General features: G+C 40.1%; 4 protein-coding genes across 6 annotated transcripts; 2 read left to right on the plus strand and 2 right to left on the minus strand.

Moving 5' to 3' along the window:
- Positions 1-13,156: 13,156 nt before the first annotated feature.
- necab3 (N-terminal EF-hand calcium binding protein 3) lies at positions 13,157-52,585 on the minus strand. The gene is made up of 13 exons (XM_034138587.1): positions 52,274-52,585; positions 46,628-46,652; positions 37,540-37,648; positions 35,855-35,880; positions 34,552-34,649; positions 32,630-32,766; positions 29,943-30,064; positions 29,087-29,166; positions 22,825-22,878; positions 19,323-19,435; positions 18,068-18,145; positions 17,279-17,370; positions 13,157-14,161 (listed from the first exon to the last, which is right to left on the minus strand). Exons 1-13 carry the CDS (start codon positions 52,403-52,405, stop codon positions 14,133-14,135), a joined length of 1,095 nt encoding a protein of 364 aa, XP_033994478.1. The 5' UTR covers positions 52,406-52,585; the 3' UTR covers positions 13,157-14,132.
- An 822-nt stretch (positions 52,586-53,407) lies between these two features.
- rbck1 (RanBP-type and C3HC4-type zinc finger containing 1) lies at positions 53,408-60,399 on the plus strand. The gene is made up of 13 exons (XM_034138787.1): positions 53,408-53,601; positions 53,690-53,759; positions 54,260-54,404; positions 54,723-54,819; positions 55,339-55,537; positions 56,015-56,139; positions 56,239-56,412; positions 57,372-57,532; positions 57,690-57,786; positions 58,204-58,383; positions 58,607-58,705; positions 59,248-59,391; positions 59,495-60,399. Exons 2-13 carry the CDS (start codon positions 53,720-53,722, stop codon positions 59,573-59,575), a joined length of 1,542 nt encoding a protein of 513 aa, XP_033994678.1. The 5' UTR covers positions 53,408-53,601; positions 53,690-53,719; the 3' UTR covers positions 59,576-60,399.
- A 304-nt stretch (positions 60,400-60,703) lies between these two features.
- On the minus strand, positions 60,704-68,399 carry tbc1d20 (TBC1 domain family, member 20). Of its 2 annotated transcripts, none has more exons than XM_034138789.1 (8): positions 67,962-68,399; positions 67,536-67,721; positions 67,214-67,289; positions 65,985-66,171; positions 65,700-65,801; positions 64,694-64,835; positions 63,017-63,195; positions 60,704-62,803 (listed from the first exon to the last, which is right to left on the minus strand). In XM_034138789.1, the coding sequence occupies exons 2-8, from the start codon at positions 67,602-67,604 to the stop codon at positions 62,539-62,541; spliced, it is 1,020 nt and encodes a 339-aa protein (XP_033994680.1). In that variant the 5' UTR covers positions 67,605-67,721; positions 67,962-68,399; the 3' UTR covers positions 60,704-62,538. The 2 variants fall into 2 exon arrangements, with proteins under 2 accessions (XP_033994680.1, XP_033994679.1); XM_034138788.1 differs by having other exon boundaries at positions 67,214-67,294.
- Positions 68,400-82,540: 14,141 nt separating this feature from the next.
- znfx1 (zinc finger, NFX1-type containing 1) lies at positions 82,541-100,848 on the plus strand. Of its 2 annotated transcripts, none has more exons than XM_034138599.1 (19): positions 82,541-82,742; positions 83,987-84,034; positions 84,120-85,024; positions 86,802-87,024; positions 87,588-87,934; positions 88,071-88,250; positions 88,569-88,675; positions 90,087-90,325; positions 90,442-90,573; positions 90,761-90,909; positions 91,159-91,302; positions 91,396-91,516; positions 92,384-92,616; positions 93,559-93,698; positions 94,183-94,315; positions 95,048-95,215; positions 97,146-97,256; positions 97,460-97,555; positions 97,800-100,848. In XM_034138599.1, exons 2-19 carry the CDS (start codon positions 84,007-84,009, stop codon positions 100,245-100,247), a joined length of 5,904 nt encoding a protein of 1,967 aa, XP_033994490.1. In that variant the 5' UTR covers positions 82,541-82,742; positions 83,987-84,006; the 3' UTR covers positions 100,248-100,848. The 2 variants fall into 2 exon arrangements, with proteins under 2 accessions (XP_033994490.1, XP_033994489.1); XM_034138598.1 differs by having other exon boundaries at positions 82,542-82,742; positions 92,381-92,616.
- The last annotated feature ends 29,792 nt before the right edge of the window (positions 100,849-130,640 follow it).

The following is a 130,640-nucleotide window of genomic DNA, read 5'->3' on the forward strand; positions in this document are numbered from 1 at the left end:
GAGGAGGGATCCCTCTCCCAGGACGGACAGATGTGCAATAGATGCCGTGTGTAAATTGAAAAGATAATACATTTACAACATAGGTATTCCAAATGTTTGGAAATGCATGTGTATATAATAAGAAGATGAATCCACGAGGATGTCAACAATCCTGTGGGAGCCATCAGGGAAGTAGTATGATGAGAGTCAGGCAGGACCGCAGAGGCCGGTTCAGCCACGACTCGAAATCCAGGACTCAGGATGCAGGACTCAGGATCCAGGACTCAGGATCCAGGACCACAGCAACAGGCACAGCCACGACTCAGGATCCAGGGCTCAGGACCACAGCAACAGGATCAGCCACGACTCAGGATCCCGGCGTAGATAGACACCAAAAAGAAATTTGGGGGAAGCTGGGTTATTCGGAACATGAGAGTACACAGGTACAGACAGAGAGAAGGAAGAAGTAAGGTGTCCCCCGATAAACTAAGCCTATAGCAGCAAAACTAGAGGGTGATTAGATTCAGCCCCTAGTTTTGCTGCAGGCTTAGTATAACTATAAGCTTTATCAAAAAGGAAGGTCTTAAGCGCACTCTTAAAAACGGATAGGGTGTCTGCCGCCCGAACACAAACTGGAAGCTGATTCCACAAAAGTGGAGCTTGATAAGAAAAGGCTCTGGCTCCCATTGTAATTTTACTCTAGGAACAACCAACAACCCTGCATTCTTGGAACGCAATGCCCTAGTAGGACAGATTCAGTGAATCGTGATGAAATATGCAAGAGGCATCTTTGAATTCAGCTATGAAATAATGAGAAAGCTCTCCTAGCAATTTAATTATTCTGAAGAAGAAAATTCAGTCATTTATAATATATAATGTTTTCCACCTCCGAAAGTAATTAATATTCAAGTCAGTTCATACTGAAGTTCTATTTTAAAATGATCTGTGTCCTTGCTTTATTTACTTCAGTCATTGTGTTTTACATTAAATCAGATAAATATTAGAGTTTTTTTTACAACACATGACACAATTAGCCAAAATAGTTAATGTAACATTACGTTAATTTAATATTAACATTTAAAAATGTTTTTTACATACACCAGCTATCATAACAAAGCAAACCTGACACAATATCAAATATTTCTTTTAGAACACTAGCACTTACACTATTTCTATCCAACGGAAACATACTGTATAGTCAACCGTAGCACATAGTTTACAAAAAACAATAGGTTTTCATTTATGCTAAGCTGCTGCTAAACATGTATGAACAAAAACAAGAGATCTATCGTTTTGATATTGGTTAAGCTTGTATGTAAATACATTTTAAGGACAGTATGTTAATTGATTGCATATTCTGTATTACTTCATGTTTTACTTTACACAGAAGGATGTTGTGCAAATTGTGAGAAGAGTTTTGAAAATGTAACTGCAAATGTGAAAAGAAATGATCAAATCTAATCCAAACAGAGGCCAATAGGCAGAAGAAATGTGTAATATTGTGTGTAAACACGAGGTGGCAGTATAAGCTTTTCTTTGAGAATTGAAGTGTCATTGCTTTAGTAGAAGATAAGGGTGACTTGTGGCGAATCTCCTGTGATGAAAAACGGAAAGGACTTTGAAACAATCTACAAATGCTGATCTATGAAATTATACAGTATAACTCAAGTACAAATTCCTCAAATGATACCAAGTACAACTCTATGTTTTTGATAACACTCCACCGTTTCTGGTAAAGGCATAGTTTGTAGTTGCTGATAATAGGCTACATTTTAATGAAAGCAGCTTATCTTCAAGATCATGATTTTAAAGAGTAATTACTGATAATTAGTTGATCTAAAAATGCAACATGACTCACGTTGTCTAGAGGTAATTGCATATAGCATGTGTGCAAAAATAGGGTTGTTGTGTATTTCGGTGTAGCAGGGTTGGGATGTCTGCTTTCGGCTGACGATAAGATTTGGTTTAATGCTGTGGCTCGGATGTCACATGGACACAGCGGCTGAATTCTGAAGTTAGGTCTCTAACATGGATCTGTAAATGCACACAAAGGGTAGGGGAGACCAGGGACAGTTGTAACACGGGACAGTTGTAACGCCTTCAATATCTCCAATCACAAACAAGCTAGAGTGATGAGACTCACTCTGCACATGCTCAGTTAGATGGAAAGATCGCTGTGAAAAAAAGGAGCCACATTTAAATCTCTCGCGAAAGATATCAGCAAAAGTGTGTTTCTGAGGTAAAAAATTAACACAAATGATATGATGTATTTTTTGGATACTGTCATGAGGTCAAATGTCTAGGAATCCAAACTAGTATTATTAGAATCACTGTTTTGTAAGCTAAAAATATAACTAGCTAAATATGGGTCAAACTAGCAATCAGGCAGGTTCACGGGGTGAAAACATGACTGGTGGTCCTGGGACGGTTGTAACCATGGATGTATAATAAGAACTGGATACAGCGTGGGAGGCGGGGCCTCATTCATTCCTATGAGAGTTGCTCATTCGCGCATGATGATAAAATGGCCCAACTTTTGAGAGAGCGAAACGTCACAGATTACCCGGCATGCCTGAGAAGTACCCGTATGTGCGCTCATAGCGCATGCGCAACTTTAACCATGCCCCCCAAAATGCTCGTTCACATCAAGCACGTCAATTTGCGTACACGTAACAGCACCGCACGTTCATGACAGCATGGTAATGTTTGTTATGATAGATTTGATATTAACGAGGCGGCAGTTAGCAGCTAGCGGTTAGCTAGTAATTATGCTAATTTACACATCAATCGTTATGTACTTTTATATTACGCTGTAACAGGATCTAGTGATATCCAAGCAACAGAGCTTCATTTAGCATGAAAGAATTATTGCACTGTATATATATATATATATATATATATATATATATATATACACACAGTGCAATAAGCTTCTTAGTGCAATAAGAAGCTACAGGGACGTTAATCTACGTCGGTAATATTAACTTTATTTAATACAACATTTACGGTACAAGATTTAATCATACAGCCCATGTAGTATAATATGTTATAAATGATGAATTACAGCAAACATGTGCAATATATCCATTATTACAGCTCCGTGGGCTGGCAGTAAGGCGATATGGGTCCGTTCTTATTGTGCATCCATGGGTAAAGATAAACGCATGTAGTGCTGAACACGTAACATGAACGTGCCGGGCGGCGCGGTCCCGTGGGTTAGATGCGCGTTCATAATGCAGAGGGAAATAACTCTCAGAATAACGTTATTAGCACATTTTACAACTTGAGGAACGAATGTTTTTAATAAGGGCTATACAAGTGTTCATACTGGGTAGTTTATTTAGTTTAAAAAAAATTATCCAACGATTTACAGACCACTCTTTCCCCATGTAAGTCAATGGGAAAAAGTGTTTCCGGGCCTGGCAACCAAAAGGAAGTGTAGTACCGCCGTTTGGCCAGCACGAATATTTTCATCAGAGTCCGGCGCACTTCCTGGGGGCTTGGTTGTAACACGGACCACCTGGGACGGTTGTAACACGGACCACCTGGGACGGTTGTAACATGGCACATTTACAATGATGGCTCATTTGCTCGAATGATCAATATTGTTGATTGGTGTGCATTGACCCTGTACAAATAAACTGAATAAAATACTGTACAGTAAAGTGTGTGCGTGTGTTAACAGTATGCCAAATATCAGAAAGAGGAAGACAGACAGGGGAGTGCCACTTCCTCTGCTGCTGAGGGCCTCAAATGAAGTCAGTCAGGGCAGTGGCAAAGTCCCATGATATATGCCAGGGCTTCTTAAACTCCGGACCAAGGTCCGGATCCGGACCGAACTGCAAATCAATCCGGACCGAACCCTGTGTCCCATTATAAAAATTTTAAAAAATGATTTAAAAAAAAAAAAAAAAAAAAGAATTCTGATTCTGATAAATTAATGTACATCATTGTGTACGCGCGTCTTGTGTCTGACGCATTGTGAGAATGAACATGCATATATATGTACTTGTGTGCGCGAGCGTGACACGCATTGCAGACCGCAAGTTAACCGCAAGTTTACCTTGACTTTCTAATGCTTCTAATGCCTTTTTTGCCGAGGTTCAAGGCATTGGCTACAGACAAACAGTGCCATTTCTCCCACTAGTTCAAGCCATAATACTGTATGTATGTATTGAATGTGTGTGTGTATATTACAGGGGCGCCGTTTGCCGACAGGCAAGGCAGGCAAGTGCTTGGACCAGAAGGGGGCCCCAAAAGAACGTAGATTAAGAAGGTCCACAGCAACGACAACATGAAACACCCTTTAATTTACTGCAACGACATGTCGGGAAAACCCCTCAAGGGGCCCCCATGCATAGAGCGCCATAAGAAACATTTTCTTAATTTCAGCTTCGTTGCTCCGCTCCGGGGGGGCGGGGGACTTTACCGATCCGGACCAGTGACCTTGTATAAAGTTCACAAGTGGACCTTTAATAAAAAAGTTTGAGTACCCCTATGCCATGTCACCCTGTACCGGTTCCATAAAAAGAGGCTGAGGTTGGAGAGTCAGGGATCAAAATCACCCCAAAGAGTAGGCTACTGGACTGGACACCCAAGAAGGTGTTCTCAACAGAGCAAGAGATGCTTTTGAGAGACTACCTGATGGAGGCAGCTGATTTATACTATGGTCTCAGCTCAAAGGAGGTAGGTCTACATAATTAAGGTAGAATAGGCTATCTATACAGATGGAAGTGACTTTTACACCTGCCACAACTGTGAATCAGATTAATTCCATCTGGTGTTCTGTTTTAAGTTCTGTTCATTGTTCATTGTTTGTTGGAGGATGTGTGAAACCCCATTAAAATCTTGTTGCTTTAGAATTTGACAGCTTTCCCTCTTTTTTGTCATGTAATGTGAAAAAAGGTAACCGTTATTAACATGTTACAACCGTCCCTGGTATGTGTTACAACTGTCCCTGTACACAGGGATGGTTGTAACAGTTGAGGGTTTAAAAATAAATACATTTTCCAACCTGTACTTATTTCATAAAAACATCTTAAATACATTGTTTCAGTAGTTGACACATTGAGTATAATATAGCAAAATGGCTATCCTAGTGTAAATGTTTTTTACTTATTGGGGAAAACCCAAAAAGTGTTACAACTGTCCCTGGTCTCCCCTACATATCACATTAGGATAGTATTCAGACTGAATAGACCGTTATGTGACAAAGCCACATCTGGATTTTTTTGCAAATGTATTCAAAAGAAAAAACTGTTATACTTGATATAAGTATTTAGACCCTTGAATTGAATGACGTCAAAAGCTGTGCACACCAGGATGTGGTGATTTCTCTGCAGATCCTCTTAATCTTTGTCAGATTGGGTAAGGGCCGTTAAATCACTCCTTCATTGTCTTGGCTGTGTGTTTTGGATTATTTCCTTTGGCACAGTCCGTGGTGGTGAGTGCTCTAGTCTAGACCAGGGTTTTAATACAGATATTTCTGTACTTTGCTCTATTCAGCTTTGTCTCCCCCTTATGTCACTGATGCCCTTTGCTATAGCACCCCCTTTAAATGATGCTGACACCACCATTCTTCACAATTAGGAAAGTATGGTATCGCAGGTGATGACTGATGAGTGGTGTCTGGTTTCCTCCAGATGATGCTTAGAATGGAAGCCACTTTAATCTTGGTTCTATCAGACCAGAGAATCTTGTTTCTCACAGTCGGAGATCATTTTCTCATAGCCCTCCCCATAACTGTGCCTCTCTACCGCATGACTGTCCTTCAACTTCCTGGCTTGGTTTAAAAAGCAGCCATTACACATAGACCGGTGGGTACTACTGGCATGTGCCTTTCATGTCCATATAATTGAATCGAAGTCTTGAGTCCTGAAGAAGTCTTTCATGTTTTAGGTTGGGAAATAAGGTATTTTAATTTGGTGGACTCCTGGGAAGAGACTGAGCCATACTTTAGGTGTACAGTGAGGATTTTGCAAACATACAGGCCTGTGTATTATTGAGAACTTCCTGTCTTTATGTTTGGAGTAGTTTAATTTGTTACCGAATTTCATGAGCTTGTAGCCGTTGAGGGAGTACTCCCCTGTGGTGAGGTACTTCTGCTTGCTACTTCTCAATATAGTGTACATTTTTTGAAGAGCTACTGGCCTAATTGTCTGCATAGTTCCTGTCCCAAGGTCTTGCTGGAGGCATAAGTAATGGACCTTCCTTTAAATTATGTCCTTGTTTTTAAAGCTCCTGACATGATGCCTTAAAAACAAGCTACAGTATGCAAATCTGTCATATAGACACAATATGTATCTCCTACATTCACGGCCTACCCTTTCGCTTTTATCACTCTGTTCTAGCTTCTGTAGTTTCTTAGATCATTAACTTTGATAACAACCCCCAGGGAATGAATTGTCCCTGTCACAAAGACTCAAAATGATAAAGTCCTCGACGTTCTAATAACCAGCTTTTCATGCTAATCAGTGTGGTTTAAAAAACGTTTAATGATTTATTTTATGAATCAGTCTAGCACATAAAAGTACCAAGAACCTTTGGAAAGTTAATAACTTTTTACTCTTAACAACTTGAAGAAATGTTGAACTCCTTTTTATACTTGGAACTATCTGGTCCCTACTTGAATCTTGCATGAAGAAACGTATGATTATTTTATGGGGCCTTTAATAGATATCATCTATGTACAGTGCATGTGTTCTTGGGTCCTACAGTCTTAAGTAAAGATTGATGAACTCACTCTTGGCTCTTGATCATATGCTAACCAATTGTTCTAAAGTAATCTAAATAACCGTATCAGAAAACAGAAATTGTTGTAAAATCTTAATAAGATGCAGTACAGTAGTAGGTTGCAGTAGATCAATGGGAACTGGAATAATTGCAGAGTTATAATGGTAGCGGCAGTATGAGTACCCAGTGGATTACTTGTTAATAATAAATGTAATGTAAGCCTATACTGTAAAGCAGTATCCCTTAACGTTGAGTTATCGAAGGGCTTTACAGAAAAGGCACAGAACAAAGAAAATCTTGTGCAACATTAGGTGATAATATGAGAAATGCAGACGTTAGAAACATTATGTTTCTAGCTCAATGCTAACTTTAAAATGCCATCATGCATGTCATAACTCAAATGTTAAGCAGGTATAACGTTTACCACATTCACCATCTTAGTTAAGTGTTAGCATGCTAACATAATTCAACACAGTTTCCATAGTCCTCAGATGTAGCCTACATTACTACAATTGAAAAATAAGTCCTAAAATGATGTTAAACCATAAAATCAATCAAATCTATTGCTATCCATCTAGCTGGGCTGAAAGTTAGGGTAAAACATTGCCAAAAATCGCAAAAAAGGGTAAAAAAAACAATGTTAAAGTACAAAATACAGTAAGACACATTCATTTCTGTCAGAGTTGTACCTTTAGCTATTCTGGAAGTGCACAAACATATGCAACAAATGGCCACACACAGCAGGTATTGACATTACTGTTTTCAAAATGTTGTAGCAGAATAACTTCTTAAGTTAGAGTGAATTTTCATATTTTCACATGAAACTATAAGGTCAATCAAATCTATTGATGCCATATGTCTCGATATCTTGTCGGGAAGTGCCCTATAAGATGTTTCAAAGCTGGGATTTCTCTGATCATCAGAGATCATCCCTCTAGCTGTTTCAGATATGCCTTAAAAAAACGTCTTAATGTTAGGCTTTATTCTGATAAACTATAAATTCAGAAAAATCCATTTACACCAAGCATGTCTCGATAGCTGATCACGAACTGCCTTAAAAGACGATTCAAATTTAGGCCAAAAATATGAATAAATTGCCTTCAAAGTTGTCCCTCTAGCTGTAAGTGTAGAAAAGATGCTAGAAAGTTGGGAATTGTTTTGTCAATGCTTAGTTGCACACATCCACATTACTGCTTTCAAAATAAAGTCCTGAGGGTGAAATTGTATACAATTGTCAAAAAGCCAACAGTGTCACCCTCATTGTGGGGCAACTGTAAAACTGTAATTGAGATTATCTGAAATGACAAAACCCTGTAGTCCAAAACAAAGGATTACGTCAACGCCATCACAGAACTCCAATGATGAGAGTGCAGCAAAATATACATTTCATAATATTACCCTCTAAAATACACACGATTCTACAGAACCCAGTTCGCAAACTGAGTAAAGAGCTGCACAGGGGACGAACAATGTGTCTGTCACCTCTTCTCAGCATGATGCTTAAATTACATGATGGTGTTGAAGGTTCTGCCACAGTACATCATTACAATGGCTGCGTTTCACTTCTGTTAAATGGATTCCTTGCGTCCCTCCCTTGCGTCGTTTCCCTGCGTCTAGTCCCTCCCACCAGGGAAGCATGGAGAGACGCAAGGAAACCACGAGAAGCAGGGAAATGAGTTTTAAGAGCAATGGGACGTCCTTTCCTCCGGAGCATCACGTGAAGCGACGTCCGTTTGTGATGACGCTGCACAGCTGATCGTCTGACAGCAGCTCTGTCCCCGTTGTTTTCACAAACACCCCCGCCTCTGTTAGTACACATTTACTGACACAAACATTTGTATCATCTGTTGTAGACCCAAATACATTAAATTAAATAATAACTCATTCTCAAAAAAGATAAACGCCATTCTTAAAATGTATAAACGAACAATAGTTAGATTAATATTGATTAGAGTGCACAATAGAAATAAAATAATTCAGAGAAGAAAAAGAGATATGTTATCTATCAAAACCCAGTGAGATTAACATTCATTGGATTGCACACTTTGTTTGTGTGGATATGTAGCACATTAACATGTTAAATAGCACTTAATGACTGACTGAATGGAAATGACAATAAATGAAAATGTAAAACGAAAAAGCGATCATGAAAATGTTTCCAATAAATGAATAAAATTATTTTTGACCACTTTGTTGTTCAGATATATCACATATTTGTAACTGAATGATGCATTAATTGAAACAGAACACAGTATGAACTGAGGAGTGAGTCCCGTGAGTTTCATGTGTTTTCTTCACTCCGCTGGGAAACTGCTCTCATGTCAAGAAGCATCAGATCAGTGCATGCGCTGCATCGTCCAATCAGTGAGCGATACACAGTAAGGGGGCGGAGCGAGTCTCTGAGGATTTCATCGAAGGATGGTCTGGTGGTTCCTCGATTACAGCTCCTCCATTATCGCTCCTCGCTCCTCGCTCCTCGCTCCTCGCTCCTCGGTCCTCCGGCAAAAATAAGGCCATTGGGACGCTACTCAAGATGGCGCAGACAAATCAACTTCCGGTGAGACCGAGACCGAGGAGCGAGGAAATGAAAAATAAGAGAAGTGAAACGCAGCCAGAGAGTCCGCGATGATATTGGAACTGTGCCTGACTCCCATGACATCGAAAAAAATCAATTTTGATGATAAATCTCTTCGAACCCATCTGTTTTCTTCACATCTCTCCTTACAGACATTTATCTTCCTTTCCCGTCCCTCTTCCGTGTCTGCCACTGTAAAATGTGCAAGTGTTATTTGACACAACACTATTATGAACACTTAATGTTCTTCAAGGCCAGGAGTGGCACAGTAATTGATTTTGAGACACTCTTTTGTAGTTGCTAAAGTGCTTGACCTTTGTTGAAACACTGCATAAAATGTGGCTCTTGGATATTCTTCATAACACAGCACTTACAGGTCAGTTACACATCATTACAGAAACATAAAAAAAATAACTGTACCCTTCGGGGAAAATGCATTTTACAGTTTATGGCAAAACACAAGTCAGTGTGATGAGTCTGTAAGTCAACGAGGATGAGTGATTCAGTCTTTCAGAGCGGGCGCCCTCTGAACCTGTTACCTCCCACACCATTGAGAAATCAGAAAGGAAGATAGTGAGACATGAAACAGGACGACAGCTGTTGCTTAGTCACCTTTGGCACGCAGTTTTTGATTTTCTGTGATGGTAAGTTGCACGTCAGACATGCAAAAAATAATGAATCATCTGATCATCTCATCTGTCTCCAATTTAACTCTCATGTATTTATTTCTTAGTTCCTGTTCTTTGACCTGATAAATGCATACAACTATGTATGAAAGACCAGACTTTAAAGGTCCCCTAGTATACTCTTTTTCAACAATATATTATCGGTCTCAGATATATAAAAAACATGTCTCTGAAGTGTTTGGTTGGAAACACCAAACAGACCCATAAACCCCTCTGTTTCAGCTCTGTTTCAAAAGTGCTGATTCTGTGTCTGTAGCTTTAAATGCAAATGAACTCCTGCTGGTTGCACAGCCCAAAAAACGTTGTGACATCACAAAGTGTCCAAAATCAGCTCATTTTCAGACAGTTATTTCAATAGATGGATCATGACAAAAAGAGAGATAATCTTTTTTCCTGAAACGTTCAGTATCTCTGGGGACACATATTTATGTATAAAAGGATTTTGCATAATAGGTGACCTTTAATTATGTCTTTTGTATTGACATTCTTCAAGGTTACTGCAATCATCTACATTCACAACTTTTATTCTTCCAACACCAACACAGAGAGGTGACTTTGGGCGCCTTCTGCACAATAAAGTAACCATGGCAGAGGAAAAATCAAAATGGGGGGAATGATACAGGACAACAGATGTCCCTTATTCACCTTTGCTCTGGCCTTTGGCTCTCTGGACAGATGAGATGTGTTTGCACACATCAGAGCCAAGGGCATCTGCCTGAACAAAAAAAAAACGTTTCCTTTTCTTCTCTCCTGCTGAAGGACAGTGCTCAAAGAACTGCATGATTTAAAATAACTTGATTATTAATCAGTGTAGCACATCCCTTTCACCACATGTGTTTCAACACCAGGAAATTATTTTAATAAAACAAATAGAGTACGGAGATTTGACAATAACTTTTCATTTATTTTCAAAGGAAATTAAAATAGCTCACAAAGAAGCCAGTTGCTTGTGTTGCTTTAGCATCTTCTTGGAATAACTGTAAATAAATCTCCTGAGGCTCCTGGGTTGTATTTTGAGAAAACAATAGATTCCATGGTGGTTTCATTGTACACATTTCTCTTCCAGCAGCAGCACCTGAATCCCTATATCTTCTGTAAAAATAGAACAGAAGCTGGGGCGAGTTAATCCCTGCTCTATGTCCAAGATATAAATAAATCAGACAGAACATTGTATTCACAATGTTTGCCTGGAGCACACAAGAATAATGTGTATCTTATATCTATCAGGGGGGGTACTGAGGAGCTGGATACCTTTTGTTGGAGACTTTTAAGTAGAGCTTATGTTTCAAAACAAAATTCTGAAAGTTGTAATCCTTAAAATGTTCACAAAATCAACCCAATTATTTTATAGTTTTTCATTGCTAGAGGCAAGGTCCACCACTCCTGCACATATTTAAATGAACTACCTACGCACAGAAGATTCAAAGAGATCTTCGCAGGGTTTTAATCGTCTCATCAAGAAGAGTATTACCCAAATGTAATCCTTTCAAATCATATGTACAGGGTTGATAGATCTTTAAACACTGGTGAGTCAATATGTTTTCTAGCAGCTGCAATAATACTGAGGCTACATTGGCTACAGTTTAAAAGACAAAAAGATGATAATGTTGTATACATTTATTGGTTTAATAATGATCTATTTGCTCTTATCTTATAATGTATTTGATACTTCCCTGTAGGTTAAAAACTTCCTTAGCAATAGATTTAAATCTTTTCCTGAAATCAAGATAGGATATTTTGTCCCTAACTGGCGTTTAATGAAAATTCCTCTTCAACTGGAACAGGCTTTATTCTTTTTGTTATATATTTTCCTGACACCAGCGTTGTTAATGGATGTAATGGTGACACTTTGTCCCTTAGCGTTAAGATGAACAGATGAGGAACAGGAGGTGTGGTTACTCATCCTCCCAGCCTCATCTAAATGGCTGTCCAGATCTCCACTTCTGTATATGTCCTCAGCAGACAGCTTGCCTGACAGGAGGCTGCAGAAGAGAGGGCCAGTAATCATGCAATCAAATCGTACAGCCACAGAAACCAGCCTGTGTGTGTGTTTGCAAATATGGCACAAACAATTTGAGCAATCTCAGCAATTTAGCATTTCTATTAATACAAAATACTTGCTGCAAGTTGGAATCTGGACCTTTCATTATTATTCAGAGCTCGTAAAACATTTGCCTCAAACTTTCTGATTGCAAAGGAAAATGGATAAGTGCACAAGGACTTCTGTTGAGCTCTCTGCATGGATTTGGTTTGAAATACTCCGGATGCATGCAGCATCCCAAATCTCTAATCCTACACCGCAGTGCACTGTTGCTACGTTTGTGCCTTCTGTTGCACCATTGGAGAGACCAGTCTGAATTATGTGTGTGGAATGTAGTGTCTCCCAGTCCTGATTTTAAAACAACATGTGGTTATTAGCATGAGGACAATTCTGCTTCATAAATATATATATGTTCACGCCCCTTAAACACAATATTTGATTGATCTTCTCACAACTCATAGATATGCAAGCTGTTGCCAGAAGCACGCATGGTCTGGAACCTGATGGTGGATCCTGCAGGACTCAATCATTCTCACAGCTGGACAGACTTGACCAGGGAGGCATCTGGTGTGATCCACAGAAACCTTAAAAAGATTCAAGCTCTTTCCTTATTTCAAAGTATTTGGGAGAATTCACAGCTCACTGATGAAACCACTATAGACAGAAATGTAGTTTCTGCGATCATTAATGAGAGCAAGACTTCACCCTAATTATTTCCCTTGTATTTTAGATTGCTTGTTGGATTTGTGGGATTTCTACACCTTACACCAATTCAATTCAGGCTTATCTGCATCAGCTTGTATACAAAAGTGAATCAACAGCATCAGTGGATTCCCTTTAAGCAGCATTAATGCACATTGTTGTATGAATTGAATCAAACACACATGTGTAATGTGAAAGCAGTTGCTTGTGTTGTACCCTTAGAGAATTATCACCAAATCAAACCCGCCAAAGCACTTCAGCTTCTTCAGAACGTTTGGAATCATCAAACGTTATTAATGAAGTTTAATTTGTTTCTTTAGGAAGGAATCTCGGAAAGGGAGACATTTGACATTCAAATCCAATTCAATTAAAAGTGGCAAAGCACGTATCTCTCAGAAAATAAGATTTAGAGGAATGTTCACTTGTCAAAACAATAAGTTGCTATAATGATTTTATTAACGTTGCTTTTCCATTTGTTTACAAGGTGGGGTACATTACTAAATTATAACACAACAGAAATATTAATATAAGCAGGTTCCATATGTACAGATGCAATTATCTCAACCATGTTTGAAATCAACATATAATACATTTAATACATGTCTCTTAATAACTTAAGGATCCAGGGAAAATGCACACAAAGTCTTACTTCCCCACATTTAGAGATATTTTTACATTTGAAACAAAGACTGCATCTCAGAGGAGATACTACTAACTGAGCAATAGTGTATCTAGCAATAGATCGACGTCAGGGAAGGGATAGCTTTTTAGAATAGCTAAACAAAGGGTGCTACAGTATCATACAGCATATACAGCCAAGATTTAAAGGAACTATTACTGAAAGCTTTTTGCCACAATCATCAGCATGCATGTTCAGGCTGCAGGAACCCTTCGGCCCGCATCCTCTCTGCCTTTTCTTCCTACTTAATTGTATTCAACAGTAAACAACTCATCAAAAGCACAATAACACTACTGGCATGGTCATTTCCATTTCAATTGGATTCTAGTAGCCTACACTAGCGCCTTTTTTGGTTGTTCTCCACTTGCATAATACAAGACAAACATTGCAAAAGCGACACGGCAGAGAGGGAGACAGGGTTGTGAGAATAAAAGGATTTTGCATTGCAGAGAATCAGTCACTTTCAAGTCTATTGGCTATAGGCGGCGTTGATATAAGCGGCACAATAATGAGCAGTGGCAGACAGAGGAACATCAAAGATGCTGCTGGAGAATACTGTATGACGCCCAATGTCTCCGTCTCCTGTTGCTTTCAAACACATGGATGCCTATTGAATTCTTCTGTGTGTGTGTGTGAGTGTTTTTGTATGTGTGTGTGTGGGTGGCTGTGTTTATGCACCAGTGTGTCTTCGTCCGTGTGACAGTGTAGGCAGGAGATGTGACATTCTGGATCCAGTTTCTAGTTGTTAGTCATTATCCACCAGGAAGCTGAGGAAACATACACAAAGAGAGTTAAGGTCACTACACACTGTATGACTCAATGTGTGACTCCAAGGACACATGTCAGGATTTATTCAGTAGTCATTCATCTGAATAACATTTAGTCAAGCTCTACGTTTTATTATTTATCATCGAAACTTTTTTTATAGATAATATATGTGAAAAAGATTTATGTCATGTGGCAATGGCGGCAATTTAACCAATTAATTGCGGCAACATGTAGTTCAGCGTCACAGGGAAGATACAAAGCTAATTATTTTACTTTTTAAAAATGTAATTAATTTGTCATTCTTTTAATACAACATAGTTACAAGACACAACATACCTATCACAAACTTACATACAACATGTAAAAAACAGAGGCAAAGACAGGACATAATTTGGAAAAGAAAGAAGAAATATATAATAAAGAAAGACATTAAAGGTGGGGTAGGTAAGTTTGAGAAACCGGCTCGAGATACACTTGTTATATATTCCATGGAATGCTCTTAACATCCCGATAGCAATGAATATCTTAAGTGCTTTGACAAAAAATACATAAAAAAATGTCATCTGTGGAAGCCGTAGTACTGTAAAAAGCACGACCAATCATCTGAGCCGGCCCGGCTAAAATAACTGGATGGCCTACCTGCCTGTCAGCCTTCCATCTGTGCACAAACTGATCTCGTGCCCTCATTGGTCATGTGCGCGTTCGTGTGTGTTGGAGGAGGGGCTCTGTAAGGAAGTGGCAGATTTTCTCTGGTTGTGTATTTTCAAATTCTAGCAATCTCGAGCCGGTTTCTCAAACTTACCTACCCCACCTTTAAATAAAATTAAATTAAAAACTAAACAAAAACAAACTATTGGGCGTTATCCTAAAAAGTGTACATAGTCCTTTAAACCAGATTCCTCAAAGGATTCCCATTGTTGCATGTTGCATGTTTGACACATTAAATTATTTTACATATAAAACATATCCTTTTTTAGTCAAACAGTGGCACTCTCATAAGCTTTGCACAGATTCAGTAGTGAAACAATGTTTGACAGAACAACCGAGTTCTTCAGACCCTGGGCTTTAGTGCAAAGCTTCTCCTGGAAGATACACATGAAGGAATGAGTGTCGAGTGACCGGCTCTGACAGATAATAATAGCCGCTGCAGCAGAACGTTGTGTTTTATTTATTTTTCTATCATTGGTTCCAGAGTCGACTCCTTCCTGTGCTTCTGACGTGCGCCTCCTAAACATTCCTCCCTCTTTCTCCCAATCAGTGCATCGTGGCATCACTTGTTCCTCAGCAGCCAAACTGGCCAGTAACTCACTAATGATGTCTGTCTTTTAAAATAACACAGCTCAAAATAAACACACACATTTTCCTTTAACAAGCAGCTATTAGTACAATCTCTCCCAGAGTTGTCCATAAACGTATGAAACATATAAACTTTCATAACGTAAAAGTATATTATATCATTTATATTTACATTTTCCAACATCAGATGATCTTTTTACTACCTGTAAAAGTAACCTATATGTAGCATCTTTTGTGTTTCCGCCACAAATGTCAAGTCATCATGTTTGTCAGCATGCATAGTCACAGATGTGGAGGTAAACAACCCCATTTGGTAACTTAGCAACGAGGGCGACTCGTGCAGCCCACACAGCCAAATCACCATCAGCAATGGCGATATAATAATGAACCTTATTGCTTTCTGAAGCACATTAAGAAGCATGCGATCGACTAATCAGTTGTCATTAAGAGAGAGAGGAGTCATGGTGGAGTGTGAGTGATTCGTGCCGTGTGTTGAAGTGTTGATGATGGAAAATTAAGATATGTACGTCAGATGGGAGTCACAATGCCAAACATAGTGCTGCACCTTAGATCTTATTTTCAACAAGCAAATGTGTCCAAAATAAGGCAAAAAGATATTTGATAATCTATGTTTTTGCGCTGTAAACACCTTGACCCTACACATCTTATCCGTGCCATGACGGCAAACATCAGAACCTTTCAACGGGCAGTGAAAACAGAGTACTGTTTGGCGAGAATATCGCAAAAACATCCGCTGTTCTCCCAGTAAATGCTTGATTTAAAAACATTTTCTACCTTTAGGCTAAATAACCAAATTCTCAAGGTGATTTATTGTCGTGAGGCCCAGAACTTCTGGCCGCTCCCCCGATATTCACAGATGGGAGGTTTTAGTACATCTTAACGTATCATAACACGTCCAAACCTAATGTACTAATGCACGAAACAAATTAAATAAACCAATTTGAAAAAGGCTATTAGGTCAATGTTATATTCCGTGTCCACTTAATAACAGTTTTGAGTTTAAACAGCTTTAGATGGCAAACACAACAACAACAACAACAGCAACAGTATTAAATGTTTGAATGTAACCATTTCCTGTTAGTACATCCCTTTTAAGTACTTTCAATGATTGTACACTACCAGTACAAACAGTACGACATTACATTTTGACATCAACATATAATTATGTTACACTGGATGATTGGTTGCAGATAGAGCAGATAAAAACTTGTTGCAGCTTTGGCGAAAGACCAACGATTTTCAAAGCCATGCATTGTGAAGTGAATGTGAGCACTGAGCAGATCCCCTGACTTTTTCAGAAAGACGTGGAATTGCTGTTGACACTGTGGAGCAGCAAGGCTCTGTTTGAGACCCGGCACAGTATGATCAGAACCGACTCTCAGACTGCAGAGAAATGACAGGTCACAGAGGCCGCTGAGCAGGTAACTCTGCCATCTCTCAACACCCGAGGAGTTTGGGTAATAACTGGGTGTCATAACTGGGCCAAAACTGTACGGGTCATATATGAACACAACAATGACAAACTCATGAAGTCAGGATATTTGTCCTCATTGCTTAAAACAAATATCAGCAGATATTTACACATGTAGAAGCTAAGGAACTTAAAACAAGAATGAATCAAGTGAAATGATATGTAACATTTAGGGCATAATATAACTAGATCTCACCAAAATCAGAATATATAAATAATTTGGGTTGATTTAACACTAATCAGAGGTTGCAACACTTGCTTTCTAAAATATTGTGAATGATGACATTTAGTGTTGGATATTGACACACATGGAAGCAGATATACACACCTGGGAGCAACATGGTGGAAACTGCTTCAGCCTCCTCCAACATGTCAATGACGCAGCGCTGGAAATCTTTACTGCTGTTGGACTGCAGGTAGCTATAGAGTTAGACAATCAAGAAGCAAAATAGGGATGAAAAGAATCACCTTTAGCAAAATGAAGTGTTATAATAGAGAGTTTGTCAGTATAGAGCACAATTAGACTTTTGATCAGATTTCAAATGCCACATTTCTTAGACCTTGTTTTATTTTATTTTACGTTGACATTGGATAAAAAAAAAGTGGCATTGAAACGATTTCTATGTGTATTTATCAGAATCAGAATCAAGTTTATTGCCAGGTTTGTTTACACATAAGCAATTTGTTCTTTAGTGTCTGATGGTACAAACAGAAACAATCTAAGAAAATAAGTTGCAATAGTAGGTCAAAAATATATAAGGATAATAAAGACAAGTATTTACACCAAATGTTAATGTTGTATGTGTGTTTCAACGAGATTGTGTGTGTGTGTGTGTGTGTGTGTGTGTGTGTGTGTGTGTGTGTGTGTGTGTGTGTGTGTGTGTGTGTGTGTGTGTGTGTGTGTGTGTGTGTGTGTGTGTGTGTAACTGAGAGATGGGCCATCTGCTCAACTTCACTGGTGGGGAACATTCCCATACCAAAAGGTAAGAGAGCCAAACAGTCTGTCAATATCTGACACACACACACACACACACACACACACACACACACACACACACACACACACACACACACACACACACACACGCACACACACACACACACACACCATACTGACCTCATCCAGGAGATACGGTCCTGCCAGAACTCATACATTATGTAACACAGCTTTCCCGGGAGCTTCTGAACGGACACGCTGACAGCAGGATGGAGAAGAAAGTAGAGCGGGGGAGGGGGAAACACAAAGAGAAAAAGAGTTTACACTCAGCAAAACATAAAGTGTTTGAACCTTCAGGAGGTATCAGTAAGTCAGAACAAGGCAAGGGGCAAAGCTTTTTGCAACACAGCAGACGGCATTAAAGAGAAAATTAGCTCTATTTCCGTAATTAGGTTAGTGACAGTGGGAACATATTAAGTGGTTATTAAAACAATTTCATTAATCTTTTATCAAGCTGCTCACAGTCTGGGGTCTGCCAAAAGCTGCTATTATAGTCAAGGAGCATAAACGCGAGTGAAGTCTAATCTGACAGGACGGAGACACGCAGCTCCTCCCGCTGTGATGCAGCGGGAGCAAAACACACACTTCAAGTCAGATCATCACCCTTAGCTATTTTAATTACCTCTCAAACTACCTAAACTAGTTATAAATATGTTTATTTTTACTGTCGAGTCATCATTACTGGATCAGCTGCTGCATGAGACAGACACTGACGCTGTGAGAAGAGAGGAAAAAGAGACAGGCTCTGTGTATTTTATTATCATATATCATTATATTGTCGTTATTCATTTGTTTTAAAGCTCAATAAATAACAAAGAAGACCTTTGACCGGCACTTTTATAATTTTGTCCGGAAGATTTAAACTTTAACACACGTTGACCGGCGAAAAACTCTGCCCGGATCCCTCGGCCCCCACCGCGGAGAATAAACAGAAGTGCAGCCATGACAACCATTCTTCTTTGCTGCTTTTGTGGAGGAAGTTGCTGCTTTTGTGGAGGAAGTTACAGCGCCACCTACAGGCTCGGCATATGTACTGCAGCTTTTCCAGCGGTTGGATGTAAACGGAGCCGTCTCGTGGAGCTTGACACAATCCGGTGTATATTGCGTGTGGGCGGAAGGTTTTTTGCGGTTGCGTTTGCGTTACTCCGATGCGTTTTGCCGTTTTTGTTCCCGTGGAGCCTAGGCCTAAATGATACAATGCTAATGGAAACGTTTCAGTAACAGCAGCTTTCAATCCATTTTCCTCAGTGTACTCACAGTTGTCAAGTCCAACCCCTGATTCAACATTTCCTCAATCTTCTAAAGGCTACCTCAGCAGCAGAGCCTGGCACAATTTGTAAAATATATATTGCCTTGTCTGAAAACAAGCACTCACTGCAGGTTGTCAGAGTGGGCTGCGGTGGCCTCCATGTAGCTATTCAGAACTTTCCGGAAGCTGTCAAGCTCTTCATCTGGCACCGACATTTGCCTCTGAACAAGCAGGATGTTCTGTTGGAAACGAGACAGGATAGAGAGATGGGGAAATGATGAGATGACGCATCGGCTGTCAAGAAGAACATGTTTCTGTGTGTGTGTGTGTGTGTGTGTGTGTGTGTGTGTGTGTGTGTGTGTGTGTGTGTGTGTGTGTGTGTGTGTGTGTGTGTGTGTGTGTGTGTGTGTGTGTGTGTGTGTGACAGTAGGCTCACATTACCCCCTGAGGTCAAGGCGTGTTGATATAATGTCAAGATGGATACTTTTGAATCATTTGATAAGAAACTGATTACACTTTCCTAAGGGTAAATACTGTATCTCACTCAAATTAACAGCAGATGAGATATAAATAACTAAACATTACATCACTTGGTATTGCTCTCATTTAAAAGTTAGTTGTTAGTCAATGTATCTGTGTGAGTAAAACATAATCACTAACTTAAAGTAGGTACATTCAAGGACTTCTCAACGCTATGAAAAACGTAACGGTTGCCTAACAGATGGCTGAGGATACTTGCACTATATTAAATGCGTTGCCATTGTCACTACCCGATCTGTCCCCCTGCCCGATATGTACTGCGCATGTGCGAGATGGTCCGCCATATTTGACAACTACATACGGCAACTCTACTAGGACACTTGACACAGTGGCTTTTGGCAAAGCAGAAAAAGAACCGAGAGAGATGAGTTATTGTTATTACAACGTGACTTCTCTATTATTTAACACCTCTTTTTATTGGGTTCTTTTATTTGGGGTTAAATACATTGTCAGAATAAGTGAGACATGGATTTAACTTCTGTTAGACAGCTATATGCCATACATTTTTGCATACATTCACAGTAAATATTTATTCAGTATGATAGCTGTCTAACAGAAGTTAAATCCATGTCTCACTTATTCTGACAATGTACTTAACCCCAAATAAAAGAACCCAATAAAAAGAGTTGTTAAATAATAGAGAAGTCACGTTGCAATAACAATAATCTCTCTCGGTTCTTTTTCTGCTTTGCCAAAAGCCACTGTGTCAAGTGTCCTAGTAGAGTTGCCGTATGTAGTTGTCCAATATGGCGGACCATCTCGCACATGCGCAGTACAGATCGGGCAGGGGGACAGATCGGGTAGTGACAGCCATCACCCCTGATCAGTGTTGTCAGATCAGTTTTTGAACTTAAGTAAGTCAGTAAGTCGTTTTTTTCACACTGTTTCTTGAAGTTTACCAGCAAACCTAACTTATCATCTAAATGTACCATGAAAATGTGTCATAAAACACCTGCTTTCCATATCAATCCACAGACCTCCTGACAGAATAAAAAAATAAAGTGCTTTGAAATAGTCTTTCTTCCTTTATTGATTCATGTGCCCAGCTAACGAGCCACATCTCCCCGACTGGCAGTGATTCAGCGTCCTCGCATCAACCTGCTGCCCTCTCTTCTTCTTTTCTCAACAATTCCATACAAGAGTGAGTCACCCCTGCAACCAGTATGAAGTAGAACGCGTCTTATGGCTTATCTTTTATTGGCACTGTTTCCACAGACTTGGATCTGCCCTAAAAAGGTTAGTTATCTTCATTACAAGGAGGCACTTTTTTTGGTTGTATGTGCCATGTAGGTTAAGTTTTGATAAATCAATCTAATCTCTAAAGATCTCTTGAGATTTGCAACTTTCTACCAAAACATGTTGTTTGTAAAAAGTGGATTTTCCGAGTGTTCTGAGAAGCAAAATAAATTATGTTAGGGTCAATCGCTTGGTGGCAGAAACTTTGTAGGCATATCTTTCCCAACTTTATCAAACTAAAATCTGCTGGAGCTTTTTGAAACAAGTAGAGTCTACTCTTTTCTTTTTAATATTTGTTTGCATTGGGCACTATATACTTACTATAACATCTTAAAAGACAGAGACAAAAAAGCAATGCCTTTTCTATGATTTTCCTTCTTTTCAACCAGTTTAATAACGTAAAACCGACAATCAATTTACTATTCCTGTTGTATAACTGTCACACCTAACAATAGGTTACTGGCACTCTCACCTCTCTGTGGGGGATTTCACTCTATTTCCACCACTCAAGTGTATCATGAGTCAACATTTTCTTTAGTCTGTGTGCGTCCACTCAGACCAAATTGTATTTACTCTCTCGTTTCTCAAGGTGAGCCTGTTGAACACAAACCGGCCCTTTTGCTTTGAGGCTTGTCAAATATTGATTTTAATAGACGCAATGAGTATAAATGTGCCCAAAAACATAAAACGTTGGTATAATTTATTTTTGAGAAAAAAACAGACATGATGCTTGAGATTTAAAATGGGGAGGTAAACAAACTGGATGATAAAATGCCCTTTTTTAATAAATTGCTAAATGCAGATGCAAATAGTTTAAAAATTATATGCTGTCAGTTTTTTGGAACATACTGTCAATACTGGAGGTGTACACAATCAGAATGATTATATACGGGCTGTTAATGGGGTAGAACCACATGTTAAATATGTAATTAAGGGGGGGTTATATATGAGGATATGCTTTGAATACAATTATACTTTTATATCAGTGTCAAAGTGGCATCGCCTCAACAGTGTCTTTCCACTCTTTGTAATTTATAAAGACACATGCACCGATTATGTTGAAAAAAGGAGAAAGGGCCAAGTATGATGGCTTTAAAAAAAAGCAAAATTATCATTAACATAACATTATTATGTGAGTTCTTTCTATGTTTGTACTCTCCTTGATTTGCAGTCAGGCACAATCATTGCAATCAAAAATACATTCAGACAAAGATAGGGTTGTTCTTTATAATAACTCAGACAGAGAAGTGTTTGATTGCTATGAAATGCTGTCTGTTAAATGTTAATGTGGCTTATAGGGACAAAAAAAAAAACTCCATCAGCAACAGTCGCTGTTTTCAGTGTGTGTGTGGCTATGCAACATTTATGAACCTGTGAAATGTCAACTTAACATTTAGTGTTGTAATGACTGGCTTTTTACATTTAATTATACCTGTGAGTGTGAGCCTTTAGTAAGTTATTCTTTATCTCGATATGTACTGTTCAGGGTTATACTGTGAATGTCTGCACATTCAGCTCTTCATTTTAAATCAGATATAATGTGAAAATATTTTACTTTTTTATAGCAAATATATAGTTTATAAATTATTAATAAGGCTTTTTTGGCAGTACTTGCTTTTATCTTTTATTTTCTCTTACTTTATCCAACACCAAGGCAAATTCCCTGTGTGTGAAAACCATAGACTGTATATATGAAAACCCTCTGGCCATTAAATCTGTAATCTGATTGTCATGACAACAAATGATACTACTGGACCATGAAATCTGCTCAATAATACCTGCTACATTTAGGCACTGCTTCTTTACTCCGGTCAGTATTCCAGGAGATATTCTTATATCAGTTTGGACTTACAGATTTGTATGTGCTGGCCAGCGTATCCTCTTTGAGTGGCTCCAACTTTGGACCCTGAAACAAGAAGGTATTACATATGAATGATGCAGGAGAAGTTCTTGGCTCTGTTCAATTCAGGAAAGAAAGGTCAGTGGTGCCATGAGTATAAGCATATTTTTTTATAAAACATTTTATTCTATCTGATTTTAAGGTTGCCATGGAGTTCAGAGCACTGAGGGATTGCCTCCACACGGCTCTCAACATGAATATGGCTGAGCCGGCAGCTAACAGCTAACCAGGCTAACAGTATGAACAGTGCAAGAGCATGAGAGCAGACAGAGCTAACAGTGGTAAACAAAAGGAGTAACTGGAGGGTGGCAGTTTCGTTATCAACAACACCATCGGTCGTGAAAACGTTATCAGCCATTGGCTAGCCAGAGGGGCACACAGAGCCAAATCCCAATATTGACTCTGAGGCCTTCAGCTCTGAACTCTGAGGAACTAAACTATTGCACCTGGTAAGTGCTTGAGTGCACAAGGGTTCAAGGACTCAACATGGTATGAATACAAATTGGACAGCACTCTGTGGTGGTATTATCCTTTTAACTTTACAATGGCAATTTTAGGTTTTAAACTCCTTTGTTATGCTTTGACTGCCTGATTTGATCAAGATGGACATAAGGAAATTGTCAAATAATCAATTTACTAAGCAGACAAATGCAAATTAAATGATGAATACATTAGATGTGTAATGAATCCTATGGTTGTTTTTCTCTCTTTACAGTATGTGCCATCTTATAACAAACCCAATTAGTTTGTTTGTTCATTTAATATACAAAGCAGAACACCCACGTGCAGTCCTCTTTGTGTACCATTTTTGTTAATGCCTCCAGGCTCCCCCTGTATTATGATGTCAAATCTATTGATTGTGAGTAATTCCCTCAGGCAAAATCTGCAGAGCTACAATAAGGGCTCAAAATGTCTGTGAGAGAGCCCTCAGGCAATTGACGATTTGACACAGCCCTACACATTTACAGACTGACAGGAACCCGCCTCAAAGTCTGCGAGTCTGTCAGTGTGGACATTGAAATTGGGCCAGGGACTCACATGCAGGCAAGGCTGGACCAGCGACGTTAACAAAGCACGGAGGAACTTGGTTTCACACACACACACACACACACACACACACACACACACACACACACACACACACACACACACACACACACACACACACACACACACACACACACACACACACACACACACACACACACACACACACACACACACACACACACACACACACACACAGACGGAAGGTGCATGTATTCTCTGCTTAAAGGGGACCTATCATGCAAAATGCACTTTTGTACGTCTTGTATACATGAATATGTGTCCCCGGTGTTCCAGGGAACTCACCAAGTGTCAGAAAACACAACCCTCTCTATTTTCCTCCATACCCAAATCTCTAAAAAAGGGGCTGCAACGGATCTGATAAAAACTGATCCAGATTTGAACACTGTCCTGACGTCAGGACAGTGGCGCTACGGCTATTGGGCCAACTCCACCAATCAGGAGGAGACAGCCACGGCCATTGCCGTTCGAAAGCGCTGGAGACGCTGTAGTACATATGCCAGGCCAGTAGATGGTGCTGTTCTCACATAATCTGCCCAGAGCTAGAAATGTGCAAATTGAGCAAAATGAGGCATGGCTAAAATGCATGATCTGTTTGGTATTTTGAAAAAAAAAAAGTATAAATATGCCTTATATAGGTATGGTCCTACACTATATTATTCAAATATAGCATGATAGGTCCACTTTAAGTTACATTACTCATTACAATTCATTACAATATCTTATCAAAGGAAATAGTTGTTTGTCGTTTAGATTAACATGTTGTTCTGACAACTATTTGGTAACGACTACAAGTTTAATTTAAGCATATTTCACTTCTATTGCATTGAATAATTACCTGAAACAAGGAGGCTATGTTTTCTGTTATGTCAGCGGGATTGCAGAAAAAGTACTGGCCTGATTTTAATGAAACTTAATTGAAGGATGAAACATGGGCCACGAAAGAACCTATTACATTTTTCTCTTGCTCTTTTATATAATATCTGATGAGTTAATGCGTGTGATTTGACATTTTTCAAAGGCCGTTGTGCAAGACAGATTCCCTAAGGGGCTATAAAGGTTATATCCATTCATTCAATAATGCCATTGTATTTCTTATAGCTATACATAAAAGAAGGGTAATGGAATGATGGCATAATGTCAGCCAGAGCCACACTAAAGAAAGGAGATTAAAAGATGCACTTTATAAGAAAAACAAGAGGAAAAAATATTATTCACCACACATGATTTATTTATTTAAAACATCCTTAGGCTATCCACATGACCAGTCTTCAAAAGTATGATTTAATGAAAAATGAAATACAGGGAATATAATAAAACAGAATGAGTTTTGCATCCTGAAGGTTATATTCTTGTGTATCTATGTTTGTACGCACATAACCTTTAAGGCAAAACAACGAATTCTGTTGCATTTTAGAGAGAAGAGAAGGAAGCGAGATGGACAGAAGGTGTGTGTGATGGTGGTGACGTTGAAGTGTGGGGATGGATATTAAACCCCGCACATCCTGCAGATTATGAATTGCTTTGAAATTGCACTCTGAGTCTCTGTTGGTTGGCAGAAGCCAGGGCTGGAGAGAGAAACAATGTTTTGTGAGAGATTCAAAGGGGAGGAAGAATGAACATCAAAAGATGGGAATAACGGGAGTTAATAAAGAACAGAACAGACAGAGAGAAATGAGAGAAACAATGCTTTGTGAGAGATAGAAAGATGCGCCGGTGAAGATGGCCGCATCGTCTTTGTGCTCCTCTCCAACTTTGCCCATTTTCGTATTTTGTACATATTTATTTTACTTTTGCCGTTTTACTTTTAACATGGTTTGCAACATGCTAGCCGACCGCACCTACTCTGCCATACAATATAGCAGAGAGGAACTTCTTCAATTGCGAAACTTCGTGGACAAAAATAACCCTCCGACAGACAATGGAGATTCGCCATGGCTACCTGTTGCTGTTCTACCTGAGAGACGCAAGAAGAAAACAAAACGCGGGTGCCGGGCCGGGCTGCTGGTCAGACTGAGAAAACGAGAGAATCGGCCCCCTCTTCCGAGTATTCTTCTGGCTAATGTTCAATCCATTGAAAATAAGCTAGATGAACTCAGAAGCCGGATTGCTTTTCAACGGGACATTAAGAACTGTAACGTGTTAATTCTCACTGAGACTTGGCTCAACCCCGCTATCCCGGACTCCGCCATTGTCCCTGATGGATTCTCTATTTTTCGTCAGGACCGGACTGCAAACTCGGGGAAAAGTAAGGGAGGCGGTGTGTGTGTAATGACTAACAACAACTGGTGCTCAGATGTGAAGATTATTTCATCGGACTGTTCCGCACATCTAGAGCACCTCATGATCTCATGTCGGGCCTTCCATCTGCCGAGGGAATTCACATCTGTTGTGATAACAGCAGTGTATGTCCCCCCGCAGCCACTAACACTAGGAATATGTGGGCGGGACTAAGGACAATGACTGACTACAAAGGAGCAGCGGGGGGTGCTGCGGGAGTGTCTGCGTGCGCATCTCTCCCAGATGAGCTAAACAGTTTTTTTGCACGCTTTGAGAGCAGCCAGGCTGTGGAGGTACAGAGGGACCAGGAGCTACACTGCCCTTTTGTTTTAAATAGGGCAGATGTGTGTAAATCCTTTAAAAGGGTTAACCCACACAAGGCTCCTGGACCTGATGGCATCCCTGGCCGTGTTCTCAGGGTGTGTGCAGTTCAGCTGGCAGAGGTGTTCACAGACAACTTCAACAGGTCCCTGCTGCAGTCTGTAGTCCCCACATGCTTCAAACATTCCACTATCGTTCCTGTCCCGAAAAAGACAATCATCACCTGCCCCAACAACTACCGCCCAGTAGCACTCACCTCCACCGTAATGAAGTGCTTTGAGCGGTTAGTCAAATCATTCATCACCTCCTCCCTCCCTGAATCTCTGGACCCCCTGCAGTTTGCCTACAGAGCAAACAGGTCCACAGACGACGCCATAGCCCTCACCCTCCACACTGCCCTCTCACACCTGGACCCGAAGAACAGGAACACATATGTGAGAATGCTGTTCATTGACTACAGTTCAGCATTCAATACCATTGTGCCCTCCAAGCTGGCCATCAAGCTCAGAGACCTCGGGCTCAACAGCGCCCTCTGTGACTGGATCCTGAACTTCCTGACGGGCAGACCCCAGGCAGTGCGGGTGGGAAACATCACATCCTCCACCCTGATCCTCAACACCGGTGCCCCTCAAGGCTGCGTGCTCAGCCCTCTCCTCTACTCCCTGTTCACCCACGACTGCGTGGCCACACACAGCTCCAACACCATCGTGAAGTTTGCTGATGACACGACCGTCATCGGCCAGATCACAGACGATGACGAGACGGCGTACAGAGAGGAGGTCGAACACCTGACATCTTGGTGCCAGGATAACAACCTCCATCTCAACATCAGCAAAACAATGGAGCTGATTGTGGATTACAGGAAGCAGCAGGGAGAGGGACACGCCCCCATCGCCATCAATGGGACTACGGTGGAGAGAGTCAAAAGCTTCAGGTTCCTTGGGGTCCACATCACTGAGGACCTGACATGGTCTCTTCACACCACCACCATCACCAAGAAAGCTCGACAGCGGCTCTTCTTCCTCCGCAGGTTGAGGAGGTTCAAAATGGATTCCAGGATACTCTGCAACTTCTACAGGTGCACCATAGAGAGTATCCTGACTGGCAGCATGACGGCCTGGTACGGCAGCTGCACCGACCTCGATCGTAAGGCTTTACAGAGGGTAGTGAAAACTGCACAGCACATCACCAGGACGGAGCTGCCATCCATGGAGGACCTTTACTCCCAGCAGCTCAGGAAGAAATCACTACGGATTATCAAAGACCCCCATCACCCCAGCCACAAACTGTTCTTTCTGTTGCCGTCTGGCAGACGTTACCGCAGCATCCTGGCAAGGACAAGAAGATTCGGAGACAGTTTCTTCCCGCGGGCAGTGAGACTGTTAAAAAATTGAACTGTTGAAACAACTTCAAACATTCATCTGCTACTCAGTAGTATGTATCTAATACCTAATATATATATATATCATTCCAATAACTTGTATATAGACTCTATTGCACTATTCCACATCATAACTTTATTTTATTTTATAACTATTATTCTTTTTGTATTGCTCTTGCTCTTATTGTTATTATGTTATTATGTTGCATTGTTGGAGAAGCCTGTGACATAAGATTTTCAACTACATAATTACTCTGTAACTATGTCAGATTGACAATAAAGAACCTTGAACCTTGAACCTTGAGCAGAAGAGGTTGCAGGAGAGTGTGATAGAGGATTTGAGACCTGGTAGCAAGAATGGAATGAGAAATACGGGGTTTTTACATGTTGTAAATGCACCCTGCTCTTTTGTTCGCTACAAACCAATATGAATTATGCTGGCAGTGCAAAGTTGAGTAGGGATGTACAATATTGGATCTAGTTGATGTATCTAAACAACTGAAAATACATAAAAAGGCCTGTGCAAAGAGGCTGTCGTTTCTATCACAGCTGAAAGCATTCAAGCACTAAGCTGACACCTTTTCACATTGAACCATTGAAGTGAAACCCATGTGTCCATCCATGTGTTTGTAGCTGTGTAGTCAATACATTAATAAATATGTGCCCAACAATGTTCAAAATGCTAATGCATTACTATTTACTTGCATATTCTCTGCATAATTTATACTGCAAAATTGTCTTATACATTTTTCAATTAACTGGCATGGCTATGAACTTGCTATGAACACATAGCCTGTGGAAAATCCCTCTCCCCCTCCCACCTCCCTCTACCTGGCTGCTCCCCCCTGGAGGGGCGGAGCTAGCTCATCTATAAAGGCAGCCAGATCACCTGTGGCAAATCCTTTCCCCCATGAACAAAGAAGCTGGCTGGCCTCATGCAACTCCTGAGAACCAATTGTTTGTCATTGTTTTGTTATTATATAATACATTGCTCATCAGTTCCACAAAATGTTCATGGCTGCTACATCTTTTTTGTGTTCCTGAGAAAGTTCTGTATTAATTTAATCTGAGAGGGAAATATTAATGATCATATTTGCCTAACCTGTCAGATTTAATTTGTATCCTTCTTCCAAATAAATGATTTAGAAAAAAAGAGTTTCCCACCTGACACTCCAGCTTATCCAGCAGCAGCTGCAGCCTGTTGACTTGAGAGCACCAGTTCTCTCCATCTTCCATGCACACACCTGGAGACAAAACAGTATTAAATCATCAGAATGACCAACAGCAATGTAAATGTGTTAATATTCCATTGATGTCAAGAGACCAGCCATTTCCAAACAGATGGACATCAGCTGACAAGGGCAGAGAAGAGAGAGCAATACTAACTTGTAGAAATGTATCTTACACATATCAACTCTCATATAGAGAAATCAAAAGCCTTAGGAATTCAGAACAAAATATATTGTGAAAGAATATATATATACTGTATGTATAATAATTTGTTATTTGACAGTCAGGGTTCACTCTTGTTTCCCTTCAGGCTCAATATCTGATCTGTCAATATCAAGATCTGTCTATCAACACAAGTAAGAAGAAGAAATTAAGCTTAACATTAAAGAATTGTCTTTAGGAAAAAAACGTCATCTCATTTCGAATTGGCGTTTTAAAAGAAACAGTGATTTATTCATGATACAAATGTACACTGTTTACTTTGAGTCAATCCCACATAAACCATCCTGCTGCCATAAATCCTTGCTATAAGTAGTTGGCAGCACATGCCCTGTTTACTCTTGTTGGAGGAATGTGTTAAAAAAACTACAAGCTCCAAGGAAATTATTATATTTTCAGTAAAAAAAAAAAAGGGCTGAAGTTGAAGACAGACAAATGAGAAATGATGGACAATGTCTCAACTCATTTCTCAAATACAATTGTAAGGAGATAAGTAAGCTGTAGGTTTTGAGGGATTTGTTGAGGTTGATTATTAAAGAAAAGTTGTAATATTATGTAATATTCCTCTTACCGGTGGTCAGGATGTTGGAGCAGGGATCTGAGGGCGACATGGAGAGGTTATTTTGGATCCTGCGACCACACCGCCTGCCATTCCTTTGAACTGCTGTCAGCTCCGGGGCCTTTACCTCTCTCCTGCCATGACACAGTGGAGACCCAGGCAGACAAACATCAGAGAGAGAGACAGCATCTGTCAGCGGGGTACGTGGAAAAAATAAACCAAGAAGAAGATTTGGCAGACCCAGGTAGTCACACGGGAATGGAAATGGAATTATTGATAAAAGATATATAGAAGGTAAGGAGCAAGGTATGGAAGGATGCATTTATTCATCACTAATTGATCAAAGTCAACACTGAGGTTAATGTCTCAGAGAAAGAGAGAATTAAGAAAGTGGGATAGGCCCCTGCACTTACACAATCAAATATTCACACACACACATTAGTTTGCTCTTGTTAGTGTGCATCTTTCTACCTCCTTTTTTTGTGTTATTGCGTGTGTGTGTGTGTGTGTGTGTGTGTGTGTGTGTGTGTGTGTGTGTGTGTGTGTGTGTGTGTGTGTGTGTGTGTCTGCGCACAGCGTCACATTGACAGCGCAGAGGGAGCACATTGCTAGGAGGTTCTCATGCTGAGAACAGCCTGGAGCCCAAAGGCCACTGCAACAGCCTTACATCCACTGCAGGGAGGCAGAGGAGAGAAACAAGCTGTTTGTCGCCATCTCAATATACCATGTCTCTTATTCAGCCCCACCTAACACACTCTTTCTCTTTCCATAGTCTATACCCAGTTGCACAATCTTAATATTTGTGGCCAAAAAAGATCCTCATCATGCCTTTCTTTACGCCCCCTCTGTCCTTTTTTTTCTATTCATCTTAGACATTCTGCGCCATTCTGGCATTCATTTAATTTTTGTATTCATCTTTATTGGCCATCCCTTTCTCCATGACTCACTTGTTCTGTATTTCAATGCCACCAATATCATCTTTTCTCATACTGCTTCCCTTCTGCCTCCCCCAGTCCATTCTCAATAATTCACCTTGGCTATAATCACTACATTATTTCCAATAATACCAGAGTGCTACCCAGAGGGGAGAGAGGGGAGCTGACACAGTGGAACAGACAAACTCAGCTGCAAGCTGCCAAATAAGGCAGCCACAGAAAGTATCCTTGTTATTTAAAATGTAAGCAGTCAGTTGAAAGTGTTTGAAAGCAATTTGTTATGACATTGACCGGTGGAAAGACAGCTTTTACTCATTAAATGTCGTTGATGGATTGTTTCTCTTAGAGCATCCTCTGCATTGAATTGATTGAAGTATTGCATCAAAGAATCGCTCAGGTCTTTGATGAACCACAATGCTCAGAAAAAAACACAGCGTTTCCATTGCAACAATAAGTAGAATTTGTGAGAGCAATTTAAAATGTAGTTTTTTGTTCTATTAGCTCTTTTTACATTTAAATGAAAGCACTAGGCTCTTTGACAGTACTATTGCATTTCAAGCAGTCTGCCTATTAGTGAGGCAACTGTTTGATTTACTGTTAGAAAGTAGCAGATAATAAGTGCTGTGTTAAAAAGGAGGGGGGGGGGGGGGCTTTTGATGTGGTACTGATTAGTGGAATTTCCTTTCGGCGTAGACCAGTGCTGACTTCACTGACAACATTTTCATTTTGAATGGCATAGAGGTTGTGCAGCTCTGTATTACAGGGCTGCTAAAATAGGTGGTAGAAGAAGAATATATTTAGTGTAGCATTTTTCTTGACTGTTTGTGGTTTTGCAAAGCTATAGATGAATTGCCTCAAATGTATTGACACATCTCTCCACCAGGCCTCAGCAACATCATGCACCCTTCCAAAACTTGATAAACAACAGCAACTCGCTGAAGCATCTTTGCTTCCAAATGTTAACCTGCAGGCTGATGCTTCCCAGTGTAGAACATCATTGTTTAAGTCCTGGCAGAGAAAATATCAATCCATTGTGTGTATTGTCATATCTTCATGATTGTAATGTAATCCTCGCCATAATCAGTTGTGGATAGCACATTTCACAAGAGTTTTGCTTTGAGTGTCACCATCTTTACATGACGATTCTTCACATACATCGTTTTACTGTATATGGACTTACTCCTTATAGAGTTACATGTAGTATACGGACTAGCACTCATCTACCATATCCATTGTTTTTAAACTGAGTGCAAAATAAGAAAAGAAAAAGTCATTGTTTGATTGTGTATTTTACTGTAGGTAGCTTCCATGCTCCAACTTGCACCTGTGCTGTAACGAAGGTGCTGTTAAGAGGCCTTGATAAACTTAAGGTTAACCCCTAAACATGTTTAATTAAATAAAGTTACAATGCAAAACATAAAAGGACGAAAATGCTGAAGAGACTTCATGCCTACAGGAAGTTTCCTTTTTTTTGTAGGTTTAAGTCGAAGCACCTTGTTACAGACACCACGTTGATGGCTGCAGTTATGGAAAGATGGGCATGGTCAAAGGAAACCAAACAATTCCGTCATACTAATTCAATGTGCTTTTGCACTGGAAGTAAGCTCAACTTTTATGCCACCCTGATACATAATTGTAACCTTTAGCCAATCAAGAATCCTCTTGATAGGAAGTATAGTTTGAGGCTATGTTATAGAAGAAAGAATATATTGAAATATGTATAGTATATTAACAAATGATACAGTGTAATTGTTCAGTACTAACGGTGCAGGGCTGCTCTGCTCTTCAACAGCCTCCATGGCACACTGCAGGGACCTCTGTAGAGACAGAAGCTGACTGGATGTCTCTCTTAGCATGAACCTGGTGACAAACTGGCCCAACACACTGGAACCCAGGTACTCCTGAGAGACAGAGTGACGCACAGAAGGACAGGTTTATTCCCATATTGCACAACTAGAAGCAACACAAAATTAAAAGCAATTCAGAGACAAGACACAATTCTCCAAAACAATACCAGGTAGACCTTTGAGACAGCTGCAATTAAATGGGCTAATTAATTATTTGAACACGTGCATTATTCAGTACCTCATATCCAAATTCCAAGGTGGAAGGATTTTAATAGGTGCCATAATTGTTGCTTGCATCCCTAAACACAAATATGATTATGCACTCTCAAAGGAGTCTTTGCATGCAATGTGCGACTAAAGTAACAGCGCAGCTCTCTGTGTCCAAACTTAAATTGATAAGTAGCCCCTAGTGGAAATTCATCATGGAATTAGCAGTCCAGAGCACACGCTGACGGACCACAGCTGCCAACTAGCTATTGCAAAATTCTCCATGGAATTGTCCCACTCCAATACCTTCAGAAAAGATCCAGATCAGAGGAACAAAGGGATCTAATTAGGACAGGACGCATAATCATTCAGCAGACATCTCCTCTCCTATTGTTGTTTAACAAGCATTGCTGTTTACTGTTGTATTACAAGTCAAATCCTTGATTCAAGGTTGTTACCTAAAAATAATTGAGGCAATTTCACAATATCATTTTAACTGCAATTAAATAATGCATGGACTGGGGAGGTTAATGTTAGGTTTATTTGGGCTTTTTGTTTAGAAAATAGTGTCAAAGTGTTTCAAAATGAAGAGTTGATACGTTTCTCCAACTTTAGGCTACATTAGAAACACTCTGAGATAAAACATTTTAATGATTATTTCAAACTCTGGACCAACTGTGAGAAACAGTTCGACATTTGGAAAAATATGCTTATTAGCCATACGTGATGGCTATATTTTAGCCATCACTCCGATATAACTCTCATATCTCTGCAGTAACTATATACAGTCTTTGTAAATATGAGGCAACCTCTACAGTACCAGCATGTTAAAGGTAGGGTAGGTAAGTTTGAGAAACCGGCTCGAGATCGCTAGAATTTGAAAATACACAACCGGAGAAAATCTGCCACTTCCTTATAGAGCCCCTCCTCCAACACACACGAACGCGCACATGACCAATGAGGGCACGAGATAAGTTTGTGCACAGATGGACGGCTGACAGACAGGTAGGCCATCCAGTTATTTTAGCCGGGCCGGCTAAAATGATTGGTCGTGCTTTTTACAGTACTACGGCTTCCACAGATGAAATGTTTGTATGGATTTTTTGTCAAAGCACTTAAGATATTCATTGCTATCGGGATGTTAAGAGCATTCCATGGAATATAACAAAAAGTGTATCTCGAACCGGTTTCTCAAACTTACCTACCCTACCTTTAACTTATCTTAGCAAGAGACTGAGACCGCTCAAATCTGCCTACTTATTTAGCTAATTAACATGTTATGTCTTTGTATGTAGTTAATTCAACTAATGAAAACGATAATAAGTTAGCTTTAGTGGGTCGATTAGCAGATTGCCTTACCACTGGAAAGAGAGCAGATAGCTGCTAGCTGGTCTCATTCTTGTTGCGAAGTTTGTGTGTGTGTGTGTGTGTGTGTGTGTGTGTGTGTGTGTGTGTGTGTGTGTGTGTGTGTGTGTGCGTGCGTGCGTGCGTGTGTGTGTGCGTGTGTGTGTGTTTGCGTGCGTGCGTGTGTTTGTGTCAGTTTCATAACATAGCCTACTTATATTCACTCGGCATGTGTTTTTATACTGAACAAACTTGATTTAAATCAAATTCACATAATGCAAAACTTACCTCTTTAGTTTTATCCATAGCCTTTAGAATGGAAATATTCAGACCCTCAAGAGCTGAAAGTACATGCAGATACTCCCCCAGGTGCTGAGAGAAATAATCTAATAGGAAACAGTAAACAAGCTGTAAATGTCATTGTAATATCAGCACAATCAAAAGTTTATTCTGAAAGTTGGAGAAAAACCTTCACATATGTTGCCATGACAGATAACTCTTAAAATAAAACCATGAAAAGGTCTATTAGGATATTTTAAAAATGGGAAATAAAAATATCCATATGTAGTTTTCTAAACAGGTTGTGTTAATATGCATTCAATGTTGACATGCCAGTGCACCAATAACACTCAATGCTCCCCATGGAAAGACATGGATACTGTGTACAGTTGGGGACAGGAGCCATAATGAATGATTGGATAGCAGATATAACCAAATGATGAATAAACTCCTACACATGTTCAGTGTAATGTCATGACTAATTGAGTTCAGAGAACTTAGAAAAAAATCAAATTGATAAAAGTAAAGATGTGCGGGGAAAGTGCTTCAAAGCAGATTAGTGAAGCAGAGAAATGCTTTAATATAAATGAGTTCTTTGCTCTTAATTAAAAACAGACTTCCATTTAACCAAAGAGTACGGAGAGACCCGAGGTTAATGGATCAGTAGCACCTTGCACACTCTTCTTACTTAGATTCAATTAGATTATATCCCTGAATTGAAGCCTGTCTGAAACTCACACTTAAAAAAAACTGTAGAAGGAAGACTTTGTCATAGAAAACATTCTACTTGACGTCAGATGGAAAAAAAGCTATTTCCACTCAATAAATTATGCAGACGTTTTATTCTGGGTACTAATGTTATTTACAGGTCCATGCCCTATTTCATCACTTTATTGAGGCCATTTGACACACATGCATTTTTAAGATGATACAAAAATAGGGCAATAGATCCGTGCCATGTTTTTTTCTTCATACTGACAGATTATATCAGTGTCTCAGATGAATGTTGGTTGTGTTGTTGGTTCTAGCACATTATAATATTTATTTCACTCAACAAAATCTAAAGAACAGAGAGGACTTAAGGAATAGTAAGACATTTTGGAAAATCCCCATATTGTCTTTCTTATGGATAGTTGGAGGAGAATAGTGAAACCAAAATGTCAAACTATTGCTGCAAAGATTTTCCGTGCTACTAAATCCTTAAGAATATGGATACACAAATAAGACGATCTCTGATGTTGGTTTATCTTAAATACAGCAGTTCTACTCAAATGAAAGTAATGTCGCTTATTAAATCAGACAATGCACCAACCTGATAGCTTGTCCGTTTCCAGATTGCTGCAGGGCATAACATAAGAGGAGATAAAAGGCAAATGGATTGAGAAAGTTAATTAGGGAAAGTCAAAGTCACGCTGCTCTCTAATTCTGCAAGATAAGACAACACAGATAAGATGTGTTAAACATATTTGTAAAACGTAGGCGTATAATAAGCACAACACAAGCATTCATATTAGTTCTGCTTGAATAGTGCTTTGCAATCTACGTGAACAATACAGTATAGCTTTTTCAAGATAGAAAAACAAGTTAAAACAGTTATGTGTTCCTTTCCTTACTCCACCGTTGTAAACACATTTGAATCAATATTCCTTTGTTTAACTGTCTCGGCACAAATGATTACATTGGGTGTTAAATTGTTCTCAGTTTGGTAAAGGCGGCATCATTATGAAGTATATGAAAAGTTCCTGTGTTGCTTTAATTACATATTTCAGGTCATTTTCACTGCCAGCTGCACACCACAAATGAAGTTGCGTAATGGCTGGTGTTATTAGAAAGCTCAAACAGCGTGTGTGGGAAAAACAGTATTTGTTTTTGTACACTGTTGTAAATCTCCATTTTGATAGAGACAATAGGTCCCACAGGCTATCATTACAATGACAAAAACATTATTTATTTATATTTTTCTTTGTTTTAAGCTGAGAGGGAATACTATCTGTGCTTTGTGAATTTGATCATCATCAACGTAAGAAAATGGGTTTTGTTTTCAAAAGCGATATTTCTGACAGCACCGTTATTCAGAACAAGCAATCCCTTTAATGAGACATCAGAGATACGTTCATTCCAACTCAAAGCTTGGAGCGTAGTGGGACAGGTCTGAGGGCTGGTGTTACATCAGTGACAATCCCTGCGTTACAGCATGTCCAGGAGCAATTTATCACACAGTGATGGAAGAACTGAGTAGTTCAACTTGTAGCCAGTTACCACGCTAACTCTAATTTGTTAGGTTCAAATTAATCAATTATTCTCAATGCGTTTGTGCGCGTATGTGTGGGCTTGTTTGTACTGGTAAGTGCCATCTGTGAGACTAATACAGAGACTTGACAATCACAGTGAATATATTTTTAACATAGCTGATATGCATGATTTGACAGCATTGCTTAGCATTCCAGTGTTGTTCAATATAAGGAAGTGTGTAGTCAGAAAGAGGTTGCCAATGTCGCCTTAATACAAATCCCTTATCCGCCAAAGACAATAAGGAAAAATGGAAGGATCAAACTTAAAACCATTACCATATGGGATCCAAAACACATTTACCACAACAGGGGAGAAATGGTCTTTACCACTGTGGCTGCAGTGATTTAAACATTCTCTGCAGACCAGTGATTTCAGCAGCGACCCTCAGGCTGGTTTCTCTGATTGCAATTTTGGGGGAGTAGGTTTTGAAGTGGCTGCTATATTCCAGAGTGTTTTATGTCCAAAGGAAGGGGGTAAACATTCATTCAGCCTGCTTGAGTTTGGCTGCAGGGCTTATTTTTACAGAAGACCTCCCTCCAGCTGTGAGACATTTAGCCTGTGACTGATTACTTGAACACATTAGCTGTGCCTTTAAGCTTCAAACACTTGCTGTTTAGTTTTTTTAAGGCTTATTTCTAACTGTGAAAGGCACCAGTTAATACAGCACTACATTTTCACCATTAGGGATTGCAATTTAAAACTCACTTTGTTTTTCGGCCATCTATGGAATAGAAAAGCTCCTGCAGTTCCTCAGTAGTCAGGATCCCATCCGCAAAATAAGCATTGAACTCTTCAAATGACAGCTTCCCATCATCTGAAAAAAGAAGCATAGGCCTATATTATTACAGAACTTGCAACACTAAAGGTGTAAAATAAGCCTGAATTGATATACAATATATAATAACCCCCTTTCTTTTTTATTTCTTGTCAAAAACTGTGAAAAAAGAAACAAAACATTCAACAAACTATGACTTTAAAATTGTAAGAACGACATTTTGTCAGCAGATTGAATTTGTCTATCAACCTTTATTTTCTGCTATTGATTTTTCTGTGCATTGTCTGTCAAAATGTGCAGAAAAATCAATAGAGGAAAATAAAAAGCTTGTCATCTGTGAAGAAGAGGTCCTTTGTGAGCCTACTTTCAATCTGTCTACTGGCGGAGATAACACTGATCAGTCAGCAGTTAGCCTGCCAGAGGAGCAACAAACTGCTATGTTTTAATCCTCAAAAAAGAGTCCACAGCAACAGATTGATTGTTGGCTGTGCAGAGTGACAGAAAGGCAATCAAAAGAGAGTTGGACACTCAGTCAGTCAATTTGAAAAAAATACACAAAGGAGTGACCAGAGTGATACAATGCAGCCAGGATGGCATCCAGACAAAATTAGAATGCCTGAAACGTTGACTTTAATTAAATGTATTATGTCAACAGATTTCACATAACTGTATTGGTTGGTCAGAGGTGCAGACAGCTTCTGAAACAAACACAATCCCTCCAGCCATGTCATAATTGCACCCATAAAATAATTATCACAACTCTTTTTTTAACCTTTAAAGTGTAGGATGGCTGTTGGCTTCTAAACTGAGTAATCCCCCCAAATAATGACCCTGTCTTACCAAAGACAAGATACAATGAGAACAGTTTAATATGCCATAGAGTTCCAGTTGGCTGAATCAGCAGTGCTGAAAACTCAAGGGCGAGCTTGGAGACCATCTGTTCAGCCGGAGCCTCGGCTCCTCATTACCTTTGAGCAGAATGTGTGATGTGCTGGCCAAGACAATGCATGGTCGCTCACCACTTACTTCCAGTATTTTTCATCTTGAATTCTCTAAATGCTTTTTTCCTCCTCAATTAAAGAGCCTGATCAAACTAACAACTTGACTTTTGTGATTTTAAGAACAAAAGGTTTCCGATTTGGCTCTGTGCCTCTCTTTCCCTTTTAGAGTTACAATGTTAAACATTACAGCTTGCCTGCATCTTGCATCTGTATCAGAGTTTAAACAAATAGACATTTGGATCAACGCAATTGCATTGCATTGGATAACCTTGTATTTAAGTACCATCAAGGGCAGTTTTAGTTTCTATTGTGCATGCATGCATGATGGTAAACATGTGACCATTATATTTGAAAAAGAAAGCTACTTGATTAGTGTAGGACAACACACCTTGGTTAGGTTGAGGAACAAAATCCTGGTTGGGGTTAAATAAGTATGTGACGTGATTATACGATAAGGATGCAACACATGAATGTCACACAGCATTTAGAATAACGTGATGATGTAGACTACCTTTTCTCTCAGCACTACCAACTCTATGTGACTTCCAGCATCCTGTAGGCAGCAGTTATGCTCAAAAGTGACACTCCTGAAAATCACTTTGATGGACTTCTGATGAATGCTGGCAGTCTCCTCTATTCACTTTGACAGTTCTGGGTTAAATATATTCCTCGTGAGAGACGATAGCCGCAACAAATACACAAGCCTCTGTTTGCTATATTAAAAATCTTAATGATAATCAGAAACTATTATGAGCTTTTTGTTTGATGGCTTATGACTCAATGTATGTTACTTTTACAATTGACTGACTAAGGCTACTCCCACCTTTGTATTTCCATTTGTTTAATTTCCATTTATTTATAAAAATGTAAAAATAATTTTGTAAAAAGTAAGGCAAAAAGCAGTAGACCTACATGTATTTCTTTTTCTCACATACTGGATATTAGGTGTCAAACAGATAATGTGTACTTAATTTCACCCAGATCCCTGAGGGACGATGGTGGCAGGTGGCTTCGAAAGATGGCATTTAGAGCATCAGGGAAACGAAGATCCACAGTCAGATGAGGGGATTACGTGTTTGCTATCTCGAGACTCATACCTGCTGGTCTCCTCTCAACTCCAATGTACGCACCCTCACTTCAATCACACACATTTGCCTTGATAATTTCAGTGATGTGAGGATGATGGGAAGAAATTGATGCTACATTTATTTGCCAAACACGACAACCTGGTTCAGTCAAGCGTCTAAAGGCCCCGACACACCAAACTGAGACCAAAGAACACGTCCCGACGGACCCGACTGTTGTGTCGCCTCACGTCTCCTGCGTCTTGGCCAAAAAGTCGCACTGGAACCAAGCCCCCAGGGAGTGTGCCGGACTCTGAGGAAAATATTCGTTGTGGCCAAACGGCGGTACTACACTTCCGTATCAGTCGCTGGGCCCGGAAAGACTTTTTCTCATTGACTAACATTGGGAAAGAGACGTCTGTAAATCGTTGGATAATTTTTTTCAAAGTAAATAAACTACCCAGTATGAACATTTGTATAGCCCTTATTAAAAACATTCGGTCCTCAAGTTGTAAAATGTGCTAATAACGTTATTCTGAGAGTTATTTTCCTCTGCATTATGAACACGGATCTAACCCACGGGACCGCGCCGCCCGGCACGTTCATGTGACGTGTTCAGTACTACATGAGTTTTACCTTTACCCATGGATGCACAATAAGAACAGATTATATGATTATATGAATACTTTCGTGACGTTTCGCTCTCTCAAAAGTTGGGCCATTTTGTCTTCATGCGCCAATGAGCAACTCTCATAGGAATGAACGAGGCCCCGCCTCCCACGCTGTATCCAGTTCTTATTATACATCCATGACTGGAACACACCGCAAAGACTTCAGCCAACGGCCAAGTAGCACGTACGAACTGCGTATGCGTGAGTGGCAATAACTCTCCTTAGCAGCAGGCGGCAGTAGTGTGTATTTGTCATTCAAAAGAGGCAACCGGAAGACAGACTGCGTGATACAAACAACAAATAGCGTGTGCGTTCCATTTTCACTCTCGTCCATCACAGACTGTTTCACATAGCGACTTATAATCGTATAATTCTTGCATCCAGGTGAGATGAAAATGAAAAATAAAAGACACGACGGTGCGGGACACACCAATCTTAGTAGGGCGACAGGACGCTCATCGACGGCCCGACATCTATCGACGGCCGAAATCGGCTTGGTGTGTCAGGGCCTTTACTGAAGTGATGTTTATCATTTATGACGCTTTACATTGCTGTATTATTCATCACTGGGCTTGTACTGGTTGTACTGCTAGTCAAGGATTTGTTGTTCAGCAGAGTTTGGGGTCAGGATCCCATGAAAGTTAAATTAATAAGCAAAGATTGTCGAGGGAGATCTCTGGAATTGATATACTGGAACACAAACCTATATGTCTCAAACCTGCTATGGGTCATAACTACAGCTCATAAACTCTCCCTCTCTTACAGTTCAAACACATATAATGTGATATACTGTTGCATTTAAAACTGTATTTGTCTAAAATGTTTCTTCATTCATCCATTCTCTTACAGTCCTGACAGAGCAACCACAGCATTCGGCTACGAAACAGATTCCCTTCCAAACACCAGCTGATGCCTCTAAATTAATAAATCATTCATGGATGCAAAGCCCAACACACATAAGGAACACACATGGGTTCCCTAAGTAGATCACAGTTTCCAAAAACACATTAAGTATATTAAGAACTTATGAAGCATGGCTCCCGTCATGTTCCCAGTTAATGTGAAGCTATTCCTGGACCCGTTTCAGAGAAAAAAACAAGTTTTAACTTAATCATAGTCTGCAAATGAATAATATGTTTGCATCAGCACATTTTGTTGAACTTGTTTCACAGTAAACAGGAGCTCTTTTAACTTAATTTGTTTCATGGAGCCATTGCTGTTTTTCGAAAATATAATATTTCTGTGCAAAAAGCTACAAGGCTTGTTAGGGACCACATACCCACATGCATCCACCCATGCATACACTCTCACACAAACAAAAAACACACACATACACACACACATGATGCCTTAAGAGTTCACAATTCTGTCCGTGGTTTAGAAGCTATGTGCCTCTTTGTATCATCACCACTCCCTGTTTTGCCAATTTCCAAGAAGACATACAGACACGTTCACACAAACACTAACACATGTGTTGCAGCCAAAGTGTGAGACCTACTGACTAACCAACTAGCAATTTGTCTGAGCAGCTGTTTCATCAAAAACAACAAATCACCAGTGAAAGCAGAAATGGTAAAGAATATTCAAAGCCCACCTAAGAAAGGCAACATTCAACTGTGTAATATCATCCTTTAAATGGAACCAAAATCTAAGCGGTTATAGCCTTCAGCAGATTTCCTGCACAGGAAAAAACATTATTATGCAAAATAAAAGTAGCAATACATCATACTGTAGGTTGAGTCAAAAGCAGTACACATGAATTGCTTTTTAATACTCAGCCTAAAAAGTCACTTAGGAAAGTCAAGGTGAAAAAAAAGGTTTCCTAAGAAAAAGCAAGGCAGCGACTGTAACATGTGCTGATTCTGCAACACAGAAGGACAGAGGCATGATGTATGTGGCTGTTTCTACTCATAAAAAAAGCCAGAATACCTGAAAAAAAGTGCTCACAAGACCAGAGTAATCATAAACCAAATGAGCATGGAGGAAGTCCGTTAAAGTAGGGCACAAAGTAGGCCGCGCTCTTATCTCTCAAAAGGTCAGTCCCATTGCTGCAGCCTCGCCAAACTGGTTTATAGATAACCATCACAGCTTCAAAAACATTGCTAAAAGAGTTGGTCTTGTTTCTTTATGGCAAACTCGTATGCACGACTGAACGAAAATCCTTCTACATTCTGGTATTCTGTTCCACCAGGCCATCTGTGAGGAAAGCTGTGATATAAGCTGCCTTCAGCTCCATATCCTAATTTAAGCTTGGATGCTGCTTTTAGATCGCATATCCTACTGCCTCCCAATTCTCCACCTTACTAATGGTCTAAAGCTTGCTGGTCTTATCCAGCAGAAGTCATGCGAGAAGTGAGGTTCATTCAAAGCTAGTGGGAAAAGAGGACATGATCTCTTCAGCTATCCCACTGGAAATCATCTTTTATTCATGAGAAATATGAATATCTGGATTAGGAGACAACATTACCCAGATACATTTGAAGTTTAGGTTTGTATTAATTGACTCGTTTTTTTAGACTTAAACTTTAAGCTTCTAAACATAAAACATTCAAACAAAACTGCTGTTCTGTGACCATTTTGCCAATTAGGATGTGACAGTTAGGGCTAATTATCCTCAAGAGTTTATGGGTTATATTCAGTCTGAAACCATGAAAGCATATGCTTGGTGTACCATTTGGCCCCATAGCGGAAGATGGAGACGTTTGTATCACAAGTAACCTGTGTCAGCAAATGCACAAGACTTGACCTCTGACTATGAGATGCACAATGTTTGTACATAGACAACTCATCACTTAATCTATCCAGCCGCATAAATATTTGGCCTTCTTACTCCCTACATGTAGTTCCCTAATATGTCTTACACGATACATTCTGGGTTCCCCACTTAATGCTTATAACGTATGACTTTGGAGTCCCAACTCCTGATAGTTGGACAAGTCAACGTGTTTAGGGGATAACAGATGGAACAGATAAAAGACTTGGTAACTTTATATATTGACGTTTTTTTAATAAAATATTTTGAAATTAAACTGTGCTTGATGAGGACACTTTTTACAATTGATTGTGATAACTGGTAAAATGCATAGCATATTAAGCTACGATGAGTTCCTTGTTAGCTAATGCTAGCTTAGTATGCTAATGATAATGCAAGTGCTAAAGCTAGTTAGTGCTACAATGATTTCAGCCTCGCACAACATAAGTAACAAATATCCTGTCAACCAGCAGGATGGAATTAAAGTATTGTATTGTATGTCTCTTGGATGTGTTTAAGAGCTGGGTGCAACTTATTTGTTAGAAGGCATGGAACAACCCCATGATGCTTTGGCTTCGATCAAATAGCCTTTTTTGCTTAGGAATTATCCTAAGAATTAAGTAGCTGCCATGATAAGGGCTGTTCTAATTCTTTAAATGCTATATGGAAAGGTACTACAAAGCTTTTTTCTTATCTCCTTAGGCATAGGGAACACTGGGTCATCCTTTACAAAATGAAAGGTGCTAATGACTTCCCATAAGTCTTTGCGGCAGCTCAATTAATGCAACACGCCATGTGGCTGTCATTAACATCCACAGGCGCTGTCTGATTATAGATAAAGTAAAACAAAACATTATTTTAAGATGTGATTGTCGATTGATCAGGAAAACATATTTGGTTTGTACAGCATTAAGTTAGTCACTTTAGCCTTCTCAACAAATAAAACTTTTCTCACAAGTTTCCGTTAAATACAAAATGAGACCTTTCTAACATTGTGCTGCTCTGCACACATATTGTACTGCTATGAATCTCATCTGTATTTTCCTGATAATACAGTCTAATCCTAGTGGAATCCTAAAGATAAAGATTATTGACTGGTTCAGTGATGACAGTCATCTCGGCAGTACAACAGTGAATATGTTTTTAGCCGGAAGCCAGAAAAATATTCATCAAGTACAAGACTCGTGATATCAAAGGTTAAGAGCTGTTGAGATGTAATTGCTGTTTGGAGGCATGCTGATTACAGGTGCACCATAGAGAGTATCCTGACTGGCTGCATCACGGCCTGGTACGGCAGCTGCACCGCCCTCGATCGTAAGGCTTTACAGAGGGTGGTGAAAACTGCACAGAACATCACCAGGACAGAGCTGCCATCCATGGAGGACCTTTACTCCCAGCGGCTCAGGAAGAAATCCCTCCGGATTATAAAAGACCCCCATCACCCCAGCCACAAACTGTTCTGTCTGCTGCCGTCTGGCAGGTGTTACCGCAGCATGCAGACTAAAACCACCAGACTCAGGGACAGTTTCATCCCACAGGCAATAAGACTGTTAAACACCTGAACTGTTGAAACAACATCCACAATATTCATCTGGCTGCTACTTAAAAATTATTTCTCTATTTACCTAATATATCATATTTCAATAACTTGCATATAGACTCTTATTGCACTATTTCACTTTTTTAAACTATTTTTCTTCTTGTGTTTACTATTTACTTGCACTATATTTTTCTGTTTATCTGTGTTTTGTGTTGGACTGTTGGAGAAGCCTGTGACACAAGATTTTCATCGACATAACTACACTGTAGCTATGTTCGTTTGACAAATAAAGAACCTTGAACCTTGAACCTTGAATCTGCTTCGGCTTATTTTTTCATCTTTTGTTAGACAGAGAAATATATTCATATTTTAAGAAGAGCGTTCTTAGCCACATCACAAGCAGAGGCAAGGAGCACAGATTTATAACAGAGATGATATTTAACCTTTGATTCAGTAAAGCACATATTCCCTCTAACTGTATAAATGTAAGTGATGTAATCAGGACGTTTTTTAACATGGAACATTCAAGTTAGTCTGGCTTTTATTTCTATGGTACAGTTAACAATATGGCGATTGAACAGGTCTTCTTGCAGCATTATTTTTCTATTAGCAGAATTCACATTACATAATCCTGACATTTTAAAGAAGTACAGTACTGATTAAATGTGCTATTTTAAATTCAAATATTTTTCTTTTATTGTGGTTGAAAAAAGTCAGCAACACAGTCTAACATGAGTTTAACATGGACCAATTGTTGTGCCACAAAATATATTCGAATACAGAAATAGTCTAAAACTATAACAAACTTTAGGTAATGAACTCAGTATCAGATCTGTTTTGTCTGTGCAGTTACAGCTTCCATGATGCAATTCACCTCAAACACAACGAACATGGTGCCTTTTTGTCATGAAAAAGTTTTACGAGAGTAAAACGAGTTATATTTCCTGGGGCTTGTTAAAATATGCAAGGGCATGAACATCTTTAAAGATGTCAAGGCTCAAAAGAGCAATATAATCAAAATGTGTCGCCCAGAACTAATTTTACATCACAGATTCAGGATAACAGTATTTGAGAGGTTTTGAGACATTTTTTACTTTAACAAACCCTCTTTGATCCCCTCTGATGCCTCCATGGTTTTAATTGCAATCATTTACATTCCTAAAGTACCCTTAAGGCCCTACACTGTGCAATACCATTCATTTTACTGGGTCACTGCATGTTACAGTGTGTGGATATCAATTTTTTGATCTTAGATTTTTAAACTAATGTATGTAATGCCTGGATAGTGTATCGTATTTGAATATTCATACCATATACACAGTATATGTGTGCTCTTATAATGTTGCCGTTGGCCAGATTTTTCTGTGTCTATTAATGTCATATTAAGATATTTTAGTTTGGAGACATTAGTTTTGAGTCCTAAATGTCTGACATTGTCTTTTGTCGTCAAAAGTGTAATTTGGCCATAAGTGGATCACAGTTTTTATTTGGCTGGATTTTAACAGTGGTCACTCATACAATTAATGACAATAGGTGACATTACTGAAATACATACCTATCCGCATTTGTGCATGTATATGTATACATGTTTGAGTATGAGGAGTTACCTTGTTCATACTTGCTAATAATGCCATTTTATCAGTGATTCACTGCTAGAAAAAACAAGTTGGTTCAGCCCTCGTCAACATGACTCACATTCATTTGTAAACAGCACCCAGTCATCTGTGTCGACACTGACAGAGAGGTGCTTTATTTTGTGTGACAAGTTCTTCCATCCGTGGCTAAAATCCAGCATTTTAGAATCATTTTAATTGGGTGGAGAAACTTGTTGGTGCATAAGGAGGAAATCAGCTTCACTCGAAGAGTCATTCATGCAAATACTTAATATATCCGCTAGATTATCTGAGGCATAATAACAAGTGGAATAATGTGGGGAAAGGACAAGCAGGCATAGGAGAAATTCATTACGAAACATTTTCTGTTTACTCACCATTTTTGTCTGCTCGGCGGAAAATCTGAAAAAGAAAGAGGGAAGAGATGGTTATTACCTTTAACCCATCACCCCTGAAGTGTTTCTTCAATAGGCAACTACAGGTTATCAAGAATGATGGCAATTTGTCAAAAACACATTATGGATGTTTGACATCTGCTGTAGAAAGATCCTTTGTTCTGCTGCACCGAACAGAAACACATGAACAATGGCATTCACAAAGGCTATTATTCGCTGTATGAGTGATTCATGTTATGCCAATTCATAGTATATGTGAGTTTTAAAATATATTTAATAATTATCACTTCTGAAGTCAATCGTAATCAGAAGAAGCATTGAGGCCATCAAGTAGCAAAGAGACAATATCAACAGTCATTATCTTGCAGGTTCAGTTATAAATAGTGACACATTGAGTGGTATTATTATTATTGTGTGTTTTAAGGTCTATTTTTTTTTAAGTAATATCATTTTTTTGTTATTGAATTTGGTTGGATGCAATGGTGATACTGTTTAAATTGTATTATATGTTTTATGTACTGAATAAAGTGTTGGAATTTGCTAAGCACACTTTATATTTTAAGATAAAAGAGTAATTTGAGCTCTAGCTGAGTAATCAATAATACCAATAGCATAGGTTCAGACGGGAACATGTTGTCCATGCTCTAAAAGTCACTGAGCAGAGTACACTATTAAGAAGATTGACTCCAAGCATCAATCACTACTACTGTTGCAGCATTTGGCTACAGTTGCAGCCAACTGCAAGTGATTGCAACGGAAAGTTATTAACCCCTAATAGTCCAGGATTCAACAGAGCATTTTCACTGCAGACATTTTAACATGTCATAGTTGCAATTAGTAACACTAACGAGGGCTACTGTAAATGTGCCATACTGCATGCAGGATCCTTTACTGGTACAATTAAACAGAACCTTGCTAGTGTTATTATTTACACCTGTGCTTTTCCTGCTATGACAATTCTCCAAAAGAAATCTCTCAAAACTCACTTATTCACTCTAGCTTTCAAACTCTAATCAACATCCCCCCCCCCCCCCCCCCCCTCATTTTACTACGCACTTGGATGAGGACTATTGTTTATGTTTTTTGTTTTCTTCGATTTGTTTCTGTTCTGATTGTATGTAAAGCGTCTTTGAGCATTAGGAATAGCACTATACAAATCCCATGTATTATTATTATTATTAATATTAATAATAATAAATGACTGCTAAAGGTGAACAAGGCTTTTTGAGCTATTGCTGCAGGCCAACTGTATTAATGCGATTGAGGCTTATCCCTGAACTATTGGTTGAACTTGTAATGATACCTACGATCTGGTTACTTTGTACCCCAAGATGTAGGCTGCAACATTAAAGTCTATAACTATGTGATGATGTTTCTGAAGGAATGAAGGAGATGAAGGGATAAATGCAGACTTAACATAAAACGACCAACTCAAAAACTAAGTTTAAGTTGCAATAAACGTAAAACACCTCTTACAGTATGAGCCTCACAAAGCTCTTTTTATATGGCACGTACTGTTCAAACTTATTAAATAGTCCGCTGCGACAGCCTTGAAAAACGGATCCCTCTTGGTCAACAATGGAAAATTGTAGTTTCCAATTCCAGTTGGAACATCAACACTCAACATGATTTTAGGCAGGATTTGAGGAACACGGATTGGGCAACTGCACAAAAAGATGAGACAGGTTTTAAATAAGTCCCCAGTCATCATCACTAAAGCACTTATCTAGAATGAAATGAAGGTTAGTGCGCCCAAAATGCCTTTTATGATCATCCATTTTGAAGTAGCTCTTCAAATCAAATAGATGCTTCCAATTGACTGTTTGGGTGACAGTTATGACGATCTGCTTTGTTTTTATGTCCAATAAGTTAGCTTGATAATTGGACTTACCTAGGGAAATCCTGCTCCAATATACATCTCTGTAAACTCGAGTCCCTGTGACCCATAGCAACAATAAAGCTGCTAAATAAAATGTTATAGCTAGCCGAAGCTTTGATAATAAACAACAGTCTACTGTGCGCCAAGAGGAAGATTTAAATTACAAGAAACTAAGTTGGCATGGAGGAAACCACTACATTAAAGGGGACCTATCATGCAAAATGCACTTTTGTACGTCTTTTATACATGAATATGTGTCCCCGGTGTTCCAGGGAACTCACCAAGTGTCAGAAAACACAACCCTCTCTATTTTCCTCCATACCCAAATCTCTAAAAAAGGGGCTGCAACGGATCTGATAAAAACTGATCCAGATTTGAACACTGTCCTGACGTCAGGACGGTGGCGCTACGGCTATTGGGCCAACTCTCCACCTATCAGGAGGAGACAGCCACGGCCATTGCCGTTTGAAAGCGCTGGAGACGCTGTAGTACATATGCCCGGCCAGTAGATGGTGCTGTTCTCACTGAATCTGCCCAGAGCTAGAAAATGTCAAATTGAGCAAAATGAGGCATGGCTAAAATGCATGATCTGTTTGGTATTTTGAAAAAAAAAAAGTATATATATGCCTTATATAGATATGGTCCTACACTATATTATTCAAATATAGCATGATAGGTCCACTTTAAGTTATAAATACAATGTTGATGTCATGTTTTTAATTAGCACAGCAAACAACGTTTTTCTTAAATCAGCAGTTTAATAAAACAGTGACACATGTTAATTTCTGCAATTCAAATACTAACACATGTTGGCTCTATAATTGGTTTACAAATGAATTTCCATAATCAGAACAGTTATCAAACAGAACCCCAACATGGATGTTGCAGGAAGCCATGCAATTAAAATAAAAAATGGTGTCCTACTATCTCAATCCCTCTCCACTCCATCAGTTTGTTGTTTCCATTGTCAGGTAGCGGTCACTGACATGCTTGTCAGCTTTGACCTTTGGCGTATTAATAACAGCAGAACCTGCCCCTCAATTTCAATTTCCATAGGTCAACAAGCTCAAGGTCTGTGGGTCTGCCCTCTGTCTGTCAACGTCTGTCTCTCCACAGCTTCAGTCCTGACTAATAACAAGAGCCACGACGTTTGGAAACACCTCACCACACACTCATTGTTCTGTTTTTGGATTCATCTGTGTAGACTTGAAGGCTGTAAAGCTGCACATTTTCTGTGTTATTTGATAAAGTGAAATAGTTATTTTAATAACATGATGGCAGGACATTCTGACCCACCAACCCTCCTTGTTTTTGACATGTACAATCCTGCTGGTTATAAGACATTCTTGCTTTAGCCCTCTGTACTGAACAGTGAATCCAATGTTCCCACCGCACTCAGCAGTCTTTTCTTTTACCCCTCGGCATTGTACTGCATCTAAGCCACATTTCCCCCCTCCTGCTTGATTCAATGGAAAACGGTTACAGTACTGTTAACTTGTTTTGTTGTTATGCTGGGATTTTGGTCTCTGGTGACAATAGACCATAATGCTTCATTTACAGCAAACCCAGAAAATGTCAGCCCTGTTTCCCAGAGTGCTGCAGTTCTGATGCCTTGGTGGCAGGTGTAAAGACAGAGAGTTCTCTGCTGACACAATTGTTTTGTGCGGGGCTTTAGAAATGAGGAAACTAGAGGTCTTCATCATATTTTATTGAGTATGTTCTATGTGACATATTCTCCTCTCGCCTTTTTGCCTTGGGGATTCTTAGTGATTCCCCGAGCTGTATATATATATATCTTTCTGTTTCTTGACATGCTATGTTTTTTAGTTGGTAGAGCAAGAGCAGAAGGAGAGCATGAGGAGATGGAGGACAGTGATGCAAAAGAGAGAAAATCAGAGAGAGAGTGCTGGTGATAGAGCAAAACAAAGACATAAGGAAGCGGCAACAATATGGATGATCAAACCACTTTCAACATCCACTACCAGCATCCTTAATAGTGCCTGGTCTTTGAACAAGATTACATTTTTGGAGGAATTGCTTTGTCTCTTACTCCAGAAATCTTATACAAATACGGTAAATCTCTGAATCTCTAGTATAACAGCATCGGCCCACTATTGACGCATTGATCTCTCTGTTGCATACAACCGGGCACAATGCTATAAAAATCTAAATTGGTTTTAGTATTACAGATAATAAAACAAAACTTTTCACATGAATAACTATCCGCATCTAATTAGTAATTGTTTGTTCTGATCGAAACCAATTTGTGCTACTTCAATGATAAAGTTCATCCATCGACATTATCTAGAAAATCAATCACCATTTATCTGCTTAACGACTTTTACTCCTGGCACACAACATATTTATGCTTTTTTAAAGGCTCATTAGCTGACGAGATTACTTAATTGAGCCTACTTGACTTTGTGGAGACTGACGTGTACCAAATAAATGCCATTTTATCAAGTCAAAATCTGGAATAATTGGAGAGCCAACAGACAGGAAAAAGCTAAAATCAACAGTATTCCTCCTTCACCAAACAAGAGCAGAAATACAGAAAAATAAGGTGAATAAAGACAATAAACAAACATAGCTATCAAAGCCAAGACAGAATGTCAGTCATGATTTAAAATATTTAGTATTTCTAATCTTGTTTTTGAACCAGAAACCATCACGGAGTGTGCCTGTTACTGTTGTGCTCTTTCATCAGAAGAACAAAGTCAAGGTTGAAGACTACGTGTGAAAGCACTCTTGTGCTGCAACCCATTCAGGGACATCTGTTTGCACAGATACAGTGCATAAACTGCCATGAGTCCTTATTTAACCAAGGCTGCCAGAGTCTGTGTGCTGCATTAGTGACAGATACAGCACACTAGTGACAGAAAGATGCAGTTAGTTAGAGCTCAGATTTGGACACACCATTGGCCTACTAACCCAGAACATGACAGAATGTGATGGATAGATAATAACTGTATTGATGGATAGTTTCTGGTCTACCCAGTGGTGGGTGTTATTGGTTTACATAAAGAGCATAGTTATTAATGGTGTTTATGTCTTGGAATATCACTTATATGTATATTGGTTTAAGTATAAACAGATTGTCTGTGCCGTTGTGTGGTATATTTTGTCATATAATGTTTTTGATTAACCAGAGGTTTATGTACAGTGTGTGTGTGTGTGTGTGTGTGTGTGTGTGTGTGTGTGTGTGTGTGTGTGTGTGTGTGTGTGTGTGTGTGTGTGTGTGTGTGTGTGTGTCTCTATTACAAAAAGAAGAGAACCCCCGGCTGTCCCTAAACCTATCTGACTGTGAGAGCTTAAATCATCATGCAGAGGCAGCAGCTGCTTTACTCAATCACACACACACACACACACACACACACACACACACACACACACACACACACACACACACACACACACACACACACACACACACACACACACACACACACACACACACACACACACACACACACACACACACACACACAGTCATATTTGGGCATGTGAATGTTGGTATACCAAATTAAGTACATACACATTTATTACGTTTTCACTTCAATAGATTTCTTTTATAATAAAAAAGTCAAAATGAGGGTTCAACACTACACTGATTGTATACAGTTTGAATGTCTCTTGACTTTAACAGTTTAACATTAGATGAATAATAACATGGATTGCCAATAGCTGTAATAATTTGATGAACCAACGCTACTTTTCACGGTGTATAGAGTAGTAGAATATGCACTCACATCATGAAAGATAGTAAGTCCTTGGCCGGCGCTGTGCAGCGGCTGCTGCTGCTGCTGCTGCTGCTGAGCCCGGAGGTGCTTCTGTTTGGCGGACTGCAGGCACATAGTGATCATCTCCGTACAGGCCAGCATCTTTGAAAAGCGTCGAGACACACCTTGGTCAGGGGGACCGCTGTAATGGTTGACGGGGTAAAGGTAAGAGTAAAGTAACGCTAGTAGTCTGGAGGAGAGGCAGGCTGCAGGTGCGACAGAAAGCAAGTGAAGGCAAAGCAGGAGGAGACTCAGAGATGCACTGCAACTTTGTGTTGTGCTGCCGAGCAGAGCTGCCAGTGCCATCCCTTCCTGCTCCACGCTCTATGATTGGCTGATATTTATGCGCGTGCATCTGGATCCGAGCGTTAACTTCACCACATACCCCTTTCCAGCCTCTGGTCATTCTTTCTGTAGCAATAAAGCTATACGTCAATGCATAAACAAAACTAGTAATCCTTACATTTGAATGCTAAACATATTTTAGATTCAGAACCTACTATCCAGATATTAATGTGAGAGGATGTCATACTGTAAGAGTTATTGACACTAATTAAAATGTAATGTATTCTCTAATGTCGTGTGTTTTATAGTTCAGAGTTCAAGTTATTCGAGAGTTTAACGTTGAGTAATATTGATGCATTGATGTCGAACTGTACAATTCCACTAGATAAACCGGACACTGCCATCTGCTGGACGCTGAGAGTCATTGTTTTGAACTCTAAAAATATATATTATGATTTTAATCCAGAACATTTCATTGCATGCAGGGTTAGGCTATTTATATTATGGTAATATTTTAGTCGTGACTTTGAATTTGAGCTGGAGGCATAGCTGACCAGGGTAGCCCATTAAGCCCAGTGTAAAAAGTATAGCCATAAGTGTGGGGGGGGGGGGGGGGGGGGGGGGGGGACGTTAACTAAAGACAACATTCAGATAGTTAAAGGAAATGTTCTACACATTTTTACAACATTTATATTAGAAATCTTATTTTAAGTGTACAAAATGCATAGATAAACTAAAAGATTTCTAGTAAAGAAACGAGGGGCGGAGCACAGCGATTTGAGCGACCCTTTTAAAATGTCTCTTCCTGAACTGAATGAGTTTCACTTTCCATTCTACCTGCTGGGAAATTAGATCTAGGCAGAGCGACAGAAGAAGAAAACAAGTAGTTTAGCCTTCACTTCGCTGTGGTTTAACTTCCCATTTTACTCATAAACTGCTTTTCCTACATTGAAGTCGACTATAGGAAGTGTGTGTTGAATGCGGACAAGACTGCAGCGACACGACCCGAGAAGGTTGGATTTAAACTTGTGTTGTACACAGCTCTGTTTTGTCTTTACTGCCATGTTTGTGCGATACATGTTGTGTCACCTGTCGTTTCAGGTGTGATCCTTTACAGTCTATGGTGTGATCATGGCCTCTCCAGTTTCACCGAGAGGGCATTTGAAAGAGGGTTAGTGGCTCAACGTGGTTTCGATTTTGTTATATCTAACCTATTTGTCCGATCAAATGCTACTGCTGCTAATGACATTTAGCTACCCCATGTCCCAGTTAAAATAATGTGTGTATCTTACTGTGCGAATTATTTCAGGAGTGTTTTAAAGGATAGTCAAAATGTCATTGTCATTGTTTTTGATTAGCCATACTGTACACGTCTCTAAGTCTCTCTGATTAAAGTACAGTCAAATGTAATGTATAAGTGACAGATAAACACAGGAGTTGGTAGGAGCCCTATCTAAAGCAAGGCCAATGTATAGCACATTTCAACAAATGTAATGCCTTTAAAAAAAAGAATAGACATAAAAGAAATAGGGCAAAAGAAACACATTATAAATCTGCATTTAAATACAATTAGACATTAAAGGTCAAAATAAATGTAATGAGACAGGTATATGAAAGTGGTTTATGTTTTCCCACATGAGGTTAAGAACTCTTCCTTTGCTTCCTGTGCAGCCGAGGAACTGGCCCTCTCTCTAAGTGAAGCCCTCAGCCGTGGAGACGGACAGGAAGCAGGAAAACTGTGTGAAAAACTGTCACAACTCTCTGTTCCAGTGTCTGTCAGCGTCAACACTCAGGCATACCCTCAGGGCTCCATAAGGTGGGACACTACTGTGTGTATGCGTGTGTCTGAGTGGGACTTCCTTATTCTGTTCAAATGTTTCCAAAACAACACGTCTGGAGGAATTTCCTTCTTTACAAGGGCAGTTTTAATTTTTAGAGCGCTGGCTGTTTTGAATTGAGATTGTATTTTATAAGGAATACGAAAATAAAAGTCAAATGTGCCAACAAGAAAAGTGTGTGCATGCAAGTGCTGCATATTTCTGGGTGTGGTTACTACTGTCTGAAAACAAGTTGAGGTTGGATGCACATTTCTATATAAAAATAGACAGACAAGGCTGTTCTATTGTTTCAATAGGTTGAAGGTTGGAGTGGAGGACGCTCAGTCAGATAACTACATCCAAGTGACTGTTCTGGTTTCATCTGACATGACAATTGCACAACTTAAAGACAAGGTACGGATGTAACGGCAAACACTTGCAGCTTTTTTCTTTTATCACTCTATCATCTACAAACCTGAGAAATCAGTAATATAAAGAGCCCATCCTCTATTGAATCTGAAATGTTACCACTTGTTTAGCTGTTTTCTTTGTATTCTGTTTTGTATTGCCTCTGTTACTGTGTTTGAAGCTTTATCATTTTTATTGCAATTCTTCAAAGCATGAAATGTAATTAATGCTACAGTTTGTTTTGTGTTGCTGTCTGTAGCAAATGTTGAAATTACATTACATTACATTACATGTTACTTGTTAGACGCTTTTATCCAAAGCGACTTACATACTCAATACTGTGGACAATCCCCACAGGAGCAATTTGGGGTGAAGTGTCTTGCCCAGGGACACAACGACATGCTGACTGCAGTGGGGTTTGAACCTGTGCTCCCCTGATCCGAACACCAACCTCTAGTCCACTGCGCCACACACCTCCCAAATCAAAGTTGAATGATCTGTCTATGTCTAATTTTTTGTTCACAGTTTAGCCATGACTTTGGGTTCGTCCCCACTGTGCAGCGGTGGGTGATCGGGAAGCGGTTGGCTCAAGACCACGAGACGCTGTTCAGCCACGGGGTCCGAAGTGACGGAGACCAGGTGTTCCTGTTTATCCTCTCCGCCCAGGCTGCTCATCTCACCCTGCAGCAGCACAAGCTGGATCAGGAGCAAGAACGCATGGATGGTCAGTGACACACACACACACACAACATTGATTTACAAAGGGGGGCTTGTGGTACTCTTCCAGGGGTTCTACACATTTGTTTTGCTTTATTAATAAAATAATGGAAATCTGTTTTGCTTTATCATTATAGAACAGATCTGAATTATTTTAGTTAAATACATAGTTTTAATGGGATCAAGGAGTACAAATACTAGTAAGGATATGCTTCATTGGGGTTACAATTATGAGGGGGTCCTTAGAAAATGTTCTCCCCTGTAAAGGATCCCTGGAGCTAAACGTTTTAGGAACCTCTGACTTTAGCCATACTTTATTTATAGTTTGATCAGACAAAAAGTAACCACGCAAACAAACTGTCCAATCGAACAATGCACATTTCTGAAAATATACTGAGGGTCAACTCAGGCTTGATTACAGGTTTATGAAAAGGTCCACTTACCAGGTAAATTTAAGTTTTATGGAATAATCATCTATTTTCAGGCATCGTGGTGCAACTTTTTCCCAGAGGGACGGGAGGAGGTGGTGGTGTTGAAAAGACAGCTCCAGACAATAAACAAGTTCCTCCTCCTCTTCCTGCTAAACCCAACGTGCTTCCTAAACCTCAGGTCAGAATACAACTCCTGTTGGACACCATGTCTTTAGTGTGGTTGAGCTTGTTTCAACATATACTTACAAACTTACTGTATTTATGTGTTTGTGAGTAGTTGGGCTGGACCTGCTCTATGTGTACGTTGTTGAACAAACCTACACGTCCTGGCTGCGAGGCGTGTGGAGGGGACCGGCCCGAGGATTACCAGGTGCCTGACATCTACAAACCAGACCAGCAGGAGATTCTTCGGATTGAACAGGAACAGTTGGCCACATTGCAGTATGAACAGGTAACGGTGCTCATTAAAAGGTTTAAAATATGTATTCCTGAAAAGTTTTAAGCATGATGTCAATTCTACATCTAAATTTGACGCAACCCTGATGTCAGATATTGAATAACATACAGTGGAATTGTCTTTGTGTTGTTTAAAATGTCAAATGTATATTATTGAGGTTATAGTTGTCCTTCCTATTTACATACACAAGGGGCAACATATTATAATACAATTCATTTCATTTGACATTGTCATCAGCTATGGCCTCAATGCTGGAACATATCATTGATTAAATAGCCCTATCACCTTGTCAAACAAAACTGAACCTCAAAGGTGTCACAAAAGTCAACTTCAGGACAGGACGGGTGTATTTTGTGCACTAGACTGTACAAAAAAAGGCCACTGACCGGTCGATAAAAGGTTTTACATTTATGCTAAAAGAAAATGTCTTTGGAGCGCATTAGCCCTTCTTTTTAACATTTAAATGTTGTTCTTTGGCTATTTTGTCAATATTCCAATTATGAAACTATCCAATCTCATTATGTTTTACATTGGTTTTATTTTAACACATTTTAGTTTCAAATGGGTGCATAGATAATTTTGTGATTCATCAAAAATTAACTGATGTTGGAGAGTAGAAACTGAAACTGAATGTGTGGTGATCTTATTTTTCTTTATGTTTTAAGAGCACACCAGCTATATGTATGGAAAGGATAATACAAAGTTGTAACTAACATTCTTTATGGTATGTGAAATGCAGAACCAGTTAATTACGCTACATAGCTAAATGTAGTTTTGTAATATAACACCACCATAAACTGTGGCGATGCTGATGAAAACTAGTTGAGTTTGTTTTCATGAGTCTAGTGGTTTCACTTTCTATTTTCCAGCAACACGGGGTACTGTAATGAGTCATGTCAATGTGTGGTACATCTCTGTATTGTGATTGACTCTCTCTCTTCCTGGTGATGAAGGCTCAGCAGGAGGAACGTCAGAAGAACTACCTGAACTTGTTGGCAACAGATGACCAAAGCCTTTTCCCCAACGCCTCAGAGGAAGAGTGTCCCATCTGCTTCTCTCCCCTGCAGCCACAAGAGGGCATCGTGCTCAGAGAGTGTCTCCACGTCTTCTGCAGGTCTGACACTCTTGATTATTGTGTAGCTTTGATATTCAGTGTAAAAGTAAGATATTTATCTGCTTTCCAAAAGTACAATGACCACATTGACAATAATGTCCGAACATTTGAATTTAAAGCATTTATTTATTAGTATTTTTCTTATGTCTTTGTTTAGGGAGTGTCTCAAAGGGACTATAGTGAACAATCGAGATGCGGAGGTGTCCTGTCCTGAGAACTGTGACAGCAAGCTGCTGGACAGAGAGATACAAGCGGTGAGTGGGAGACTGGAGATAAAACAATGTTTAAATGGACAAACAGTCCAAAATCTAAAACATCAGTCTCATCCAAAAGTAAACGGGAAATAATAGCATGCATCAAATAATAATAATAATTATTCAAACAGTTAGTTGTTAAAGATGTGAACAGATTTCTATTTCAATTTTATTTAAATGATCTATCACAATGTAACCTGATTTAAATATGAAATGTCAATCTGTGTGTCTGTCTGCACTGATTGGTCAGACTGATTAAAAGAGGAAAGAAAAACACATCTTCTTCTAATGATTTCATCTCAAGAGCTTCTAACTGGCAGCAGATAACAAGTTCTATATTTCCTTTCCATGAAGATAACAGCCTTACATTATGCACACTCTTACTCTCCGTCTTTCTCTCGCTGTAACATTATACAGCTGCTCACAGAAGAGGAGCACCAGCGGTTTCTGGAGATGCGTCTGAGCATCGCAGAGAGTCGCTCCGAGCACAGCTTCCACTGTCAGACTCCCAACTGTCGGGGGTGGTGCATCTACGAGGACGAAGTCAACGAGTTCCCCTGTGAGCTCTGCAAAGAAACCAACTGCATCCTCTGCAGGGTAATTGTCGGATATTTACTATAGTACTTTAACACGTATTTCACTCTGTCGTTATAGTATAACTAGGATATAACTGGGCAAGACACTTCACCCCAAATTGCTCCTGTGGGGATTGCCCACAGTATTGAGTATGTAAGTCGCTTTGGATAAAAGCGTCTAACAAGTAACATGTAATGTAATGTATAAGCACTGAACATTAACAATGGTGAGTGTATGTTTGCAGGCCATCCATGAAGGCATGAATTGCAAGGACTACCAGGATGACCTGCGTATACGTGCGGAGAACGACGAGGCGGCTATGAAAACTAAGCAGATGCTAGATGTAGGTCAATGTTTTTAAAGTTGTAAGACGCCTCAAATGTAGATTTTTTACATCCTGTAGGGATCAACTAAAACAATGGTAACCAAACAATGTAAAAATCTTACTGCTAAATGATTTATTCTTCACTAATGTACATATTTTATGATAAATTATGAAAATAGGAATGTTGTACTGTCTGCACTTATATAAAGTCAAATTGTCCATTCCTGCCAAATTAGAGGTATTGTTATTTGTTATAACTCATCTGGACTTTAAACCTATATTTTAAACCTATATTTAAATATCCATTTTGTAATTTGTTTGGCTCTGTTGATACATGGTTATTATAGCCACAGGTTTAATCTAAGATCAGCATATTTATTTATGTTTTGAGTTATGAGTTTGACCTGTAATATGTAGATGTTTAATGTTGCTGTTTTTTGTACATTTTAATAATTACCTTCAATCATCTTGAGTAGCTTTTTGTACTTATGAGTTGTATTTGCACATTTCTCCCTGTGGCTACTTTAATATTTACATAACACTATTGTATTTCAATATAGAGCCTTCTACAGAATGGGGAGGCCATGAAATGTCCACGGTGTGACATCATCGTCCAGAAGAAAGATGGCTGTGACTGGATCTGCTGTTTGATGTGCAAGACAGAAATCTGCTGGGTCACCAAACAAGCTCGCTGGGGACCAAATGTAAAATAAAATTCCCTTACAACTATTTTTCACAGTATTGGTTCAGTTTTCAGGAAAGTGATTAAGCTATACACATGATTTCTTATTTGGTTGTATTTTACAGGGAAATGGCGACATATCTGGGGGCTGTGGATGCCGAGTCAATCAGCAGCCGTGCCATCCCAACTGCCAAAACTGCCACTGAGGGAAGGAGACTAACAAAACGAAAGACACAAACACTCTTAAAATACATCTTGCCACATAGACACAAGCTATACAAACTATATCTCCTACATCTCCGCAATAAGCTTTAAAGGGATCTTCTGCTATATACAGAATATTTTGTCATGATAAATGAATCCTCTATTTACATTTTGACCTCTGGCTACTAGTTTCTTTACAATTCATATTGATGAGCCACCAATCATTGTGCATGTACTCAAGTTTAATTAAGAACTCTGATTGGATTATACTAAAATGTATAAACAGAAGTCACCAAAAAGCTAATAACTCCATAAATAATAAGATCCCATTGTTTTTTTCCTGTGTGAACTATGTTACAACTAACAATAGCATTAATTAATTAATCATGATCAACTCTTATCCAGGACTACAGACAAAATAATGATTGCTGGATACCAAAGTGATATCTTCCTATGTAAATGAACAAAACAACTATGTTGTTGTGATGTTAATGTGTGTTTGCTGCTTTTGCTTAATAAGTGACAACAATGTTTATTTGTTTTCAGTACTGTAAAAGAAAAGGATTTTCTTTCAGTTGCCTCATTAGACTGTGGTGAAGGATGTTGTTTACGTTGAATGAAAGGACTTGAATTAAGTATCAGTTTGAAATACGGGGAGCTGGACACATAATGATGCTGTGTTGCTTTCAGGACTTTAACTGAAAGTGTTCATCCCTCAATAAGTACAATACCAAATGGGCTATTACATATACAATATCTTTTGGTAATGTCTTGTATCCATGGAGTGTGTTGATTGTCTCTCCATTAAACTGCCAACAAAAGCATAGCATGTTAGCATTATTGTAACAATGAAATGTGCACACAGCTGAAGATGGTACAGTAAGTGACTAAGTAACTCATTCCAATGTAGTGATGAGCCTTTAGCGTACAAGCCGAGTATGAAATGTCACAAAATGACCAATGTACCACTATTAAAAACAGGTTTTGAGGAAAACGTAAAATAAAGTAATATCTGGTTACAAATCAAATTAACGATTGTTGTGACTTATTTAAAGGGCTCAATAATGGTATTTGGCTGTAATCTCTTTAGTGCAAATGTTAATACCAGTCACAATACGTATGTTATCATGTGTGAGTCCAAGCAAGTGAACATTTTCAATATAGTTTATTAGCATTTTCTTGTACAACTATACATTAGTATTTATTATAACAAAATAAACATAAAAGGCAGATCAATCAATGAGTGCAATGACAGTAAATAAAAACCACTGAGTGCAGATACATGGTGCATTACAATGCTGCTGAATAACTACGCTCTGAGGCACCTCAGGGACATGTTCCAGGTCACCTTCATTTTTAGATCCCCTGCTCGCTGAATCACTGATGTACCACAAGTGCAGTAGACCACAACACAGGAATGGGATGCTTGGGAATTCAGTGCCTAATAAAGCAGATGCAACTTTCCTCAACATGTTACTTTAATGAGATGAGACACTTTTAGATGACTGGTTGTTGTGCCATATAATATAGGTGACCTAGAACCAAGTCAATAACTAGCCCCAATTCTCTATTTTAAATTGAAATGCTCTGACTAAATATTTGCTATGTATTTTTCTGATATTCTTAACTATTGAGCTGAGTGCCACACTACTGAAACCTAAACAACCCACCTATTACTTCATTATGTGATCGGATGAAATGATTGGAGCATTGGAATGAGCTGGACTGCCTCTGAAATGTGAATGCTACACTCAAGCAATCCAACTTACTAAATGGCATGTGTTAAAGCTAAATTGATGTTAAAAAACAAAAATAACTTGGACAGCGTTAATTCGAAGGCTGAGGTGCTTTTTTCCCCCTGACTTGAGCACCCTTAAAGTTGTAGTAAGGAAAGCACCCATTAAACCTTCTAAAGTGATTTTGTAAAAAATAATGCAGTCCTTGTTAACTTGTTACTTTTCTCATTGTACTTGCTGTTTATTCCAGATCTGATATTATCTGATGCCAATATTTGAAAGAGTGTATTGCTGAACTATAAGGAGAGATCTAAGTGAAGCAAGCATATAACGGTATACAACCAAACAATTAAGTGAGTAAATAATGGGAAAGCTCTACCATAACAATTTCTATATGGTTGATATTTTTCTTCATGGACTGTGAAGCGGATTTCCATTTTGGGGCATAATCATCTGCATTTTAAGATTCAAATGTGTAGGCTGCAATACATCTACTTTGATAAAACTGATAATGGGTATTGTTGACATGTTTTGTTGAGTACAAATTATTATTTGGACAACTTTGAAGGGAACAAAATGCCTGAAACATAATAAATAGGTGAACTTAAAAAGTGCCTGTTTGTCATGTCCTTATATTTATACAACTGCTATAGATTAAGAAACAGTACATTATAAGGATTCTATCAATCCTCTATTTGGTCTCAGTCCAGGTATCGGATAGATAACAAGTGCAGACACACACAGACACACACACACACACACACACACACACTCTCATACATTCACTCCAGCTCTATTAATTGGCAGCAGTTTCAAGTGTAGTGAGTCCAACAATATTTCAGCATATATCTCTGTGACTATAACTCAATAGCAGATTATCTTATTACCAAATATAAATACACTTCAATAATGACACTATCATTAATAGTTCTTAGAAAAAGAGTCTCTTCATTATAGCAGGATGAATGCTTCATTTGATAACACCAGCAATAATACTGGTGCGTGATCTTCAGGAGTCATAAAAAGGACCTTCAGATGGAGCCTTAGAAGTCCTGCATAGGATGTGAAGACACATCCTAGCAGATAACAGTAGCGTAAGACACTCCAGACAGTGTTATTGACTGTATTGTTCCTGCTTTCATTCATTCAAGTGTATTGGGAACAGACCCGCCAGCTGGATTCAGTCAAGGACCGGTATGTTGGAGCGTAGGAGGCGAAAGAGGAGCAGCTCAAGGAAACAAGTCCAGTTTGGGGGCCCACTGCAGGGCACTGTTGACCACGGCGAGGGCTGCAGCCCCTAAAGCCACCGTCAGACCCATGACAGCCAGGCGAACAAAGCGGCGTGCAGCTGAAGGTTGTGCCACCGTCACTACAGCGTTCGCAGCTGATCTCTCCAGGGCAGCCTGTTTCTGTTTGCGCCGGCGCCGGAGAACAGAGTCTGGCCGCTGCTGAGTTGACGCAAGGTCAAAGTCCTTAAAGGTAGAGGCTGCCATGCTTAGGAGGAAAAGAGACGGCACAAAGAGGGAGCAAGAGAGAGATAAAATAAAAGCGTTACTGAGGGAACAGTGAGCAACCAAGTTAAGAAGTGGAAGAAAGTGATTGTTATTATAAATAGTAACATTCATGTTTCAAAGTGTGAATGTAGTAGCAGAGAAATGAAAGGTAGCATCTGAAAACGCAAGCTGGAATCCCTAAGGAGTTTAGTACCTGTCATGCGAGGCGGCCTCTCTGGCCATTTCAGAGGGAGGGAACTGGACAAAGAGGTCTCCTGCCCGGCTGATGAGGGTCTCATATGGCAGATCCTGGGGAATCTGAGACAGCAGGTGATGAACCATGGCCATATCGCATTCACACTCAAAAACCTCCTCTTCCCTGTACAGTACGATCTGCAACCAATATCACAGTGAACAGGCAATTATCCACGATGAAGAAAACGTGTACACAATGAGCTTAGCTGTCCTTACCTGAATAATTACATTTATTCTACAAATATGTAATGTCAGAGATGGTCATGATATAGCTTATGCGAATTAAGTATTAATAGATTCTTTTTAATTGATAAGTTGCCCAAAGTCTTAAAATCACACCATAGGGAGAGGTCAACAATGTGTCCATATCTTGCCGGCCATGGCCAGTTCCCATTCTTGGGATCCAATAACAATATCATGCTCAAGCCGTTATCTGTGTTCCCCGGATACCCAGAGCCTCACACAAGAGGTTCATCTCAATGTCCCTCCTCGACTCCTCTCTCCCCCTCCTCCGGGACTTGACCCGGAAATCGATCAAGACATGCAATGTTTGAAGGACGTCCCAATCGCTGAAATGCACACAGAGGAGTCGAGGAGGGGTGAGGGAGGAGGCTTCCAGAGGAGACGAAAGGGAGGATACACGAGAGCAGACTACGCGGAAGTGTTTTCACTACTCGCGCATCAGAGCTCCGCCCCCAGCTGCACAGCCTCTGCTCACTGCAGCTGATCTTACCGTTAAAGGAGGATCAGAGTCATTAAAGTTTAAAGTGCTTCATTAAGAGTAAAATATATTACATCTCTTAAACAAATGAGGAGATCATACTCTATAAACACATTAAAGTGTGTGAAATATACTTACGAAATCAATAATAATGTTTTGATTATAAAATAATAACTTACAGTTCTTACTTGTGGTTTTTGATGCATGTGTGGTTGACCCACAGAACGTCAGACATTTAGGGTATATACAAATACGGGTAGCATAACTAATACTTATTTTAGTCATTTGTGTCTCTCTTCTGTAGGACAAATTAAATAACATCCAATACAAAAGTTGATCTGAAACAAGCTCAAATGCCATAATGAAATGAATCCATCAATTATTATTATTGTTATGATTATAATTATAACTTAAATTAAATGTTATACCTGGAGAAACAAATACAGGACCGAAAATAATACATAGAAAACTATCATAAAAGAGATGAATGGAAGAGATGGACGAAATCATTTCAATGAGAAATGAAAGAAAGACAGGGAAGTCCAGTGACAGGTGATAAAACTGCGCACACCAGAAGTAAAGGGCGTTGTTTATGGTGACGCTGGAGTGAACGAGGACATCCCAATTAATACGTGAGGACTCCTCTGTCACCTCCTCCTTTCCCTCACTCGCGTCCCTTCCTTGCGTCTTAGCTCCGCCTCCGTAGGACACGAGTGAGGGAAAGGAGGAGGTGAAATATTCAAGGAATGCGAAGTTGCAGATAAAAGAAAACCTCCCCAAAGTCTAAGTTTTGGTCTTGGACTCACACACAACATATGTAGCTCATATGAATGTTCTTACCAATAGTTGTATTAGCTTGTATTGCACTGTAAATTATAGAGCTTTTAATTGTGTAAAGGGGCAGATTTAACTCACCACAGCAGCAAAGTATATGGGCATCAATGGGTGGCAGGCCAGGAAGAAGTCATACAACCGGACAACATGGCGGAAGTCTGAAAGCACGTGGCCGAACCAGGTGATGAGCCAACTGAGAGCGAAGACTGTCCCCACCTCAGCCCTGAGAATCAATCAATACATGCCAGCGATCAACACGCAATCAGGCAATACAACTTTAAGGTGTGTTTGTGTGTTATAATTAATAATTAAAATGGTGCTTTCTGGAAGTGGCGGACACAGAAAGCTACAGTCATGTTAGCCCTCTAAGTGCCCCCCACTTAACCTGTGTTTCTAAGTCTTTACAGGCGTAACTGGAGCTGTCATAATAGGATCAGTATGTGTTAAATGCACCGTCATACTTCTCCTTCACTTACATCACCACCATATGATTTGAGATTAAACATTAATCATTGTGGTTTTATAACACTTGGAAGAAGATATCTCTAAAAAGGTGTGTCACAAAGGTGCATGCACAATTCACATTAACTACCAGCCTAGATACTGTGACCCTCCTGCTACCCTCTTGTCATGGCAGGATAAATATAGAACAAACTGCCTTGACAACTAAATGAACAAGCTTTTGAAACTAAATATATTCAATCAGGACAGCAGACACTGGTGGGAAAAATGTAGAGCAGATATAAATGTATCCCATTACACAACCACAGGGAAAGATGTGTAGGGTATGAAACGTTCAAATATTCTTATCATTCTGCCTAGATTATAACTGAGGTAACTTGTAAATTGTGTTTATATGGCACAATCAGTATCAGAATCAAATGTATTGCCAGGTACGTTTACACATACAAGGAATTCACCAGATAACTTGTATGTGTAAATGTACCTGGCAATAAACTTGATTCTGCTTCTGAAATGAAGTGGGTATCGATTTCTTATTTTGCAAAGTTTCATGCCCTCGAAGTAACCTCTTATGAGAGAATAATTTGCTTTGGTCTGTTATCACTAAAACAGCAGAGAGACTTACTGTTGCATGAAGTCATGCACCTCAGGGTTGACTCTTTCAATGATGGGCATCAAATAGTTAAGAATGTGTTTTGTGTTGTCCATGGTAGGATCCATGAAGTCCCTGAAAAAAAAGCATACAACAAAGAGCCTTTTTAGAGAGCACAATTGGACTATTGTTGTAAAAGGAGGAATAAGGGGAATAATTCCTTTGATTCTGACATGGGGTCACATAACAGAGAAAGCTAAACTGAGAAAATAGGTAGTAGAGTACAAAGATGCTGAATATGACGTATTTGGTATGCACCTGAGGTGATGGGTGGAGAGCTTTTCCACAAGAGCAGTTGCAAGGCGCTCTCCAAGGACCAATAGGAAGGTGACAACGATGTCATGGTATCCTTGGTAGTAGTGCAGCTGGGGATTGCGCTTCAGAACTACCAGGATGATGTCTATTAGTTCTTCTTGGAGACCCTCTCTCTGTTCATCTGGCATACCTGTACAAGGCCACCCAAAATAGATTAAAGTTGTTAATGCTAACATATACTGGGTGTGTATTTAACCAATGTAGAAAAGGTGCTTATTTTATTCTACCCTGCTTTAAAATAGGAGATAATGCAATCTAATGAGCATGAATCGCAACATGAATTATAATTGTACCTACTAGTCCAACCTGCCAGAAACATGAAGAATAAACAAACAAACAAATCCTCAACTTCCATCAATTAAACATAAAACCTAATTGGATCAAGTGCTTTAAGTATTATGGAACATTGTTATATTTATAGGACACTATTGAAAATAACAGTACACTATATTAACGCTGAGGTTTTTTCCTCCAAAACTAGCAATGACTGATTCTTCAATTCAATGTTTAAAGTCTGAACTCTTTGACTTCCACCTGATCACTGGCAGATTTCTCAGTTTGGCAGGTCAAACTTCACTGAAATCAGAGCTTTCTTTTGGACCAAAAATAGCATTTTGGGTGGAGATCCTTGAAGCTGAGCGTTAAATTGATAAATCTTGATTTGATTAGTTGAAATATTTATATATACAGTCTATGGTTGAAATACTAGTGAGATGGACAAGCAGAAATTCCAGTAGCGCTGAGTTTAAAAACAAATTCTGCACCCTCTTTTGGAATTCTGTCTTTTTGCCAAGATAAGTACAAGTAAAAGTCAAACTAACGTAGTACTTGCAAAGCTTTGACATGGAATTGAACTGTACTGAAGGATAGTACACTTAGATTTGCAAAGGCAAGTGGATGGTATGATGATTGGTATTAAAGTAAATCTAACAACACTAATTATCAACAAGTTCCAAATGAAAACAAGCCCCTCTGAGCAAATATGTAGTTTTCTGTCTGGTTCAAATCGTAAAGGAATTAACAGTATATTTAACACCTTCATGGTTAGATTTGTTGAACAGTACTGTTGAACAGCCTGATCGTGTGTGATGATCTATTTCAGTTTATGTAGGAATACACTAATAGCAGGGCTTTATGAACCACTTGTATGAGAAGGTATGTGTTCTACTGACCAGGTGGGAACCTCCGCAGAGATCGCTGGACATCCAACAGCACCTGGTTGTAGTCCTTGTTATCCTCCCGGTCTACCTTTTCTGGACAAGACATATTCAGGTTCAGGTTATTTATCTGTACTCGTCGGTATATTTGGTTTGCAGTAAAAGACAATCGTGACACACGTTTTAAACACTAGACATGTCACCATCAGCATTACCATAAAGTATGAAGGAGACTTTGCACCTAGGATGTATTTTTCATGCATAGTGAGAAAGGGAAGGTATTTGGGATGGCATAGCCGATATTGCTCTGTTTGTTGATATGTTGCTAACATGATACCTGGCTCTTGTTCCAAGACATGAGGAGGGACGTTGAGAAGGCGAGGCCAGACTTGACAGCGGATCTCATCGGTCAGCAGTCCTCCTTCACTGATAGCCATCCTTCTTAAAGCAGCAACATCCACTGGACTCACACTGAGGGCCTGTGTGATGTCCGCAATTTTCCTTTTCCGTTTGGTATCCCAGTCTGACACACGGAAAAAGAGAGTTAGCCTTTGCTTAACGTCACTGTAATCTTGAAACCGTTAAAGCTACTTGTACATGCAGCTAACGTAAGGTTAAGAGGGGCATTTAACCAACTCTAGCATGGGACACATGTGATCACGTTTTTTAAATCAATAGGTATCTAGAGTCTAGTTTCGATATGAATTCCCACAACATATGGTTGCCCTGAATGAAGAAAGCTAACGTTAACTTAGCGACTTACCATTGCCCTGTCTTCCATTCGCAGGTGACGAAGCCCCGTCCCTTCTGGATTTATTCATTTTCTCCACTTCTTGATAAGTCCTTGTTAGATTACATGACTTGCCATCCTTCTATCTTTGCCTCTCTAACCTGAATTTAGCCCTTCATGGCTACCAATGGGAAGCTAGCTATCTAATTAGCAAGGCCAGCCTCATACAAACACAACCAGATAGTTAGCAAGCTATTCAGTGCTAGCTAGTTATCAAGCTAACACTACTCTGCTCTGGTTCCGAGACTGCTATTTTCAGCCACACTGCCATTATTATTCAGACTTCAGATAAAGCTGTAAACAATAAGGAAACGCCGCTTAAGCAATACAGTTTACACCGCTGACAGTGCTGCATGTTTACATTGACGGAAACGACCAATAGGATACATCAGCTTTAGCTAGCCTCCCTAGTCAGCCTGAATGATGACGTAGCGTCAAGACGATGGGACGTGACGAGGAGGAGATGCTACCTCAATAAAGTTAAGGAGGTATATTTTAAAATTGTACACACAATATATCCCGCAAAAAAGACACTGCAACGATTTGGACTTGATATTGAATATTCCTGTACATTTTGTAATCTACAAGAAGAGACTATTGGCCATTTATTTTATGAATGCTTGTATTGTAGAATATTGTGGTATGATAATGTTTTATTAGGAAAAAGACGGGACAAAAGGTTCAACTGCAGGACAAACAACTTGTACTTCAGGGATGATGGTATGGATGCAGATGTTGTCTTTTTTGTGCAGTTAATTGTATTTGTAGGGAAATGTCATATCCATAAAAAGAAATGGGCTGACTCCAAACCACATTTTGAAAATGTGTATCAAGTATGTAAACAATATAATTAGCACTATTAAAACATTAGGAATAAGAAGGCAATCAAAACTAATTTGATATTTAAAAAATATTGAATCTGAAGTATCAAAATGTATTTTTCTTTCCTTTTTTCTTTATTTACTGTATAATGTCTTGTTGCTTTGTATGTCTGCCCCTAGACTGTGTCTGTTGTATGTCAAATGTATGATGTTCATGTATGATAATTGAATAGATGAATACAATACAAAAATACAAAAGGAGGAGATGCTACCTTCCAGACTGTATGATAATAATAATAATAATAATAATAATAATAATAATAATAATAATAATAATAATAATAATAACAACAATAATAGTAATAATAATAACAATTTACAAAATTAAATGATTAAATGATTACACATCAACAATTATTAACAACTATAACTACAATTATAACGAATGATTATAATTAGGAAATCATTTGATTTGTTGATAGACACATAAGAACTTTTTATAGTTGATTGATTTATCTTTCAATGACTGATTGGTTTACCTTAATTGAGTATTTGATTTGTCTCCTACCTAATTGGACCTACTGGACTTCATTCCAGTCAGTGCCATAAATTGCACTGTTTTCTGACCTGAGGTTGTACCAAGGAACTGTCCTTGCGAACCAACACTTTGACCTTCGACGTATGCTCAACAGGTGATGTCAGTTTCAGGTGGGTTTTGAGAAACACTCAAATATTAAATAAAGCTCACTAATAGTTGGTTGGTATAGCAGATTAGTCCTGTAGATATGTGGTTAATTTTAGCACCAATTTTTCTTTATTGTTCCAGTGTCTATTTAAAGCCAGCAGTGGCGGCTCCAGAGTATTTTTGTTGGGTAATCTATGGTAGGGCTAACCCATACAGTGGTGGGGCTCAAGTCAGTATTTGCAATGTAATTACATACACGCTATATCGCCCCCCTTGACAGTGAAACGCCACGCGTGAGGTTTAGATTATTTCCCTGTCTCAATCCAAATTGAACTGTATGAAATAAAAAGGCACATTTGTCTTGTAGTAAATAAAAAGGGCGACCTGGAGCCAATCCTGCAATTTCCCCACAGGCGAAAGAGTTGACATGCTGAAGACCCAACCCCTGCAGGGGGGTCTGGGGGATTTCCCCCCAGGAGATTTTTTGAAATACTAACATAAAATACACATTCTGGTACTCTCTTGAGAAGACAAATAAATAAATCTATTACTACACATTTAAAAAAATGATTACCATTTTAGTTGTTGGTTACTTTGTTCTGAAAGCTGAACCTGCTGCTCCTCACAGATGCCCCTTTCACACCAACGCAACTCCGGTTCAAGCTCCGTGCTAGAGCTTTTCTGGTTCAGAACCGGTTCTTCGGTTTAGCGCCGGCTCTTTTCACACCGCTCAGAGCCCGACTGGTGCTGCCGCTGCTGCGTCATGACGTCACAGTTTACGTCGCTGAGTTTCTCCCCAACGCCGGAGCTCACCTCACAACAACAACGGGCCGGGGACTGCGTCGGGTCGACGATCGTGTTGCTTTTAATCATACGAAGCCAGATTAAATTAAATAACGACTTCTCCAACCTTATACTTTTCTCCAGAGTGCCGTGGTTCATTGTTTATTAATGTGTTTCAGCGGCATTTACCGACCGCTGCTGGCTGCTCTTCAACGGGAGTGTATTCTCCCGTTAGCTCCGGGTTAGCTCACACGGCTCTAAAGTATTCACTGTCTGACTGTCACACAAGCAGCTGATACATATCCCCAGTTCCCCTTAAGTGAATGTGTGTCAGTCTGAATTGACGCTGTTTGGCATCACAACGCTGTTATGAAAGTTTCTCTGGTATAACATGGGTGATGTTAGTGTAAGCATTGGGTTGAGAGGTCATGTGCTGTGAGCATGCGCAGTCGGGGCTAGAGTGGTGTGTGACATGTGTGTGACTCGACGTTAATAAACGGAGGCATCTGTGACGCTCCAAAAAGTACTAAGTTCCTGAGTTCTTGTTACACAGAAGTATTCTTGAAGCCTTAACACCTCGGACGTTACATTGGTGGCAGCGGTATCGGAGTGTGTTTTATCTGCTCTTGGATTTTTCTTTTCTGTGGACAATTACTGGACTTTCTGGTCGGCTCTGCTGGCTAGCTGTGCTAACGGTGCTAGCGTCGAAGCGTCATGTTCGGAGGAATGAAGGGAGACGGCGATATGGAAGACGATTATAACGGATGTACTGCTGCTTGGACTGGTTCTGTGAGTAGTGATATTAGAGTGGAGCTGCCGCCGATGTTTAGGGGCGACGGCCAGAGGCAGTTCGCTACGTGGATAAGACAGTTTGAAGCCGCTGTTCGTGCTCAGACGAGGGGTGCGAGGGGCACGAGCTACGCAGCTACCTTGCTGAACATTCTACCTACCAGACTGGACAGTGCAGCTTTCCTACTGTGGGACAGTTTACCGGCAGATGTGCAGGGTGATTACGAACGTGTGAAGGAGAAGCTGGCGGCAGCTTTTGGCCAGAGACAGTTCCTGCTTTATTTCCAGACGTGTGTATCTGCACGGCCCCGCCAGGCGAACGAGTGTTTGGAGGTGTATGCGGCGGACATTTCCAGACTCGTGGCTGAGGCGTTTCCCGATTATGACCGCGCTGCAGTAAATGGTGAGAAATTCAGACGTTTTTTGGCTGGCCTTGATCCTGCACTTCAAGCAAAATGCCATGAACAGGGGGCGACTGATATGGAGGAGGCGTTGATAATTGCTGGGCGTTGTGAGCGGGCCAGGCAGGCAATGAGGTCGAACACGCCTGGTTTGCCCTACTGTCCTCCGCATCCTGCTGTTGTTGCAGCCCTAAATTCACCGTCGGCTGGTGTTTTCGACTGTAAGGCTAATACCACGGATAAGCTCATAAATGTGGTTGAACGCCTCACCTTGAAGGTGGACAACTTACAGACTGAGGTAAAAGGCTTGAGAGCGCATAACCGTGGAGCTGAGAATGGCAGAGGGAGCTCCGCCTTGACCTGGGATCGTCAGCAGGACCAAGTGGAGCAGAGGGTGCACCGGCGTGCCTGCCACTGTGACTGTGGCGGGTTTGGTTGCAGATCTACCACCGGTGATTCCCACAGGGACGACCGCAGCAGGGGCCGTTCTCCTCAGCGCAGACCGCAGGATGGTTTTGGTGCCAGGGAATGGTCTCCACGTGAGCGGGGAACCCGAGACACCTCTGCGGACTTCTCACCGCGACGACCGGGCAGCGATGTCCCGCAAGGACCACACAGCCCTGGGGAACGTCAGCCAGGGCGTGGAGTGAGGTTTTTGTCTCCCTCTCGGCGGTCACCATCTCCATCCTCACACGGACGGCTGCAGGGAAACTTCCAGTGACTGGCGTCGAGACCCAGATGCCGGTTTCACCACTACAGGGTCAAATGGACTATTCTGCTGGGAAAGCGCCTGCTCGTGCATTGGACTCTTGTTCTGTGGGTGAGTCTAAGCCCACAGCCTATGTTAGAGGACTTGTTGAGGGTGTTGACGTTACTGTTTTGATTGACTCTGGGTCCAATGTTTCACTTATTTCTGAGGACTTCAGAATGTCCACGTCTGCCTTACGTAAACGTGTGCTAAATACCCAGTACACTTTTTCACGCACAGTAAATGGTCAATTGTTGGACACTCTGGGTACTGTGACTCTTCCCATACAGTTGGGGGGCAAACATTGGGAGCAGGCTGTGCATGTAGTGCGAGGGGCAACACAAGCTATTCTGCTGGGGTTTGATTTCATGTTGCAGGCTCGAGCTGTTATGGATGTTGGTCGTGGTCTGCTTCACCTGGGGGATGTTGATATTCCTCTCATGCATGCCACAGATTTCATACCAGAATGTTGTTACATCTCTATGTCTGTTGATGCTATTATTCCCCCTTTCAGTGAAATGATTGTCCCAGTTAATGTGAATATTCCCCGTACTGCTGGTCTGCCCATTGACTCTTTCTTAGGCTACCTGGAGCCTGAGGTGCGTGATAACGTGGGACTTGTGATTGCACGTACAGTTGCACCGGTGAAGAATGGATGCACTGTGGCAAGGCTGCTCAACCCGACAGAGAAGGAGTTAAAGCTGCACACCGGTTCCCATTTAGGTGTGTTGCACCATGTTAAGGCCTGTGATCTACTCACCCCCGCTGAGGTTTTCCCCTCTCAGCAGGGGGCTACCCCTCTGCCGGATGTGGCTGGTTTCCCGTTGTCTGCTGAACAGAGACTGCAGCTGCAGGCCTTGATGGGGAAACACCAAGGGGTGTTCGGCTCTGGGAAGGGCAGAACAGGAAACACCGGTCTGATCAAACACCAATAGAGAGGGTTGTGTTTTCTGACACTTGGTGAGTTCCCTGGAACACCGGGGACACATATTCATGTATAAAAGACGTACAAAAGTGCATTTTGCATGATAGGTCCCCTTTAAAGGGGCCTTATTATGCTTTTTGGGTTTCCCCTTTCCTGTAGTGTGTTATTTATCTTTGGTGCATGTAAATAGTCTGTAAGCATTCAAATCCCAAAGTTCCATCCAAAGGGAGTTTTTTTCTACCACACACTCGCCTGAAACACCTCGATTCCTTTGTTAACTCCCGAATCATAGTGACATCACTATGTAACAATTGCTAGTGCTCTAACACATTGTATTTGATTGACCAAGGGTTGGGACATCTCTAAGCGGTTGAGCAATAATGACAGAGCCAGCTAACCAATCAGAGCCGACTTGGCTTTGGTTTCATACCAGACCTTTTTGAACACTAAAGCATGGACACAAATACAATTCTGAATCTCAAAATTAGTATAATAGGGCCCCTTTAAAGTAGCATTACAGATAAAAAGAGGTTTTATAGTTAAACCTGGTACTATTGGATACCACAAGCTTTTTTCACTAAACCCTAAAATAAATCTGTATCTGCTGTTTTCAGTTACTCTGTTTGATTTCATTGCGTTCACATGATGGACTTCAGCTGAGAAAAACGGAAGGAGATAGGCAGACAGGTTCAGCGCCTGTTGGAGGATGACATAATTGAAGAGAGTTGTAGCCCGTGGTCCGCCCCAGTGGTCCTCGTCAGGAAAAAGAACAACACATGGCGATTCTGCGTGGATTACAGGGGACTCAACTCTGTGACAATAAAGGATTCTCATCCACTGCCACGGGTGGATGACACATTGGACGCATTGGCGGGGGCCTCCTGGTTCAGCACCTTGGACTTTTCTGACGGTTACTGGCAGGTGGAAATGGCTGAGGAGGACCGCGAAAAGACAGCATTCACCACTGGCCAGGGCCTATACCAGTTCAAATCCATGCCTATGGGTCTAACCAATGCACCCGCTACCTTCCAGAGGGTTATGGAGCTGGTGTTAAGGGGGCTGCCATGGCACATCTGCATGGTGTATCTTGACGATATACTAATTTACAGTAGTTCGTTTGAGGCCCACATGTCTGCTTTGGAGGAGGTCTTCATTCGGATTGGGGCAGCTGGGCTTAGATTGAACGCCAGGAAGTGCCATCTTGCCCGTGATCATGTGGTATTCCTTGGTCACGTCGTCTCCGCCGGGGGGCTTCGTCCTGACCCCCGTAACACAGATAAGGTGAAGACTTGGCCAGTTCCACGGTCCGCTACAGAGGTGCGTGCTTTTCTGGGTCTCTGCTCTTATTATAGGAGGTTTGTGAGGAGTTTTGCCCAGCGTGCTGCCCCCCTCAACCATCTGACAGGGAAGGATGTCCCTTTTCAGTGGACGGCGGATTGCCAGGGGGCATTTGAGTTTTTGCGGGATGGTCTTTGTGCCGAACCTATCATGTGTCACCCGGACTTCACCAAGAGTTTCGTGCTGGGTACAGATGCTTCGCAGATTGCTGTGGGGGCTGTGCTGTCACAAGAAGTGGATGGCCTGGAGAGAGTGGTGGCCTACGCTAGTCGCTCCCTCACAGCAGCTGAACGGCGTTGGTCCACCTACGACAGGGAGCTGTGGGCGATAGTGTGGGCAGTGCGTAATTTCAGGCATTACTTGGGTTTTCTCCCCTTCACAATTATCACAGATCATCAACCTTTGTTGGGTCTGCGACGACTTCAGGTTGACAATGACAGGACGGGGCGTCGTAGCCGTTGGGCTCTGGAGCTGGACCCATACGACTGGATGATTGTGCACAAGAGTGGGGCCAAACACACAAATGCAGATGCCCTTTCACGCAGGCCTGACACCACTGAAGCTTTGGAGAACTCAGGCAGTCTCGATGCCACATCCGCTCCCTTGAGTACAATTCTCCCTGGCGCTGGGGACAGTGGTCCTAGTGATGTGTGTGCTGTGGGCACTCCTGCCACGGCCCAAGCCCAGGGACCGATTTCAGGACCTCCTTCTCCTGACTCAGGGTCTTCAGTGGACCAGACCCTAATCTTCACTCTGTCACATGATGGCTCCGGTATTAGGGAGCTCCAGCAAAAGGATGCAGACATCGGACAAGTTTTGGCCTGGCTGGAGCATGGCCAACGGCCCCCCTAGATGGAGGTTAAAAGATGCTAGTCGGGGTGTGAAGAGACTTTGGCATGAGTTTCCCCGGCTGACTTTTGTGGAGGGACTTTTATGTAGAGTTGTTTGGCTGTCTGAGGCAGGGCAGTCTACTCAGGTTGTTGTTCCTGCTGTCTTAGTTCCAGAGGTCCTGGGACACTTGCATGGTGCTCCACTGACTGCTCACCTGGCGTATGATCGCGTTTTGGCACGCGCAAGAAGTGTGTGCTATTGGGCCTCCATGCACAGTGACATTCGTTCGTGGTGTGACCAATGTTATGCCTGTCAGAGAAGGAAGTCCCCGGTGCCTAAACACCATGCCCCCATGAGAACTTCACATGCAGTTAGACCTTTCCCAGCGGGGTGGCGGCTGACATACTGGAGTTGCCGGTCACATCAAAAGGCAACCGGTATGTGTTGGTTGTTGAGGACTATTTCACAAAATTTGTAAATCTGTATGCCATCCCCGATCAAAAAGCCCCGACGGTCGCGGAGTGTCTCTTCCAGAACTACATCTTGGAGCATGGGGTAATGGAAACTCTGCACACTGATATGGGCAGACAGTTCGAATCAGATGTTGTGAGGCATTTGTGCGGCGTGTTAGGTGTGAAGAAGACGCCACACCACGCCTTACAATCCGAAGTCTGATGGCATGGTAGAGAGGTTTAATAGGACACTTATCGATCAGTTGGCGAATCTCTTCTATCATGTGAGGGGGGAGTGGGACTCTTTTCTGTCACAGGTCGCATTTGCGTACAATACCAGTGTACATTCCAGCACAGGGCTTCACGCCGTATTTCTCACGCATGGCAGGGAGGCCAGGACTCCTGTGGATGTTTTACTGGGTCCAAAGCGGGATGATCTGGTGCAGGGTCCCCGGGAAGACTTTGCTGGTTCCCTTCTCAGACGCTTGGACACGGCGTTTGATCAGACAAGGGATAACAATTTTTGCTGCAAGCAGCAAACAGAAGTCGTACTATGACGCCAGAGTGAGGCACGACCCGTATGAAGTCGGGGATTTGGTGTGGTTAAATGATCCCACTGAGAGCCGCCGTAAACTGGCTCCCCACTGGAAGGGGCCTTATCTGGTGCAGAGGCGAATGGATAGGGGTGATGAAGTGGGGGTCACGTACCAACTAAGTAGCCCGTTTGGGGATGAAGCCTCTCTCCAAACTGTCCATTACGACAGACTACGGCGATACAACCTGCCGGTAGCCTTTCCCTTGGAGGGACCATCAAGGTCTCTCTTACACCTTTCTCAGCCTCTTCCGTTGCAAGATGCAGTCTCCCCACAGAGCTCTGGACGCTTGAGGTTTTCCGATGGGGAAAGTGGCTGTGATCTTGGGCCGGGTTCTGGGGCTGGTGATTCGGTGTCCCGGGCTGGGAGGTTAGCGCGGCCTCCTGTCCGATTTTTGGACTTTGTTATGGGCTGAATGACTGGTGGTTACGTGCTTGTGTGATTATTTTCTCCTGTGTATTCTATGCTGCATAATTGGTTTTTTTCATGTTTCGAGTGTGCAGGACAGGGGAATAAGTTATGTCATACCTAGTTTGATGTTTTATTTGGGCTGTGGATGTGTTTTGTTTGTCATTGTTTTTATTCAAAGATTTTTTTTCGAATGTACGTCATGCCTGCATGTATTATTCTGCGGGGTAGTGTGTGGTTTGTTATGTTTTTGGGGTTTTTCGTGGTTGTATTGTTTTTTTTATGTTTTGTTGTGTTTTCACCATGTGTGTGGAAATGGGGACATTTCTTTCAGTAAGGGGGGACGCATGTAAGCATTGGGTTGAGAGGTCATGTGCTGTGAGCATGCGCAGTCGGGGCTAGAGTGGTGTGTGACATGTGTGTGACTCGACGTTAATAAACGGAGGCATCTGTGACGCTCCAAAAAGTACTAAGTTCCTGAGTTCTTGTTACACAGAAGTATTCTTGAAGCCTTAACACCTCGGACGTTACATTAGCATAGCAACCGAAGCTAAACTGACTACTTGCTAAGCAGTTTTCTACAGGCACTTTTTACCGGCGTATTTTTCATTATGATTCTACTTGTGATAGTCGGACATGACAACCTGTGCAGCCCATGTATTGATTCCATCCGATAGCTGCTATAATAACAAACAACACGTCTGCCTGCTCTCCACAATGATCAATAACAGCGAACGGATGGTCAAAGTAAGGTACAAATAAACAGAATCACACGAAGCCTGGTTAGTGTTGCCTGACTTTATAAAGCGTGTTTTTTTTAACAAGTGTGTGGTTGCGTTCTCGTCACTTTGCTCAGCACTACTGCTTGTTACAACTTTTATTTGCCGTACTCGCCTTAACTGTTAGCTCAGGTTAATCTCGCCCCCCTCCGATGTACGCGTGACGTATGCGGTTCTTGCTTCTAGACGGACAACTTTTTGGTGCTCGAAACGAACCGGATTCCGGAGCTATGACGCTGCTCCGCTGCGGTGTGAACAGGAAAACCCGGTGCTTTTCAAGCACCAGCACCGAACCGGCCCTGAAACACCGTTGGTGTGAAAGGGGTAAGAGAGAAGAGGGAAGAGGCTGTGTGAATTACTTTACATTGTGGATAAGGGTGGATAGCCCCCATTGTTCTGTGTGTCAAAATGAAAGACAGCCCACACACCTATCAATCATCAAACCGTGGGGTCTTATTTCATTAGGTGTTGATTTCTATCAACACGTAATGTTGTATCGATGTATATAGAGATGTACTACATCAAAAGTATTCTCCGTCGGGACTTCCTGCAACAACACCACGCCGTTATCGTGATTCTGATTGGCCAGAAGACATTATCAAAGATGTTTTATTGAGAAGACGATCACTACGTGACAAAAGTTTTCAAAACCGTTTCTAGTCTTCGGTATTTCCGGCTACTGAAATCAATCTTACTAACTGCTGTCTGTGCAATTTACTCCGCGCGAGTTGGCGGACTTTATTTAGCTTACTTTAACATCATTTTTCATGGTGGGGCTACGGTGGGGCTAAGCAATTTCTTGGTATGGCTGTAGCCTACCCCAGCCATACCCTGGCGCCCAGGGTTCGAGTTATGTGGGAGCCAATGGGAGCTGAGCTCCCATAAGGAGGGGTCTGAGCTCCCACGGACGCAGTGAAATCATACATCTGTGGGGGTCGCTAATACATTACCAACAACCATTATTTTAATCACAAATAATGCATGTGTCAATGTAATGAGTATTATTGAAAAGAAAAACATGTTTTCCAAAAGAACAACGCATCTCTTGAATAACAATATGCCTGCACTGCACCTCTTGCACAATCTATGCCTGTGAGCGTGCTGCGCGAGCCGAGATCATGTGTGCGTGCGTAGTTGAACCTTTTCATACAGGGCCGTGGTAAGTAGGGGTGCTGAGGGTGCTTGCAGCACCCCCTGATGGAGGACAGGGAATCTGCACGTCCACAAGATTAAATGGAAATATAATACAAATATAATACAAAAAAAAAAATGTTTCGGCCTTGATGTTCACATTCATAATTAAGTAAAGATAACACCCTTTTCACCCCGGTTACATTTTCCATGTGCCCTGAGAGGCTCAGTGAGGTAAAGGACTCTGAGTGTTTAGATAGTTCACTTTAGTCTAAGTTATCACAGTGTGTCTCAAACGGTTTTATCACAATTTATGTAAACAAATATTTCCAAGGCACACCTTTATAATTATTAGGATAAATAAAAACAGGTTTGAAATCATTCCAATGTATACTATAGGACAGTAAACCAACAATATCCTTTAAAACTGGAGAGATTAAAAAATATGGATAAATACATGTTAACTGGTAAAATAAGATATAAATGAACCAGCAAAAATCTTGCCGAGGGCAGCAAATTGGTCAGAACCGGCCCTGGTGTCATCCCCACAGCACACCCCATTCGAAACATGTTCCCGCGGCTATGTACAACAATACGCCCAAGCTGCCCCTCCTTAAAAAAAATGACAGCTAGTATCTACCTCATTGTTTTGTTTTTAGAAAAACAAAAACTAGGTGTGTCTTGTTCTTGTTCTATCAGATGTTTAATGATTCAACATGTTTTTACACTTTCCTGTTTAGATTCTGCCTCGTGTTTGTTCTCATTGGGCCGTATGGAACAACATGTTCTATTCCAATGCTCAGTTGCTCTAGGTCGGATTTCCTACTAACGTAATAGACACTTTGGACATTTATTAATCCTAGTAGATTGTGAGTCATCATAGGCAAGGCGAGGCAAGTTTATTTATATAGCACCTTTCAACACAAAGCAATTCAAAGTGCTGTACACAAATATAAGACAATAAGATCTAACAACACTAACATGTGTAGTCAAATTTGTCTGAAAATGATTTAGAAATGTTGCTTCATTTGGATGGAAAATTTGCGAGGCGAAAATATACCTCACTCTTAGTTTATGAAATCATCAACTCACTATATAAAAAAAATGAAAATTGGCATCAACAGCACGAAAACAAAACCGGTTGCAACCATGTTGTCAAAGTAGCAGCAAAAAGAGCCAATGTGATGTACTGCCCGCTTGTTTGTTTGAGAGCTTGAACAACTACTGACAAGTGAAGAAATGCATGGATGAAATGTTGATGTGTGGTTCAGTTGCCTCTATATGCATTGAATACAAACTGATGATTATTTGCGATGCATTTATGTGAAGCAGTATTTTATTGGTGTTGCTGGTTAAGATAAGTATGATGTAACTATTTATAGACTAATATGTAGCTTTATCAAATAATGCCGTGCCACATTTTATAAGCTATTTGTTTTGAATGTAAAGTAGTGAAGTGGGAGTTTAAACTAACAGAGATTTTATGCCCGGGCAGCCGAAAATATGTTTGTGTGCACACTTTTGGGCCTTTGGGGACTCCGTAGAATCACCGCAGACAATTACATTTCAGGAAGTTACTTTGAAACTTGCATGGTAAAGTTTCACGCTATGTTTTGCTAAATGAAGTTAAAACGTTTCACTATCACTCATATCACTTTGTCTGATCTCTCTCATCTCTCTCCTCTCCTCTCTCACTCTCGTCACTCCTCTCTCTGCCTCTCTCTCTCCTCTCTTCTCTCATCTCTCTCTCTCGTCTCTCTCTCTCTCTCTCCTCTCTCGCTCATCGGCTCTTCATCTCTCTCTTCTCTCTCTCTCTCTCCCTCTCTCACTCTCACTCTCTCGCCCTGTAATGAGTTGATTCAACTTCTTAATGTCAGTCTAAATAATACAATTATGTTGGTGCATCATGGCATGTGGCTCATTAAAAAAAAGTACAACTATTATCTACCTCTTGTATAACTGGTCGGCCCCACCTGCATTAGCACAATGGACGAAACAAATACATTAAAGTAAAACCACTTTCCAGCAGTCAGCAGCACATTGTAAAAGCTGTTGATACAACTGTTCACATTCATAATTAAGTAAAGATAACACCCTTTTCACCCCGGTTACATTTTCCATTTGCCCTGAGAGGCTCAGTGAGGTAAAGGACTGTTTAGATAGTTCACTTTACTCTAAGTTATCTCAGTGTGTCTCAAACGGTTTTATCACAATTTATGTAAACAAATATTTCCAAGGCACACCTTTATAATTATTAGGATCAATAAAAACAAGTTTGAAATCATTCCAATGTCATTTCATTTCATTTCAAACCTTTATTTAACCAGATTGGTCCCATTGAGATCATAGATCTCTTTTTCAAGGGAGACCTGCAGCATATAGGTTCCACATGAAACATAAAACAATAAAGGACATCATACATTATATTTACAGGATACATTTACATAGTTATAGACATTTACAAGTACCCATAGTATCAACGAGCATTTCATTTAGCCTAGCTTTAAAAACATGCAGAGGAATGAGATTGCTCAGTTTCAATTATTGCTGAAGATTGTTCCAAGCAAGTGGAGCTGCGCACATAAAAGCTGTCTTACCTAAGACAGTCCTTGCTCTTGGCACATGTATACTATAGGACAGTAAACCAACAATATCCTTTAAAACTGGAGAGATTAAAAAATATGGATGAATAAATAAATGTTAACTGATAAAATAAGATATAAATGAACCAGCAAAAATCTTGCCTAGGGCAGCAAATTGGTCAGAACCGGCCCTGGTGTCATCCCCACAGCACCCCCCATTTGAAACATGTTCCCACGGCTATGTTTTCATATTTAAGTTTGTAGCGAGTAGAGGGCTGCTGGCAGGCCCAGACTGGCCATCGGGAGGGCCGGGAGGTTTCCCGATGGCCTTAATGTAGGCTATTGTGAACGCAAACGCTGCGCAAATGTGGGTTTGCCTCACACAAGGGTGACTGTCCTGTCTATGATGTGGCATCTGTTTCATATGGGTGTTTCCATAGATCTAGTCTCTTTATTTTCCCCTCAAAATGCACCAGATTGATGCATTTAACTCCAAAATTAAAAAAATATCTTACCAGGGGGGGCATGCCCCCGGACCCCCCTAGAGGATTTGAGGTCCACTCCCAAAATATGTTCACATGGATAGGTTCCCAAATACATTTGCAATTTTTTTTAAATAGTAACCCCTGTCCATATGTTTATTGTGTGTGTGTGTGTGTGTGGTGTGTGTGTGTGTGTGTGTGTGTGTGGTGTGTGTGTGTGTGTGTGTGTGTGTGTGGTGTGTGTGTGTGTGTGTGTGTGTGTGTGTGTGGTGTGTGTGTGTGTGTGTGTGTGTGCGTTAGTTTCAAAGACCCCCATAGAGCTCAGTTTATAACTCGAACCCTGCTGGCGCCGCCACTGAAAGCCAGACATGTGATAGCTTCTGATGTTGCTAGCTGAATGAATTTGATTTAGCCGGCATTAATGCTATATATTCAAGTGCTCCTCGGATATGTGTTTCTTCTTTTATTCATTGTTATGTCAATTTGCATATTTCATGGTGATCCAAAAAACGTGTTTCACTCCAGTCGGTGGGGGGGGGGGGGGCGCGCCTCATCTCACAATGTCGCTTGGGGCCCCAAGTTGGCCAGGGACGGCCCTGTACAGTATGCTCTCACAATACTCTATCGGCCGTCAACATGACAGAAACAATCAGGCCCTGAACTACACTCGATAACACGTAATGTTTCTGGGAAATATCCTGCCCCACGTGGCACTGTCGACTGATGTTGATTTACAAAAGATAGCGCGGACAGTATTGCATGTTGCCGTGTTAACATAGTGTGCACTGTGCAGAGTTAAGTTTCATGATGCAAATGATGCGGTGTTGATTCTGATGAAACGAAAGCACAAGTGTGACAACGCATATAAATAGAGCAGTGAGCGGAAGGCAGTGGCACAGCTGATAAACGACGACTGACTGAGAAGGCTAGGTGCAGTGATGCTAGCAAATGGACCTGCTTCCTTTATAAAGCTCAGTGGCATTGTGGCAAGTGGATTTCAGTCTAGGTAAGTTTTTTCTCTGCAAGGGGTGAAAGGAAGCAAAATTATCAGAAATGTCTCATTCCGTAGCATATAAAACATGTAAAGGAAGGTATAACAAATTCGATCCAACAAATTGAAGGCGTTGCCCATTTACTGTCTTGTTGTAACTTGTAAAGGCATTTCCTCACCATGTACTTTTGTAAAATCTCACTTTGTATGTACATTTAGTGTCAACGAATTGTATGTATGAATGTACGTGTTTGTATGTATGTATAGGCCTATGTGTGTTTGTTTAAAAAGTGGATATGATTAAGAACATGTGTAGTATGTTTATTGGAAAGTATTGTATTTTGTATTTTAATATTATTTAGTTGTTGCCAGTGACATGTTTTTTCTGTAGAAAGAGTAGCTGGTGTTGTGCATTAGCTAATGGGGATCTTAATGAAATCCTAAAACTGAATTCGATATCAGAACCATGACAGGTTATGTTTTACAAGCTCTCATCCGATTTCTGGTAAATAGAAACTTACACACCTTTGTGCAGGTCCTTACTGTATCCAACAGAGGGCACTCTCTTTCTTTGAGTTAGGTCAATGCAATAGATGCAATAGCAAGCACATTTCCCTCTCAACATTATTATGATAAAGGATTCTTTTCAAATAAACATGTTGCAATCCCATGACCTTGTCAATCATAATGATACTAATTGTGAACAGTAATAGAACACAGTGCTTAAGGTGAAGTCTAAGCATTTTTAAGGAGTGAATCATCATTCAGTGCCATTTTATACATGTACATTGGAGCTGTTTTTATTGGACTATGATACACAAAGTTCACAATTACACAAAGTACAATGCTGATGTCATTGTACTTTATTGGGAATTTCTGTTTTACATGTATTTTGACTTCACCATATGTTGGATGCAAGTATTTTACCTTTTATCAAACTACATTTATTGAACACTTTTAGTTACTGGTTACTGATTTGGATCATAGATACAAAATATAATCCATAAATTAATAAATTATAAACTAATTGCGAATAATAAAGTATTAATGTTATAGCTTAAGCTAATACTTAACGTATGTACCTTAATTTAAGCACAACAAATGTAACAGAGTATGTTACCAGACCTGAATACTTCTTTCAAAAATGATTTAACATAAATTACACATCCTTTATTAAAATGTGTGATCATCCTAAAATGTGTTGTTACTTTAATTCTCTAATTTCTTACGACTTGTAAATTGTTGCCCACATATTTCAGCTACTATCGTATGCAAGGCCATGGAAGTACCGACCTTACTAAACAATGGTAAATATACAGTAGCATAGGCAATTCAGCAATCTATGTGTTCATCTTTAAGGTCTCATTATATGAGTGACTTTTCTTCCCCCAGATGCTGATACTGGCCCAAACGAAAGTGCACATAGAGTCAGAAATAGAAGACAGGGAAGATCACTAAACCATGGTAGTGGTGAACCTGTAAGGGAGGACACGGATGAAGGAGGAGGAGGAGGAGGTGTAGGGATGCGCTGGAGAGGAAGAGCAGCAGACTCAGGCAGAGGAAGAGGAGCAGCAGATTCAGGCAGAGGAAGAGGAGACGCAGGCAGAAGAAGAGGAGAGGCAGGCAGAGGAAGAGGAGATGCAGGCAGAGGAAGAGGAGAGTCAGGCAGAGGAAGAGGAGACGGAGGAAGAGGAGAGTCAGGCAGAGGAGACGCAGGCAGAGGAAGAGGAGCAACACATGCATCGAGAGGGGAGAGAAAAGATTTGGGTGCAAGACCAAAAGTAGGAGGGAGGGGGATAGGAGGAGACAAAGGACAAGGGTGGGAGTCAGAAGTTGGTGTAAGGAGAGAAGACCATAGTGCGGATGGTAGAAGGGGTGAGAGAAGAGATGGTGCGAGAGGTAGACAAGAACATAATGGAGGGAGATCGAAATCCACAGGTAGAGTTGGGGCACACCATGGTCATGGACTGAGCTATAAAACACTGGAAGAGCTCTCCGAAAAAGATCCCTCTGTAGTAGCGATCACCCTGTCTTCTAAACCTGTCCTGCGAGAACTCCTGGGTGGGACAACAATGAGAAATGACCTTGTTGGACTCCTCTGCCTGGTGCTGAGTAAAGCCTTCGAATCCCGAGCGGAGAGAGGCACTCTGCAGCACCTGGCTGGCATCATCAAAGAGTCCGATTTCTTCTCCACCGTCCTGCCACGCTATCTGGTGGGCATGAGCTCAGAGTTCAACCCCATCCGCAGGGCACAATACCCACAGGACCTGAAAAACATCCTGGCTATTCTGTCAGAGGTAAATAGAGGAAGGAATGAATGAAAGAAAAAATAAGTTATTATTTTCAGCTGAAAGATGAATAATACATGAAAAATGCCCAGTGAGTGTAAGTTTGCACTTAAAGTGGACCTATCATGCTATATTTGAAAAATATATTGTAGGGCCATACCTATATAAAACATGTCTGTGAAGTTTTTTTTTCAAAATACCAAACAGATCATGCATTTTAGCCATGCCTCATTTCGCTCCATTTGCTCTTTTCCAGCCCTGTTTTTGCAAGGGCTGATTCTGTAGCTTTAATGCAAATGAGCTGCAGCTGACCACGCCCCCCTGCAGGAAAGGGAGATCAGCTGCTGGGCTCTCAGAAGAGGGGGAGGAAAAGAGAGGCTACGTCCTCCGTGTATTATTCTTATATTATTATATAGAGTCGTTATTCATTTGTTTTAAAGCTCAATAAATAACAAAGAAGACCTTTGACCGGCACTTTTCTAATTTTGTCCGGAAGATTTAAACTTTAACGGACATGTTGACCGGCGAAAAAAAATCTAGTTCATAAACATCTCCGTGGTAAAATGTTTAGAACACACAAGCAGAAATCTGCCGGAGTCTTCTGGCACATGTCCCTTGAAAATGAAGTCTAGCCACAGATTCTTGTCTTTTTCCAGGGATGGCATTGCATGCAGTCCCTTGTCCCGATTCTTGCAGCCAACAACAGCACAACGTTTAACTCCCTTAGACATCCTGGCAAGAGCAGGCAAAAACACAGATGAGACTGGGGGAGATTTAGCTTTCCGACAGCCTATATGCGAATGAGAGGTTGGGCAATGGCCGTGGCTGTGGCCCAACCTCTCATCCCCCTGATAGGTGGAGAGTTGCCCATATAGGCGGAGCACCCCTTTTCTGACTTCAGAGAAATTCAAATCTGTATCAGCTCCGTTGCAGCCCCGTTTTTAGAGATTTTGGTATGGAGGAAAAGAGAGAGGGTTGTGTTTTCTGACACTTGGTGAGTTCCCTGACACACCGGGGACACATATTCATGTATAAAAAGACTGTACAAAAGTGCATTTTGCATGATAGGTCCCTTTAAATAATCATTGGTTGGCTCAAGCTTAGTACATTTACTCAAGGATTGTAGGGTGCGGGTTCTTGTATGCCATTTTAATATATTCCACTAAAATACAAAGGGAAGTATGTACTTTGACCTCCCGATGTTTACCATCAACCTCTACATTCTAGTTACTTTAATTTAAGGGTTTTGCATTAAAAAACACAATATGATGATTTGTTGAAATTCAACTAGCCATCAATTTATACAAAAACAGCTCAAATTGATGAATCAACAAGCTGATTGACAGAAAGTTCATTGGTCCTTTTTTTAATGTATTTTGAATAACTTTAATTTTTAAATGTATTATTTTTAATATACTTTTACATGTAATATTACAATTAGCTGATTATACGTACTGTGATTTGGGTAACATTTTTAATGCTGGACTTTTATTCGTCGGGGTGTATTTTTACAGTATGGTATACGTAATTTTACTTTTATAAAGGATCTGAATACTTCTTCAACCACTGAAAATACTGAGGTAGACACAGAAGAGCTGCCTCTGATGAAGGATACAAACAGAACTCCGACCATTGTTTAAACTTTCACAACAACATTTGTCTGATTGTTATCACCTTATTATTTTAGCCTGATTGCACTTTTTTCTGTTAACAATTTCTATATTTTTGGTTGAACTCCCTGTAGTTGAATAAACTAACTATGCTCAATATTTTCCCATTCCTGTAGGTCATCAACACCTTTCCTGCTAGCTCGGTAAATTCTGTGACTTTGCTACTGACGCTTATCCCAGCATCCGTCTGCAGCCTGAGGACATCAGGAGTAGATATCCAGCCTGAAATTGAGGAGAGAGTGGAAAGTATTCAGGGCCTCATCAAGCACTTACAAGAGAAATCGAGGGATGGGACCCTGCGCTCAGACAGGGACCATTACGCCCTCCTACCCACTGCAGGTGAGAACCCTGTAATGGCCTCTTGTAGATATATTTACTGAATTGCTGTTATTTAGATGCACAATGTGAAATGTTCTCCCACTAGGGGTTTCTCAATCAAAACTATAACAATCAATGAAGATGGTGATATTGTGAAGTAGCAGGGGATCATTGGAGTTGTTGCCTTCACCACCATTGCCTTCATAGCAGTCGGCTTCTCCTACAGTAGTTAAGATTCCTTCAGTGTTTATTGTTTTTATCGGTATCCAAATTATCCACAGAGGTCTCATCTTCTCCAAAACATAACAACCGTGTGAATAAAACCAATAAAAAAAACTCAATAAAGGTTTCTTACCATTTGAAGGTTTCACTTTTCACATAAGTCAGTGTTTCTCCATCACTGTTCTTTGGGTCTGCCAGCTGAGTTAACATTAACGTTTGTTCAGCTTTTTGTCTAACATATATAACGTATATCAAAATGTAGATGCACAGCTCTCAAGCCAACACTGCAGAACATATTTTGGGATGTTATGAAAGTTGCCAGACAGTTGAACTGAACTGAACTTAAACTATTTCTAACCCAGGTGAAGAAGACCAGCAAGACTTCAGGACCATATCCATCTACCCAACTCCTGAGGAGTTCCATCAGGAAGAAAGGCCCTTCCTCAGACCCAACCTCACCTCTCAGCGCTACGCAAGCACTCACCTCTACCTCGACACACATTTCCGCCTGCTGAGAGAGGACTTTGTGAGGCCACTTCGTGAGGGGGTCCAGCACTTGCTTCGGAGCAAAATGGAGAAGGGTGATAAACCACTGAAGACAAAACGCTTTGATGACATCAGAATATATTTCGACACAAAACTGGTGGTGCCCAAATGCACAAATAATGGCATTGCCTACATTGTCCAGTTTGACATTCAGCCACTTAAGGTTAGTTTCTGGAGGGATTCAGATATTTATAACATTAAGTATGATATTTGACTTATAAAATCAGATACAATGTATTTTACTAATTGAATGTCAAATGGAAAGACATAACGCATGCATTTTAAAATCTATCCTACAGTTTGTGCGCTGGGAGAACTCAAAGAGGCTGATCTTTGGCTCCCTGGTCTGCCTGTCGTGTGATGATTTTGAGAGCTTCTTGTTAGCCACCGTGTCAGATCGGGATCCCAAAGAACTGGCAAAGGGGCAGGTCCAGATTGCCTTTACTGCAGAGAGCAGGTTCAAGTTGGCGGAAATGGAGGTGAGTCGGTACATTGCATGCAACTGTTGTTGATAAGGGAGCAAAATGCATGCAGTTAAAGATATGTGATGTTAGAGTCTTGTTCCAGCCACTTAATCTACACAAACTATTTAAAAAAATGTACAGTTTACTATCTGAGAGGTGTTTCTGATATTAAGTCACTTCACTCATACATGGAATGGACAAAATATAAAAAAACAAGACCCGAAAATGAACACCTAACCAAGACTGTTTTGTTCCTAACATGCACGATGGGGGCAGGGAGGACAATGTATCAATGTATGTCATTTTATATGAAACATACATTTTATTTCACAGAAAGATCAGTTGTTCCTGATGATTGAGACCACTGCCTACTTTGAGGCCTATCGATATGTTCTAGAGGGCCTACAGGAGCAGAATGAGGACAAGCTGCCCTTTCAGAGGTGTGTGTTTGGAGGAGTTCCACATATTACTGTCAAGGTCACCGTTTTTATACTATCCCACAGCACTTTCATAACAAGTTCAAATGGAGATTTTTCAAAGAGTAGCGGGGGGAGAAACGGTACAAAGCAAGTTCTGCTATCACGCTTTTAATTAGCATGAGTTCATTATATCGCCACAGTATTCACAAACGGCTATCACGCATGGATGAGTTCAGAAGTTGGGTTATTATCTCCCAGTGCCCTTCATAGATACAACAAAGTCATTTATTATGTGAGACACTTTGTTGCTCATCTGTCTCCTAGACCTGAATACCTGAAACAACTTAAAACAGTTTTTCCTTCAGAAGTGCACAGTGGGCGGTATCAGTAACAAAGAATAGTCATTACTGTACTTCAAAAACAGTTTCGCTTCTTTAGTCGTCTTTTTTTGTTACTAAATGTAAGAATTTGTCTCAATGTTGTGGTGCCAAAAGGGCATCCTAGTGGGCTTTTGCTAGTAAATCCTAAAACATCCCCTCTTCAGCTGTGGGAATTCTGAGATCAACTCCCCAGCTCCCCCACTGTTTGCCTTTACATATCATGACTAAACACATGAGCTTTTTTATTTCATTACCAAGTGCACCCTTACTTTATTCAGTACTCTCAGGGGTTTTACTACTAAAGCATGACTCACTCACTGGTATGATGGGTAGCTGATGAGGGCTAACTAATATTAGCCAGCTTTAGACACATTTAATCAGTATGGACATTATTGAGTCAGTCCAACTGCTATGAGTCTTCTCTATTTGTTATCTCTGTTCAGCAGAAGTTACAGTTGCTCACTTGTAAGATTAAAAACTCATTAAGCTCAGGTTTATTGCAGTGGACTTTACGGTGATAATTGACTCCTATTTAAACACCTTTACATCCTTCTTTTACGCAAATAGTACATAGTTGTCTTTCCAGTTTCCAAGAGTATTTCCATGTTTTTTCTTGTACTCCACGACATTTCAGAGGAAAATATTGTACGAATAAGTAATCTACACTTTGTTATTACCTTTTAGTAGTCACCTTTAAATAATAAAGATCAATACAAATAAACGTATTAATAAAATGAAATGTGGATACAGATAAGACTTTATTTGGTGAAATTCACAAGTTAACAAGCAGTGAATATATATAAAAACTGCCACATACATTTTAAATGCAGTAATGATTATGATTTATTAATATAAAAAATTATTGTACACAATTCTGCATGTGTACCTTTTGTACTAAAAGTGTAGTCTTATTCGAGAACATATTTTTTCACTTGAGTAATTAAGTACGAGTATTTCTCTGCACTGGACATACAATTTGTATTTGTGTAAAGAATCTGAGTACTTCTTCAACCTTTTTATAATCAATGTATTCCTTTCCATAATCCATCTAGGTACATCGTGGAGTGTAACAAAGATGTGTTCCGCCCAGCTTACCTGCAATTAGAAGATGTTTATGACCTGTCGGACGTTGCTCTGCCTCAACACAAGAGGAGTCTAAAGCCATTTGTCAGCCTGAATCCACAGGCCTGGCCTCAAATGACGAAGCTGGGGCTGGATGACTCTCAGATGAAAGCCTTCCAGCTGGCCCTCACAAAGGAGCTCACCATCATACAGGGACCTCCTGGCACTGGTGAGACACTGTTAAGCCATGTCAAAAGGATGACTTGGAAAACAAATAACATAACATCATTTCACACATTTGAAAAATGACAACATCTGTTCATCAATCATCTTCCTTATTTTCAGGAAAAACCCATGTTGGACTCAAGATTGCTCGAGCTCTGTTGGCCAATAGGAAACTGTGGAGTGATGGATTGGACAGGACTCCGATGCTGGTGGTGTGTTACACTAACCATGCCCTGGATCAGTTCCTCGAAGGTAGGCTGTGATGCCAATAATGTCAGATCCATTTGATGTTTTCTTAATGGTTTGGGATTTAAAAGCTCTGCCTCTTATATCCCAAAGACATGTGATAAGGTTTATTTGATTATTTGTGATGCAAACTGTGTCCCCACAAAGGCAATGTTAGACAAATAAGCTTTTTGTTTTTGCCTCTGTGTATTAGGCATTCATACATTTCTGCCAAAGGGGATAGTGAGAGTGGGAGGCCGCAGCAACAGTGAGATCCTGAAGCAATTCAATCTAAGGGAGCTGACCCGCTCACCTGACTTCAGACATTCGCTTCCGTCTCACCTGCGTTTTGCATTTAATGAGGTAAGTTCCTCATGCTGCCTGGCCTACAGTGTGAACTTAGCTTTATGTTTCAAGAAGCTCCACACTTAACTTATATCCTGCCTAAAGCAATGTGTTGAGCATACATCAAATAATACAATAGATTTAAATAATTCATAATATATTACATTCATCAAGTTTTTTTCACTCATTTAAAACTAACCGCTATACTTATCTCTTCATGTTGTTCATGATTTGGACACTTTTACTTGATTGACAAATGTTCAACAGGTTTACAAGGAGCTGTGTCAGCAGGAGAGGGATATCCAGAGTGAGAGTATGAAGCTGGAGTGTTCCCTGAAAGGCGTCCTACGTGAAGACTTCCTACAGGAGTTCATTTCAGACATTCACTGGGACAGTCTGCGCGAGCAACCTGTGAGGAAATACAAATGTGTACACATCTGTGAGCAAGACAAACAGATGAAAAGAGTGCAAACTCATCAGTTCCTGTTTCTGAATTGTTTTTAGACACAGGATGGTTTCTTGATCTGGGGTGAGAAGAAGAAGCCCAGTCAGATGATGGAGTGGTTGGGGTTGGGTTCCACTGTCTTCCTGCAGAGGGAGACAGAGAATGCAAATGGAAATGAAGGTAAGTCCTTTAATGGTCTCGGTGCTTCTCTGAAACGGTGTAAGAGTATCGAATAATTGGCTTCTTCTCACTTGCACTTCAAAATGTTAGTGTGAATGTATCGATTTAATAACGCAGGATTCCCTCCACAATAAGTTTGGAACTGTAGTCACTTACACTATAACCACAATTGTTGTGACACATGTGTGCTGAAATGGAAATATAACCTTAGTAAGACAGATCTTTTTTCATTTGAATTCCTTGCTGTGTTTAGAAGTCTTAACATAACTGTTTTGGGATACTGTCATTATATCAATACATGGCCATTTGTAAACATTTCAGAAGTCTCTAAATGTGCTGAAACAGTGAAGAGCTAAACAAATGTATACAATTCTAAACCCTAAATAGTATAGTATAATAGTAGTTTATTTGCCAGCATAGTGAACCCGAAAATGTTGAGTACACTAAAGTTTTATGATAGAAATGTATAGTACGACCACATAGAAACTGCCGGATGCTTACTTGCATATATTCAGACATATCATTTGCACAATTAGCCTATGTAGCCTTAATTAGCATTATTAGCATTAAAGCCTATGTGGACAATAGTTTAAAAAAGGCTTTGCCGATTTGGACATCTTTGGAGTGGTTTTGAGGGTTATTGAGGATACTGAATCAATTTTCTGATGTTTTCAGGATAAAAAAAAGGCAGTTTTTACCAGAAAGTGGCCACAGTTATACTCTCGTACCATACTATTGTTCTGTATTCTAGGAACTTTGCCTTTCTTGTAACGTTGCCAAAGAAAACTACAACTGTGAAAATGTATTGTATTGGTGAATTAAAGGATTTTGATAATGATTATTCCTGAAATGTGTTGCATGTAGCAGCAGATGAAGAGATGGAGCTGGATGACGGAGACGATTTACTTTATATACCAGAGGAAGCAGATCTGATCCAGGCGGAGCGGATTGTTGAAGACAACATTGGTCCCAGAGGTGGAAGAGATGGCAAAAAGAAAGACGAAATGGCAGAGACTTTAAGAGCATTAGAGGATCTGATGCTGGCTATGAACCTGGAGGAAACTGAAATACAGGCTGAGCAGAGCGAGGCAGGATGGGAGGTAAAATTAAGATTTTTGACATTGTATTGAGTTTAACATATCAATCCCTATTCAATCAAAAAGAGTGATTGACGCTATTGTTATTATAGATAGCAATAGTAGACTGGTTTAAAAGGAATACATGTATTCCGTGTTTTTATCATGGAATACATGTATTCCTTTTAAACCAAAGTATATGTTTATAGTCCCATATTGCATACCTACCAATTATAACTCATACTACATAAAAAAAATTATATATAAGCCAGAAAGCCAGAAAAAAGTTTTTTGTGGTGGAGTTTGGATGAAGGGTTCAGGAGTCTCACAGCCTGAGGAAAAAGCTACTCTGCAGTCTGTTGGTACGACAGCCGATACTTCTGTATCTCCTGCCAGACGGAAGTAAGGAGGACAGGCTGTGGCTGGCGTGGGTTTTGTCCTTTGATATTTTTTGGGCTCTTTGTAGGCACATCTTGCCAATCCCATGCCAGTTTGTAATTTTTCCATCAAGGAGACTTTCTATTGCTCGTCTGTAAAAGTTAGAAAGTACTTGGCTGGGGAAGTTTGCCTGCTTCAGTTTCTAAGAGATATGCAGCCATTTAAAGCTTTTTCACCAAGATTGAGACATGTGATGTCAGGTTATATGTGTTGCTGTTTCCCAGGAACTTTAAACTGTTCACTTGCTCTACAACAGCTCCATTGATGTAAACAGAACAGTTTGTCTTTTCCTCCTTTTTCTTAAAACCACTACTGTTTTTTCTTTTCATGAAGAGCTGTACTATTAACTCTCTCAGCCAATTATTGTAGTATGAGCATCACATCAGTGTTTATTTTGATTCAAAACAAACCAAGGGAAGTCAACATTCTAATGTAAATAAAGATCAACAAAAATGTTACCAGATTAGCTTGCCTTTAAAACAGTTCTCAAACTCAGGGTCTGAAGTTTAAAGGTTCTGATCTGTACAGATGCAACGGGCCCAGAAGAAAAAGCTGAAGCACAAAATCATGAGAGAGCTGAGGAATAGCTCGGCCATGACTGCAGAAGAGGAAAAAGCTGTCTTGGATATTTGGACCCTTAGCCGGCCAGACAGATGGAGACTCTATCGGTAGGTCTGCTGCTGTTTCACTAACAAGGTGCCACTTTTTCAACTCTTCGTTCCATCTCCTCCCCTAGTACTTTTCTTACATTTCTGTCCTCCTTCCCACCTTCATTGTTCCTCCTCCTACCCAAAGCAACCTCAGCCTGGTAGAAGTCCTGCAGTCTATTCCCAGTGTGTATAATTAAGTCAACTAACTACAAGGAACGTGTCTCTAAGAGGTTTCTCTCACCTCAGAGAGCCAAGACATAACCATGTAGCAGGACTGTAAGGACACTTGTTTAAACATGTGTAAAGACTGTTTTAACTAACAATATGGCAAGTTGCTTCTAGGACACATATAATATGTCTAGCCATAATTGTTAAACTACAGTTACAGTATTATCAAGTACAAAAGCATCATAGTTTCTGACCCATTGAGAGTTTTACGGTTGTATAATTGAGTTGTTTGTGACATTGTTTAAATTATGATTACTTTTCCCTATGTCTGCAGGTTGTGGATGGCTCGCTACAGGGTAGCACTTTCCACCAGAGCACTTCGGTCTGAACAGGCCTATCAGAACGCAGTGGACAGATTGGCTGATATAAAACGTGAAGAGAACGTCCATCTCCTCAAGGGAGCCACGGTACAGTGGAGTTGCAGTATTGAACAGCATGCATATATATTGTCCCACCTGTAGATCCTTGTTAAGGCAAAACCTCCACACAATTTCACACTGTGCACTGCCAATTACTCTATATAATGAAAAGAACTGGGGATACAATTTACTGACAAGCAAACTAGCAGGGAACAAATCTTTACAAAGCAACTGTGATCACTGTGAAAGATGATACTAAGTACAGAATGGCAGGCTTTAATGCGCCCAGCCAAGAGAAAGTTCGGCACAGAATCCCCATAAAACTGCAAGCTGCCACTTTTACATTTGATGCCGATTAAACAAACACAATATAATGTGTAAAACAGTCAGATTTTGTTACGAGCCAGGCTAGCTTTTCTTCCCATTTCCAGCTGGATCTAGCCCTACATAATTGTACAGACATGAGAGTCTGTAGAATCTCATTTAACTCTCAGCAAGAAAGTGAATACAAGGATTTTACATTTATCAAATGGCCTGTGAAATACATCTATTGTGGACTGAGCTTTTGAAAAATACATGTTGTGTCAAATTTAGGGGCTCAGAAACATGAACATGTAAGAAAAAATGTAGTCTATGGCAAAGGCCCACCCAAAGAACACCAATAATGGCCCTGGCAGTAAAATAAGCAATACTAGTTTGCAAGGGCAGGCAGCATTGAAACCAGTTGTAATATAATAAAAACAAAAAAAATTCTAAAGTTAGCCATGTAACTTCCATCAGGTCATTGGCATGACAACAACAGGAGCAGCCAAGTTCCGCAAAGTTCTGCAGAAAGTGCGTCCCCGACTGGTGATCGTAGAGGAGGCTGCAGAGGTGTTGGAGGCCCACACCATCACCACCCTGAGCGAAGCATGCCAACACCTCATCCTCATCGGTGACCACCAGCAGGTACGACCCCTCAACTCTTAGTGGTGTCATCTCTTTAGACTGCATAACAGTTTGTTTTTTAGTAAGCCATCGTCCTCTGACTGAAATAACCCCATTTGCGTGACTTGTTGAACATTTAAAGGACAACCTGTCATGAGGGATTTTGTGTATTTGTGTGGTTGTCCGTATGTTTGTGCATGTTGCCCTGAGGGAAATGGCAAAGAAACGGCCATTAAAAAAAGATTGAGAAGAGAAGATTGATGATTGATATGCTGGACATCAGTAGACTATTATAACAACTTGTCAGGGCTTGCCAAGGACATACGGCCAGGCAGCCTGTCTCGCAATCTGCACAATGCGATCACAACTACTGTGACTCAATATTCTGTTCTGCTCTCTTCTTGCTGCATAACTTCTGTCGGCTCTTTTCCTAATATTTGCTTGTTGTGTTGTTTATTCATGAATGGATGCCTGCGTTTGAATATACAAGCAAACCTGTCTTCATTACAATTCCACTGAAAGTATATGAATGGAATTCTAAATAGAGATGAACTTGAAAATTGCTTTTGATGTCTCTTTTTTCTTTTTTCTATATATATAACAGGTACATCAGATTAATATAAAAGTAATTTAACATTATGCCCAAGGCTCCTTTCACTGTCTTATACAAGTGGGTGCAATTTAATATGCAGAAATGAATAAATGAATAATAAAGTATATCAGATGTTTCACTTTAAACCACTGTGCTATTCAATTAGTGCAGGTGGTGGCGAACAACAAGATGAGATATTATATACTTTGATTTAATCAGGAGGTAACATTGAATACCTGAGAAGTAGTCAATTCTTTTATTTGGTCCTACATTTATTTTATCATTAATTATGGGTTTTTATTTGATTGTTCTCTTTGAAGCATTTTTAACAAAATATTATTATTATTATTATTATTATTATTATTATTATTATTATTATTATTATTATTATTATTAATAAAGAAAAACAAATTAAAAAAGTTGATATTCTGATGACACAACTTGATATTTAATAGCACAACTATTGCTAGCTTGTGTTATGGGTTTAAAGCCATTTGATTGTATTTTTATTTTGTTTTTCGAAAACAAGTGTAAAGCTTTGTTTTTATGGAAGCCAAACTTGAATCTGCATGTAATGAAGGTAAATGGATCACACTTTCTGACTAAAATAGGCTTTGGCATTGTTACACTGTTCATTAATCACAGGTTTGGTGTTGAATCAAGCAGAACACAATGCTTCACATTTATACTGGAATTTGTCTTTCCTCCCCCACACCCCTCCCACATACATGCACAATCACACTCTGTCCTCAAGCCAAGTTAGGTTTACACATAGACACCAACACACACACAACAACTATACACACACAAATGCGCAAAAAACGTACTCACATACATTCTATATTCCTATCCAGAAACAATAAAAAACCGAAAGCAGGCCATGTTTATCGCTTCTAGCCTTACTTTTATATAGATGGTTGATTTCACCTGGGTCTAGGAACGTTGTATTAAGTATTCTTTAGGATTTACATAACTGCAAAATGGTCTTATCACATTAGGCATGTAGCCATGAAAGTCATCCCTCTATTCTTCACTTGCGTGTTTATGATCTAGAGCTCTTTAAATATGCTAATATAGGGCATTAAACCTGCCAAATGAACTTAATCACCGCTGGATGGAAAAAGCCAAAAGCTGGAAAAGGTTTAGAGCGATGACAAATCTTGCATTAAAATGCTATATTGATAATAAAAGCGTATATCTAGCCGAACAAATCTCTCCGTTATGCAACAATCGACCACAGTTTCTCAGCTTGCACAGAAAATAAAAAACAAGCCATTATTTTCAACTTTTCTATAAAAATAAGTAATGTAAACTGAAGTGTTTCAAGCATATGATTTTTTTGTTTTTTTTGTTCCTTAGCTGCGCCCCAGTGCCACAGTATACGAACTTGCAAGGAACCACAACCTGGAGATGTCCATGTTTGAAAGGCTGGTGAAAATGGGACTTCCTTATGTCAGACTTGACTATCAGGTCTGTGTTTCTCTGTTTATTAATGTTTTATTACATTACAGGATCCATTCAGTAATACAATATAGACATGTTTAGACAAGTCGGTTAAAAACAAGATGCAAGCATTACACTTGAATTATTATGTTTGTACCTGGATGTATTCTTCCATATCTAAATGTGATTGCCTGTGTTTATCTGTGTTTATGTTTTGGTTTGTTCTCCAGCACCGTATGAGGCCAGAAATTGCCCGTCTTCTGACCCCACATATCTACGAAGAGCTGGAAAACCATCCCTCTGTGTTTGACTACGAAAACATCAAGGTGCGTATTTTATTTGATCTCCTGCTGAGTCTCCATTCTGCTTGTTTGTCTTTGCATCTGTTTACCTGCTAGCAATGAGAAAAAAGTATCTGCCAGTCTCTTTGACTCATAAATATATTTTCTTTATAAGTCCTTGCACGATTAGGACAGAATATTTTCTGTATACAAGATGAAAAAAAATATGATAAATAATATGATACATAAAGAGTAACACAGACTATTTTTCATAAATTCTGTCTTACAGGGCCTGAGTACCAATCTGTTCTTTGTGGAGCACAACTACAGAGAACAGGAGATCCAAGATGGGAAAAGCCATCAGAACCAACATGAGGCTAATTTCGTAGTCGCTCTTTGCCGCTATCTTATTCTTCAGGACTACGAACCAGAAAAGATTACTATCCTCACAACTTACACCGGACAGCTGCACTGCCTGCGCAACCTCATGCCTGCCAAAGAGTTCACAGGGGTCAAAGTGCACGTCGTTGACAAGTACCAAGGAGAAGAGAATGACATTGTCTTGTTGTCTCTGGTTCGCAGCAACCTGCAGGGCAAGGTTGGCTTTTTGAACATTCCCAATCGCGTCTGTGTAGCCCTGTCTCGTGCCAAGAAAGGGCTCTACTGTATTGGCAACAGTGAAATGCTGGGCAAAGTCCAACTCTGGAGCAACATCTTCCACACATTGAGGCAGAGCGACCAGATTGGGGATGCTTTGACCCTGTACTGTCAGAATCATCCAGATCGACAGGTCAAAGCGTCTTGTGCTGATGATTTCAAACAAGCCCCTGAGGGAGGCTGCAAAAAGCCTTGCGAGTTCCGTTTGGTTTGTGGCCATGTTTGCACAAGGGTTTGCCATCCATACGACCCGGAGCACAAGAAGTACGAGTGTCATAAGAAGTGCCAGAAAACTATGTGTGATCTGGGACACAGGTGCCCACTTGACTGCTATAAAGAATGCCCAGAGAAATGTATAGTGAAGGTGGAGAAGATCATACCCCGGTGTCAACACACACAGATGGTTCCTTGCCACCAGGACCCGGAGACATTTGTATGCCAGGAGCCTTGCAAAAAGCTGCTCGACTGTGAACATCCATGTGTTTCGTTCTGTGGAGAACCATGCACAAGTTATTGCAAACAGGAGGTCACCTTAACACTGAAGTGCGGCCACAGCCAGCAAGGTGAATGCTTTTACAATGACAGCAAAGACAAGCCTCAATGTAGGACCCCTTGTGTGGAGCAGCTAAAATGCGGCCATGCCTGTAAGGGTAACTGTGGCAAGTGTAATCAGGGACGGTTCCATTACTCATGTTCTCAAAAGTGTGATCGGCTCCTGATTTGCTCTCACAAGTGCATGGAGCCCTGCACAAGTGATTGCCCCCCCTGTCTGAAACCATGTGAGAATTGCTGCGTGCACAGCAAGTGTATGAAGCCATGTGGACAGCCCTGTGCTCCGTGCATTGAGCCCTGTGCCTGGCAGTGCCCTCACCTAAGCTGCAGTAAGCTTTGCCATGAGCCATGCGACCGTCTGCCATGCAACCAACCCTGTGCCAGCACCCTGGATTGCGGCCACCCTTGCATAGGTCTGTGTGGAGACAAATGTCCAAGCAAATGTCGCATCTGTCATCACGATGTGGTCACAGAGATTTTCTTCGGCACTGAGGATGAGCCTGACGCTTACTTCATTCAGCTAGAAGACTGTGGACACATTGTTGAATACACAGCCATGGACCAGTACATGGAGATGGATGACAAACAGCAGGCAAATGAAGCTGAGCAGGTGGCCATAAAACTGAAGGAATGTCCCAGGTGTCGAACATCGATTCGCAAGAATCTACGCTATGGATCTCACATCAACCGCTGTCTCGCTGAAATAGAGATGGTCAAAGTAAAGATAAACGGACGTCGGGTGGACATTAAAGAGCACAGACAGGCCCTTCAAAATCAGTGGGAAGGCAACCTTCTTCAATATGAAATGCATGACCATGTGGAATACATGGCTGTTAAACTGGTACAACCTTATCTCACAGCAAAGGATCTGTGGGTGCTGGAAAACAAGATGGATTTCCTAATCAGAATTGCAAAGCTGAAGAAGATCCAAAAGGGAAATATGTCGGAATTGAACAGCGAGACATTAGGAGAGTATTTTGTGGAGTTTGTGCGCTGGCTCAATAACTGGCGCCAAAAATTCTCAGACCAGCAGGTCTTTGATTTGCAGAGAGAGCTACAGAGGCTCACCTTCCTGACTGAACTCAACGCCCGTTGCCACAAGGCAGACATAAGAAAACTAACTGACAAAATAAATTCCGAGATACAAACAATAAGAGAGGTTTTGGAAAGGATTGGTCCATTCACTGAGCAAGATCAAGACAGAGTGAAAGAAGCCATGGAGGAGCTAGACAGCAAACTTCCTCCCTCAGGCTTGGGGATCAGTGAGGAAGAGAGAAAGATGATCGTCTCTGCTATGAAAATAGCGCCTGGACACTGGTACAAATGTCCTAATGGCCATGTCTATGTCATAACTGAGTGTGGAGGGGCTGTGGAGAGTCGACGCTGCGCGGATTGTGCAGCCACTATTGGTGGGGAAAATCACGCACTGGCAGGTGGCAACCAAGTCGCCTCAGAGATGGATGGGGCACAGCACCCTGCTTGGTCTGAAGCAAACAACCTTCTCAACTTTGATCAAGTTGACTTCTGAGAGCCATCTTAGAGAAGTCTGTCCTTGCCTAAACAGTGCAGATGTTTTGATGGTTGAAAAAGGTCATGATTTGACTGTCATGACCCCTTTATTCATGCTGGACTGCATGGGAGGGATTCCTTCAAACATGACTGTAAGCACCATAACCTTTTTGAATGACATTTACTTTGAAAACCCATACTTCATTTGTTCTACCAATATTATGTTAATCGTTTGTTTTACTGTACACCAACAAATATTCATTTTCTAACTTTTGTTCATGGAAGTTTGAACAATTCCTGTTTTAGACATAATGTGTTGTGATATTGTATTTAAAAATTGCTTTGCTTTAGAAAGTACATACAAAGGATCTGTAACAATTAAGAAAGCAATGCATTGTCGATAGTTTGAATCATTTGTTTTAATAATGTTTTGTTTGTTTTAAACATGTACTAACTCCTTTTTAGTTTTTAAGTTCAAGATACCTTATGTAAGTGACAGTTGTCCTGTTCCTTAACAATAGGTGGCAGTAAAAGACCGTAAAAGAACATGCAGATAAATGTTATCAATAGTTAACATGCTTGTTACATGTTCAAATGGAATAAATGTGTTCTAAATCTGAGCCCTTGCTCGTCTTAATTTTGCACACATGCCGTGATGAGATGAAATGCCAGCAGGGAACACATTCAAATTGCAGGTTTCTGAAATATAATTGGGGAATAACTGTTTCTGTATCTAATTTGTTTTACCTTCATAGGTTGGGTGAATTAAGCCCTGCAGACATTATTAAATGTGAACTTGTAATGCTGCTACAAGGTGTCCATATGTAGAAAAGCTTATGTAGACGCATGCACATAAACACAGCACGAAGAATTAACCAATATCTTTAAATCATTTTAAGACTTGCTGTTCTGTAGAAATAAAATATCATTAAAAAAACAAATCCTCCTCACAATAGCAACAAACTACAGTAGAACTGTCCTCTATCTTTCTCTCTCACACACAGACACATAAAAACACATAAAAAAACCACAGTTGTACCAGCAAGAGTTAATCATATGTGCCTCTAAAAAAACATTATTGGCATTGAAGCCATAGAAACGATGCTGAAATAGCAACACTTCCTCTTCACTGCTGTACAGGACTGAGTCGCTGAGTTTCATTGTGGCATGTAACAGCTTGCATCACTTTATTACATGATGAATGTGTCCCTGTCACAAAACCAGCTCCAATGCAAACTACTGTCAGCAGCCATAAAAAAAAAGAACAACAAAAATGACAGGTGTTAAAATTAAGCAAACTTTAAAAGGGTGCCAACCTTTCAGTATTTAGAGGATTGGAGCACCATGTTGAGACGGAAAGAGATGGATGAATGGAGGCACTGAAGAAAAGTGGTAATATCCTACAGGGATCTGACTCATCTATCATGTCGGGTCGCCTTAAAATATATTATTGTCACAGTGTCAACTAGTCTGGCCCTGCAATTAAAGTTGCCCACCCCCTAACACACACAGACACTGTTTAAATTGTGGTTTGATCAATGTCTCCAGCAGTACTGATAATACTGTGTGGGTGTATCGAAACAAGGAGAGTCTGACACACGAGCAGTGATCTGTGAAGACAAATAACTGCGGGGAATGTGAAAGGTGCCATCCGCAAGTTTCAAAACCACCACAAAGATGACAGATTAACTATGTGAAGTTCTTTCACCTTGTTCAAAGCAGAATGCAGTAAACATGTCATCAAAGACAAAGTACAGTTACATGAACAAGGATCAAGTGAAGTCAGATGATACTGAAACTGTCAAACAGACAGGTAAAGCAAGACTACAGCAATCAACATCTCTTTGCAGGACAATAATGTGTGCCGATTTTAGAACAAAGAAATGGCAACTTACACTACGAACTATCTTTGCTTGAATTAGTATATGCAACTAATTTGAATTACTGGTGGGCTTTATATTAGATCTTTATGAAAGGTTAGTCACACTAGTTATGTAAATTGTATGCGATTGAATGCTTGAAATATGAATACTTGATAAGGCAGACTGGTACATGGAACATGACTGACACATCAGTATAACATCACCTGTCATCTTTGGCAAGGTCATTGTTGGAGGTCTGGTTGAAAGAGTAAATGCCGTGTTTTAACCAAAGAAATGGTAAGGTCTTAAGCATAAGTGCTCCGATAACAATGTTGAAATGTTGACATATGAAGTATATTCATTCGATCCAAGGGAAGCAGACATAAGAGTGGTATGGGACATTTTCAAGACAACAAAAAGATTTCGGTACCTCAGCATGAGCGGGCAATGATTCAGCATTTCCAGCTATGAATACCATAACACACTTTAGTGAACTGCCACTTATATCATTGTCTTCATCCACCTTTTGGCACCAAGTTGAAATACAAAAAGTAACTTTTTTTGTATGAAAATTGAAATAACAGATGGATTATTTGAAACTTTGGTTGGCAAAGGATCTCCAAGGTCCATTCTAAAGAAAGGGTTGCAAAGGAGATGGGGCGTCTGCAATCTTTGTAAAGATAGTTTGAACAACATTTTAACATAATACATAACACTGAAAAAGTAATTGCAAAGAGAGGCACTTGGGATATAATTTTACTTTAGTTTACTTTTACCATGCGCTGTGGTTTTGAAACTGAATCTGAAGTGTTATTTTGATTTGTTATTATTTGTTAGCTTGTTTCTATGATATCATTTCCAACTCATTGTAATTTTAATTCATCCAATGAAAGGGTCAGTAGCCAATTATTCTGCCCCTGAGGAAATGCAACACAGAATGAACAGTTGGTATCATGTTGGCCTTTGGGTTACGGGTTCCTAATACCAGAAAATTGCTTATTAATGTTCCCTTGGTGGCTTACCATCAGTAAAGCTGCTTGAGGACGCTCCACCAAACAGAAACTGTGTGATGCTGTGTCATTGATGGAATAAAACAGCTTTGCTCTGTTAGCAAAATGTTTAAAGCAAAGTTACCAAAAGATTAGATTTCTCTATCAAATGTTACCTCCCAGCCTTTTCATGTGTGAAAATCCACATCTCTAGGCTAAATAATAAATGAGTGGTTGTTTACTTAGTTGAGATCCAGATAAGTTGTTTTTCTAACTTTTTTTACTGCACTCCATAAATTGCGGTGGCTACTTTTTCAAAAGTATCTGCTAATTCATTTCCTTTGATTTCAATATGTGCTGGTATCCATGGAGATAGCACACTCCCAATACCATCATTTGAAATCCTGTTTTATGACGGTTTCAACTACATCAACATCTCTGATCTGCTTGGTATCTCAAACTGACTTGAATATGAACCAACAATGTTCTCAATGGCCTCTTCAATCCGTTGTAACGCTTAAATAATTGCCTTTTATTGATTGATTCAAAGCATCTGTATATACATTTCTTATGTATAATTTACTCTATTCAAATGATGAAAACACTCCTTTTTTGTTTTTCCTTTGTGATTATTGTCAAATCTACGGTAGGTTGTATGGCTAACACCATAACCACCTAACACCATAAGGTTGGACTGCTGTTTATTTGATATATTTCGAGTTCTGTTTCTTGGTACATTAAAAGCTTTTTGCTACCCTTTCCTTTCCCCAGGTTTAATGATAAAAGCTGTATCCTTCATATTTCTAGCAGCATTTCAACTTGTAATGCTGATGTTGCAGTTGTTCCAAAGGGACCTGCTGCAACACCACAAACCAATAATGTAATGTAATAACAAATTAATTAATTGGATATATATGTCCTCAACACTTTCTTACTTCGGTCAATTATTTTCCGCAATGGGAACAGTCTATTTTGTCTTTTTGGCAAAACATAGCACTTTATGAAAGTTTTAGTTGGAAACGTCTCTCTTGTAAATACTTTTTTTGTCATTTCACTCTTTTGTCTTTGGCTAATTATTTACACGAACAGTAATTCAGTTTATCTACACTCTTTGTTATGTTCCTGATTGTGAGATTTTCTTGATTTTCTTTATACTCTCCTTTTGTCTTTGCACTCTCTTCCCTGTTTCTGCCTCCTTTGTTACTGTTCTAAAACTCTACATGTCTTTCCTGACTTCACATCCTCCATACGTTACATTGTGCTGACCTCTACAGTCACAAAGTATAGCCTGCACATCAAATTCACAATCTTAAAAGATGGGATCTTCTCAACACTCGCCACATCACAATCTTCTCCCACTTCCTGTGCCGTCAACTCACTTTAGGTTTAAACTAGTTAAAGCCAACTGTTCTCTATTGAGATGTCATGTCTGGTTGTAGGAGAACGAGGCACAGAAAGACTTGCATTGAGACCATTGAAAGCAGATTCAAAGTTCATCAATGAGCCATTCAACAAGCAGACTAGACATTTTGATAGAATGTAACTGACATCATACAGAATCCACAAAGATGGGACTGAGTGTGCTATGTTTATAGATAACAGCCCATACTGGAATTGAAGGACATGAATTAGCAAATATTCCTCCCTCTATAGTTTCCTCCCTCTTGCAGTCTGTAGTCCCCACATGCTTCAAACACTCAACGATCGTTCCTGTCCCGAAAAAGACAATAATCACCTGCCCCAACGACTACCGCCCAGTAGCACTCACCTCCATCATAATGAAGTGCTTTGAGCGGTTAGTCAAATCATTCATCACCTCCTCCCTCCCTGAATCTCTGGACCCCCTGCAGTTTGCCTACAGAGCAAACAGGTCCACAGACGACGCCATAGCCCTCACCCTCCACACTGCCCTCTCACACCTGGACCCGAAGAACAGGAACACATATGTGAGAATGCTGTTCATTGACTACAGTTCAGCATTCAATACCATTGTGCCCTCCAAGCTGGCCATCAAGCTCAGAGACCTCAGGCTCAACAGCGCCCTCTGTGAGTGGATCCTGAACTTCCTGACGGGCAGACCCCAGGCAGTGCGGGTGGGAAACATCACATCCTCCACCCTGATTCTCAACACCGGTGCCCCTCAAGGCTGCGTGCTCAGCCCTCTCCTCTACTCCCTGTTCACTCACGACTGCGTGGCCACACACAGCTCCAACACCATCGTGAAGTTTGCTGATGACACGACCGTCATCGGCCAGATCACAGACGATGACGAGACGGCGTACAGAGAGGAGGTCGAAAACCTGACATCTTGGTGCCAGGATAACAACCTCCATCTCAACATCAGCAAAACAAAGGAGCTGATTGTGGATTACAGGAAGCAGCAGAGAGAGGGACACGCCCCCATCGCCATCAATGGGACTACGGTGGAGAGAGTCAGCAGCTTCAGGTTCCTTGGGGTCCACATCACCGAGGACCTGACATGGTCTCTTCACACCACCACCATCACCAAGAAAGCTTGACAGCGGCTCTTCTTCCTCCGCAGGTTGAGGAGGTTCAAAATGGATTCCAGGATACTCTGCAACTTCTACAGGTGCACCATAGAGAGTATCCTGACTGGCAGCATGACGGCCTGGTACGGCAGCTGCACCGACCTCGATCGTAAAGCTTTACAGAGGCTGGTGAAAACTGCACAGCACATCACCAGGACGGAGCTGCCATCCATGGAGGACCTTTACTCCCAGCGGCTCAGGAAGAAATCACTACGGATTATCAAAGACCCCCATCACCCCAGCCACAAACTGTTCTTTCTGTTGCCGTCTGGCAGACGTTACCGCAGCATCCTGGCAAGGACAAGAAGATTCGGAGACAGTTGCTTGCAGTGAGACTGTTAAAAAATTGAACTGTTGAAACAACTTCAAAACATTCTTCAGCTGCTCAATAATATGTATCTAATACCTAATATATATATATATCATTCCAATAACTTGTATATAGACTCGTACTGCACTATTCCACATCATCACTTTATTTTATAACTATTTTCCTTTTTGTATTGCTCTTGCTCTTATTGTTATTATGTTATTATGTTGCATTGTTGGAGAAGCCTGTGACATAAGATGTTCAACTACATAATTACTTTGTAGCTATGTCAGATTGACAATAAAGAACCTTGAACCTCTAGTCGTCAGTGGCAGGCTCACTAAGCCTCAACTGGCCTTCTATCCCCAGCCACAGATGCTCTGTGCTCGGTTAACAGGCGGCTCACTTCATACTGGATTTGAATGATACCCATCTTCTGGACCGTAGAGACAGAGAAAGCCACACAAAGACACAGATAAAAGATGGTCACACAAAAACACAAGAAGTTCCATGGACAAAACAAGACAAAGACAAAGATAACGTCAACAGAGAAATAGTCAGATTGGATATGAAAGGGGATGTTTTGATCTGACCTGCTTTCAGTCGCCCAGAGACTCTGCTGATATAGAGAAGGCGATACAGAAAGAGATGATATGGAGAAGGAATACACCCAATCTTTAAAAACTGAATTGGGTGGTTTGACTTATCCTCCACTCCACTGGACCATTGAGATATACAGTCAGACAGGAAGATAATAAACAAGAAGAACAGTGAAAACAAAGGTATGTGGCAAAAGGGAGAGACAATGTGAACAGAAGTAAACAATTGAGGAAGAGCCATCAAACTTGCTACATTGTCAGTCTTGGGCTGTGATGACAGAGGAAGAACCTTTTTAGAATACATATGTTATATTTGAATTGAAATGTATGGTAGTAAACTTCTGTTAATTGGATCTATAGAATGAAATGTACTTTGTCTGATTTGTGTTGTTTCTAATGAAAGTCATAGACGATAACTTCAGCAACACATCTGTTAGGTATAGGGAACATCTGGAATCAACTTTTTGTGATTAATCCAGCCAGCACACTACTTAATGGTTCATTTTTCTTAAGTTTGAGAGAAAAATATGAATCCAATGCAATTTAGGTTCTCAAAGCAGCTGCAGGGGTTTAAGATGCAGAGGCTTACTCAGCATTGTGCAGTGTCAACAACAGGGGAAGACTGATGATTCTCTCTCTAGGAATAAATAATCATACCAGTAATGAAGACATTGCTTCCAATTTTAAATAATTCCATTCAAGAAAAGTGACAGTTTATATACAATAATAATAATAATAATTTACTGATAGCCCCAAAACAAAACAACTTTTGCACCCATATGGTCATGTAGTCTAATACAACTTTATTCATCGCAGTAAGACATTGCCACCCACATCAACAGATACACACACAGTATATGATAGATATCGTATCAATGCTACATTAAACAGAAGCAATGAATAATTATCTTTGTTAGTGAACCTTAAATGTTCAAAATAAATCTGGTTCGACATCTTTTCATTAAAAGCTCAATATTTTCCATAAAATGCAAAGTTTATGTCTTTTCTAATAGTTTTTCTTTCAGTCCTCCACACAGCTTACTTTTGATGTTCTGCACTATAACCACTAAATTAAATGCAATTTATGAGAGGTAGAAGTGAGCTATAATCCGGGAAGAGTCTGGTAAGATGTCCGACACACAACCGGTGGTTTTAATTGGTGCTTAATTGCAACGTGGGCAGTACATTAACAACTGGTTACCTTGGCCCTCTCTTGAGATACTATCCAGGCATCTTCTCACGATGTGTGTGTCATCGCATCAAAAACTTTGATTAAGGCCCTGGGAAAAGCACAGACCCTGATCACATTTTTGTTCATCTTCCAGGCTGATATAAATGCAAATTCATTTTTATTTCAGCTCCTCCCATCTCTTCAGTGTCTTGGTGTGGTAGCAGGGAGGGAGGGTTTGGAAAGGAAGAGAGAAATTCTGCCCAGGTAAGCAAATTAAGTTTGTGAGCGTTTGATTCTAAAGTAATTTGAATAGCTGTGTGATAGCCAATTTGGTTTAATTGAGCTCTGCTCTTCTGAACACCCGCAACTAGATTAGCGAGTGATATTAAGTTGTTTTGCTGCATTGGGCCCCCAAGTGCTGCTCCTGCAGCTTCATAACTCTGGATTTACCTCCAAATGTTAATACAACACCATATGTGGTTTGCGAAATATGCAACGAGTTTGGCTTGGTTTTTCACAAAGCAGGTGCGAAATATGGCCAAGAAAGTGGAAAATATTACCCAGGCTAATCCATCCTGTTCCTCTACGCGTGAGTGCTGTGACAAAGATAGTTTATTACCAACGCTATAAGTGTATGATTATCAATATGTATAAGGCCATGACAGTCCTAAACAAACTATGCTTCTGCTTCATTGGGGGACAGCATTAAGCAAATATGCCCTTTCCCTTGGTGCTGCCCTGCAAAGCTGAGTCTTCCAGAGAAGTTGAATGTGTATTTGTGTTAGCTCAGAGCAGCACACACTCTGTCCTGGCCTCTGCAAGCTTTTGTAAGTCTGTGCGGCTTATGATTTGTGCCCCAGCAAACTCATTGATCTACGCCATTTCAGGACTACTACTGCTGTATTGCACACTTTAACATTCTCTGGGGTTGCAACCTATGTGAGCACTTGACAAATGGCTTTTTATTTTGAAGTGCTACTTGTCAATACTATCATCACAAATGCACTGCGCAGTTGGTCTTACATTCTCAACATCCTCATTATTACCTTAACGTCAGTCCTGCTTATTTGTCAATGTTATCTTGTGTTTCAGATAGCATTTTTTCTGATGCAATGTTAATGAAACAAGCACAGGATGAGGCATCAAATGTTGATTGCGGATGTTATTCAGAGGGACTTTACACTACTCCATGATCCAATAAAAATTAGGGAGGTCTGTTAGTGGAAATAGAATCAGGCTTTTTATCCTATACCATACATTTAAGACATGCTTGAAACAATCAGGCTAACATTTCAAACCCTACTTTCAGAGAGGGCGTCAGTGAAGTTGAAGTGAAGAAACACCACTTAAGAGTCAAGAGATCCAGATACGATTACTGTCAGTGTTCAGTAAGCTTACCCTTGCCTCACTGCTCCTTTCCCAGCAGGGTGAACACACTATTGTCTTGTTCACCGGTTTAGGCTTCGCCGGGTTCATTGAAATGTCTGTACTGTTGTGTCTTCTTCATTCCTTCTGCTTACTTTGACAAATGCTTGGCTTTAGATAACACCAAATTAGAGGTTATGTTTCCCTGCTTAAACAAGTTATTTATGGGTATCACTGCAGTACAAAAGTTAATGCTGCGTTTGTTATTAATCCAAAGTGGCAATAGCATCGTTCCCTCCTTCTGTGCATTCAAGCTACTGAGGTGGGGAAAACAATGAATGCCTGCAGTTAGATATCTATTTAGTTGCTAATGAGCACGAGAAACCTTTATGTGAGCAGCTTAAACCAACAATTGGTAATGTACTAGTGTGCCGATGATTTAAAAAACAGGCCATGCTGAAATCATCAAGCAATTTTAATATGTTTCTTGTAACAGTAGTATCTGTTAACCGTGGGAGCCCTGTTCATTAGGCGTCCAGGCACCATGGTTGGAAAAAAAATCATACGCTCGACTTAATAACAGCCCTCTGCAAAGGCTCAGGGAAGAAGATGATTGTACATGGTTTAAATGCTTCTAAGAAAGCCCCTTGTTTTCTTTGACCTTTAATTGATTTCATAGCTTTGTACTGTTAGTGGTTTGACCATTTGTCTTTGTTTTTATTATTGTTATTTTCTCTTCCATCACTTTTTCATTCCCTTTTTCTCTTTTATTTAATCAGTAACCTAAGATGAGGCTGCATACAAGGATATTTGATAAATCTGCACTCAGCATTTTGCCATTTTAGACAGATATAGGACATTATAAACAGTATACCAGCCCCTCAGTTCAGGTGTAGAAGTTGGAGGTGATGCATGGTGAAATAAGATGAATTCTGCAAGCCTGTAATATAGAAGACATTAAGTGGGGTTAAAGAGGTGTAAAAAGGTACATGGTTGTTTCAATTTGAACACACAGAAGCAAATAATCAAATGGAGCCTAACATTTGTTCAAGCCTCCCTTTACTTTCATACCTTAAAGTGGCTGAATGGTGAGGCTAATATTAAAGTCGATGGTTCTCCAGCTCTCACATGAGCCAACCTAATACTTTGATTTGAAATGATTGCCATGATCCCTTTCTTTCTGTGTCCTAAAAACACCTGAGTGGAAATGTTCTGCACTTTGAGCACTGTGTGAGTAGTTAGAATGAATTTGGACAGCTGCAAAAGGCACAGATACTTCGTTTGTGCCGCGACAGCAAAACTGGATCCAGGAGAGGCCGTTGAAAAGCCCTCTGTCAGACCTTTCAGTGACAGACCCGCACCCCCGCTGTCAGGGACCAGGAACTCACCTGATCACCGTGGCAACACCATCTGATAAATCTTAGGTAACATTCTGCGCCAATTACACAGACAATGCAAGGATTATTAATCAAAACAGACTAGGAGCTCTCCCAGACATTCACAATGATTTGTTGTAGATACATTTGAAGATATTTTTAAAGATGTAATTAGATGTTCTGTCCTTTTTGTGCGAGCAGTTCTGAAGCCACAGAGCTCAGGAAAACCATTTTTAACTAATGGTTAAATATGATATTTATTTCACTTTAGAAAATGTTTTATATTTGTTTTATTATTATTATATTGCGTGTGATTTATATTGTAGAGCTTTCACTGAATAGGATAAACTTTGTTTTGTTATATTTATTTTGTACAACTAAGCTGGACACTGTGTTACAACACAGAATGCTTAATGGAATAAGCTATAACTCAATTTTGTTGCGCAATGTTGTGTTAAATAATTGCTATAACTGCTCTATGAGTCCATTAATTCGAAACTGGAAACAACTTTAATGTTGACAAATCAATTCACAGCATAAACATAGCCAATAGACACAACACAAGAACATACATGTGTTTCCAGGGGACACTCAAGAGTGATGCACACAGCTGAAACACAAACTGCTTGTGTTGCTGTCTGTGGATTATGTTTACCTATCAAGTGCTATTAGAATATGACCCAATCGTTTTCATTATTTAACATTGGGATGATTCAGGTATATTGCAAATGTCTTCTGTTAACATATAGCTGTTTGACTTATTATTATTTTTTTTTATCACGCAATCACAATGATTGATAGCAGATGTCAATAAACTGTAAAGGCACCAAACCATGGCTAAAACAAGCTGGTGCATCTTTGCTTGAACGCCTGTGTTTTCCTGATTTTCAGTGCGTTGAGCTCTCAGGGCCACCTTAATTATAGGATAATGTGAAAGTATTGCTGTCTCCCACAAAGTTCATTTAGATAACTCTGAATTGAAAATTAAATCAAACTGCCTTGAAAGTGATCAACCAACTACCAACACTTTACTTCTTAGGCTATAATTGTGGAGCACTTTCAAGTACTTCTGCGCATGACAAACACAACTCAGTTCTCAGCCAAGCATTGATAAACAAAATCTCATGTTTCACCCTATCTTCTCGAACACACACATCCTTTAGAAGGGACTTTAATAATGGGCTGCAGTGGTGATTTGTACATTTTGCTTTTGTACATTTCGTTTTGCAATTACATTTGCTCGCCTAAAGCTATAAACACATTAATCTAGCTCTTGGCTGAACCAATCACAGAGTGGGGTTTTTCAGGAAGAACTAGGGCAGTGGCATCATCAGAGTTGTAGAAATGACTGAAAATGAAAGAAACGAGTTTGTTCTGGACCTGGTTGTACTTGAGGTAATTGTGATGTGCTGGTTAGAGGACAGGTTTGTTGAATCCACAAGATCTGCAGATGAGAGTGAAGTACTTTGGGTACCTAGAAGCCACTGCAATTTTCTTTCATCTTAATATTTCGCTCAAGAGAGATGAGCACTTTTCTATCTTTAGTTGCAGCACACAACCGCATACGAGTCATCACAAGAATTTAAAATATAATCCTTCTTACTGTGTTCTGTGCCATAGTTGCAACAAAACGGGGTTCGCAGCCTGGTAAATGACTACAGTACCAAATAATTACCTGAGTATTATTCATGTATTTAAAGTCAGTTTCTGTGGTATGTATGACGATGATCTGCTTTGTAAATGTAAACAACAGATTTCCACTGTGGAAAAGGATATTCAGCGAACGACTGGGCCACTGGTTTGTGCCATGCAGTCTTGTCATCCTGACAAGCATGAGGAAAACTAACATGTTTTGTGGACGGTGACGTCTCTCTAATTGGCACGTCGCTGTCTGTCCTGATTTTATAAAACAATTGGACATGGCTCTGGCCAGGGCCGGCCCTGACCAATTTGCTGCCCTAGGCAAGATTTTAGCTGGCGCCCCCCCCCCCCCCCCCCCCAAAATGCAGACACTCACTATGACTCGTGCATGCATTCACGTGCACGGTTGTGGCATGACCACCAAAACAGAAAGATATGGACACAAGATGTGTGCAACTGTATTTAGTTTCTTATCCATGTGGACATGATTTAAGTGGGGGGGGGGGACCTAACCTCCTCTAGGGGGGTCCGGGGGCATGCTCCCCTGGGTAGATTATTATTTTTTAATATTGAAGTTAAAAGCATCAATCTGGTGCACTTTGAGAGCAAAATGAAGAGATCTATGGATACCTCTCTCAACACCCTATATGAAACAGAAACTGTAAACAGATTTACTTTTTTCTTTATGGATATTTTACAAATCACTCCCTTTTAAACTTATTCTTGTTTATTTAATACACAACTTTTTTGTACTGTCCTATAGTATTTTATACCTGTTTTTCACCTATTCTTTATTTTTTTTATAACTATAATGATTATATACAGGTGTGCCTTTACCTCACTGAGCTGAGGTTATCAGAGCCGCCTCAGTCTTTCAGGAGAGAGCTCTCTAGTATTCGCCTATACTGCCTATGCAAAGGGCCGGCCCTGGCTCTTGCCTCCAGCTTTCTAACAATACAATCTCATGTCTGTGTGTCTGTGTGTCTGCTGTGTGTCTGTGTGTCTGGTGTCTGTGTGTCTGTGGTGTCTGTGTATGTCTGTTGTGTCTGGTGTCTGTGTGTGTGTCTGTCTGTGTGTCTGTGTGTCTGTCTGTCTGTCTGTCTGTGTGTCTGTCTGTCTGTCTGTCTGTCTGTCTGTCTGTCTGTCTGTCTGTCTGTCTGTCTATCTATCTATCTATCTGTCTGTCTATTTTTGACAAACTGCATCCTTGGCCTTATACTATTGAAGAAAGGAGGCCCTGCTGAGTCACATCTACCATGATTTGAAGTAATAACACATAGACAATTCTACTGACTCAGCACCCACCCACTGAGGCATTGAGAAAAAAAAAAAAAAAAGGAAAAAGTTCAGCAGTGCAACAGATTAAAAAAAAAATCCTGTGCCCGGTCCGAGAGGGGAAGTTTTCCATTTTATTTTCCATTTTCATTATCTGCGGTGGAAGTATAAATGCCAGGAGGATTAGAGAAATTACATGGGCTCTCGCCTTTCCGGGCCTGGTGCTTATCCTCCTCTCTCCTCATCTCTCTCTCTCTCCGTCTCTCTCTGTCTTTTTCATCCGATGCTCTCCTACCTTCTTCGCCTTGCCCTCTCGGTTTACCCACCATCTTTAATGTCCTTTTCTCTCTCCTTTGCCTCTCTCTATCAATCTCTGGATGTCATAGCTGCTCTGTTGCTTTCTTCACCTTGCTCCCCTGTGATATGCCCCTATTTCAATTTCTCCGACCCCTATCTTCTTTTTGAACCATGCCTCTGCTTCTCCTCCCCTTTTTGTCAGTGTGTCGCTCTCACCCACACCGCTGGCACTCCCTACGCGGCTCACGCTTGTCAGCAATGACCGGGCCAGGCCCCCATGGGTCCTACTTGCTGGCCAGTCCTCAGCAGAAAGAAGTGTCTTAAGAAGGCCCCCCCCTAATCCTTAAGATCTATTACATATAGCTGCACCGACACAGGCGACAGAGATTAGAGGGGGCAGATACTGACTGTATTGATTGGCCTTCTCATCCCGAGGCCAGCCCAGCAGCTTGCTCGTGTAATAGCCCACTGTAATGAAATTCAGCCCAGTACGTCAGAGCCCACAGCTCTAAATTGCATAATAGGCTGGACTGAACTGAGGTAAGCTGCTGTCGAGCCACACATGAGGACAGGATCCCTGCTGCTACCCATTTGAGAGGACGGTAGGTTAGCATCCCTACCGCACCCCCCTTAAATAAATGCTGGACCACAGTGACCCAAATTTGCTAAGAGCAAAAAACCACTCTGTTTGGACCCAAGGGTGATTTTTTATTTTTTATTTTGTGTCATGAACTTGTGTTTTTAGAGAGACGTTTTGTTAGGGGATTTTTGTTTGGCATTCATATTTACATATAGTTTTGGAGCCAAAACCAGAAAACCAGCTGGACCCACTCACTTACAGTCCATTACCAGAGGTACAAGGCCAAATTCATTTTCTGCTTAGCTCAAAAACAATGTGCCAATTCTTTTTTCATTTCTGGAAGTTGATAAATGTTGGAGGTGTCCATGGCTCATTAGGGCTGGTACTTTAAAATTAGGATCAGTATGAAACACTAATTAAACTGATACTTCATGTCAAATAAAGATTGATGATGGTACAGATGTCTATTAAAATGTAGTGTTGCAATGGGAAAAACGTGTTTTGCAGATACGAAAATGTAGCATGTGTAGAAAGAAATTACTTCAATGTTCAAATTGCTGCCGATGACATGAATTACAGTATCCAGGGACGATACAGATACAGTTTATACCATTATTGGCTATGTAACAAAAGAGCTCAGAGGACGCAAATAATAGCATCAACTATAAGTGGTGGGAAAATGGCAATGTTCCCAACCATAGCGCCTAATGAACATAATAATAAGTGTTAAAATTGTGATTGAATGTCAAATCAATGGTTAATACTCTTTTCAACACATAATACAAGTCTTAATACATGTGCCAAATCTATTCTGCCTTTTTGCAGTTGAATACATTTCATTTGGTCCTATAAATATGGAATATAATGTTATTTTGTCATTTATTTATGCCAGAGGAGCGAGGCCCAGGTAGATAAATGAAGAGAATACGTGCTCAGAAGCCATTGGCTCACAGTGTTCAGTAAACTGAGCAGTCTGCCACCTTTAATGGTTGAGTCTGATCGTGGCTGAGGCCTTTTGCCACGGTTCTGCTTGACCCCCACTGCTACTATTATTGTTATTATTGATTAGAGTTGCTATTATTATTTCTCAGAGGTTGTAGAAGTATTCAGATATTGAATAAAGATAGAGAATATAGAGAATACAGTGTAAAGATACTTTGATACAATTAAAATACCTGCATTCAAAATCGTACCAAAGTAAAAGCACACAAGTATAAGCATCATAATATACTTATTATTAGTAAAAGTACCCATCATGCAGTTTGGCCCTTATTTCAGTATTATATAGTGTTGGACATTTTTGTTTAATTAATGTTTTCTTCACACTAATGTTGCATCTGGTAAAGGTCAAGCTTATTTTAATTACTCTAAATGCTGCTCTGTAGCTTAACCTACTAATACACCATAATTTATCAGTTGAATTAAACTTAGCATTTACGACACTACTCTGCTAGGTAGTAACCAAAGTGAAAAATAAATGTAGTAGTGAAATTTAGTCCAAAGTACAAAATGTACCTCCAGATGTAGTAAAAGCATTAAGTAACATAATACAAATGTAAATATAAATACTCAAGTCAAGTACTGTAGATACATTTTTGTTATCAAGGTACAGTGAGTATATTATATACTTAGTTACAATCCACTACTGTTATTGCTTTTTTTCATTTAATCGTTTATTTAGCAGTAGTACAGCGGATAAGCACAACAATTGTGCATTTTATGAGAAAAGCATGACATTTCTAACATAGTTAGTGCATACCATAAGGTTTATTTTCAGATGTGGAGGGAAGTCAGATTTGGACCTGTGAGGACCGTGAGAGGTCAAATCCAAGATGGCCGCCAGTCTCTCGGGTCAAATGTTCAAACACGCTTAATTTTGGAACCCAAACATTGTAGACAAACATTTAAGGTGTCATATCCAACTAAATTAGGGATGCCCAATCATTTGGTGATACTTTTGAGATCGCCAGAATTCAAGAAAATGAATTTAGGTGAAGATAAAGGTAGAAATTGACCAAAAATAAGCTTGTCAATCAGTTGAAATTTGCAAAATGTGTGCATGTGTGCGTGGATGTGAGTGATGTGGTATAGTATATTCCAGTGGATTTATGGTCACCCAGCGCTAGCATTAATACAGAGACTGGAGGAATATGGCTTTACTTGGCACAGTCTGCATGCTGAAGCAAAACATTTGTTTTTGTCTTCAAATACATCTTACATGATTTGTGACGAGCATAATATTTGTTCCCCGCCCAACTCTCTAAGTCTAAGTGCTTGAACTCCGTGACAGGAGGATGAAGTATGTTATAAATGGATGGAACTATCAACAAAACAGCATTTTATTCCCCAATGTCATATTTAAAAGAAAAATAATGATGCACCACTTATTGGAGAAAGAAGAATGGGGAACAGAAAGGTTTAGAGGGACAAAATGCTGAAAGAATGTAAACCAAAGAGGGAGATGGAAAACAGTTCCATGTAGAGCACAAACAGCTCTCTTAACCCTCGCTGTTATAACAAAGGGCTGCACTCAACTATAAGGTTCACCGCTGTCCCTTTCCACCTTATAGAGGGTTGGGGTTCGATTCCCTGCCTGTCCACCTATAAAACGCCCAAGGTAGCGCAGCTTTTTTTCTGTTCTTTAGTGGCTCACATGGACACTTAGAGGTCATACAAAGAAAGGGTTATGTATGTTGTGTGTGTGACAGAGAGTACAGAAGAGAACATGGGCAAAGTGGATTTGTTGTCCCTAGCATGGCTGTACAATTACAAATACAAAGGTTTACCCATTTAGACTCCATGGTATGGAGAACAAAAACTCATTTTAAATGACTCTAAGGATATAACAAGTTTTATCCGAGCAGGACATAATATTGGAATTATTACTTTTTAAAATATATTATGCACACCATTTCGTTGTCGTGGTGGCAATAAATGGTTTATAAAGGGATGAAACAGGGACTATACCTATAAGGTGAACTAAATTCAAGCTCAAGCAATGTGCAAGGAGCCTTCCTTTTATGTAGAAAATCAATTAACTTAAATATCTCTGATAATAAACTTAATTTGGATCCCTGTAGTCATCCTCTTAAGATCTACAACCCATACATAACAGCAGAGGACATGATAAATGTCCACACTGATGCTACACTAATCCTGTACCGAAGCCCTTTTTAATTTGTGGTTGTACGGGATATTTTCAACCTGAAATAACTTAAAATCATGAGAGAGTAAACAACAAAAAATGCAAAATATTCCAATATTTCGCATTAAAAAAATACCAGTAACGATTTTGCAACAATTGCAACATTAGCTAAATAAAACGTTTTGAAAATAGATAGGTGCTTGCTAATTCTTAATAAAAGTGAAATACTTCAACAAAAATTAAATACAATACATAACTGCGCCATCTGACACACACACACACACACACACACACACACACACACACCCACACACCACACCACACACACACACCAACACACACACACACACACACACACCACACACACACACACACACACACACACACACCACACATTTAAACTGATTTGAAACAGGTCAAATCTGACTTCCCTCCACATCTGAAAATAAACCTTATGGTATGCACTAACTATGTTAGAAATGTCATGCTTTTCTCATAAAATGCACAATTGTTATAATATGAGAGCTTATCCGCTGTACTACAGGGACAATGCACATTAATGAACACTTAAAACAAAAAATGCAAATAGTGTAAATATGCCGGATTTTAGCTTTTAGCTCATTTCCATCCGCAGTCCCTCACATAAAACATTTAAGAACATGACAATTATACACATAGCAAAACAAATACATGATATGCAAAAAGTGCAAAAGAGCAAGAGCAGCACACACAAGTATTTACCACATGGCAGTACAATCTAGCAGCTACGACATATAAAGGGCAAGATAAGATACAAGAGCTACCTAAAGTGCAAGAGGAGATACCCCTGTGTTAAAGTGCATTTAGCGGTTGATTGCACTGGTTGTTTCTCAACATTCTTTTAGTTGACCTTTTAAAACTATTGAGAACGGGGACAATCCCGTATCTCAGTTGGGAGGCTATTCCACAAAGAGCTGCCTTTAATGGAAAGTACATTTTGTCCAAAAGTGGTCCATCTACGGTGGACTTCACAGTCTCCTCTGGTTTCTGACCTAGTGCAGCGTCCAGTGTGTTTTTTTGTGGATGAATTCCCCTAAGGGAGGGGGGGCCAGTCCATGTAAACATTTATAAAAAAAGCACATACTTTTAAAAGACTTAAAATGGTCAAAACTCAAGAAATTGTGTTTTTCAAGGATGGCACAGTGGTGGTATGAATAAGGCTTTCTGTCAAACACCTTGATAGCCCTCTTGTACAGCTGTTTCTATTGGTTTCAGGTTTGTGGCACATGCAAACTGTGGGGGGACACAATTAAGGATGTTCGACAATCCTCTTGCATACATATTTTTTTTTTATCTTGTCAAAAAGATCGTCTCTGTTTTAATGTTATTATATTGTTTATTCTGTTTATACTATTGCACCTCTCCTCGTTCCGGCAGAAGGACCCCCTACTCATTTGGTCTACCTAAGCTTTCTTTCTTTTTTCCCTATTATTGTTTATTTTCTTAGAGTTGGTTTTATTTGTTCCATTCAAGGGTCTAAGGAGAGAGGGTTTTGTTTGCTGTGGAAGTTGTAATGATGCAAATTTTTTATTTTGTGATATCCGACTTTTTTAAATATGATTTTATTTTGCGTGGAAGATTTAGGGCTTGTTTCTGCCTATGAAGCTAGTTCATACAACATGGTACACTACTATCCTGGGAATTCAAAGTGTTAATAAATCTTCTGAACAACCACAAACAAAGTCAGCAAGTCCTCTAAACTAAAGCACACAACTTTCGGATGTGACAACTCTTGTTGTTGCCCTTATTGGATATATTAAATACATTGTTGAACTAAATAGTTTTTTTTTGTGATTGTTTTTTAAACTAACATCATTGACCATTGCTAGTGATACGTGTATACATAGTGATACTTTATCATAACGTAAGCTACTAACAACGCAAATCTGTTCAAGATACAATTTGAGTGAATCATTCTAATAAGCCTGATTTATTTCTACTGTAGATATTCTTAGAATGCAGTTTCCAATGGTCAAAAGGTATAACCTCTTGACCATTGGCAAGTCAAAACTAATTTGCCTTTGCGTGGGTCGTTTTTGTGAATAAAGGCTGGCTTGGTTCTGATGAAGCTTACTGGCTTTCGAACGACAACAATATAAGCTAAGCAAGAGTTTAAGAAGTTCAATGTGCTTCAGCTGAGTAACTAATTAGCTACTTAGCCTGCAAACTGACATTAGTGTTCGGGGGTTGTGTGGTTGCTCATTCAGCAAGTCAAAGTGCAGGAGAAGACATTTGTCTTTGTTTGTATGGTTAGAGACAACAACCATAGACGTTAAACAACAACCCACATTAGCCTGAAAGCTAATATGGGTTGTTGTTTAAAGTCTATGGCTCTTGTGTAACAAGCTGCACGTCTGGCTGTTGGCGTGGCCACCTGCTTATGATAAAACGGTGACGTTACTGCTTTATGCAAATACAGTTGAAATGAAATGATTTATTTGCACATACTGTAGCTGGAATAAACAACATCCTGGTGGTATGCAAAGAAAGGGGGGTATAAGAACAAAATAAAAAAGAGCAGATTTGTATTCAGCAACTGGAAAAATGATGTAGGTTGGATAGTAGGAACAACAAATCATATAATATTATTGTTGGGAAAATACTGAATGTTCTCTTCTAATATCAGAGTAGCACATGATAATTAAGGCCCAACTGTAGCTGTGTACCTAGAAGAGCGTCAGGACTGTTTTAAGCATATGATAGCTATGTGACAATGATTAACATGATGATTCAGCCTCTATGGAGATAGGCATATGACTGTCATGTTTATTGTTTAAGCAGGCCTTAGCTAATCTGAACTAAACATTGAACCGGTATTCCTGTATCTCGTGACTGTGTAACTCCCTCTCTTGTATATAAGCATGTCAAGGACACTGTTTCTGGGAACTCTTTGTCCCACGCAGCTTTGTGTGTGATGACTACTTCCATTCTTGATACTAAGGATAATAAATACATGTATCCTGATATTGAAGACCAAGCCGGTGACGAGTGATATTTTTCTAACAATGATTTAGTACTATTTACATGCACATATGAGATAGATAGAAAAAGACACACAGGAGCATGACTTATTGGCAATGTAGGACATAATAGAAGGTTTACACTGATATGTATTGGCCACTGTGTTTATATTTGCCATACAATTTACTAAAATGACTTGAAATGCTTTCTTTCCACTGTCATGGATTGTTCTGAGGGTACTTTCCTGGCACTGTCAGCCAGAGCAGGTGCAACACGACAAGCTACATTTCTCAACAGCTCAGTGCAGAGAAAACTCCAGCAATGTTGAATATACAACAGATGGAGAGGGGACTGTAACAATTCATAGTGTACAGTAATTCAAAATGTTTGCCTTCTCCATTTTAGTTTATTTTTTGTTGCATAAAATACGAGACATGATATGCACTTATGGACACTTTTTCTCAACCAATTATCTACAGAACTCTAAGTAACTAACAATATCAGCCTTGGTTGTATGACAGTGCAGCTGTAAGGGATCCTTGAGTCAAAAGTAATGTTCCACAATCTCTTTGATACACCTAATAGGATGGGAGAGATGCATATCAGTGTGGTTTATTTGATTTGGAGAATTAATGTTTTAGCATTTGCTAGCAGAACAAAAGTGACAGATCGTATGTAGGAATAAATACATTTTCAAAATGCTCACACTTTTCTATCTCCTGCCTTCTTTGCCTTTCTTTCTGTCTTTACAGACAGCACTGATATTTATAATTTGACTCAAATAGCTCTGCACATTTCAGGCTCCCGAGTTGTTTACTAAAGAAAGAAGGTTATTGGCATTTATCCTAATTTATAAAGCTTCACATTACTGTCAATTGTTTGCAATCATTCACAGAGATGAGCATTACATGTAGAAAACAATTTGTTTTTGGGATTATCATCCGTCTACTATCTATTTTGATCTGTTAGCCTCTTTTCTACTGCTCTACCACTCCTGCCAGGCATACATGCTTAGAAGGAGCAACAGCCCCCGTCCCTTGGGTTTAGTTTGACGCAATGGATTGCCAACAACATGCAATAGCTACAAGGCCTCTGCTAATCACACTATTGATCCTGTAATTCCACCCATTTGAAACTCTTTACCTTGGTGGGCGGTATCAATGAATAAAGTCCAAGTCCCCGTTTCTTCCCTTGTTCGCTGAGGCACCTGGCGTCTCTGGGGACTTGATTGAGAACTGTGCTCCTTTTCCACATCACAGCCCTGCTCTCTCTTCAGTATTCAGACACCACAGACTCCACGGGAACGTCTGCCGCATCGAGAACAAACGCACATTGAGAATTGCTGATCGACCCCCATCCCTTTGACTGCTTCTGGGAGTGTTGTGTTGAGTTTCGTTGTGCCACATTGTGTTTTTTTGTTTTGTTGTGCAAGTAAAGATTGTCACATCAGTGCTACAAACTTGGGAGCAAAGAGAGGTGAAACCTTAGAATTTGAACTCTTATGGAATATCAATAGGCAGAGTAATCGCCTGTTTTTCATGATGGCAACGGAGGCTTTGGTCTTTTGCATGTCGTTTCAAAAGCTCGTAGAACAAAAACACAAACACACATTTCATAGTCCGAACAGCTATCTTGTGATTACACAACCTCCCCAAGTAGTTAGTAAGTCTGTCATCTTGTCATTGAATAAGATTAACTGTGACAGACCTCCTTGACAATAATTATTCTTTACTACGACAAGAGCAAACTCAGCAAAGCACGCCCTCTGAAAAACCAGGCGGAAATGTACAACATTACTATGCATGTGCACTCTGCAATAACGCAGATGGCGCGAAGCCGCTAATGGTCGGTTTCATTTTGCATCATATAATTGACCCTTTTACTATAGGTCTGCGTGGAGATGACCTTGAAGTCCCAGAGACATAATACAATGTTTTGTATGCCTTTTAATTACACAAGTGGCATTAAAGAGAGCAAGGAAGAGGTGGAGACGGCGGATAGAAACAAATTGCAGTGGTATATGCCAAATCACGTATACATGTAAACATATTGTCCTTGAGTAGGTGTTTGTCTCAAGGCAGGCTTTTTAAGAAGAGAAGGACATTTTGAAGAGGTTAGCGAAGTGTGGAAAGAAAAAGGTGCCATGGGAAGAGACAAAGAAAGAGGAATGGAGATAAAGAGTAAAGGATTATATGAATAAAAAGAAGAGTTAAGATTTTTGTATTCAGGATTTACATAGAGTGTAGTTCTCGAAGGGATTTACAGGGAAAGAGACTATATCTGATGGATTTGGGAGAATGTAGTGCAGTGGTTCTGCAAATACGTAGATGAGGCCTGTGTAATGTTGAGGGATACAAGTATTACATGAAATGAGCTAAAGTACTGTAGGCAAAGGAGAGCAAGTGAAGTGGTGTGATTTGGAATGGGATAGAAGAACTAGAAACGTGGTGGTCTCTCTCCCTCTATAGAAGCCCAGAGGAGACTTTGGACCCGCAATGTATACCGATAAAGGGATATGAGATGATCTGTGTCTTCTTCACAGGATAATCCTGGTTAAGAACTTGTGTCTAATGTGTGTGGTTTTGGCCATGTAACATTTAAAATCTAAAGACTTAAAGGGGCCCTTTGTGCTCATTTTCAGGTTCATAATAGTATTTTGTGACTCTACTGTCACATGTTTACATGCCAAAAAGTAAGCTGTGCAACAGCACCCCTTACACCTTTTGTCCGAAACGAGAGCAGTCTGCTCTGATTGCTCTGTAGTGATTGGTCAACTACTTGGAGATATCCTGCACAATAGAGAACCGCAGTGACGCGTCCTAAAACCCGGAAGTAAGTTAGCATTTTTACCACGTCCGGTTCCTTCGACAAAAAGCAATGCAATTTCTCCATAGGATTTTGGAAAATAGCTCGAAATAAGGTCTGTGGTTGACACAAATTGAAGAGACAGATCACGTTTTGTTCTACGACATTAAATACATCAGCAGTGACCCCACTGGTGATTTCTGAAGAGTTTACGTGTCTGAAAAACGATGGATGTTAACATGTGGCTGAATAGGACTACAGAAGTTGTCCAGACCGTTGTAAGTCATTACACCGAACACGTAAAACACTCCCGCTAAGTTTGTTTGCCCTGTTCTGCTTGAAAGCAAGTACCTGCCTCCTGCAAACTGTTCAAACAAACGCTTCAACTTGTACCATTAAGATCTGTATGTTTGAATATGGATCTTAAGTTGGCGTGACGTTGAAGCAGCGACCCTGCTGTAGTTCGTTTATAGCATAACGTTAGCATTTTGCTTCTGGCGACTAGATTTATGATTAGAAAATTATAAAAGTAGGGTAGACATGTGGATATTATCCGGCTGAACAAAACGTGATCCGTCTCTTAAATGTGTGTCAACCACAGACCTTATTTTGAGCTATTTTCCAAAATCCTATGGAGAAATTGCATTGCGTTTTTGACGAAGGAACCGCAAGGAGTTTACTTCCGGGTTTTAGGACGCGTCACTGCGGTTCTCTATGTGTTGGAGCCAATAGAGGCGTGAGTGTGACATAGTGATGTCATTATGTTACGGAAGTAACAAAGGCATCCTATCGAGGCGTTTCAGGCAGGGTAGGAGTGTGTAGGAGAGAAACTCCCTCTGGTGTGGGATTTTTGCCTTTGCAGACCATTTACAAGCACAACAACCTGAATAACAAACTACAGGAAAGGGAAAACTGAAAAAAGCCTTGAACAATGAAAAAACGGAAACGTTGACTTTAAATAAATGTTTTATGTCCACAGATGTCACATAACTGTATTAGGTTAGTTGAGAGCAATATTATCAAGTTCAAATAAACAAATATTAGGTTCAATTAATATGATTGCTTTCAACTAACATGTATGTGAAATTTGTTGACACACTTAATTGAAGTAAATGGTTCAGTTTTTTCAGTGTTGCTCATTCTGTTTCCAGTCAATCTGTTAATGAAGGGAATACTTCACTTGCAAAATGACCATTTGTATATTAATGACTCCCCATGTCACTCACTATGAATTATAGATTCTTTTTCTAGCATGCCTTCACAGTGAATGAATACTCTGAATGCAATATAATTAAAGTGTTATTGAAGAACTCAGGGTTACACGAGGTAAGTCATTCATTTACATAGTCATTTTGTGGGTAAGTATTTCTAAAAGCCATATCTCTCAAAATGGAACATTTAATTTAAACCCACAGATATGGATCCCAAATATGCAAAGACTGTGTGTGTGTGTGTGTGTGTGTGTGTTTGTGTGTGTGTGTGTGTGTGTGTGTGTTCAAATACAGATAATCCTGTAGGTCAAAGGTGAACCAGAAGTAATTTTCTGTCGTCCAATGGGCAATTTGGTTGATAGTTTTATCATTCACCTTTGTTTGCTCTATTGAATGCGCTCGGCTAACCCGCAGGGTTATTTACAAACTGTCGGATTGTCAGACTACTCGTATCTTTCACCATCTAGCTTCATTTAGAAAAGCTCCCACATTCACAGATCTGAGTATTAAAACAGATTGGAAGGAGGGTCAGAACTAACTAAATGGAACCAAAGAAGTAATAAAACTAAATCAGACAGGGAAACAAATTGGACCAGGAAGTAAAGCACATGGCTAAAGTATCTGCTTTGTGTGGTAAAATGATAAATTATGCTCTTAGATTCACGGCATTGAGCCCAAGCGACATTTTTAAATCTGCATCAGAAAATCGGTATCTTTCATCCTGCACCTCTCTGCTGCTTTAAATTCGGATATACATCACATTTTTGTATTCTTGTATATATATATTTTATTATACACCAAAGAAAATTCCTTTCATGTGTAAACCTAATAAATATACTTACAACCAGACTGATTCTGATCCAGGTTAAAATGCAGTGTGATTGGACCTGTTTCTTATTGACAGTTTCCTCCTTGTTTTATGGATCATTGTCAAAAAACAGTGACAGCTCCTCATACATTTTTGACAGTGTGTGGTGGACAGATTTGAATTCCATGACAACACTTTCTCAGTACTTTATTCACAGCCTTCAGCAGACTTTTCATCCATCCAGCTATTATTAGCCTCTGAAACTCACATGGACCTCTGGACAATGAGGGATTGCTATTGTTCCGTTCCTAACTCTGGAGTTCATGCGCCTCTTCCATTTCTTTATGGTTTAAAGAGATAATACCACTCAACAAATCCTAACTGCCCATCCCTTCATTTGCTCTCATCATTATCGAAAGTAGTGATTGTGTTGCTGAAGACCCCTCCCTTTTTCAGCCTCCACTCATCCTCTTTCTCTGTCATATGAGGCCCTCTTTGCACTCAGCCACAGGCCATTAAAGTTGTCCCATAGCAATAAGCCTTTGTCTGTGTGACCAAACAGTTGATGCTTGATAAGCGTAATCCTGGCCTGTGTTTTAGTCCTCTGAATGGTGCTGTGTGGGCTGCGAGCCCCTTCACAAAGCTGCTAGCACTAAATTGCTCACTCTTGCTTTCTTTTGTCTCTGGATTTGTGAAACACTTTGAGCCACTTTTACAGTTATGGGGGCGATGGCCTCTGTGGGATGGAGTTTACCGAGGACCGTGTTTGTAGCCAAATTGACTACACATGATTAGGATATAAGCAATACTTTATATTTTCATTGCAAAAGTTGAATTATGATTTGTTAAGTCATATATTTCCAGAGAGGTAGAAGGAGGTGTTCACACATCCAACTCCCTCTGTTGCATGGGAGTTTGGAAGTATCACGTTATATATTTTAAAATGATGTCTGGGTACAGGCCATTGAGCTCAATGTTTTATAATGGCATGTGTCTGTGGAGAGCTGGCACCTAATTTGTATTTGACAAAACATTTTTGAGACAGAGAGGCATGAAGCATGAAGTTTCCAAATGAACACAAAGTCATTTGGTTTCATCTACCAAGAAATCTTGATGGATATATGTTTTACTGAAATGTGTGCCTCCTGCTGTAATACTGCATAGTATAAAGCGTCAACGTTTTATCAACAAAATGACTTTCTGCTTTTAGTCATCAAAATGATTTTAAGACCTCTTTAATTATTTTGGGTTTGAGTTGTGCAAACATCAAGTGTGTCTTTCTGTCACTGCTTTTATTCCAGCAAGAGTATGGTCAACAGCCCCCAACTAGCTTAAACCACAATCCCATTAATTACAATAGCACTCCAAGGGGAAGCAGCCAGGCTGGATTAATTGGCCTGCACTATGCAAAGCAGGCACAGTGTAACAGGAATTCAATACCAAGAAGGACTGATGAGTGATTACAAAAACATTTCACTCGCTGCCCAAAGTTTAGCTGGAAATGATCTCATGTTAAGAGTTCTCTTCTTCATCCTAGTAGACACTGTAGACACTATTTTATCTCACTAATTGACCCTGTCTGCAGTTGACAATTGCTGAAATGCCAATGCCTTGTTTTGTCTCTGACTGAGATGTCAAAGATGTCAACATTCTTCGCCATCACTCACTTCCCATTTGTGCAGACTCTAGCCCAGCTAATGCTTCCTGTATGTCCCCTCTGGGCTCCCATACATCAGCCCTTGACCCACGGGAGGGGTTCAGAAAGAAGGGATCATTTATTATTGAAATGTCTAAAGGGGGGGGTGAGGTGGGGATTCTCATATGGCATATTTTTTTCTAAATGCAGTGATTCTGCAGTAAGACATTTGGGTTAATGTGGCTTTTACAAATCCACCAGACAGAGAATAACACTTTGAAATGTAAGCAGATTAGCATGGACCATAATGCTGAGAGAAATGCTGGTCATATAAAAATGTAAATAATAGTCTGTTTTAAATAACATTTAAAAACTCAATTTGTGTGTGTGTACCAGATCTTTCAGTTTTAAATAAAAATAAACCTACAATTGAACATAATATACTGTAGATAATGTAAACATTCATCATGCAGTTCACCACTGCCAGTCACTGGTAAACAAGCAGTTTGCTGTGTGTTCAACAAGCTTCTGGTGGAAATCATAGCAAAGCACCATCGCATTCAACACAGAAGTACCTCATACATCTAGTAAAAATCTGCAATAACTGAATGCTATGAATAATAGACAGTGTACAGTACACAATAAATAAGCAATGAGTTTCTTTTGACCAGTCTCTCTACCAGCCTTGGTTATTTCAAAAGGTTGCACATTCATCAAAGGTGAAGGTATGGATCAAGAAAGGTCAAGGTTGATGTGGTCTTTATTCTTTTTTTTTTGGACCTATCAGAAAGGCAAAGGAAAACAGATAACTGGATACATATTGTTCGACACAAAAACACCTGTCTTAAGCAGAGAAATGGATAACAGATGCAGCGGTACTTGGCGTGGGAAAATGGATAGCAGATGTCATCACATTGCTCTTCCAAGTAGAATTTGGTTTCTGACAAAAACAAGAATACAGAAATCTCTGGCACTCCAGGGAAAAAAGAGAAAACACATTAAATTATATTCATATTATATTTATTTAAATACATTTGATTATGTGCTAATACACTTGTGAACTTTGGTTTAAACCAGCAACAACTGGTCATGGGGAACAGCTCATGTTTGCCAAACGAGAGCCAAAACACCAGCCACATAACAGATGTATATTGACCCCAACAAGCATTTAATGTTTTTAATCTGCTTTTTCTCTACCTTCAAATCCACTGTAGCGCTGACTGAAATTTGGATACCATGATTTGCTAAATTATGATTTGTGATAAACTAGGAAAAGTTAAAATACAGATAAAGTGGCAACACATCTTTAGATGTTTCAGGTGAAATACAAAATCTTTACAAACATAGCTTATTTGAATAACGTGGATTGGGTAAAGGGTCTGTCATTTTCAGTATGTTTTATGTTAATGTGTTAAATAAATGTAAGATGCATACTTTTATAACTTTAAAACACACTATAATATATAAGTAATGCAAATGTGATGGGATAATTGTGCATTCTGTCTAAGGGTAAAGCTGATTCTCACAGAATACAAATGCAGCTGTCAGGTTAAATTGCAGTTACTGGGACTTAATCGTCAGTGAAACATCTTTTATTCATAACAATGGCAGTATGTAGCCCCAGAGGTCTAAGGTGCCTGGTGGAGCAGCGCTGTAATTTGGTGAAAATATAACTCATTGGATGCAACAGCTATGTCATGTTTTCTGCCTGCTTATTGCGTTGTCAGACACCCCCAGTGTCTTCAGACTGTCAGGCCCTCTTTATATATACAAAGACTGTAACCTCGGAGAGCTCACCAATGTGATTTGCATCATCTATTCCCTCCAGTGTCTGTTCCCTTTAAGGTGTTTTGGAATTAAAACTCCTTAAAATGTCATGGCTGCAGTGTCTCGAGGTGATGTGTCTCAGATGGTTCCACTCTGGAGCTTTACAGAGTGAATCTGAACCAAGTTAATCAGAATACACTTCTACACAAACACACACAATGCATAGCAAAAGCTCAACCTTGAAAAATATCATTTAGGAAAAATAATGACCTTTCTATGCTCTAGTGGTGTATATTCCACTCAATCTGACATGAACAATTCTAACAAAGTGCATAAAAGTAATACTAGTGGTTACCATTTTGGGTTTTTTATATACCAGTGAGATTCATTTAAAAATATGTATATACTCTCGGCCCATGATAGTCAAGAGTGATATCCCATAATAGAGACTTTATATTTACAGTTTGTCAGACAATAAACCATCTGTTGTCTTTTTGTCGCTTCCAGCAGTTTCGACAGTTGGACCCTGACAATGCAGATTTCAGAAAGATCCACGGCCTCCATAATCGGTTGATGCACAGTTTCCACAGTAAATCATGGATCAGTTGTCCACTCGGGGCATTAAGCATTCACAACAAAATAGCTTCTACTGAAATAAATGGCTTCAGATCTCTGTCAAACCAACAGAGCATGAAGATGTGAACGAGATGCAACATCTGCCACATAATGGATGCCTCATTCCAAATGCCCCACAACATACATTTTTTAACATGAATGGCCTCCATTAGGACTCAGCCTTCTACAAGCCTTGGCAGTGCTGACATGGTTTACACACAGAGGTAGTGCAGATATTTGCTGCTGGACTGCTCATTCTGAGTCAAATGTACATAGTCACTCACTCTACTTTGCTGCCGAAACTCTCATTCATGCCTTCATCTCTTCACGAATTGACTACTGTAACAGCATTCTTTACGGTACACCTTCCAAACTCCTCAATAAACTACAGTACATCCAGTACATCGCTGCCCCCTCCCTCTGGAACTCCCTGCCCAACACATCCGTGACCACACCAATCTCACCATGTTCAAATCACAAATCAAAAGTCTCCTTTTCAGAACTGCTTTTAATCTGTGAATTAGTGTTGGGTTTATATATTTTTAGTGTGTTGTTTAAAATGTTGTTTTTATGAATTGTGACATGTAAAGTACCATGTAAAGCACTCTATAAATAAAATATATTATTATTATTATAGTCACATCCTGTAGGATTCAAAGTCTCAGGCATTACAAATGGTTGCTAAGATAATTGTTAAAGTGTGATGATGAGGAATAAGCCTATTTGGAATATTACTTTTTACCTAGAGGCATGTCTCTTAGAATGCCAAAGTATATTGGTCGGTCCTTAAACCAGACTAAAATATACATACAAAACGATTTTAATGAAATGTGGTCCAAATAGTCATGGTGCCTAGATAGTGGATGAAAATGACTTTGCTTATTCCCCCGCATTTCCAGTAGTGCATCCATTGAGTCAAAGTTCCAACTTTGAACACTAACCAACATCCTCAGGAGGAACAGTCACTACATTCAGTAAAGGCATTTATGTTTCCCAGAGGATGGATCCTAGTGACCTCTCCTGATCCTCTGACTTTTTGTTTGGAGCCAACATGAGGTTCACATTTGCTACTAAAGCACATCCATTCTGCACACTAGTACAGAATAGTATTGGGTCAAATTGTTATATTTCAATGCTTTCTGTCAGACCAAATACCAATAAATTCCTTTCCAAAGTGCACTGTCTTTGTGTTGTAAAAGCTGTATGATAACAATCTGAACTTGGCTAATGTTATACCAGCAAGTTGAATTGTTGTACTGAAAATGTAAGCATGCAGATTACTAAATAGGGCCAGACAAACCATTGACAGTAGATTCTTGTTTTTTTTTTATTTCTAGACTACTGCTGTTGACAGATGACAGTAACTTTTTGTGTTTAGTGTTTTCATGTCAGCCTTATTTGTTCTGATTGA

Source organism: Trematomus bernacchii, unplaced genomic scaffold (assembly GCF_902827165.1).
Source record: "Trematomus bernacchii unplaced genomic scaffold, fTreBer1.1, whole genome shotgun sequence".
NCBI lineage: Eukaryota > Metazoa > Chordata > Actinopteri > Perciformes > Nototheniidae > Trematomus > Trematomus bernacchii.

Excerpts from the sequence above, each read along its gene's own strand:
- necab3 (XM_034138587.1), bottom strand. The coding sequence starts at position 52,405 with ATGCTGGCCTGTACGGAGATGATCACTATGTGCCTGCAGTCCGCCAAA. Across the intron at positions 30,065-32,629 it reads GAGCAGAGCAGCCCTGCACC|GAGAGAGGTAAAGGCCCCGG; the intron begins GTTAGTACTGAA and ends GTGTCATGGCAG. Across the intron at positions 18,146-19,322 it reads GCCCACTCTGACAACCTGCA|CGTGTCCGTTCAGAAGCTCC; the intron begins GTGAGTGCTTGT and ends TCCTGCTGTCAG.
- rbck1 (XM_034138787.1), top strand. The coding sequence starts at position 53,720 with ATGGCCTCTCCAGTTTCACCGAGAGGGCATTTGAAAGAGG. Across the intron at positions 56,413-57,371 it reads CCACATTGCAGTATGAACAG|GCTCAGCAGGAGGAACGTCA; the intron begins GTAACGGTGCTC and ends CTGGTGATGAAG. Across the intron at positions 58,706-59,247 it reads AAACTAAGCAGATGCTAGAT|AGCCTTCTACAGAATGGGGA; the intron begins GTAGGTCAATGT and ends ATTTCAATATAG.
- tbc1d20 (XM_034138788.1), bottom strand. The coding sequence starts at position 68,019 with ATGAATAAATCCAGAAGGGACGGGGCTTCGTCACCTGCGAATGGAAGA. Across the intron at positions 64,836-65,699 it reads GTGCATGACTTCATGCAACA|GGCTGAGGTGGGGACAGTCT; the intron begins GTAAGTCTCTCT and ends ATTGATTCTCAG. Across the intron at positions 62,804-63,016 it reads GAGGCCGCCTCGCATGACAG|CATGGCAGCCTCTACCTTTA; the intron begins GTACTAAACTCC and ends TTTCCTCCTAAG.
- znfx1 (XM_034138598.1), top strand. The coding sequence starts at position 84,007 with ATGGAAGTACCGACCTTACTAAACAATG. Across the intron at positions 85,025-86,801 it reads TCCTGGCTATTCTGTCAGAG|GTCATCAACACCTTTCCTGC; the intron begins GTAAATAGAGGA and ends CCATTCCTGTAG. Across the intron at positions 88,251-88,568 it reads TCAAGTTGGCGGAAATGGAG|AAAGATCAGTTGTTCCTGAT; the intron begins GTGAGTCGGTAC and ends TTTATTTCACAG.